The following is a 108,685-nucleotide window of genomic DNA, read 5'->3' as shown; positions in this document are numbered from 1 at the left end:
CGATAAAAAAAGAAGAAGCTTAATTTAGTTAAAGAGGTTTAGGCTCAGTTGGTTAATAACGTTCAAGATCTATCATGCGCAATTATATGCGTACGTCTTAAAGTCCAACTATATGCAACTATTATATGTGGGTTTAGCCCAGTTAGTCTTATTTGTTGACTTTAGTTAGGAATGTACTTATTTTTAGTCCGACCGTATTATAATAGTTTAGTTCTATGTTGTGATTTCTTAAACACTATATGTTATAATAGTTTGATACTTGCAATTCTTTAGACATAATTTGTATTCTGATTGTACTTGTAACACTTTTAAAAAAAATCTTAATTAAATAAAAATTATAATTTGCTAACTTGAGGAAAATGTCAAATATTTTGTGAATTAATTATTATTATTATTATTATTTGGATACAACTGAATTAAAATTGAATCCAAATTAGAAGGAAAAGAAAAAGTCGTTTTTGTGGGCAAGACTTAGTCCTTCCCAAAGGAGTCCAGAATTGGCCCAATGCAAAGCATGTAAGTCAAAAAAATTCACAAAATGCGGTGAGCGTGGATCGAACACGCGACCTTCAGATTACAGATACGCACATCTTCAGTCTGACGCTCTCCCAACTGAGCTATCCCCGCAAGTTGATCGTTCTTTTCATATATATATTATACTATTTCCTGATTTAAATTGCTGCAATTAATCGTCTAAATCCATATTTGTATGTCGTACAATCAAGGCAAGGATTAGGAGATTCGTGCGATTATGATGGAATTTGTTATGTGTAGGTTTTTGGTGCTGATCTAAAGTTTTTACAGCCTTTCTTTCTTTGTCAAAAAAACACTTTTTAAAGCTTTTGATAATAATGTAAGTTACCCCCAAAGTGGTACACCACTTGCCTCAAATCTTTGATTTTCATGGTACTAAATCATAGTAGTGTAGATTTTAAAAAAATATAATTCTAACTCTTTTTTCAGTTTGATTTTTAAACCTAGTCTTAAAGAAAAAGTATTTTGTCCAATAATAAATTACATATTTAATTTTCAATAAATGTGTGCCTATTATTAAAAGTATGATCATATTAAACATTTCATTTTCTAACGTAAAAAACAAATTGTAACCCATGTGCTTAATTTTCAAGTCAGAATTTAGTACTTGATACATCCAAAAATTCAATCAATTATCTTTAGAAGAAAAAAAGAAAACCTTTAGCTTTTATGGTATTCATTATATATGTTAAATAACACCAAAGAGAAAATCATTGTTCAATCAAGGAGCTGCAAACATAGTTTTGGGTACTGAGAGAGAAAACAAAGATTTTGTTCTTAACATAAAAATATTTTAAAGAATACATCGCTTTATATACGAATGAATTGGTAGAATTTTCGAGATTTTCATTCAATAAAGATGAAGGGAATAAAAATTAGTGTAAAAACTAAAATTATGTAGCTTTAAAAACCCTAACAAAAAAAAAACTATTTTCAAAATCCAAATACGGCACATACTTTAGAAAAGGGGTGGTGGGAGATTGTAGCAATATTTATTCAAGCTCCTTCAATGATAGAAAGATTCAAGAAACTTGTGTATAGTAAGATGAATATGCAAACTAATTCATGGGGCCATATGTTCCAATATCTGGATAGCAATTGCATGCTTTCTTACTTTTTTCATATTTTTTTTGATGTTTTCAATCTTTTTTAATCCCGACAAAAGAGATAAAAGAAAGTTGCAATGTTAGGTCATTGTCCTTCCATTTATATTGGGTTTGCTTCACTTTTCACATTAAGTATTGTATGAATATTTTATCCAATATGCGGTTTCCTCCGAATATTCATTCCCATTCCAACATGATGAACAAAATGTCTATCATCTATTTACATTACTGTTAATTTTACAGATTTTGGTTTTTTCTTGTAAGAATAATTCATTCATTAAATTTATTAATATAATAATACTTATCTTGCATGAAAATTACAAATTTTATACTAATAGAAATAAATCTTTCGTGTGTATATATATAAGTTTCCACACGTAATGAAAAAAATGATGATTAAATCTTAATTTCAGATATAAAATAAAAGTAAGATACATGTTTAGTGACATAAACATAAAATATTTAATCGTTTCGAATTGGGCACATTTAATAATTTATGGTATAGATATGCGTGTGGTCAATTATTATATCAAAACATGCAAATTGAATGTCGGAAAGTAGAGCTTTTATATAGGGGGTTTGACGAAGCTTTTTTGGTTGGAAGAAACCCTAAGAAAAAAGGTTTTGAAAACATAATTAACCCTATAATTTGCAGCTATGTGTTTAAACACTTTGTTTGACTTTGTTATTGGATGGATGCATGATTAATATGGAAAAAAGCTTAATTTGGGTATCCAATTAGAGGACAAGAAGCAAACAGCCTCCTTTTTTCATGTTTAACTTTGTTTGCTCTTTGTAATCTTTTATATAATCTTAGGTGGGGGCATGAATATCTTTGTGTTTTCGGTGCCAATAAACGTCATACATCATTTTGGGCTTGCAATATATATATATAAAGGATAATTAATTTTGTATATTAATAGTGAAGTTACAACATTTTACAAATTACGTGAAAATTTGAGTAATATCATTATGGGCTTTAATCATATCTGATTTTTTGATACAATTTTAAAATTATTCATAGCTCTCAACTTATAAATAGGAAGATAATATATTTCAACACACTCAAATTCATGTCCTTCTGCATTGACAACAATGCTCATACCAATCGAACGAAGACTTAATCCACAAATACTTTTAAGTTGTATAAAAATTGAAAAAAAAATTAATTCTACTATTAGCTTGGGGACTTGTTTGTTTTCTCCTCTTTTTTAGGAGTTATGTATTGAAGTCTATAACTTGTTTTGGAACTGCAATGATTCGACCGGTGATTTTATATCATTTTTTTAATAATAAATCTTCTATTTTGTCGAGAAAAAGTTACATTCATGAAAAAGGAAAAATCTTTAGATTTCTTCATCAACTTTAATTTAATATACAACACAAAAATTTAAGTTTATTTAATCGTATATATAAAATTTTAATTTAATTCAAATTTTACAAACTATTAGTGTTATTATTAACATAGTACCATTTTACTTTTACATATTATATAAAAAATAGTTACATTTATTCAATGTAAAAATAAATAAATGTATTTATTTATCAAATATGTATAATTAAATAAAAATTAAAAATTTATATGTATAAATTCATATTATTAAAATTCATGAATAAATTTTATATTTATCTTATTTTTAAAAAAATCTATTATTTTTTATATTAAAACTAAAATCAATATAAATTAAACTAATTTAATCAAGTTGATCGGTTAAATTATTGTAACCCATCTTCAATTATTAAAAGAATAATCTTTTTGCAGACATAATTATTGGGAAAGTTGAGGTTGATGTCCACTAGGGCTAAGCGTATGCATGGCAGGTGGTATAATAATTAAATTAAATTAGTTGTTGTGGTCCATGACTTAAATTCGAGTCAATTATATTTGGATTTGCTTAAAATCTTGTATTATTGTTAAAAATATTATAATTAATAAATAAAATTTTATTTATAGGTAATTATTTGGAAGGGGACTTAGGCCCTTGGGATGCAATCACCGCTCCCGTGCGATAAAATTTTAAGAGCAAAACAATTCAAGACATAATTGGACGGCTTGGGAGCCCAAAAATTAAGTGAAGTTCGGCCGTAGAGATACATTATGTAGCTGTTCATATAGGTAATTATGAAGAATGCAAGAGCTTTGGTTGAAATATAATACACAATGGTGATTAAGTTCAAACTCTTCGTAAACAGTTTCTAGCTATTCAAAAATAATTTTATTGGAACAGATAACAAAATATTTTTATAATCAAGTAAAACGAGGAGTAAAGTAATGAGATAATTAATACACGATATTTATTAACACGGTTTGAATTTATCAATTTTACTCAACAAAACTTCGTTTTGGTACAACTATTAGCTGAAGCACAAACTCTCCCTCAAGGACCTGCCACCTATTTATAAAGTTAAATGTTATTTTTATTTTCTTAAATCATCTTGAATATTTATCCCATAAAATCTTTCATTACTCAGCTTTCCACGCAGTTTCAAATACTCTTCAAAAATAATGATAAGAACAAAGATTTTCGATTATTCAAACATTTTTTAAATGAATCATATTCTATTTTACCATGAAATTTCTTTATCATTTGTTGCTTAACAATGTTAAATAATAAGTCGTTAAAAAATCAAATATGCTAACACCAAAAACATTAATGGCTCTAACCTGTTTATTTGGACTGTCATTCAAACATAAAATAGGACAGGCGTACATAAAATCAAAGTTTTTAACGATTCCTATTGGTTGTGATACATAATTAAAGTATTTTAGAAAATTTTCATTAATCCATAAAGAGTTTTATTCACATCATTAGTAGTTTTCTAATTAGAAATATTTATCTATTTTAATCCTTGTATTTTACCTATTTAGGCCACGCTTTTAATCATCCATAAATGTGAGAGCTTTCTTTTTTATTGCATGCGTGAAATATATGTGACAATAAGAGTATTTCTTTTATTTTTCTTTTCTTTTTGTTTATTGAATTTTAATTAGGTTGATAGTGGTATTGTTATTGGCGGAAAGATATATATTTGAGCTCGTTTAAGTATGCTTATTCTCCAAATATACTGAAAGTTAAAAAAAATTGTAATTATTGTTTTGCTCGATCACTTTTTAATTATTTAATTATTATTTAATATAACCTAATCTTAATATATATGATTTAATAATTTAAATTAATAAATTTTAATTATAAATAAAACTTTAGTTTATGTTTTATTATTTAATTTAAATATAATTTGTAATATTTTTGATAATTTACTATATATACATTTTAATTGAAATACATCTTTAATAGTCAATATTTTCTTTTTTCAACTTATTAATACTAATTTTAATTTTTACCGTTACAATACAATAACTAATCCCGCCGTTGCTAATTTTATTGCGGTTCAAAATTTAAACCATAATTCTTTTCATTTTCTCTATAAATAATTTTTAACGAAGTTAACAATTAACACTCATATTCAAAATTAAATTAAAAAAGTATATCAACTAAATATTGACACTAATAGTTAAATCCACGAACATTCTTTATATTCATGAAGTGCTCTTTGAGTAACAGTGAAGCATGCCTAGTTACAGTTAGCAAGTACTTTTCAATAATTCCAGTAACTATACTTTCATTTCTGTTACTTTTTTTAATTATGATAATTAGGTTTTAATTATTTTACCTTTTTTACAATTAATAGAAATAAAATGCAACAACATTTAAATTAATAATAAATTCAAATATATTTTTGTTTGATTGATGCATTTTTTTATGTTCATTTTAAGAATTCTTTCAGAATTCGTGATTATTCTTTCTAAAAAGTTTATTTTTAGAGTTCGAACTTAAATATTTTTTTAAAATGTAATATATTTTATCAATTATTATTACATCCGTAACATATGGATTAAAATTAAATATTTGATTGATATAATGGTGACAAATTTATTATTAATCACATTTTTAAATAATTAAAAAAACATCAAATTGTTGACATGCATCATTAGGATAGTAATCATAGATGAAACCCACGAATTTGTCGAAGATAAAAATACCAAGTAGTTAACATCATTGTCGTTGGGGTTATCCATTCACTCTCCTTGATTAGCTTTTTGTTAAAGTTATAAATATAAATTAAATAATAAATCAGTTTAATAGTATAACAATATTAATTATAATTTGCATCAGTGTATTCCAACAAAACTTGCATTTAGTGAGAATTAATCTAGATTGACAATTTATATATTTTTAATTAAGATATTTTATTATGTCTTATTAATATAAAAAACATAGGATCAGTTAGTGGAAGTGTACTTTTTCTTTTAATATTTACTATATTTTGTAATATATTTTGTTAACCCTTGATTCTGTTGATAGTATATCGAATATTTTGGTTTATATTTACGAATTATGATAAATAATTTTTTTATATCCGTTTTACAATTTATATTTGGATTCGAGAATTTGGGGTTGCAACTAACAAATGTTTATAAATAATGATTGGTAGTAAAATTAATAATTAATATTTTTAAATTTATACTACTTAAATCTATTTTATAAATAACTATATAAAATTTATTTTGAAGTAACGAGTTATTATTTAGTATAAAATTACATATAAATATATATTCAATATTTTTCAATATCTTGGGTTAAAGTAGACTTAATTATGAGTCGAGTCACCCGTCCAAGCCCGAAAGTTCATCTGAAAAGTGAGAGGGTTTGGGCAAAAATAGGTTAAAAAAGGGCTCGAACAAAAAAATAAGGCTCGTTTTCTAAATGATGGTGCCTCGGTAAGATTTTTTTGGCTCGACTCGAATTTGCCTAAATTTTTTTCACTGCTATCTAATGTCATTTTGTTGTTGTTTTGCTATTATTTTGTTGTTATTATTTAGATATTGTATCTCCTATTTTATTATTAGTTTTATTAGTATTTTAAGTATAATTTTTTTAAAAATATATTTTTAATTTATTGAGAAATATTTATTATATTATTAGTATATTCAATGTATTATATTTTTAAAATTTATTTTTATATAAAAAATAAATATGAATGAATAAGACTCGAATTTAACATTTGATACCTAAATTAAACTTAGACAAAATTTTAAATTCATTTTTCGTACAAAACCAAACTTAAACTAAAAAAACAAATCTAGAATTTTATATTTACCTACTCGACCCATGATGAGAAAAAAGCCACCTCTTCCTATTATAAGTATTCTTCTATGATTGATTTAATAAGCTTATTAAACATCAATTAACACTTCCCGGTTTAATAGATAGATTCACCGATAACAGTGCTATTAACTTTTATAGCCTTTCTCCATAGCATCATTTTCTTTTTCTAGCCTTTAGTTTTATAGATAAGAGTAATATATATTATTACCTTTTTTAGACTTGATGAAAAACAAATATTTTCGTATAATTGTAAATAATTGTTAATATTTACATAAATTGATTTTTTTTAAACATAAAAAATAAAAAATATCGCTTTTAAAATTTATTTTATACTAAAAACTGCTTTTAAAAAAAGGGCTCGGTGTGTTTTAGTAAAGAATAAATAAACGAGTTTCGATTTCACACACGAGCGGCACCGACTCCGACTCACTTCACCGGCCCTAACCGTAAATTGCGCCAGCTCGTGTGGGGGCAAAAAGAATGCCACCGTGGCGTTCCACAATCGCATACGCATTGCATATATCTACTGAAACCGTCACTAAAATTACACAGATTAAACAAATCTTTTTTTCAGGTCCCGTTTGGCCATTTCTCCGTCAAAACTGTACTACACTCTTTTACCCAGCAAACTCTCTCCGTTTAACTTAACGGAGGCAATAAACATAAAAAGGTTTTAAAATGTTAAAATAGCTAGTTAGTCGTCGCCGTCCATCCAAAACTGCCGGCAACTATTTTAACGACGACAATAGCTCGGAACAATAAAAAAAACTAAACATTCGACACAAGAGGATCTAACAAGAATAAATCGCCTATTTCTTCAAAATAATCGTTCACTTGATCATCCACTTGAGAAATAGACTCTGACGACGACGATGATGGTAAGTAGCACTCAAAATCTCGGGACGTATTAATTAAGATGTCATCAAAATGTTGATTGATCACTTTACCGTCTGAAAAAATCGTTGAAGTCTCATCGAAAAGTGACAATACCGGAACTGGATTATTAAAGAAGTCATCAACGAAAGGGAAATCAAGAGGCAAATAATCTCCCGAGTCATTGGACGGCTCTTGTCGAGCCGGTGGCGGTTTACTTTCTCCTTCTTGAAGTTCATGAACCGTTCTTTCCGGTTCGACTGCTGTATCTTCAGTTGATTGAGTTTCGAAGTTGAAGACTGAAGTTGGGGATGAGAGATTGCGAGGTGAATCGTCTCCTGATTGGTACCCAGAAACCGAAGGCACGTTAATGTTTTCGGGTTTTCCGATACTTTCTTTAGCTGGGGGAGTAATGAAGTTGGTCAAAGCGTCAGGTCCTCGAAGCTTGATTGCTGCATTATCATAAACCATGGCAGCTTCTTCGGCAGTGTCGTAAGTACCCAACCACAGCCGTACGCGGCGGGCTGGATCTCGAATCTCCGCTGCCCATTTCCCCCATGGTCTTTGCCGTACACCTCTAAACTTCCTACCGGATGAAGAAAGCTTGAGAGGCCTACGGTTGGAATCCGCGACGTCGGTGGCTGTCCTCTTGCGGTTACTGTTGTTGTTAGGAACGGTGGTAGAGGCGGTGCTTTTGCAAGGCGCCGGCTCGATGCTGATCTCGTTGACGTAGCGCTTTACTCTCCGGCGGGGAACAAAGAAATAATCTTCCTCGTCGCTGGAAGAGTCGGTTGCGTCAGGGTCCGTAACTGATACCCGAACGATTTTAGTGGGTTTCGAAGGCGGTTTTCTGAACATCTTTGTGACGGTCTTACGTTGGATGTATGTGATGGGACATAAAAAATCTTGGTCCATTTCTGAGGATGTTTGTTTTTTTTTCCCCTTCAGATGGTGTGTATTGGCATCAATAGAAAGAAGAGAAGAGTGAGGTGAAAGCGTGAAAGCGTGAAAGAGAAGCTTAGGCCTTAAAACCTTGGAAAGAGAGAAGAAAGACAAAGGCTGAATCACAAATCTGGCAAAAGCTAAATCAAAGCATTCAAAAACACTAATTAAAATCTTGAAAAGTTATGTATTTGAGATGTGAGAAAAAGACGAAGAGAAAGAACCTTCAAAAACGAACGCAAAAAATCGAAACTTCAAACAGCCAAGGAAAAGAACCAAACACTACTGGGTATTTGAAACAAACTGCACGGAACCAAAACGAAAAAAAAAATTGAACAGGAGTGGGGATGAAAAAAGTGAAGTAAAAAGTATAAAAATGTTCACACTGAATTTGCTTTTTTATAGGATCCAAAGAGCCGAAATTGGAAATTCCTGATTGTAACTATAATATCTTATACTGTCCCATATTTAATGAGAATTTCTTTCTTTCTTTTTTTTAAGAAAAATTTAGTAAATTTTATTAATTTTTAATATTATATATATTTAGCTTGATGTCTTGTAATGCTGGAAGGATGCGTACGTCTAATCAACAAACAGAAGTAAGTTTATCTCACACCGGAGATTCCGGTAAGATACAAGCCGCCGCGTCCGGATTCGTACACGTGGAACATGGATTCCGTTGATTAAGAGAACATTTTTTACTTGTACTTTTTTTTTTCTTTTATTTACAATCATATATAAAAAAATAATTAAAAGATTTCAGGATTTTACTTAATAATTATAAATAGTGTCCTGTCCTCTCCAAAAATATCCTGTTATTCTCTTAGTCACTCCTACTTCATTTTCTTTTATGTAGGTAAATTTTTTTGATTAGACGAAAGCAAAACACATCAAATCACCTTTGACCAACGGAAACTCAAAAGCCTTGCCCCTCCTGTCTTAATTACATTTTTGTTCCTCTATTACCTTTTGATTACCAAAATTCTAGGTAATTCAGTCAATAACTTGAGGCTACTCCCGTAATCTCGCTTGCTTTAGTCGGATGTTACTTAAATAAGGTAAACTACAAACCTCCACTAAATTATTTAAAAATTCACGTTTTAATCACTCAATTTAATAATTAAATTATTTCAAATTTTTTATTTAAATTATTAGATTGTTGAAACCGTTGATGTATCGCCTTTTTCATTCTTATCACCTGCATTAATCTAATGCTCTTCTTCTCATTTTTTTCTACAATTAAATTATTTGATGAAATAAATTTGACTGTCACGAATCTGCAAATCAGAATCTAAATAATTTTATTCTCCAATCTTTGACAATGATTGTCAGATTGACTTTAATCTAAAGCATATTTTTCTACTTGTCAATGGGTATTGATCTACCATGTCGATCGTCGAATCGTTGCTTGGAACTTGCTAGTCAAACTTTTTAAAAAAACGCTTAACAATCTAGTGATTTAAATAAAACTTACGAATACTTTAGTGACTATTTTGTAACATTTTAAAGTTAAATAATCAGAACATAAACTTACTAATAGTGTAGTGGTCTTGGATGTAATTTACCCTGCTAAATATTATGTACACTATTTTCTTTAGAATATGTATTTAGTATTTTAAATATATGTTTGGTATTATTTTAATTAAAATTTAAAAACTTACTAAAATAAATTTTATTTTTATGTAACATTTATCCCAATGTTTTCAAAATCAAACCAATAGTTAAATTAATTAGGTCATCGATTCAATAGATTGATTAAATAAATCATTAAATATAAAAATCAATTCTACAGAATCATGCATTAACTGGTCTAAGACTTTTTTTTTAAAGTCAATACCTCAATTGGTTTGCAGTCTAATCAATCGGTTTAATCCGATTAAGGTAACCATGATTTACCCTAATTTATTTCCTTAACTGAACCAAAAATAAAGCTAGTAAGCATATTGAAAATTAAATTATAATTAAAACTATAAATATAGTTAAAGATTTTCCAAGATTTTTAATAAATAATTATTTACTAAATTAGCTATTCAATTGAAAAGCGTTTTGGTTTTAATTAAAGTCAGGACACAAGCAGTGTGGGCTGCTGCCATTTATAAACTGGTTTTGTACCAGTCTTTTTTATTAAACTCATTTTGGTGACATTTCAATTTTCATTTTCATTTTAATTAAGTTTCTTATTTCATTTATTTTTAGGTAAGTTTAGTATAATTAATTAAATAAAAGACTGTATTATTTATATTTTAAGGACATATGAATTATTGTTTTTTTTTAAAGAATAAAAAATGGATCAAATAGAGTAGCTGGTGAAAGTGAGAAAGAAAAATATTTTGTTTGAGATACATCATACAATGCACTAAATAATAGTGGGAAGAAAAGTCAAAATTCTATCTTCGTCCCAGAGGTATTGTATCACTATCACACACTTTTTTTCATTATGGTGACAAACGATTTTCCCACGTACTATTAAGATTGTTAAGAATTCAAAGAAAAAAAGTTGACTAGTTTTCCTAATAAAACAGAGATGTGGCCAACGTTGCACTAGAACGTTGTTTTTTCACATGTAGAATCATTATTATTGTTGTGACTAGGAAAAATCTGTTTAGAGTTTTCAAATTATTTAGGGGGTCTATAAAGGGTGGAAAACACGCTCCTACCGTTCAGACAACGGCGGCGAGTTACCTTTTTCTCCGTAATTTATTTCGCGGCTGGTTGTCACTTATGGTTCCGTCAAACTGCACTGCATATGAGCAGATAAAATTGAATTTGTCTAGTTTCGAATGAAAAAGAAAGAAAGAAAGAAAGAAATTGTCTATGTCTGTTTTTTCTTTTAAAAAAATCACTAAATGATTACATCAAAATAATCAAACTCGTGTAAAAGTATTATTCACATACTACAACTCTTTATATTAAATTTGATGAATCCACAAATAACAATGAATTTGATGTATCATTATTCGCGTATTTAGCATGTTTTGACACCACAATTTGTTATACCATTTTTGAGAAAAGACAATCTCTAACAACATGGAATCTTGACTCCAACACGTCACCACATCTAGGGCAGTGTCCCTCATTAGTCATATGTCTCCTTGCTCTTTCACCATTCATCAGCAGCCTATCCTGCCAAAAGTCCTAGAGAAAGGCACATTAACAGCCTAGTTTAGACCTTAGTTGAAATAGTAATTTTGAGACAATAAATTTGAGGTTTAAAATTTATTTTATTATTATTTTTAGTGTTTATAATATGTGAATTGATATGTGTGAAAGTTTCGTGTAGAAATTTTATCGTTTGTGTGTTTAATCTGCAAAAATGACTAAATCGCGTAAAATATAAAAGTTGCATTCTATATGTTAAAGGTGCTAAATTGCTTTGTTCTTTTAATATGGTGGCCTTAAATGGAAGATAAACCATTTTAAATAATAGTGGACATTGTTGGACATCCATTATATGCTGAAAATGTTATTTCATTAAGGGTAAAATTGTAAAATGGCTATTATGTTAATATTAATAAAACAAATGCATAAATTAATGTTATATTCATCATCTTGGCCGATTATATCAAAGAAAAGAAGAGAAAAAGAGATAGTTAGAGTTCGGCAAGTTCAATCATCAATTAGGGATGTGTTTTTGATCGGTTTTCGATAATTTTTATGTTTTTGTGATCGTTGCTATGTATTTTATCAAGCTCATGTCTCAATTTCGGATTTGGATGATGATTTTGAGTTATGGCATTGTTGATTTTGTGAGTTTTATAATGTTAGTTGATGAAATATGGAAGCTTGATGATATATACATATGTTTTGTATTGAGATCTTTTATGAATTTGAGTAATTTTGGCTAAATTGTTAAAATGAAAAATTGGGGGACTAAAATATGAATTAAATGAAATATATGGGCTTATATGAGCTAAATGAATATTCGGCCTAACATGTGTATAAAGAAATTATGTGATTTTATGAATTAGGGACTAAAGTGATAAAATGTGAAAATGTGAGGGCTAATTTGTAAAATATCCTAAATATGTGTATATGGATTGGATTGAATGATTTGTTGAATAAAAGGGTTAATTTTGAATACATATAGATCAAGAAAGGAAGAATTCGAATTTAGATAAAGGGAAATCGAAGGTTATCGAGTAAACGATCCGAATTATCAATTCCAAGTATAAGGCAAGTTCGTACGTGATAAATGATGTTATAGAGGCGCTTTAGCTTTCCATATTAACTTCTACCACTTGGAGCCTTTGCCATGAACAGGTCGGTACATACTCTTATACGTTTTAGCACTAGAAAATTTGTCCTTAGACATCCACTTCCAAGCTAACCTATTCAATCTTGCATCAGCGAATGGTGAAACCATAACTACAATGAGCTTAATGACACTATCAAGAAGTAAAGTGTGTAACCGAGGCCAATCCCAACCCCCACTTGTAACGCCCCTAACCCGAATCCATCACCGGAATAGAGTTACGGAGCATTACCGTAGTTACCGATTCATTTATCAGATATTTCATTAATCCAATATCTTTTCTTTTCCACGTTCAAGTCTCGTATTCAAGTCATCCGGATCTTTATAAAGAAATTTGATCGTCGTTTTCATTTATTTCATGTTATAATACATTCAACTAATGCTCTAAACAAAATTATCATTTTACCCCTAAACTTTTAATTAATGACGATTTCATCCTTAGGTTAAAATAAAATATAATAATTTCAATTTAATCCTTATTTCCAGCCGTTATTCTCACACAAATTGATAACAACCTATGAATTCTATAAAATGTCAGAATTTTCCATAATTTCAACACTTTTCAATTTAATCCTTAAAACATATTTTTCCCTGATCTTGAGCTAAATTAATAATTTCATTCAATTTTGTAATTTAAATAATAAAATAATTCATTTCATGCAAATTGGTCATTTCTAACATTTTTTTACAAAATTACCCATAAAATTTTACTTTTATTCAATTTAGTCCATGAGCCTAAAACATACAAATTAGCCATGCTAGCTGAATATTCATACATATTTTCCTCGTCCTCCTCTCCATTCCACATCCTTAATTTATATAACATGCAACAAGTAACATTATCAATAATTTCACTATTTACTTATGTATATTCAAAACTGTCCATTTGCGTCATAGTTACTAAATTATTTATATCTTAAGCTATAGAACTCGAAATTAAGATCCGCTAAATTTTCCCTGAAACTAGACTTACTTATCTTATTACCATAAAATTTTCAGAATTATTGGTTTAGCCAATAAGTACAGTTTTTTCTTTAAAGTTGCCCCTGTTCTGCTATCTGACAGTTCCGACCCTTCTTCACTAAGAATTAATTATCTCATCGTACGAGATTCAGATGATGTTCCACTTATTTCTATTGAAAATAGACTCTTTAAGGATTTAAAAAATATAAGTTTAATCCATTAATTATTTTTCTCCAATTTTTGATGATTTTCCAAAGTCAGAACAGGGGAACCCGAAATCATTCTAACATTGTCTCACAAAACTTATTATATCTCATGATTTACAATTCCATTGCTTACACCATTTCTTCTATAAGAAACTAGACTCAATAAGCTTTAATTTCATATTTTATTCATCCTCTAATTAAATTTATACAATTTTTGGAGATTTTTCAAAATTAGACTATTGCTGCTGTCCAAAACTGTTTTAGTGCAAAATGTTGATTTTCATTTTGCCCCAAATTTCACAGTTCATACAATTCAGTCCTTACTTAATTAACCTCTCAATTAAACTAATTTTCTCAATTAATACTTTTCCTAGACATTATAAGTTATTTCATAACTATTGAAATTCAGAATTTCCACATAAAACTCTAACTTCAAAATCTTTTACAATTTAGGTCCCAAACATTCACTTTCTATTCAATTCTTTCAATAAAATCAGCATATAAACAATTTAAAGCTCTAATTCTATATCAAATCATCATATACTTGCAGCACATATTCATAGAAACTTTCAATTTCTTTCATAGAATCAAGAACTAATGAATTCAACAAATGGACCTAGTTGTAAAAGTCACAAAAACACAAAAATTTCAAGAAATAATCAAGAATTGAACTTACTTGAAGTAAAAATATGAAAAACCAGCTTAAGGGAACTCTTCCATGGTGTTTTTTCTGATGATAATGCAGAAAAATAAAGAGAAATCTAGATAATTCCACTTTAGTCCTAGCTTTATTAAGTAAATTTTGCAATTTTGCAATTTTTCCCTTATTTTCTTGGTGATTTCATGCTCTTTCCGTCCAGCCCAAATAGACTTTGGGTCTATTTTCCTTTCAAACCCTCTTTCTTTTATCATTTAAGCTATTTAATCATTTCTCATAATTTTGCATTTGATACAATTTAGTCCTTTTTGTTCAATTATCTATCAATACTTTAAAATTTCTTGACGAAACTTTAATACTAACTTATTAACACTCCATAAATATTTATAAAAATATTTGTGGCTCAATTTAAAATTCCCGAGGTCTCGATACCTTGTTTTCAATTCTAATTATTTTAATATATATATATTTTGTACATTTCACTATTTCAAAAATTTTCCTAACTTCACATTTAACTTATACTCACTAAATTAATAATATTTCCTACTCATTTGTCGGATTTAGTGATCTTGAATCACTGTTCCGACACCACTGAAAATTAGGCTGTTATACCACTACTTTTCACCAAGTCACGTAAAGTACCATCTAGCTACCCAATACCCATGTAAAAGCCCCTAACTTGACGAACTTGACAAACTCACACATCATTCTGGAACTTCATAAGTCAACCATCCCTTAAAGACCAGAACACATCGGCAATCACATCCAGCTATACTTTTATCAAAGATCTCCAAATATAAGAGCAATGACTCCTTGCTATGGACTCCAATAACACCCCTTGTATACTATAATTGTTTCTCAATAATTGCACCCAGAAAGTTTCCGTATTAATGAGTATCTGAAAACCCAACTTCAAAAAAAAAAAAAAGGTTCTAATCACTAGGCTTCTAAGGCTTAGTTTGGATGGGCGGTGTGTTTACCTCCGGTGAGGTTAAAAACAGCGGTGGCGGTGAGATTAGTTACTATAGCGGTGAGATTGGATACTGTAGCGGTGAGAGTAGAAACAGCGGTGGAGTGCGTGTTTGGATTCAAACGCAGCTGTAGCAGTAATGTGAAAATGAAAAATGACTATTAAGGACATCATATTAGAATTGATATATAATAGAAGTTTTTAAATTATTTTACTTATATAAAATTATTAAAATATGTGAATTTATAAATTCATTTAATAAAATATTAAAATGTATCTTTTAATATTTTATTATAAATATTTTAATGAATTATATAATCAATTTAAATTATTTATTAGATAAAATGATAATAATTTTTAATTTTTTATAGTTAAATATTCTTTTATAACAATGATAAATATTATTTTCGCAAATAGTAACATTATACTTGGATCAAATTTTGAAGTATCTGTCAATGAATTTGGTTATTTTCTTCCCAAATCTGAAAACAAATAAGATTGGGGAAGAACTTAGGCCAAAATTTAAAGGATAAAATGGTAAAACGATATAAATAGAAGTATGGGTATTTTCCCAGTTGCCTTTAACTGCTGCTCTTTGCTTCAGTCGCGTTTCACTGTTGCAGTGAGATTGAATTTCTTTTTCACTGCACTGGACTGGTGAACCAAGCAGCAGACTAGTGAGGTTGAGTACCCCAACTGTAATTCACTGGTGAAAAAAGCTCATCCAAAGGCAGCCTAAGTCCAAGACCGCCAAATTCGAGAGGTTAATAACAATTCCCCAAAACACTAATGTTGGTTTCTTAAACTCCGATATCGTTTTCCATATGAAATTACGAGCTAACTTTTCAAATCCTCAATGACTTAAGATTAATAAGAATGATTTATTAAATATTACTTTGATATATTTTAAATTAATAATTATATTCGTGGATCCTTCAAATTTTTATTTTAATTTATTTTCATATATATTTGAAGTCACCATTTTAGGTGCAAATTAAGAAAACCGAATTTAGTTCAATGATGATCATATATTAGATTAGAACAAGAAGTTTAGCTTGTATTCGAACTTAAAGCCAAGTATGGAATTATATTGTGGCTTTAGTATGAGTCTAATATATCAAGTGGTTTGATCTTTTTTTAATGGGTGTTGACTGCTGACCACTAATTTGACGGTATTTTAAATTTGTTTACTTGGAATATACTTGGGAGACTCGTGCATGATACTTCTATTTCGTATTTTTCAAGCACGTTTTTACTCCACAATGTTATTCCACTCTTTTTTCGTTTTTTTTTTCCTACACGCATAACGTGAAAAATACGCCATCATGATTTTTAATGTGATTGAAATTCACTTTATTCAACATTTAGTTAAATTATTAATCGTTTATTTCAATGAAGGCTTGTTATTATTTTATTAATCTACAATAAGTCGATTGTTCTTGTTGTTTAGAGAAATAGGGAAAATGTTATTAGGAAGAGTGAGTTAAATTGAGTATAGGAGTGAGGGAGTAATTTGATGAATGAGTGAGACATACACCACGTATTATTTTTGTTGATTTAGTGTGAATTTCTCTTTAGACAAAACCCTTTAAATGTAAAAAATTACCTAAATGTATACTTAAATTTTAATGTTTATCCCTTAGCTTTTATTTATATACTTATTTTAGATGCTAACTCAAGTTCATATGGAGTATTATAGATGACATACTCAAACTTCATATTAATAATATTTTAGGTTCAAAATTCAAACCCTATAATAAATTAAAATAACATATATTATTTTGATTCTATATTTATATTTATAGAGTATGTCTCGTATTTTACATACGTTATTATGAAAAGAAAATTGGTGTCAACACTGTAATAGGTCAATTATGCCCTGGCCCTATTCACAATAAAAATAATAAATAAACAAGAACAAAAAAATCCAAATATTAACAGTCCGTCAGTCCAACTACACAGCCCAAGAATTCACGGCCCAGCAGGCCCGAAAAACTAAAACACCAGAAGCCTAGGGTTTCTCCCCCTCGCGCCGCAGCCAAGCCACCATGCCTCCGTACCCTCCAGCATTTCAGCAGCCACGCCCACGCCTCCGTACGCCAGCACAGTCCCCGTACGCCAACGCACACCCCTTACCTGCGAGCAAATACAAAAACCACACGGCAGCAAATACAAAAAAATTTGTATTTTTATTTTGATTTTTCTTACTCTGTTTCGGCTATAAAGCCAAGAACAATGCCATTGTATCTTTTTTAGACACACACTACGCATACGAAACAATCAAATAGAAAAAAGCAAAGAAAGGTGATTTCCGTTTTGAGTCTCTAGATCTATTGCGTTTTTTTTCTCTAACTGCTTCTTTCGTTTTCCTTTCTAATTTTTTGCATTTAAAAACAAAAGAAAAAAGGAAAACGAGACCTTACCCTTCGAATCCGCCATTGATCCCTCTTGACTTCGTTGAAATCGAAGGTGGGGAAGGAATCACGGGGCTGTAAATCATTGGTGAGGAATGAAGGCGCCCGTTGTCGGCTGCGATGAGGTCAAGGCCAAGGGATTTGGCTTAGTGCGGCTGAAGAGAGGAAATGAGGCTAGGGTTCGGCTGAATAGGCTTAAATGAGCCCTTTTTAAAGAACCAAAAAACGGTGCCATTTGAGCCTGCTTCAATGGCTCCAAAACGGTGCCGTGTGGACAAGGCCTGTCCCGATCCGATTCCTAACCCTTAGGACCCGCATGTCTTTGCGGTGAAGGGTTATTTGCATGTTTAGTCCCTCCCCTTTGTGCTGGTATTTGATTAGGCTTAGTCTGGATTTCTGTATTCTGTTAAATTCGCCCTGTAATATGCGCGTGTTTGCGATTTGGCCTGCGTTTTAATGATGCATTTTGGGGCCTGGATTATTTCCAGTTTAAGTCCCTACGCATTTGCGCGCATTACCTATTGGTCCTTTTTATTATTATTGTTTTATTTTCAAATTGTCCCTTTTGTTTTAGTTTAATTCTAATTAAGTCATTTTATTTTATAGCCCTTTTTATTCTTAATTACTTATTTGTACATTTTAAACTACCTTGGTAATTGTTTCTTTATTATTGTAAATTTGTTTTTGTAATATCATCATCACATTTTGTATATTTTATATAAATGTTTGTTTTTTTTACACTATCATACATATATATATACATACTTTATAATAAAGTTAATGTTATTTCATACATATAATGTTTTTTGACTATATCCATGTATTTTAACATATGTTTTTGTTTTTTTAATATGTTTTGTATACACGTTTTACATATTGTTTAAATTATTTTTATACTTATATATATATTGGTACATATATTTGATCTACATACATTACTAAATCCATGTATTTTATACCTATAGCTCTCTTTGTACATAAAAGTATGTTTTTAAGTCTATTTTATAATAAAATTAATTTAATCTTAAATGCATTATTAATTTTATGCCATTTTCACAAATAATTATTCTTAAATCAATTTATATGTATATATGCTTTGTAAACCTATTATGTATATTTACTAAGATTATATTTACTACGTCTTCTTGCTATTCTTTTATATATATATTGTTCAAATTTTCCTCTATTGAACATATTTTAATAAATGTTTTCAACATTTCGTAATTCAAAAAAATATTCATTCTATAATACGTTTTCTAATAATTGCATGTTTATATTTAGTTTGTCTTTACAAATGGTTTCTAATTGATCAATTCGTCAATGCATATATAAAATTCATCATTATCTTAAATTTGTCTCATACCATAGTTTTTTTTAATTATTATTTTGTTTCGGATATTTTGTATTGATTGTAATGTATTAGGCTATGTATGTTATAGTGGCATGTTATTTTTGTTATTGTATTATTATATCAATTATTTCCCATGCATGATTGAAATCGGGTTATATTTTGTAGGTTAGTTATAGTTAATTGTTTATTTCGTTAGTTGATTAAATAAGACACATTATACTCATTCATCAAGTATTGTATCTTATGTGTATATTATGCCATATCATTGTTTTTCACTTGATTTACGAAATGTGGTTTTATAAGGTCCAAATCTTTAAGATTAATTTCGTTTTATTTCAAGACGAATTAACGCGTTTTAAGCAAGTTTTATAATTATTCATTTAAAAATTCTTAAAAACAAAGGCAATGTTCGATGTTTGGCAATTCGGGGAATCGTGCCCCATCGTGTTGGGTTGCGATTTCCCCTTTTTTCAAAACAATCGAATATTCCTTTGGAATTTCACTCACGTCTTTAAAAATTCTTCAAAACGAAGGTAATGTTCGATGTTTGGCAATTCGGGGAATCGTGCCCTATCGTGCTGGGTTGCAATTTCCCGTTTATTCAAAATAATCGAATATCCCTCTAGAATTTCACTAATGTTCTCTAAATTCTAAAATGAGGCAATGCTCGATGTTTAGAAATTTGAGGAATCATGCCCTACTGTGCTGGGTTTCGGTTTTTTCGTTGGACTAAATAATTGGGCATCCTTTTGTGATTTTCAACATATAAACTTTTGAAAGTCGAAATTTATCGTGTTTTCGAGGGTATAAAGGATCGTGTCCTATTGTGCTGGATGTGATGCTGTATTCCTTTGAAACAAGAGAATTTTGACGACCAACTTGGGCTATTCAAATGTTTATAAAAGGAACCACATTTCAAAAATATTTTTAAATCTTAGACATAAGGACAGTATTTAATCGATTTGGTACCAATTTTGGGGCATAGTGAGGATGCTAATCCTTCCTCATATGTAACCGACTCCCGAACCCGATTTCTTATATTTACGTAGGCCAAAATTGATTTAAATGGAATAAAATGCTTTATTAGGTGATCCAATCACACCTAAATAAAAAGGATTGGTGGCGACTCCATATTTTGTTTTTAAAAAGTCTATCCCCGTTTTTTTTAAATTTAAAAATGGTTTCGACAGACACAACGACACGAAGACGTTGAAAGCAGAGATAAAACAAATATGACATCCCGACGATGCAACACGGGACGTCACGACAATGGACGGCATCATGACGAGGAGACGTACGATGTCGCAACGTGCTCCCCACATAAATGAGTTTCTTCTCTTAGTTAAACTCTGCTATATTTACTCATTTAAACTTTGATTATACCAAAAATATGTTAACATGATTAGACCTCTAATCTTAACCTATAAAAGAGCCTTAGTAATCATAGAAAAAAAAACAACATTAAGAGAAAGTTTTGAGAGAGTTTCGAGGGAATTTTGAGATTTAGCAGGAGAGCTTTGTTTTTTTCGGAGTTAAGATTTGTTTTAGAATTTCTTCATTACTCTACGTTTAATTGGTCATTAGTGAAGTCTTATTTTGTCCATAATTTTTTATCCTATTCATTGAAGAAGTTTTTCCACAATATTTATATCAAATTTTCTCTATACATTTTTGTTGGTCATTAATTCAGATCTATCCCAATAATATTCAACATATTAAACAAGAAGGGAAGACAGTGATAAGTTTTACCATTGATAAAAGTGAAACGAACTATAGCTTGAAAATGAAGCAATAATCAAACATCCCATGCACTATATGCTTTATTGTCGCATGACCTCTACTTTCTCATTTCCATATTTTTAGTTTACAAACAAAAAACACAATCAATTAAGAAGAAAAATAAATAAATGGTCCTTACACCCGATTGGTTGTTAAGAACTCAACATCACAGTTAGGCAAACGTATGGTCACAATCTTTCTCATTTCTCAAAAGAAATCCAAAATCCAATTTTTTTACACATTTTTGGTTTCTATGCCATCTACTTGCTCTTTCATACAACTAATTTTAGACATTATAATAAATATTTAAGGAATTTGATGACAAATTAGTCAGAATCTTATGTTATTAATGCGATTCTAGATTTATTAAGTCGTAATTGAGATATCAATTTAAAATATGTGCATCAAGAATATAATAAGTTGACTAATTACTTAGCAAATGTTGTACAAGGAATGGGCAATGACATTCATTGTTGATCCTAACCTCCTGATTTTGCTTTGAATGCACTCCATGAAGACCTTAATTTACTCCTAAAATAATTGCTATGTAATAATTTGTATTACTTTTTTAAATAAAAAAAGTGGTTATAATTATAACTAAAAACTAGAATATATTTAAATTTAGATTAAAATTAAATCCACATAAAATTCCAACCTAGTAATATTAAATTCTGTGAATTTATAATCAATTTCTAAAACATTTTCTCCGTTCAATATTTCAATATCTTGGCGATAGGGTTATATATGTATTTGTATTTTCTCTTGCACATACCGGAACGGTGTTAAAACTTAAAATTGCTTTTGCTTGCCACGTGAAATTCTTGGAACACAAATTATGACATTTTATTATCATGTTTATTTAAAAAAAGAAGAAGAAGAAGAAGAAATAGAAATGACAGGGTCCCATGTCATGTGCCATTGGTAACCCTATAGTCAGTTATTGCATGATGCAAAGAAAGAAACCTTAAGATATTGTCAATGTCCCAACCATTCTCAAAACCAAAATCATTCCTTGGGAAAACTCTACCAAAATGTACGTCCTAAATTCCCATCCCATATTCTGGTCCCTCATCACATGATTTTCTTTTAGCTTTGGTGGTTATATGTATATAGCTGGGGGCATTATGCTTCTTTTCAATACGTTTGGGGTGCAAATGTTAGACTTATAAAAATAAATTAATATTGCATAGCAATGAAAATCTTGTTTCATCATGGATCCTACGTGCTCTCACCTCATGTCTTTCATCATGTCATTTGCATATTTGTACTTTATTTTTGTAAATATCTCTATGTTTTTAAAACACCACTATTGCTATTACAAATATATGTTTAATTAATTATAATATAAAATCCAAAGAAACCACGTATAAGAATTCCTCATCCACAAATATCTTATATTAATTTTTATGTATAATGAAAAAGGAAGTGGGTGTTTTATCCCATTGATGTTGAAATGATGAGTCAAGTTGTCCAAGGGGCAACCCAAATTATTTAGGCATGTAATATATTTTTCACAACTGAGTAATTTAATTTTTTATATTTTTAAACTTGATGCAAATTGATAAAATCATTAATAGAAAATCTATTCACATGGATTCTTAAAATTATAAAATTTAGACTTCAAGACTTTTTTTAATCTATAGATGCTAAAATCTATATAGATACACTTTAATTAAATCTTGATTTTTATTGGTTTCACCATTAAGTTTTTTTTTTGACTGATTTTTCATTATTTGAGACATTAATGTTTATCAATGATATAAAAGTCAGAAAACGTAAATTGAAGTGAATCATGTTGTTTATACTCATCGCACTGATTGTTAATGAATAAAAGCTGAAAAAATTTTATGTGACAATTTACTCGAAAGATGGAAAACCACCAGTGGTGCTTGAAATGAAGGAAGAGGGGAGATTATAGAAAGTTGAGAATATTTGGAGAGAGAATATATATTTTCTGATATATATATAGCATTTACAATTTTATTATAAAATCTAAAAAGTTACCTATGATCAAAGAAATAATTTACATGTTTAAAATTGTTTCAATTTTATTATCCATAAATGTTAAAAAAAACAATTCTTATGTAACAAGATAATTTAATACGAAGTGTTTTTAAGTAATATTAAATTTCATTAATTAAGTAATAAAATCTTATATTTCATACAATAAACGAAATAAAAAAATATGATTTACCTGAAAATTTATTAAGTAATCTTTAATTACCTTCTGAATATCTATTACTAAAAATAATCTGAATTAAATGCTCCCTATTAAATATCTTTTTAAGTTACAATAACAAATAAAAAAAGGGAGAGGGAAACCTTTACAATTTTATTATATATGATAAATCAGAAAATATCTAAAATATGTTATGATTTTGATTAAAAAACCGGGAGGGGGGTGAGGGAAACCTTTACTATTTTATTATGACTTGGAGGGTTTTTTTCTGATTAATGTAAATACAAGCATTTATCATAACTATAAACTAATAAAAAAGGCCTACTGGAAGCAGAAAACGTCCTTATGGGCATGCATGCATTATGTCCGGAGATTGGACGACAGGGTGTAGCCCAGAGGGTCCCACACTGCCACTGCCACCAGGGTTTTAAAAGTCCGGCGACCGGCGCCATTTACGCCATCGGTTCGACGAACGAACAGCTTTCTTTGCTAGGAACGAAGAATTTATTAATATTAAGATGGTTATTATATTTTCGAAAACATACATAGAGAGAGATTGGTTGCTAATCGAGTTGTATTAACTAATAATGCTAAACATCTTTTGGTTTGGATTTCCAACTTGCCATCTAAGTGATAGAAATAATTAAGCCACAATATTTTATTATTTTCAATTATACAAAATATGACAAATGTTAATCAATATGAAAAGAAAAATGTAATGAAATGAATATAAAAAAAATGTTTTCGGAAAATGATAAATAAATAATCTTATACTCATAAAATTAGAAAGAAAAAAAGGTTTGCTTATATTAAGATTTTTTTTTTAATTTACAATTAAAAGAATGTATTTGATAAATTATTTTTATAAAATTTAAGAAAACAGGGTTTCATTAATTACATCTTTATATATACCTAAATAATTAAGAACGACTAAATACCTTTATTTTTATTTTTTTTACATATTTATATTTTCATAAAAAGAAAGAAAAAGAACAAGTTGAGGTTCGAGGGATTGTTATTCTCTGCTGTTGGTTTTATTGTTATTATTATAAATAATTATTTCCACCACTTGATGTTATGATGTGGGAGAAGAAATGGGTTTGGTTAAATGATTGGTTTTATAATTTCAAAAATAATAAAAATAAAGGAAAAAGGAAATGCCATTAAAAGGGGAAGAATATTGACCAGGCTAGCTGGGGAAACACAAATATGGAAATTATCAAATGATGATTCTGTCCTTTATTATTATTAGCTAACAAAAAACGATGTAATTCGTAATTTTCCATTCCCTTCTACTTTGCATGGTTGGATTGTACGTTCATAAACCAATTTTAAATTTTGACTAAAAAAGAAGTTTCTCTCAAGTACTTCGGTTTTAGTGTTGTTTAGTTTAAACAAAGTTAATATTTATTGTAATGTTTTATATATTAGAATATATTTATTTATTATGATTTAATAGCTATTAAATATCATACAACCAAACCATAATTAAAGTAAAAATTTACATATTTAACATATATGTTAATTAAGTGATCTAGTTTAACCATTAAACCAATAATCCGTAACTCACTTTTTTTTTTTAAATATGCTTAGAATGTGGCAGAAAGGAAGCGATGGGTAGAACGTTAATGGCTCCCATGAGATCCAATTTCATAATTTAAGGAAAATCAAAGTTTTAAAAGATAATATAATATATAAAAGCTAATTAAACTATTAGTCTTAAAACATGGTACCTGCAAAGTGAATTAGAAAGAATATATATATTTGAACAATGATTTAAGCTATGATTAAGAAATGGATTAAAATTAAATTATAGTTTTGTATGGTTTAGCTTTAGGTTTACTTTTGGACACGTAATTCGCTTTATTTTTCCCCTGAAAACAAAAAAAAAACAAAAAAAAAAACTTAAAATTTTATATATGGGAAGTGGAAGTGGAACTGAACTGTCTTGTTTGTTTGATGAAGTTGCCAGTTTATGATATTTTGTCTTTCTCATGGACAACCTTTTTTTCTGTTTCATTCAAAAACTGGGATTAGGTGTTTTTTTAAAGCTTTAATTGGACCGGATTTTGAGGGACCTTGCTCCTTCCACTCGTGCGCACGACCCATTTGCGCTACTGCTACTCTTTTCTTTTTTTGGTGAAGACCTGCTACTAATTTTAATTTAATATAGCGTTTTAGGGTTCTTTTAATGCTTTAATATTTTTACTTAAATAATCATATCTGACCCAAAACACGACATGGGTCATTCTATTTTCCTTTTAATTATAAGTCAATAATTAAAACATATTTATACTTAAACCATGATCAATATGAAGAATACATATATGAGATCTTAATGTTAAACCTAACAGGCTTTTACTCAATGGTTAAGCCTTTAAAACTGTGATTAAGTAGAGATATATGAAAAGTTTCAATGAATGGGTGTTTTTTTTTTCTCCTTTATTTTACTAATAAAATCTTCCTTTTTTTATCCTGCATTCCGAGGCATATCGTTGCTCATGTTCTTACTCTACTTTTCCCAGATATGTTTGGCTCTTTTTGGGGATACCATTGAATGGAAGAGGTAATATAAAACCTACTCAACATGTGATTGGAAATACCGAAAACACCAATATAAATATACCGCCATATAAAGTTTATATAAGGGTTAATGCAATATTTCGGGCCTGTACTTAGTAAATATTTTCATTTGGGGTTTTTAACTTTGTTTTTAATTAGTCCTTGAATTTAACAATATTTTTGAATTAGGTTTAACTTTTTTTGTTTGTTCAAGTTAGCCTCTGAATTTGGCAAGTGCTTTCACATTGAGTCTTAAACTTTTTTTAGTCTAAATTAATCTCTAATATTTTCATAAAAAAAAAGTTGGTCAAAGAAAAGGTTTACGTCCCAATATCGGAACAATTGTCAAGCTCATAGGCTAATTTGAACAAAAAAAGTTCAAACTCTAATGCGAGAACAATTGCCTAGTTCATGTCCGAATTGAGAATAATTGTAAAGCTCAAGGGTTAACTTGAAAAAAAAAATTCAGATCTCAATATGAGAACAATTATCAATTTTAGACCCAAAAAGTACATTAATCATTTATATAATATAAATTATTAATTTACAAAAATTATATAAATACAAGAAAATATATTCTATAAAAATTAATTTATATAATATAAAAGAATATAAAACATAATAAATTCTAATAAATTAATAGAAATATTTAAAATTTTATAAAAACGTATTAAAATTCTATAAAAATTATAAAAGCATTAAAATTGATATAAACTTATAAAAATAATAAAAACTTAAATTGGAATGGGTCAGTTGATTGGACTAATTAGATTGAAATCAATAAGGGTATCGGTCCAAAGAAAGTCATTAGATCAATTGACCTGAAAATCTGACGGTTGATTTTTTTTATTTTTAATTTTTATTTAATTGAACTTGATGAATCAGTTGAACTGACAAACCGGCAGCCTAGTTGATTCGACCACCAGTCCAATTTTGAAAACCTTGGTTAAATTATTTCATTTTGATCTATGTTAATAGTTGGATAATAAAATTTTGGTTTGATAAAAATATTAAAAAATAAAAAATCAGTTTAACCGCCCAGTTCCCTGATCAACTAGTCTAATGGTTGTCCTTGGATTGGTACCCTTGTTGATTTCATGTTAATTGATTCAGTTCAAGTTCTTATGAATTTTTTATTATAATTTATTATAAGTTTATATCAATTTTAATAATTTGTACAATTTTTAAAAAATTTTAAATAATTCTAAAAAATTTTTAATCTAAAATATTTTAAATAAGTTTTATAAATTTTTATAATTTATTAGAATTTTTCTATTTTTATAATATTGACAAGTTTTTATAATTTTAATAAAATTTAATATTTAATATTTTTATTTTTTCTATTTTTCTATTTTTTTTATTTTTTAATTATTTTTATAGTAAAATATTATATTAAACTAAAAGTTGTGACGTATCACCATTTGATTGGTCCGTCAATTTATTTTAATAGTCAACATAGTTAATGACAAACTGTTAATGGAGAGATTTAATTGATTATTTTAGTTAACGATAGAGACTTAATTAAGTACGAATTTAATATAAGGTCTTAATTGACTTGATTTTTTTCCGGGGCATTTTAAGGACTTTTTAACATATAAATCAATGTATTTATCATAAATCGATTTGATAATATATATTTAACAATTGAAAGTTTTTAAGGTAAAATATAGACTTTTTTTTTTTACTTAAAATTTAACATGCATTATCGAAAATAAAATTACTTAAATTTTCTTAATAAACATATATATATTCATGGTGGTTAAAAAACTAGTTTAGTTAAAAGAAGAATTATTGTATTGAAGAGTTTTATAATAAATTAATTGTGGCAAAGTGATTGGGGATCACAGAATAAAAAAAATGATAGCAAGTACGACCATATGTAATTAACAAACCGTTGTCCAATCAATTTTATATTATGGATGAAACTGAAGTTGCAGGGTTGATTGTAGCAGCTTTCATATATTTGTTTAACTGAAACATATGAGCTCAACTTTGAGAAATGGTGGAGTAGTGGGCATTAATTAAACAATTTTGCTGTGCAGTAATCAGATGCCCATTAATTAATTAATAAATAAATAAATACTTGGTTTTAGTAACACTGCTTGTTGATATCTATCAAATACGCCATGCATCATATGCGACCCCTCTCTTGCTGTCCATAAAGATGATGGAAATCCACATCTTTTCACCTCTTTCATTCATCAAACAAACAATGTTTATTTTTCTTTTTTAGCTCAAGGAAGAAGAAGAAGAATATATAAAGGTTTGGGTCTGAAATTTTATATTTTGATGCTATGATACTGTATCTTAATAAAATGATGCATAAAGAAAAGGAATTATGGATATCCTGATTTCAAGTTACGGTCTTGCTCTTAAAAGAATCCCTAGGCTGAGTTGAATGTGTCCGTCAACAATCTTGTTGATATTTAAGTTTAATTTAACCCTAAACCTCTAATATAAATTTATTTGAATCAAACAAATAACCTAGCTAGTGTTTAACTATGAGAAAAGTTTCCAAGGTGAAGTAGAGGTTGACATGGATATTAATTCAATTATGGAAAAGGATCAGATTAACCAACTTTTAGGATGGACATGGATGACATTATGGTCACCTTAACCAATGAGGAAAAAAATGGAATCAGGAAGGTAAGGTTAGGTCAATCACAGTTAAAGTTTATGGGAAAATGGTAGATTTCCAAAACCTTTCTTTCAAGCTAAACCAACTATAAAAAAGCTAATGTTGCATGCAACGAATCGATTTGGGACAAGATTATTTCCTAGTAATGTTCATATCTGAAGAAGACTATGACATGGTTATTAAAAGGGGACCTTGATTCATCAATGAAAACTTTTTAACCATAAGAAAATGACACACCAATTTTTAAGCTTCCAAAGCTTCGTACAACTCAATCGCAGTTTGGGAAGAGCTAGCACAGCAACCTGTTGAGTGTTGGTAATGCTATAATATCGAAAAGACAAGGCGATTTGGCTCATTTTTGTAATCAAGTCATTAGAAGATACCCTTCAAAAGCACATTTCTGTTGAAGGCCGTCAGAAACAACTTATCATCTATGACGGTATAGAAAAACTTTGTTTCGAATGTGGAAGGATGGGCCATAAGCAAGAAATTTTCCCTAATAGTATCCCAACCATAATCACTATAAAGAGCAAGATGGTAGCTGTTGAAGATGGGAAACCACCATCTAATAAAACAATACATTAGAGCAATAGTGGAGAAGTATTTTCAAATAATTCAATGAGCGAGGCTAGTGGTGATAACCAAGAAAGAGGATGATGGAAGAACTTCTAATTATGGCCCTTGGATGGTGGTACATCGATATGGACCAAGACAAAAGGTTGCCAAGTCCATGCAAGCTCCAATTTTGGTGCAGGCCCCAAGCAAAGATACACCAAAAAGTAATCTAAAACCCTCTGCGTTCCAAGCAAATAGAATACTCAATATCAGAAAAATTGATAAAGGTGTTAAGGTTAACTCAAAGGATAAAGCCAAAAGTGTTGGCCTTTACAGAGTGCGAGTAACACTAATCTAGCTTATAAGGCTAAAAATATCTATGATGAGGTAAATTTAAACCCTGCCAAATATCTATCGTCCCTTGATAACATTAACTGCATGGATCTATCCATGCAAAAGTAACAGTCGAAAGACATGTTAACCCTTCTTACCTTTGTTGATAGACATGTAGCCTTATTTGGAAAAAATGGGTCTGACTTACAACGAGGAATTATATGCTAATATATTCTGAACGGACTTAATTTTCATTGGATATACTGATTCTGATTTCTAAATGTATTGAGATTTGAGGAAGTCAATATCGAGCTGTGCTTTTATCTTAGGCAACAGAGTCATAATGTGAAAAAGTGTTAAGTAGAATTGTATTGCTAATTCCGCTATGAAAGCTAAATATGTAGTTACTTTTGAGGAAATAAAAAAAAATATTATGGATTTGAAAGTTTCACACGGATCTCAAAGTCATTTTTTATATAGAAAAAGCTATTACATTATATTATGTTAACACTGTGGCAATAGGTAAAGCCAAAGAAACCAGAAATCATAAATGAACAAAATAAATTGATTGGAAATGGCAGTAGTAGACGGAGTAGTGGATGTAATCTTACGGATCCCTTTACCAAGACTGTAGTGGCTATTAATTTTGAAAAACATGTAAAGAGTATGAGTAAGCAAAATATGACCTATTTCACTAGGGTAAGTGAGAGATTATTGGGATTTAGTGCTCTTTAATGTAGTTTTTTTATCATATGCATTTATAATTTTTTGAATAAAATGGTTTACTAAAATTTCAGTATTCACATTAATATCATTTCTATTTTTCCTCAACAATTTTTGCACACAAAGCAAAATGTGTAAGCAAATATTGACTCATTCATTACCTAACATTTAACTACTATTAAATTCAATTATGTGGTCCATAGTCTAATCAAAATTTAGCAAATCAATTAAAAGGCTATTATGTCGTCTATCAAGTCTAATTAGGGAGATACCTTGTCTTGGGTGCCGGAACAAATGATTTCGAGAAGATAATGACATAGATGTGATTGTTTGGACTGACAATACATCGAATAGGATCCAAGCTAGATCCGTTCATAGATTTATTCGCTTGTGATATTCATAGTGTGATTTACCTCAATCCTGAGTAAGTAATGGACTATGTGTGCGTTAATTATATATGTCCAATCGATATTTCCTCTAGTTCGTTACAACCTTGACGATTTGCATTTGAATCGATAAGCCACCATCTAAAATAGGATGAGAGACAACTCTAGCTCCCAAAGAAGAGGTGCAGTCACCTATACATATTCCTAGTAGGTAATTATGTGTATTTTTTTATTGAAATATTATTAATTTTCTTCTTTTTGTTCAACTAAGACTTTGTGATTTTCTATATTAATAGAGATCATGAGCTAAGTCAAAACACAACAAAATACTAAGCATCGACACTTTGTCAATTTTTAGTGAGATTTATTTTTCAAATAAATTCTAACTTTAAAAGAGTTTGTTTTTTGTTTCTCACCCACAAAGGAGATATTTTTCTCACTCACATCAATAAAAGTTTTCATTATATTCATCGCTCCGTTAGATTCCACACTCTAAGCAAGTCGAGGTTCAAGAATAGTGAAGAAGATCCTGTTTATAGAAATTCGAGAAATGACTTAGATTGTCTACTCCAAGATATAGGTACGAATTTGATAAAGAGTTTATTGGTAGAAATAATACGATCCCTCAGTTTTAAAACATTTTTAATTTTCTGTTGTGTAGCAAAATCAAATTCTAAACCGAATTTTTCCAACACAAATGCGGTGTCCATTATAATGCCAGATAATTTTCTACAAGCTTTCTTAGGACCCCCTAGCTCAATTAAGGAGGATATACATGATTCATTGTATTGGAGCCCTCTGAATTCAGGACTTTCTTGCTTGCTAGTGCATATGAATGGTGGAATCGTATCCTAAGCACTAGAAAATGAAGAGCTTTAGACAACACTTCTCGCCTCAAGGGGTATGCCTATGCAAGAACATTTCTTGTTTTGCCATAGCTATCTAGAAAGTCTTTAAGGGTTACTAATAAGAAAGCTCGATCCTGCAGCAACTTGAAGTCTAAAGTGTGGTACCATAAACCAAAATTTCCTTGGACTTTGATTTTTTTTCTTCTATTACGTTGGAAATCTAGCTAGCTCGAAATGTGTTTTCCTTCGGAAAACATGTATCCTTAGTGACATCCCTAAATGAGCTCTTGAAAAGGTTGGGGAATTCTCTGTTGTTGTTGTTGTTAATATCAGATTGTGCCTTCTACCATCCTTCATTGTTTTTCATAGGGAAAAAAAAAACTCTATTATGTTGGTTCAAGCTTAATACGGATGGATCTTCAATTGGAAACCCGAGAAGAGTAGGAGGCGGAATTGTAATTCAAAATCACCTTGGCAGAGTTGTTGGATCTTTTCATCATATTCCATGAGCCATGTGTATGGTGGCAGAAGGATGGCTTGCAATTTGCTTTGAGTTTGAATATGACTAAACTTGTGATTAAAGTGGATGCAGCAGCGGTAATGAGCTTAATTACTAGTTACTCGCTTTCTAATCCCATTTTGTGTACTCTCTTATTGATGATTCGGGCAAAGGATCCATAACCATGTTTTTAAAAAAGGAAATAGGTATACCAATGCTATGGCTGGCATAGTTTCTTAATGTCAGTAATGAAGCTCCTTTTACACTGGCTGGTATGCTTTTGGGTGATGCTAATGCAACCTGGGTCAAGACCAGCCAATGAACTCAATTCACTAATTATAAAAATTACTTGAATTTAATATCTTTTAATTTCATATCTGTACTACTTTCTATACAACATCACAAGTTATTCTCTTTCAATAATTTTATAGTTTATTTTTAATTTATAATTGTATAACAAGACCCTTTACCAAATCTGGCATTCTGCCATTACTTTCGCATACTTGAATTACAAATAAAGAACATTTAAAAAAATATCAAAAGCGTCTATTTTCTTGTTCCAAAAGTTACATTTCCATACAACAAAAGGAAGCAACATTTGATGTCTCTTCTTTTAAAAAAGGGAATGTTGATGGCATCGTCAAACTCCCCCATTTTAGGCATTGAAGAGACAGAACAAACCTTTCATACATAAAACTAAATTAAAAAAAAAAACCCAAAAACATTAACAAAAAAGAAAGAAACATTGAGCCTCCCTATCCCATGGCATACTTCTGGGTCCAGCTCCTTGCAGTTGTCTCGTACTTGTTCCTGTCTGTCTTGTACATGTGTGCAATCTCCGGCACCAATGGATCATCCGGATTTGGATCGGTCAGCAATGAACATATTGATAGCAATACCTAATAGAACAAAAAGTCGTTAAACCATCTTAACCATTGAAACAGACAAGTTGTGAATAAAAATCGTAGGATCTCAAAAGGCTTAACTACAATTTACTTTGCTTAAAATGGACATCAAGGTTTGGAATGGGGATTCAAATTTCAGATTGATCGGGTTTCTATTCAGGTTCTTGGCTTCTCATTTTGATTTGTATGAATAGACTCAGAATGTGAGTTCAGGACGCTTGTAGATATCCTATTCATGTTCAAGTCCCCCCCCCCCCAAAAGAAAAAAAATCCCAGAAAGATCTTTATGCATTAGGAAGACCGTTGAAGCATTATGTCCCACTACCCATGTCTGGATATGTCTCCGACATGAGCATCAGATACGGGTGGCTAATTCAGATTGGATCCATTTGTGCCAACATTGAATATCCAAACAAATGAGAGGAGTTTCTAACAGGGAAATCAAATATTGAAAAGACAACCACCTTGGAAATAGTTAGTGCAGGACTCCACTGCTCTTTCAAGATGTCTAGGCAAATGCTTCCATTGCTGTTAATATTAGGGTGGAATACCTTTGTTCTAAATGCCACCTGCAAAACCCATTTATCATATAAATAAGACTTCAATTATCTATCACTCTTCAAAGGAATATATTATTTTCTACATCAATACACAATGGAGTACAAAACAAGTAACCCAAAATGAGAGTGCTAAATGAACATGGAAATTTTGCAAGCTCTAGCAAACGTCAGAGTAAATAACCTGCCTATATATAGAAACCAGAAATACATAAAAAGGGAAAAATACCTTGGGTGGCTTAAAAGGATAGTCTGGAGGAAAATGAATGGTCACTTGGAAAACACCCCCAGCATACGGACTGTCTGGTGGACCCATGATAGTTGCCTGCCAATGAAACATGTCTTCAGCAACAGGACCTGCAACATTGCCAGAAAAAACAATAAGCAATACGCAAGCATTGAAGTTCAATGATAAACCTCGAGCACATTGCATAATTGTGAAAAGATGAGTGCAAACATTGTAACAATCATGTTTTTCATATAAACCATCTGAATGAAAACTTGAGTTTATAAAGTAATTTAGTTGGTGCTTAGATTTTAGGTAGTCAGTGGAGTGAATACAAGAGGAAGAATACGGGTTAAGGGTATCTGATAAGGAGAATAGCAGGAGATGCCTCGCGCAGTGGTGTCTGATTGTAGAGTCACTCTGTCAAATGTGGCTTTCATCAATATCAAGTAATTCCTTCCTATTTGTGTTTGGGTTGCTTTCTATTTCAAATGAATCAGTGCCATCACTCACATGTAATGGCTTGAAGCTTAGGAGGACAAATTTCATTTACCAATCATATAGTTGAAGAAGCATGGGTCATTAGTTATAAATGTTTGGATATTTCTTGTATTCTCATGCATATTTGAACACATTTTTCAGATTCAAGCTCCATATGGATCAATTGGATTCATTCTTATCCATCAAGAATGATTTTTGTTTTTCAAAAGCAAGGTAACCAATGCCAAGTGTATGTAGCTAGAGTTTGAGGAAAATTCTACAGGTAGTTTCACATTACTGCCAGGAATGTATGATCCCATCATCGTATTAGCAACAGTGTAAATTTGGTAATATAAGGGGTAATCTTAATACAACATGTTTCTTAGATAATCTTACATTATCTTGATAATGTGAGGTTTGTGATAACTTTACCCCTATACCATAATAATAATAGTAACTAATGAATAAAACTCTCCCATTCTTTGAACAAAACTAATGTGAACTTTGTCTATTGGTTTACTTTATTGCTTTTTTGGTTTAATTTTAATTTAATATTATCTTAATCTTTTAATTAGTTAATTATTATAGAACTGACTTGTCTAATAATAATAATTGTTATTATTATAAGTTCAGGAAATTTAACATTTTGTCTATTGAGTTATTTTCAATTAATTAATATTATTATAAGTGAACTTTTCTATTATTGAATTTATTATTATTTTAAGGGGAGGCAACTTAACATTACTAAATTATCGTTGTCTTACTTTTTTTTCTTGGATTTTCAGTCTTATTTGTGATTAAGGCCACTTTAGTTTAAAAAGTGATATTAGGTTATTTCATATGGTCAACCAAACAAAAGAATTTTATATTCTAACCAACTGAACCAAACAATAAGTTTTAACATTACCAGTAATCTAACAGAGATGAGGATATTCGGATGAATTCAAAGGAACACTTCACAATTGCCGATACATGGGACTACTTTGGAAAATAAGCGAACTTCAATGGCAAAAACTGCTAAGGTTTTCAATATACGCCTAAATTCTACTTCATTGCTTGGTTAGCAATATTACATGACATTAATTTACAATGGACAAGCTGTCTCTTGGGTGATATTGAAGAAGAATGTAGGGATTCACTAAGCAAGTTTGGAACAAAGTTTTGTTAGTCTTTTACTGTCCTTTTACAGAGATTTGTACAAACAACCACTGTTTATTATATCTAGAGGAAAGGAAATTTTAGGAAGAATACCGGTAAAAGGTTTATCAATAGGTTGCTGTGAACGAGAAAGAAAAAAGGTAACACGAACCTGACAGGAATTAAAATGTCTCAAAATCAAGATAATGAAAATCATTAACGAATCAAATTTTATTTTAAACAAGTTTGACTGAACAAAATACACGAACACAATAGAGAATCATGAATTATCTGATCTAGGATTTTGGAATAAAACTTTCAATTATTATTAACAAAAAAAGACAGTCCCTTGCAAAATCACCCATAACATATCAAGATCTTTTTACTCCTCAACGCAAATTCAAAAACATCTATACCTATAAATACATAGCTTCAAAGAAAGTTTAAAACAAACAACAAATCAATATTTGAATTTTTTTTTTAAATCAACAGCAAAAAAGGGAGAGCTTTTATATAGAACGAAAAAGGGAGTATGCATTACCAGCACTGCAAGATGTTGGAGGATCCTTTTGTAAATCCTTCAATTCCTTCAAGATTCGCTTCGATGCCATAGCGAAACCTACGATCCATCCGCAGTAGAAAAAATAACAAAAAAAAAAGAAGAAGTCAAAACAACACAAATAAAAAAATAGAAAAAAGAAGCATATAAATACAACAATCAAAAGTGAGAGATGGAACCAGAAAAGATAAATTTGATCGGGGGGGTCCTTTTTGATGCCTGAAGGAACTTTGGATCGGCAGGAGAGGAAAGCTCGGATCGAAGAAAGAAGACGAAAATGAGAGCAGAGAGAAAACGAAAAAACAAATGAGAAGGGGATTTATGATTGGATGCGGTGGCGGTCTTTTATAGACAGGTGGACCGGCTTCCCTGATAGGGTAAATGTCATTCTTTGGCGTTCGCTATACGAAAACCACCAGATCCCGCCCGCCAGGTAAACTATTATTCTGATCTTGTGCGTTTATTAATTATTATTTTATTTGGAGATAATTAAATTTTATCCAAACTGAAGGGGAAGGAAAATCTGAATAGAACCTTCTATTGTCCGACGTTGTTTTAGTGGGTCATCAATTTCCAACTTAAAACTTTTTTAGTTACTTATATTATTTGCTTCATTTCAAACATTCATTCAAAATTAACTGCGATTTTAAGCAACTTGATTTTTTTATCTTTTTTTCTCATTTTGAATATCGATTGATGTGTACGTGTGTGAAGTGATGGCCAAAAAATTGATTCAAATAAATCGATATTCATAAATTTATTTTTTCTACAAGACTCTCTCAGATCTAAAATTAAAATGCTAACCTAAATTAAAGGAATCCAAACTCTAATAACAAACTTCATCTCCTTCCACGTTTAAAGCCCCAACAAACGTTTGATACTATCGGGAAAATTAAAGTATGCAATAAAAATATTGTGATTAATGTTATGATTTTTTATTTAATATTTTAAATTTATTTTGTGATTTAAACTCGGAGATTAATGTGAAGTTATATTTAAATATTATTATCTTAAGTTTTTTTTTCAATTATTTGTAGAAGTAAATATTTGAGTTTATAATGATATAATATTATTTTTTATGAAAAAATATTTAGTACATTGGCAGTCAAGTACTCTACAAGTAGAGTCTTTGAATTGATAAGTGTTTTATAAAAACATGGTAAAATATTAAAAAGATACATGTTACAATTTTTGAAATATGCTTGTGATATATTAAAAAAAAGCACACTAATAATTTGGTTTAATATAATATTTTGTAAGTTAATTATACAAGATGAGTAACCCTTTTGTTGTCTTGGTTTATTATTATGGATAAATTCGTTACACCAAAATTAGTGTTGTATTTGAATTGAGATGTAAGGTTTAAAATGAATATTAAATCTGATGAGTTGAAATTGAAAATTAGTGCAAAAATTGTTGTGGAAGGATAATGTCCGCAATCATTTATAGATTCTTTACGTGATTAAATCTGATATTATATAATCAGTTTAAGTTTATTGTGTTAAAAAAAATTCTATTTAGAAAATAGTTTTGTAATGGAATAGACGATCTATGTTGTTTCCTAACTTTTGACCAACATGGTCTTCTTCATTATTTATGAATATCGATTTACCTAGAGTGTTGACTCTAATTTATATATTGAAAAACTCAATGAAAACTATGTATTGATACTCAATAGAAATATCAGTAACTCTCAAAATACTAAAAACTGAAAGCAAACTTTCTCAAAATTAGAATTTTTTTACCTAGCCCATTATCTTTATTTGTAAATAATTTCACAAGAGTTTTGTTTCAACAATAAAAAACTAAATAATAATATTTTAATAGAAAACACAAGCCCTACGATAATTGATAGGGGTGGGCGGCGGCACACTCCCTCTAGAACCTTTTGTGCCAACCATCTGATAATCCCATGTGACTTAGGCCTCATTAGACCTTTTCATGTATTAGGTATAATTGTAAGTGTTATTTTTATATTTAACCAACTTATATAATAGATCAAACCCAATAAATATTTTTTATTCTCAATATATATTTTATTTAATTAATTAATATAAGTTTAGTTAATCTACACAATTAAATTATTTTATCTACCTAATAAATAAGTTAATCTACACAATTAAATTATTTTATCTACCTAATAAATAAGTTAATCTACACAATTAAATTATTTTATCTACCTAATAAATAAGTTATCTTCTCGCATTATAAACAGATCACATAAGCAACTTAATATTAGTTAAACAATAAATAATCAGTGAGCCAATATTTACTTATACATTTTATTTTGAGTGCAAAAACTATTGAGAACAAATGTAAATAAATAATAAAAATGGTGAAATTTTATTAAATGTTCAAAAAAATAAAATTACATATGACGAAAAACTATACTAGGGAAATTAGATCCCAACATGTTGATGATGAAGATGTCCAGATAATGAATAGCAATTCACTGCAGAACCAGAAAAATAATGCGGCGAAGTTATATGTGGAGTTAGGTGATGTTGAATAGGGAATGCGGTTGCTAAGTTCCAGTTCATCCAAACTCCCTTTAAATACATTTCATCACCAATGTTTTAGTAATATGGAATTCAAGAATCTTACACAGAGACGCCAATCTAGCAAGACGATTTTTAATTTGTAATACTTTCTTTCTAGGTGATGATTTCATGTTGATCGAGCCACCATGGACTCCTTGTATCACTTACAAACTTCATTAGATTCCAGGTGCCAATTGGTCATTTCAAATTTCAGAAGTAGCATAAAATGTGTTAATTTACTTATTAAAATGAAAAAATAAAATTGAGTAAAAACACAAAAAAGACATTTAAATTGGTCGAGAACAAGCTCGTTAAATGTAATAGAGAGTCTAATTTGACATATCAACTTACGACAAATCAATTGATATTTAGAATTGTGTAAATCAATTTAGGATAAATCAATTTTTAAAAAAAATGTACTAATTTAGTAATTAATCAAGAACCTGTATTAAAATGTTGCTAATTAAAAGTTAATTCGATTCACTTCATTACTGTTGCAATAAATTATATTCCCTTTTATAATTAAGAGTTATGTAATTTAAAGGGTAAATTTCACAGATGGTCATCCAATTTTCATAAGTTTTCATTTTGATCACTAATCCTTAATTCAATATTATTGTACAACCATTTTAGTCACTGAACTTTAATAAGTTTTCATTTTTAATCACTCGTTTTATCTTTTTAAAAATTAATTTTCTTTTCTTTTTTATAATTAATTTTAAATTTTTCAAGGAAAATGTAGTGTTTTATAGGGAATCACCTAGGTTTTTATATAAAAAAAACTATTTGATATTTTTTATTCCCTTTACTTATTTTAATTAATTTTAAAAAACATGAGATTTTACAAAGAATTATCTAGATTTTTATAGGAAAAACCAATATGTCTTTCTAATTTCCTTTATCTTGCCTTTTCTAGAATATTGCTTGGGTTTTTATTGAGAAAAACCATTTTATTTTGGGTTTCATCTTCACATAACTCAATTTTTTTTTGTAAAAAGTAGTTTTTTTAAAAAGAATTAATTTTTAAAAGTAAATAGGGACCAAAATAAAATTTGTTTAAAATTGAGTGACTAAAATAAATGTACAATAATATTAAATTAATAGGATGACCAAAATGAAATTTATTAAAATTAGGTGACTAAAATGAAAATGATTGTTAACAATAATGACCAACTTATAAATTTCTTTTATCTTCAATGTTCAAAATGAAAACTTATAAAAATTGGATGACTAACTCTTTAGTTTACCCTAATTTAAACATGATGTTAATTCGGATATGTCTTAGATTTATTTTTTAATAAATATTGAATCCTTCATAATTTAGTCCCAACTTTCAAATACAGTTGTGAATGGGTTCATTTATCCGGTTCAGCAGCGTTTCGCATTAAAATATTTTGATTTCTTGATCCGAATTAATGTTTATTTAATAAATAATTTTATTTAATTTATAAATATATAAATATGAACAGAATATTATTTTAAATAATGATACGATCTTTAGGTCAATCTCTCTTGAATTTGATAAGAAAATTTATTTAATTTTTTTTTAGATAATCAATCAATTTAATACTTTTAATAGAGTAACTTGAATTAGAACGATGATTACAAGTTAACGTGCATCGAGCGCTATTTGGCTCTCTTTTCTCTGTATTTTTTTTGCTTTCCCGCAAAAGCCAAAGCCTAACAGCGTCCGTCGGTTCCAACAATGAGTCGATACAGGGCACAACAGCAAGCCTCTGTCGACGAACCGGAGCCCAACCCCCAGGGCGAAGACCATGTACCTGACGACGAACAGCAAGATGAAAACGATAAGGATTCGCAACCATCAGAACCCAAAGGAGACTACTTGAATGTCGCTTCCCGCCCCTTCTTAATGAAGATCTTGCAAAAACAAGGTTACCCATTCCTCACCCTTTTGTTAATTTCCATCGAAACGATTTCATATATATATATTAAAAAAAGTGGTCTTTCTTTGCGATATTATATGCAGTTTACTTGCAAAGAATGAAAAGATCGCCTTATAATTGCGAATTTTACGTGTAGGTGACAGTAAAGTTTTGTTTGCGGATAAAGTGTTGAAGTTCTCTGCATCAGGGAAAATGAAACGACGGAATCTTATAATCACTGATTTCGCCGTTTATATTGTTGATCCTGAAACCGATGGGCTTAAACGCCGGATAGCTTTAGCAACCGTAGATAAAATGTGTCTGAGCGATTTAAACGATAACTTCTTCTCCATTATCATTCCAACCGAGTATGATTTACTAATGGCTAGTACTCGCAAAACTGAAATTGCTACTTGCTTATTTGAAGCTATCAAAACTAGTGCTCAATATGAACTTGAGGTCTCTTTTTCCAGTAGGTAATATATGTTTTCAACTCACATTGGTTTTCATATCTGTTCCGTTGCTTTGATTAAATTGTTAATTTTGATTTGAACACTGTGTAGGCTTTTCTTCAATTAGATTTTTAAATGTTAGTAATTCCAACCACATTGTTAACAATGTTTGTCTCTGCTTTTCTCAGAGTCACGCGAGTATTGCATACCGGTATGTATCCTACATGGGGAATGCTCAAATTTTCTAAGCTTGTTTAAATAACTCAAACACATCTTATCTATGGCTTAGAAAAAGCTTAGAAAATTTGAGCATACCCCATGTAGGACACATACCGGTACGCAACACTCGCATGGCTCTGAGAAAAGTAGAGACATGCATTCTTAACAATGTGGTTGAAATTACCAACATTTAAAATGTGAATTTGTATGCAAATGTTTCATGTATATTGACCAAGAAGCTTTGTTCCCTGAACTCAGAGGTGAGTATTGGATACGGGTATCCACTTGACAAGGTTCTGGTCTAAAAACTTTGAAAGAATCATTATATATCTGCTATAGTTTTGCTTGTAGATAGTGTTTGCCATCAAATCTCAATGATAATCAATGTTAGTTTAGTTGCTAGAAGGCTGATAATTGCATCATTAGTCTTGCGTCCGATCTGCTTCTGTTTATGTAAACTTTGTAATGATTGATCTTTTCTGTCATTTATTAGCTTTGAATATAATGCTACTGCCGATCTCGTAAAGGAAGTTCAGTTCGAGGAAGTTGAAGGTATGCACTTTTAACACCTGTGTTATTTGAGTCTTATGTGTTAGCCAAAACATGATTAATTATGTAAACTGCAGGTGGTGTTAGAACTAGAATTCTGATGAAAAAATAGTGAGTTGGCAACTTGTATTTTTCTCGACTGAGAGACCTTGCGGGGAATTGCAACTTTTTTTCGGTGTTTTCTGCGTGGTTCTGCTTGCCTTGGAGACTAACCCCGAAAATATGTAACCTTATTCTTTTACACATTAATATACTATTTAGCACTGAAGCTTTGGAGTTGATTTCCTCCTCTTTTTGCTCAAGAGGGACGCCCCAAAGTTTGAGCTTAAGAAGATGAGGGTTTTTAGTATGGTTAATGACAGTAAATCAAGTTTTTTTTTCCATTAGAAGCCGATGAGTCTTCTAGTACTACTACTCTGTTAGATTTACTTTGTTATCATATTGGCAAAGTGTGTTTAAAGGGGGGGGGGGCGTTTGAATCTCATGGTACCAGCAGGAATCTAAAGATTATGTCATTAGATTACTACATTTGATTTCTCATGTTTTCAACATTGACAATATAAAGGATCCTTTTGGATCATGAAATGTAAAGAACATTTGTTTCAACAAACATTCCCTTTTCGTATCAGAGTTAATATTTAGTAATATAGGGGAATTTTTTTTTTTAGGTATTTTTACATTTTTTTTGGTGATTTGAAATTTGTGATGATGTTACTCATTTTAATGATTTAATCCATTTCTTAAAATGAAAAAAGAAATACCAGTGAATCAGACTTTTCAAGTTTCACATATATTTTATTTAGTTTTTTTTTTATCCAGGTGCATATGTATCAATTTTATTATTTTATATGTTTTTAGTAAAAAAATATTATAAAATTTGTAACATTTTAATAATACTATGTTTAAGAAATTAAAAATAAATAATCTAAATTTTTAATTTTTAAAATTATGATAGTTTATATTGTTGTAGATATAAATTAAGAACAAAAACTAATATTTAAAATCAACTTAAATTAATTTATGATATTTTATTAAAATAATTGATTTTTAAAAAAAAAACTAATTATGTCCCTATTTCATAGCTGTTGTTTCAAAAAATTATTATAAATTTGATTTTAAAAAAATTTAATAATTAATTAACATGTGCGATAGCTTGAAAAGGTATGCGCAATTCAATTAGAACCACAAAATATTTTAAATTATATTATAAATCTTACCACATATTAATGCGTGTGAAAATCACAAATTTTGAACACGAATTTGGTGAGAGAAAATATTTGATATTAAAAGTTATTTTTTAAAATATTTTAAAATTATTATTGGTGTAATGATAAATAATTTATTTATAAATCCATTAAACACGAGTTCAATCCTTAAATATGTTAATTTTAATTTTTTTTAATTTTAAAACTATATAAAAGTATGAGAAGACAAAAGAGCTATCAAAATAATAATAGTAGTAATTTAATAAAATGATATATTAATCATTTTCTAACCTGCTACTTGATTCACCCATCACACTAACTCATTCAGGGGTTTTATTAATAGTAAGTATAAATGTACAATAAATGGAGATAATAACTTGTGCATATTAAAATAAAATTGTCTAAAATATATTAAAATGAAGTTTTGATTGAGTGTATGCGTGTGGAAACAACATCTTTAAAAGTTAACAACATTATTAATACTAGAAATCCTATCACACGTGTATGCGTGTGGAATCAACAAATTTAAAAATTAACTTTTTTTAAATTTACTTAAGAACTATTATTGGTGTAGTGGTAAATGATTTATTTATAACTCAATTAAATATGGGTTTAATACCTAAATATACTAGTTTTTAGGTTTTTTTTATTGTTTTAAATCCATATAAAAGTATAAAAAGATAAAAATACCCATCAAAACAATAATTGCAATCATTTAATAAAAAATATAGTAGTAATTTCTTAAGTTAGCACTCAATTAATCCATAACACCAACTCAATAAAAGATTTTATATATTACAACCCGTATAAATATTATATATTTCAATGTATGCTCATATAAATATGTAGAATGTCACAAACTATGCTCATATAATTTTATTTAAATAAATATTTGACATAATCATTTATAATGCTCATTTTATTTTATGATGAATATGCTATTAAATAGATTTAGTTCTACACTATTTATTGTAATATATTTAAATAAATATGTAGATAACAAATCATATATCAAAATATAATCAGCATTATATACTATTTGTATAATGTATTTAAATAAAACTTATTTTTTAAACAAAATCTATATATTTCAAATAAAAATTTCCATTTAAAATTGAATTTTGTAATGCATCAAGATAAACTCGTGTTTAAATTATTGTACTTAAATTATTTAAATTTATTTAATAGATACAAATAAAAAAATTCAAACAGAAAATAAAAACATTGCGACACATGGCACAATATGAGCTTATGTCACTTGTTATATGATTCTATCATTAAATATATGTCAATAAAAGATAATATTTTAGATTGATTTAATAGAAATATTAGATGATTTTCATGCATAATAGATACAATAATTTTAATAAATTCAACTGATAAAATATTAAGCCCTCCCTTAGAAAATAAGAGAAGAAACGACGTCGTGCAGGCAATTTGATTGGTTCAAATTTAAAAAAGAATCCGCGATATCTCGCCCAAAAAGAAAAAAGTTTTAAGAAAGGGAAAACGAGAAGAAATTAAAATATTAGAGAGACAAGATTAAAGATAAAAACCACCAAAAGTCCAAAAGAAACATCGAGAGAAAGATTGGAGTGACAAAAACCCTAAACTCCAAAATATCGCGATATAAATAATTAAACTTCCAGATCTGCCATCTCCGTTTATCTCTCCGTCGAAAAGACCAATCTCTCTCTGTGTAAGATCCTTAAATCTCTCGATAATTTCTCTTTCCTTTTTTATGCTCACTTCCGAGTTCCGATTTAGTTTAATTTTACTTTTTCTTTTTGCATCTTTAAAATAACTACAACATTTTCTCGCCTTTTTTTTTCCTTCGATATTTCGAAATCGCTTTTAGTGGATTTTGGTTTTGAAGTGCTGCATTTGGTTGCTGAGAAAATGGAGGTAAATGAGAGCAGGAAATTTCGAATTTCAGAATTTAGAGTTTTCCAGCTGAGGTCTTCTCTGTTTTGGTGGAACAAAAAAAGATTTTTGGAAGCTCCTTTTTTTTTTGGGGGGGGGGGATTCACTGTTCAGAGCTGATGATACAACAATAATTCTTCAAAGGAAATCAACATGTCATCAGCAATTCAAATTTGCTTTATTTGAAAGAAAATTTTGATCATCTAATGTTTGATGAGCTAGTACTTAACATGAATTTTCTTTTGAATTTGCTTTCTTTTGTAGGTCAAATTGAAGAACTTAAAAGTCGTTTCCCACCATTATCAGTAAGTTCAACTTTTCGTTTTTTTTTGGACTTCTACATTTGTATGAACTTGTTGGAATGAAATAATTTGCTTCATTTATAAATTATAGTTATAAAAGTCAGTAATTTACGATGATTATGTACTGTTCAATTTTTCTGGCAGTGGTTCGGGAAAGAGATGTGTGTTGGGAATATGCTGAGAAATTAGATGGAAATAAAGTTAGGTGCAAATTTTGTCTTAGGGTTTTGAATGGTGGAATCAGTAGGTTAAAGCATCATCTATCTCGTCTTCCAAGTAAAGGTGTAAACCCTTGTAATAAAGTTCGAGATGATGTTACTGATAGGGTTCGAGCTATAATATCGTCCAAAGAGGATATTAAAGAAATACCTAGTGTTAAGAAGCAGAAGATAGCTGAAGTGAGGGCTCCTGGGAATATGTCTACTGGTAGTAAAATTAGTCCTTTAGAGACACTCTCTCCTGCTGCAAAAGTTTTCCCTACCGTCCTATCCATTGCTGCTTCGACATTGAGTGACCAGGAAACTGTGGAGAGAAGCATTGCTTTGTTCTTTTTTGAGAATAAGTTGGATTTTAGCGTGGCTCGTTCTTCGTCATATCAAGCAATGATTGATGCGGTTGGAAAGTTTGGTCCTGGATTGATAGCTCCATCTGTGGAAACCTTGAAGACAACATGGTTGAAAAGGATCAAGTCTGAAGTGACTTTACATTTGAAAGATGCGGAGAAAGAATGGGCCACGACTGGATGTACCATCATTGCAGACACATGGACTGACAATAAATCTAAAGCTTTAATCAACTTCTTAGTTTCATCCCCTTCGAGGACCTTTTTCCACAAGTCTGTAGATGCATCCTCATATTTTAAGAACACAAAGTGCCTTGCTGATTTATTTGATTCCGTTATTCAAGATTTTGGCCAGGAAAATGTTGTGCAAATTATCATGGATAGTAGTTTCAACTACACTGGTATTTCAAGCCATATCTTGCAGAATTATGGAACCATTTTTTTATCTCCTTGTGCATCTCAATGTTTGAATCTAATCTTGGAAGAATTTTCTAGGGTAGATTGGGTGAACAGATGTATCTTACAAGCACAAACAGTATCCAAGTTTCTATACAACAATGCATCAATGCTTGACTTAATGAAGAAGTTCACTGGGGGACAGGAGCTCATAAGAACCGGAATAACAAAGTCTGTATCATGCTTTCTATCGTTGCAATCAACGTTGAAACAGAGGTCGAGATTGAAGCATATGTTCAATAGTCCTGAATATTCAACTAACTCCTCGTATGCAAATAAACCGCAGAGCATTTCTTGTATTGCCATTGTTGAGGATAATGACTTTTGGAGAGCAGTAGAAGAATGCGTGGCAATATCTGAGCCCTTTTTGAAGGTGTTTAGGGAAGTATCTGGAGGGAAACCTGCTGTTGATTCTATATATGAACTAATGACTAGAGCCAAGGAATCGATAAGGACATACTATATCATGGATGAGAGTAAGTGCAAGACATTTTTGGACATAGTTGACAGACAATGGAGGGACCAACTTCATTCGCCTTTACATTCAGCTGGGGCCTTTTTAAATCCTAGCATCCAGTATAATCCGGAAGTAAAATTTCTAGGATCTATAAAAGAAGACTTCTTTAAAGTTCTGGAGAAACTACTTCCCACACCTGAGTTAAGACGTGACATCACCAATCAAATTTTTACTTTTACAAGGGCAAAGGGGATGTTTGCATGTAATCTAGCAATGGAGGCACGAGATACGGTTTCTCCTGGTATGTATGCAGTTTTATACTCACTTTTTGGGTGTAACGTGTGTGTGAGCAGCCCCCAGTATTTTGCTATTTCATTGCACTTCAAATTTTCCTCCTTTAAGGAAGTTGAAGCAGTTCACTTATTGAAATACATCTATTGAATGAAATAGTAGCTTAGATTGGTTACTATGTCTACGTTTATCTGTTGTAGGACTCTGGTGGGAGCAATTCGGGGACTCAGCACCAGTGTTGCAACGGGTTGCAATTAGAATTCTTAGTCAAGTTTGCAGCACTTTTACGTTCGAGAGGCATTGGAGCACATTCCAACAGATTCATACAGAAAAACGGAATAAGATTGACAAGGAAACATTGACTGATGTTGTGTATATTAACTACAACCTCAAGTTAGCAAGAGAGATGAAAACAATGCCGACGGACTCCGACCCCATTCAGTTTGATGACATTGATATGACCTCTGAATGGGTAGAGGAAAGCGAAAATCCAAGCCCGACACAGTGGCTTGATCGGTTTGGTTCTGCTCTGGATGGGGGCGACTTGAACACACGACAGTTCAGCGCTGCCATGTTCGGAAATGACCATATCTTTGGCTTGTGACTTGTCTAGGCAAGTCACTGTAAGGCCTTATGTTGTGATAGAATGATATTAGCATTCATGTTCATAGTTAGTTCAGTTTAAATTGTTGAAATCTATAGTGGCCTTGTATCAATGGCGCTGTATAATTTAACGGTGTTAATGTATGGATGAAATCTGATTCAAATGTCTCAAATTCAGCAGGTTTTGATTGCTTAGAAGAGCCCTGCCTTGGGCAGGGTCGCTGCGAATAAGGTGATTAGATCAAAGTAATATTTCATTTTTAGAGTAAATTTTTTAGAGAGATAATTTTTTGGATTTTGAGTCCATGCTTTTTGGTTTTTATAATTTCGAATGTCACAACTTGGTCTCTAAATTCATACTAGTATTATTAGCACTTTTTTATTCTTGTAAGCAAGTGTCATTTTGGGTGTTACTGTTAGGCATACGTGTTTTCGAGTTTAGTTTATAAAACTTGGATTTGGCTCTACAATGACTTAAATTCGGGCATCTTGTATATAATCTTTGATCATTACAAGTAAAAGAGAGGGTGAAGGTTGGATTTAAACACTCCAAACAGGTCTCCACAAACATATATTTAAATAACTTTCGGGTTTTTTTTATAATTTTTTTATTAAGATCCATGGAAATTAATATTTTTGGATTTTGCCGTTTAATGTTACTCACGATTTAAATTAATATTTTATTTTAATTTTATAATATTGGATATGAGTTATTATTATTTGTTTAAAACGTACACATGATATTTTAAATAAATGAGTTTCACATGTATAAAACTTCTTGTATTAGATATTAGCTTACGTAATACATCCCCAAAGAGGAGTATATTTATTTTTTTAAAATTTAACAATCTATCAATCAATCCGTATTATTCCGCAAAACAATAGTTGGATTTTGCCTAATTCCTTCATCTTTCTTCTCAAATCTTAAAACACTACTTCCCTTGCGAATTACGATTTCAGGAACAGAACAGGTTCACCGTAAGAAGTCGCAATTTCCCGATGTATCGGCAACAACTGACTTCAACGCCGTCGTCTTCTAGCCGTCCGATGTACAGACCTTCGATATACCCGAACGTTGGTCAACCTGGTCACACCGTAGTCCCTCCCGCACCCCGGACCTCCTCTTCTCCTTCCTCTTCCGGTAAATTCTCTTACCTCAAAAAAAAAAACTTTTATTATTCATTTTTATATTTGTTTATTTTGATTTTTATTTATGGCAGCCGGATTGGGCATTAGAGTTGTTTTGAAACCAGATTATCGAATTACTCCTCCGGTACTTCCTTTTTCCGGTTTTAATTAGAGGAATAAGTTAAGCTGTCAGAGCTATCCGGTTAATTATTACTGTTCTCTTTTGCAGCCTCAGTTTTCGCCGCAAGTTGGGGATATTCGTCGAAGCAATTTCCAGTTTGATTTCGAGTTTGAGAGGAAAATCTTGGCTCAACCAGATGCGGAATTCATGAATTTGAGCCAACTTGACTTGGAAAATAATCGTTCGGAACCTACCCAATCAACTCCTTCCTCCGTACGTTTCTTCTTATTTCAGATACAGTTTTAGACTTCCTTTGAATCTTCCATTGACATTATAACTTGTTTGTTCCTTGCTTTATTTACTTTGAGCTACTGGAATTTTGTTTTGACTAAACCAGTATATTATCTTTGAAAGGATTTAAATCATTTGAATGTGCAGGGTGTAAATTCGGATTCTGTGTTAAACAAATACATTGCCTCTGGTCTCAGCCAAGACGCTGTCATCATCGCTGTTGCAAATTATGGAGACAGTCCAACCAAGGTATGTTAACTATTCATCCGAAGAGTTATAACACCTGAACCTGATGATTGTACTTGTAAACATTGTGTATGGATTAATTATTGTCCTAACATAGAGCTTTGTTGAAGCATTTCTTTCTTGTGATGTAATTTTCTGTAAATGTAAGTAGGATTTGATTTCATTCTTCTAATATAGCATGCTATGGTTTTACTTATGTTTTATGTCCTGTCTACCCGCTTTTCCTTGATTAGCAGGCGCAGAACAAGAGAGTAATTCTGGTTAGTTGCGTTTGCATGCTAGAATTCCTTCCAGTTGTTTAGTGAAGCAGTCCTTTTTTGTGATGTAATAATATGAAAACACCTTAATGTCTTCTGGCATATCATGTTATAGTCCGTGTGCTTGAGATCAAGACTCGTCTCTTCCTGCATTATCTTGATTAGTAGACGCTAAATATTACAGTAATTTTGGTTTAATTGCATGCTAGAATTCCTTCCAGTTATTTAGTTAAGCACTCCTTTCTTGTGATGTAATAATATGAAAATGTAGTTTGGATTTTGATTGCCACCACAACCTTAATGTCTACAAGTATATCATGTTATGATGCACCGAATTTTTTATGCTTACGATTGAGGCTCTTTTCTCTACCTGCATTTTCTTGATTAGCAGACGCCAAACATTACAGTAATTTTGGTTTAATTGCATGCTAGAATTCCTTCCAATTATTTAGTTAAGAACATGACAGTAAGTTGATTAAATAATGTATTTTGCTGGTTATTTATTTTTCGTCTTTGGTTCTTTAGGTTCGGGAATTTGTCAATGGTTACAACCTACTGCGAGAAATGGGGTTCTCAGCAAACAACGTCGCTGATGCTTTGCTCGTGTATGACAATGATACTGACAAAGCATTGGCACATTTCCTGAACAGCTCATCACGAGGATGATATAAACTAGACACAGTATAGTTTTTATATGAAGAAAAACTGGGAATTATAATGTGATACCAATATTTTGCATTTTTCTTTTTCTTTTTCTTTTTCTTTCTGCTTTGAAACAGATTATACATATGGTCATTCTAGGATACTTGTAGCGAAAGAAAGTATTACCATGTTGTGTGTATGGACTTAAGTGCTTCTCAATACCATTGTTCTGTAGGATTGGAGCCCGAGCAACTGTCATGTTGTTTCATTGGTTATGACAGTGGCCTTCATGTTCCGGTCTCTCAAATGGCCATCATCAGTTTCAAAAATAATTTTAATATATTTGTATATAATCGTCAATAATTTTCAGTGTAAGAATAATTAATTTCAAAAATAGAAAAATATAAATACCTAGCATATTTAATAGATTATTAGATTAACCATTTTATTCTTTATTTTTTCATTAAATTAATAAAAAATGCTCATCATTTTTCTTTTAAATATTAAAACCTTTAATTTGTATTTATATTAGTCCTTAATTTTTATTTAATATAAATTAGTTTATTTGAAATAATAAATTGTTTATATTCATTGAGAAAGATAAATGTGATATAATAAGTCTTTATACTTTTCACATATTTGAAATTTAATCTTCCTACTTTTATTTCAAAGAGTTTGATTTCTTTATTTTTTGAATTTAAAAATGTAAGTTCAATTGTTAATATCATTAAAATTCTCATGTTAAATACATGTTCAATACTATGCTATTTTTTGTTATAGGGCTAAGCTAATAAGAGTAGTTTTTTTTTTTAATTTTAAAATTTCCCACCAGTAAATTTAACTAAAGAAATTTAAAAATGTTATTAATTGGGTCTAAATTTTGAAATATGAAAAGTAGATGGGCTAAATTCTTGAAATATAAGTACGGAGATTAAATTTTAAATATATAAAAGTATAGGAATTTATATTTTAACCTTTATCTTTTTATCTTATTTTATTTTTTTTAATTAAACTACATCCAAGGTTACTAAATTATTAATAAGTTTACGTTTTAATTGCTTTACTTCAAAAGGTTACTAAATGACCATTAAACTATTCGAAAGTTTTCATTTAAGTCATTAGGTTGTTAAAATCGTTGTTGTATATGGCTTCTTTGTTTGCAATTTTTGCACCAATTAAAAGCTCTCATTCCTCTTCTTTTCCACAATTTAATTTTTTTTCATGAAACAGTTTTGAACATCACTAGTTTACGAATCAAAACCTAAACAATTTTATTCTTTAATCTCCAACACTGACTACTAGGTTGATTTGAATTTAAGGTATGTTCTTTTACTCGTTGATTATTATTTATCTATTCCGATCATTGAATTGTTGCTTGGAGCTTGTTAAATGGACTTTTCTAAAAAAATAAACTTAACAGCTCATTGATTTAAATAAAAACTCTCGCATAATTTAATAACTTAAATGAAAAGTTTTAAATAACTTAGTAATCATTTTATATCTTTTTGAAGTTGAATAACTAAACCGTAAATTTACTAATAGCTTAGTGACCTTTGTTGTAGTTTTACTTATATTTTTTTGTGTTTTGCCGCCACTTCCCACTTCCCGCCAACAAATACGAAAGGTAAAGCCTAAAACGAAGTCGTTCAAAGTGTATTTGTTCTTTTGATCTCTTCTTCTTCTAACTTCAATTTTTTATTTTTATTTTTATACATTTTCTTACCCTTTTCTCTACCTTTCTCCATTGTCTGTGCAATCAAACTGTGGCTTGATTTGTGTCTATTTATTTTCAACTAAATAAAAGCTTTGCAATTTCTTCATTCTTCATCAATGGCGGCTGAAGCCATAGACCCATTCCCAAACTACAGCAAAACCCAACGCATTGTTCTCCTAATAGACTTAAATCCACTTCTCCATCTCCAAGACCCAAATCCCTATCTCAAAACCCTCATTTCTTCCTCCAAAACACTTCTCTCCTTCCCTCCTTTATCCTCTTCTCTCTTCTCTTTCAAACCCTTCTTTTCCTCTCTTTCCCCTCTCCTTTCCTCCTCCAAACTCCCATTTCCTTCCTCTTCTCTCTCTTTCAATCACTCAGATTCCACCCTCCACTCCCTCACTCATTTCCTCACTTCTCTCCCCACCATAATTAACAAAGCCTCCTTCCCTTTGTATCCTTCTCGGGCTTTAAATCTCGCCGCCTCATTGCGCCAGCTCGTGCATGACTACGCCTGGGACCCACTAATCCCCGATCCAGTCGTCGGTACGATGTCCAACTCTGGTAACTCCGTTTTGATTAGGTCTAATTTGGTAATTTTGTTATCTCCGGTTCATAGGGACCTGAATTGGGTACGTGAATTCTTTGACGTGGAAGTGGATCATGAATGTTTGAATGATTTAGGTTCTTTTGTTAAGCAGTTTTCTGGGGTTTTCGGGAGTGTCAATGATGCGCTTGTTTGTAGGGATATTCATTGTTGCTGGGTTGATTTAAAGTTTCAGCCTTGGGAAAATGGTGATTTAGAGAATTTGGGGTTTAAGTGTTTGGGGAATGGGATTAGGAGTTTAGGTTGGGGATTTTGTTCTTCGGATTCTATTGTTTTAGGTTCTGCCATTGTTCCTTTTGGTTTGATTTATCCCAACATTGCAGTCTCGTCGAACACTTCTCCTACCTTTGAGTTTAATGATGATTCTGGTAGAAAGAGAAACGCCCATTTAAGTCTTGAGATATTAGATGCCACTGGGAAACCATTAGAATGTAAGTGCTGTGAGCTTGAGTTTGTCAATTTCAAAATATGTACCAGCAATCAACAAACGAGAGCTGATAACCAGAAGAATAGCTCCTTTTTGGATCAGTATTTGGGTGGAGTAACCAAAGTACGCGTTAGGGCGCTGAGGAGGTATGATGAGTGTGAGAAATTTGAGGGAAGCTTCTTGAATCCGATCATTGTTTGTAAATCCTTGGGAAAATCTGGGGAAGATAAAAAAGATGATTCAGGTGAGTTTTATGCTGATAGAGTTCTTCAAATACTTGCAAGGGATATGGGTGAACCATTGGCGAGAAAACCTGTTGGGATTTGGCTAATCTTCTTGAGTTTTCTTCATAGGGAAGGTTACTGGGCATTGGTATCTCTTTCGGATGGCAATTCTGATTTGCATACAGGAATCCTGAAGCCATTCACTGTTTTTTCAGCTATGATTTGTATAACCAGTGATGGGTTCTGCCCTAACAAGCTTTTAGAATCTAGTAAGGTTGATTCAGCAGCTGCAAAAAGAGATGATGAAAATTTGAGGCTCCATGTTGATTCAAAACACGCTCTTGTATTTTCAGATTCTCAATCTCAGTCCTCACCTTCCCACAAGTTCCCCGGAAAAAGGAAGAACAAAATAAAGTCACCCTTGCCTCATGACCTCACCTGGAGTGCCTTCTGCCAAGCAGCAGTCGAACATTTAGAGATAGATTTAGAAGCATGTTACTTTTCTAGGGCCTGTAAATTGAAGAAGTTAAAATTTCTAAAATGCTGGATGAAGCAGGTTCAAAAATGTGGTCATGTGAGTTTTAAGATACAAGAGAGTGCCAAGCCAGATCAGAATGCTAAAGAAGAAATCAATCATAGACCAATCGAGTTGCCTCAAGATATTGAACAACTGGCATCTTATTCTGCATCAGCTGGAGAAGGTTGCTCGAGAGTTTTAGATGATGCTGGTAATGATTTTTGTTCAGGAACTTTAGAAAATTTCTTCGATAGTCTTCCTAATAAAATTAAACAAGGACTAGAATCCGGAGAAGTAGAATTAGGAGCTTTTGCAGAACGGCTCGTGCGTTCATCTATTTATTGGTTATGTCAAAAGCATGAAATTGAAGGCATTTCAGAAAGTCAAACCTCTCTGGTGCAAACTATTGATGCTTGTGCTAGTAAAGCTGCTGTTGAACTAATTGAACTTTTATTGAGAGAGCCAAAGGACTTAGCTGCTGTGCATAAAAGGAGGGATCAATCCTCTCAGGCATCAGATTCAAGGTCTACTGAATCTGCTTCAGCTAATGTAGTTAGAGAGTATCCTTTTTGTCACCCTGCATATTCATGAGATGCACTATATCTTTATTTCACTTATAACAATAAGTTCTCTTTTCTTGATTCTATGCTTGCAATGGTTCTTCTTTTGCTTTTGTATAGTGAACAATTGGCTCTAAGCTCAGCAAATTTCCTTAACATGATGAAGATACGAATTGCAAATTTTGTTTCGTATGGAGATTCTTCAGTCTGAAGTTGGTGCAATTATTGAGGAGCCTATGAAGCAGAAATTTGTAAAACAAATTTGCTCGCTACTGGAGTCTATTCAGTGCCATCTTGATGGTGGCTTTTTTGGTGATTGGAGGCTTGACAAGTATGTGGAAAAAATCATAAAGAGCAGGTACATATTATATTACTCTGAATTTTCATTTTTCATTGTAGTACTTGTGTCTCTCACTCGTGTCCTATACATATTTGATAATGAGTATCGGTAAAAAAAACCAAGGCTAAATAAATTCTCTCTTTCTAGAGAAGTTTTAAGCATATAACCATCGATAAATAAACTTTGGAACTTATTTGTTTTTTGGAAAGTAAATTTTGGAACATTTAATTTCAGGTATTATCTCTCTCTTGGAGATATTGTTGATAGAATCTATAGGAAGATGGACTTGTTACTGTTTGATGATGAGGATGAATTGCCAAATCATCTACTGAACAGCGAGGACAGTAACCGTTCCTGGAAAGAAAAACCTGAGGAAGATGTACACTCCAGAAATCATGAACCAGTTTCAATAGAAGAGGAGTCCCCCCAACTGCAGAAATACAATAACAAAAGAATTCTCCAAGTAATGAGGACCGAGGAGCATGAACTGAAACTGATTCAGGCTCAGGAGATGAGGGAGAGGGCTCGGCGCTTCTCATCTTTTACAAGTTGGATGCCAGATTTACAGAGAGTTTGGGCTCCAAAGCAGCCGAAGGCAATGAAATCCAAGTCAGATAATCTTCGGAAACTATCAAAAAGGAAGAGTCGCAGCAAGGCAAGCTATGACATGGTATGTGAGACCCCAATGACAGAAAAGAAGCGGTCAAGCACCTGCAGAACCACCACCGATGACAAAGATGACTATGGAGACTGCAGAGCGCACCCTCATGGTCCTGTCTCAAAGGCTTTGTTCCAAGATGATATGTAATAAGAATAACGGTTTCTCACCAGCAGCTGACATAATGCCTTTTAACAAAGTAGAAGGAAGTTGCTTGGTGCCATGAATACACCATTTAACATTGCAAAATATTTAACCAGACTGGTTTGATCTTAATCAGTCTCTGATTGTTTGTGAAGTAGTTATAACTAGGTTGTCATTGTTCATATGGTTAATTTGATGTAAGCTTACAACTTTAAACGTTAAGTAAGATGCCCATTCTTTTTTCCCGCTTCTGAGGAATAAGAGTTTTTTCTTCTTCTTATTATTAGTAGTATTTTGTTTTGGGGATCTGACCAACATTCTCAAACCTTACCTCCTCTGACATCAATTCCCGTATAAGTCTGCCTAATTAGGAACCGCTGGGACCAAAAAGCTAGCATTTCAAAAATCCACACTTGCTAATGAGAGCCATTACTCCTCATTGCCGCCATTTCTCAACTGCCAAGCAACTAAAAGACTTTGCTTCATCATCATCAACCCCGAAACCTCAACCTATTCTCAATGAAGATTTTTGCGGTAAAATATTGGACCAATACCCAGATATCAGAACGTTAAGAAAGCTCCATTCCAAGATATTCAATGACCAAAATCTTCGCTTCAACCCATCTATAGCCATCAAATTAATGAGAGCTTATGCAGCTTGCGGGGAACCAAAAGTCACACGCCACATATTCGATGAAATTACTGAAAAGAACATCGTTTTCTTTAACGTCATGATGAGAAGCTGTGTAAACAACCGTTGCTATCACGATGCTCTTCTTATATTCAAAGAGTTATCTACTCATGGTTTTAGCCCTGATCACTATACTTACCCTTGTGCCTTAAAGGCATGTTCCGGGTCTGATAATTTGCGGGTCGGTTTGCAAATCCATAGTTCTGTGGTTAAAGTTGGTCTGGACTTGAATCTTTTTATAGGGAATGGGCTGGTTGCTATGTATTCGAAGTGTAAATGTTTGGTCCAAGCACGGCGAGCTTTCAATGAAATGCCTATCAGAGATGTTGTTTCTTGGAATTCAATGGTTTCTGGATACGCCCAAAATGAATGCTTTGATAAAGCATTGGATGTTTGTAGGGAAATGGAGTTATTGCGGATACAACCTGATGCTGGGACTATGTCCAGCCTATTACCAGCAGTGACCAACACTTCCTCTGATAATATTTTGTATGTTAAAGAAATGTTTTGGAAGTTGGCTAAAAAAAGTGTGGTTTCTTGGAATGTGATGATTTCGGTTTTTGTGAACAATTCATTGTCAAGTGAAGCTGCCGATTTGTATTCACTTATGGAGGCATACGGGATCGAACCAGATTCTTTTACCATTGCTAGTATCCTTCCTGCTTGTGGTGATCTTTCGGCTATTTTTCTTGGAAGACTAATTCATGAATATATCGATAGGAAGAAACTCCTTCCAAATTTGGCACTGGAGAATGCATTGATCGACATGTATGCAAAATGTGGATGCTTAAAAGAAGCAAAGGCGGTGTTTGATCAGATGAATTTTCGGGATATTGTGTCATGGACTTCTATGATCTCAGCTTATGGGATGAGTGGCCAAGGTTACAATGCTGTGGCCCTTTTCTCTAAAATGCAGAACTCAGGTCTGACTCCAGATTCTATTGCATTTGTCTCAGTTCTTTCAGCTTGTAGCCATGCGGGGTTACTGGACCAAGGGTGGTATTTCTTTAACTTGATGACGGACCAGCATAAGATTGTTCCGAGGGTAGAACATTTTTCTTGTATGGTAGACTTACTTGGACGCTCTGGGCAAGTAGAGGAAGCCTATAATTTCATCAGAAAGATGCCAATAGAACCTACTGAGAGGATATGGGGAACTTTGTTGGGTGCCTGTTGGATGCACTCTAACATGAATATTGGACTCCTTGCTGCTGATCATCTTTTTCGATTGGCACCCGAGCCATCTGGTTATTATGTCTTGTTATCGAACATATATGCGAAGGCTGGTAGATGGGAAGATGTTACAACTGTTAGATCAATCATGAAGAGCAAAGGGATCAAGAAAATGGCTGGTGCTAGCAATACTGAGATCAACAATCAGGTTTATACCTTTCTTGCTGGTGATCAGTCACATCCACAGTCAAAGGACATCTACGAAAAATTAGACTTTCTGGTGGGGAAGATGAAAGAGGCCGGTTATGTCCCGGAAACTCAGTCCGCACTTCATGATGTTGAGGAGGAAGATAAGGAAGGTCACCTGGCTGTTCACAGTGAGAAGTTGGCTATTGTGTTTGCTATTTTAAATACTAAATCGGGGACACCTATTCGAATCACCAAGAATCTCCGTATCTGCAGGGATTGCCATATTGCTGCTAAGCTCATTTCACAGATCACTGAACGTGAAATCATGGTCAGGGATACTTATAGGTTTCATCATTTCCAGAAAGGTGTTTGCTCATGTGGAGATTACTGGTGAATCAATTTTGGAAAACTGCTGCTGAATTCGCATAATACGGGAATATAAGCAACAGAGATCCGTTGTCCATCATTTGATTGGATCTGGCACGACCTAGTTGTATGTTGGTCTTGGCACTACGGGCTGCCATTGCTGTCATTGTGCCCAAAAGTCTCTAAGTGGCCAGGTTCAAAATCTGTTTATCTTGAGAGGTAGGTGGTGAGTGGTGTAATATACGCTTCATTTAGTTTAAAAAGCTGGGAATGAGTTTATGCCTAGTTAATTTATTCACCAATACTTCCTTGTCTTATATTCTGGTATGAAATATCAGATATGGACAGTTTTTTTAAGCAACACTTCTCATTAGTAATAAACAAGGCTGGAGCCTTGCGTGTAACCAAAATACATGTCTTCGCTACTTTTTTGATTTGGTTTGAAAAATAATTTCAATACAACTTTTTTATGCCTGTAATGTTACCTAGTTCTAGATAAGCCTCAACGCTGTGAGAATATTGTAGTAGAGTAGCGATATTGCAAAGCTCGACTTCATTGGCAGTTGATGTCTTGGACAACTCTGGTCTCCATGTTGAGTAGCATGGCGCAACTCATTTTTGCAGATTTCTTTTTCTTGATCAATTTCATCAACTGCACTTTCCCACTCAATTTGGAATGGCATATCAGTGCCACAAACCCTGCTTTAATATCACTTTCCAAGCTTGAATTATTGGGTATATTGTTTGAGTTCAATTCCACTGTCACATTCATCTTCTTTGTGGATCTTGCCTTACTTCTTCCTCTTGCAACAAATGCTTCCCCAACTCCAACTCCCCCGTAATCGGACCAAATGGTGGTGTTGTCGAATTTGAAGTGGCCGAAATTTGTGTTCTTGACAGCAACTTGGGCGCTGAGTTTCATGTTGAAGGAAACTGGGGTGGGGGCTGCCGTGAGATCCTCGACGGTGACAGAGGTGAGCCTGAACTTGGGGTTCTTGATACGCATCACTGTAAGTGAAAAAACCAAGATGACAATGGTCTGGAAAATGGCGAAAGCTGCTGCGTATACCACCAATTTCATGCGTTTCTTTCGCTTCAGCTCCTTGGATGCCTCTGCAGCTGACTCAGTCCCTGTCTTTCGCTGTTCGTAACTTTGCCCCGCCATTGCTATATTGTCAAAGGAAAAGGGTACTGTTCTTTCTTCGTGTTGACTCTTGGAGTTCTCCTGAATTTCTAAGAGAGTTAGCTGAGATTGAGATATTCGTAATATGAACTCCATGTGTGTATATATATAGCCAAGTTCCTGTTGCTAGTGTATGCGTTGTGTGAAACAGAAAAGTTGGAAACCAGAATCCAAGTCTTTAGTTGCTGTAACGATGCAAGTAATTGCTTCTATTTTGTCAGACCAAATGTATATTTACATAAAATTAAAAAAAAAATGTTGAAAAAGTCTAAACTAACTACATTCTATATGGTGCATTTTACACAAGTGAGGTGTCCTTATATTTGAGATTTCATATTATTTAAATCATGTTGATCCAAATTTATTCCAATTATTAATATAGGTAATTATTTATTGTAATTATATGTTTTCTCGGTGACAATAAAAAATAGAAAAAAATCTGAATTGGTATAACCGACAAACCAAGCCTGCAAAAGGAACAACTCAACGGAATACAGCACAATCAACACCAACAGTAGGAAAACGTCAAAGAAGAACATCTATGACTAGGGCATCTGCCACACAATTCTTTTCTCGCAGGGCATGGAAAAACTGTATGTCTATAATCTCCGTCGCCAATCATCTACTGATTGATTCTTTTATGGGTTATTGAAAGCTTAATTTTTTTGCTAGGGTTCAATTAAAATTTTCATTTTTAGTTTGAGTGAAATCATTTACAAATTTGCAGCTTTTGTTGTCAAAAAGAATAAATAAATTAGCGTTATTTCGACATTCAAATTTGATTGTAAAGCTTAAAACAGATCATATAGGATCATTTTGGTCACCTTAAATTTGAATAAATTTCAATGTCAAAATAACAAAAATAAAAATACTAACTTCTTTTAATGAAAACTAAATAAACATTTTAATTTCCTTCAACTGTAAAAATTAGAAAAGAAAATTGATACTTGGGAATATATCAAAGACAACTTGGGCATTGGCTGAAATTTAGTATTTATTTTGGTTTTTGGTAAAAACATCGTCTTGTCTTAAAGTTTCCAAACTTTGATTGTCAGAGTGAGGGAGAGCTATGGAGGCCATAGTACTGTTTCCATCACCAGGCATGGGGCATCTCATATCCACCGTGGAGCTAGGCAAAGCTTATTCTAACCCACCATCCATCCTTCACCCTCATCATCCTCATAACCACCCCGCCATTTAAAGTAGGCTCCACAGCTTCATATATCGCCGCCTTCTTCGCCACCATCCCTTTAATCTCCTTCCACCAACTCCCTCCAATCCCTCTAGACCCGGCTTCTTACGACGCCCCCGACGCCCTCACCAGCGACCTCGTCAACCTCAACAACGTCCATGTCCGAGTTGCCCTCACTTCCACTCTTCGCTCCCTCATCATCGATCTCTTCTGCTATCCAGCTCTTGAAATCGCCGCCCATCTTGGTATCCCAGCTTACAATTTTTTCACTTCAAACACCAGTTGCCTCGCTCTTTACCTTCACTTACCTAATATTTATACTTTTGTTCTAATAGGGTTAGAAGCGTGTAAATTATTGTACTAGAAAATCAGGAGAGATAAATCACTTCAAAATATTCCTGACAGCAGATAATCTCGCAGATACGATGACCAAGGTGATAACATATCCAAACACAATGGACAACTTCAAGGATATCGACACTGTTTTTCACCTCCCTTGGTTGCCTCCCACCCCTTTAAACCATTTACCAGATACGACGCTTTTAAAAAACACCATAAAATGCGATTTCTTGATTAACTGCACCGCCCATTTAGCGAAATCAGCTGGTAATATTATCAACACATTCGAGACACTTGAGCCCAAGGCCGTCAAAGCCTTATCTCTAGGTTTCTCAATTCCAGATGGTCCAAATCAAACTCAAACGCCTCCAATTTTCTGTGTCGGACCGCTGATTGATACGCATCGTAATGGAAATGGCGATAAAGGAGAAGAGTGTTTGAAGGAGAAGCGTGGTGTTCTTGTGTTTTGGTAGATGGAAATAGCTGTTGGATTAGAGAGAAGTGGCCAAAGGTTCTCGTGGGTGGTGAGTAATCCTCCTCCCAATAACAATAAACAGGGTTTCTCCAAAGGTTCTCACCCATCCTTGGAAGGTTTCTTGGACCACACTAGTGACGGAGGGCTCGTCCTCAAGGCATGGGCACCGCAGGTGGCGGTGTTGGTCATGACTCGGTGGGCGGGTTTGTGACTCACTGCGGATGGAACTCGGTACTGGAATCCATTTGCACTGGTGTGCCGATGGTTGCATGGTTACTTTATGCGGAACAAAAGTTGAACAAAATACTGTTATTGGAGGAATTGAAGCTGGCTTTGCCTGTTAATGAGTCAGAGAATGGGTTGGTTAGCGCGGAGGAGGTAGAGAAGCGAGTCAGAGAGTTAATGGAAACGGAGTGAGGCAGCGGCGGCACGGGTCAGGGTGGAACTTCTCGTGCCGCTTTGGACCAACTAGTTAAGTGTTGGGCGCAAATGTAAATAAATCGGGGGGCTGATCCACCATTGAGAAATGCGAAGCCTGTCCATGTATTAATAAAGATTACTCTAATTTAGCATTATTATTAGACGAAACATGTTGGATTAGAGGGGAAAGCCAATAATGCTTATTTTGTCATGCAAAGAGAATTAATTACCCACATACATCCCTTTAAGCTTATAACTATTTATATATTCATTTTATTACAATGGAGGCCACGTTGAATACTTGCGAATAATTGCATCAACTAAGCTCTGAAATCGACTTTGACTATATCCTTCAAAATATAAACATTGCTAATTTACGATTTTTATTTACCTAGTTAGAAAAGAAATTCGATTTGGATGAGCATATTCAGTTCTTTCCAACTTGAAACCATCGTGCCGAACCTGTCTTTGCCAAGCCTCAATGGTAATCGCCCACATTTGCAACAAATAGCGGATCTCTATTTTCGACTTTTAACTTGTTAATCTCACTGTCACTCCTACTTCCCTCTTCAGTGCTCTCCAACTCTCTTATTAGATCGTCCATAGTATTATTCAAACTAGATTCGCTCATTTGTCCATCTCCTGTTGAGATGCCAACCATTGTGATCTTCGGAAGCAAGGGGTTAGCTTGAAAGTGTTGCCTTTTGCATTCCTTTGATGGGCTTTACATTCAAAAAGGACAAAAGATCAGTTTAATAAGTAAGGATTAATGATAAAAAGGCATTTATATGGACAATCAATATGGTGGCACCTTGCATCAGATTTCTTTCTAGGTTTTCTTTCATGTTTCAACCATGGAAGACTAAACCAATCTCCGAGAGGAAACCTGAAATCTTGTCTCTGTCCATCATCGGCATTAGCATTATCAACAAATTTGAGCTCTGTCATGTTGCTATATGTTTCAGGGCTGGAGAGGTAAGTGGCTGGCTCTGAGGCTCTAAGAAACGAAGAAGCAGTCCTGCAACAGTGTAAACATTGCATCAAAACCTATTTTCTCTGTCTCTCCGTTTTTCTTGAAGTACCTGATTCAGAAACCCATTTTAACACATATTTGGACATGAGGATATGAACCTCCTTGGACCCTCCAAGTACATGGAAATCTTAAAGAAAGAATTAAACATACTCATATCAGGAGATATATCTCATGTCCAACGCTCGTACCCAACTCCAAGCACCATAGATAAAAACAGAAACAATAAGACCTAGCTCCATCATATTTTTGACATTTTGACATTTAAAATATGAAAAAAAAAAGGATCGACTGTCTAGTTCTGATGTACATAAGAGGAAAGCTTATTTAATCAATAAGAAATATAGGACCAGTTTCACTGCAAATATTACAAATATTTGTAGGAAAAATCAACTTTATTTAATCATTCAAGCCTCAGCAAGTATAAACTGTAAAGACATTCTATTTTTAAAGAATTCTTTTTTCTTTTCAAGAAGTCAAGGAAAACATACATCAGTACTGTAAATGTTTAACATCACTGTGTGACAATGAGAGTCAAAGTGGCATATGGTTTACCTTCTCTCAAATGAATCAACCATATAAGGAAATTTTGGTTGAATGCCCATGGCTTTTCGCAACCACCTATTACCTAGGAGTACCTTATCTACAGCATAGAGAAGCTGAATCTCGGTGGTCTTTGAAATGACACTCAAAGGTATGGCAGGAGGAACCTCATCCAGAAATTCTTGAACCTGTGAGATAAAATAATAACACAGCAGTCAGCAGTCACACAAATAACAACCCAACATTATTGTTATACGCAAATATTAAACAAAGTGCATCCTAAATTGCCTCCTCTATCTCTCAGAAGTCTATTTTGATTGTATTTATGGTATAATACATGCAGTAGACTCTTTTGACAAGCATACACTTTAGCAAACAAAAAGGGAAACCAGAAAGTTGTACATCTTTTTGGCAAATACTATACTAAATCCCAAAAAGACTGCATCTGTTTCTCACAAGGCTCCAAATTTTGAACACAAGGCAAAAAGATAGACCTAAAAATTATCATTATCCCAGCTATCCGACAACGTTTCAAAAACCATAACAGCTGAACTATTTGATAATCCCCACATTCAATTTGCTTCAATCACTGCCATTTAACACTTTTAACTTTCTATATAATGCAAAACTCGAGAGTAACAAATCTGTAACCTCTGGAGGCTCCCACATGCTATCTTCAATTTCTTCAATCACTTCAGCTGACAAGTTATCATCAACTACATCTTTTCGGCGTTCTATGTGCCGGTTTTGAATCAAACTACGGAAATGCTGATCAACAGACTCTTCCAGAATATCATCCAGCATGTTTTTATCAAAGAAGTAAGGAGTATACCTGATGGACAAAATAGTGAGCTAGACAAGCATCAAAAACCCTAACTCAGCTACTTAAAGATATCTGCATTCCTAGATATGAGAACTTGACGGAAACTCTATGCAATCAAAACATACAACACTTTGATAGAAAGAGAACCAAAGAACAGACCACTTAATCCCATCAGAAGTAACTATTCCAATATCCAAGTTTTGAGCACTGAAAACAGGAACACCATCAACCTTTCTCTTTCCATCACTTTGTGGAATTTTCTTAAGAATTTTGTTGGCAGCCTTTACCTGTGAATACAACAGATGTTTTCTTCATAAAGAAAATCTTGACATACCATAAGAACAATTTTTATATAGCAAATGATTACAATTAGATGGTACCTGTTTTTCATTTGGAACAAACTGAAATAAGTGAGGGTTTTCCTGTAGAGGGATTATTATATGTGTTAAAATTCAGTAAATATATTTGGTTGGAAAACCCAGCACAATATTGGAAGTCATACATTATATATTACTAGTGAACTAATAGAAGTTACTCCAACAAACCAAAGCATATCCAAAGTTTCCAAAACATTGACAAGTGACAAACTGTAACATGATTAGATGTTTGATCCTCGATGTTAAAGCAATAGCAGTCAACCAACGAAAATTAACATCCAATAGACATGAAGGGACACAAAGTTGAATCAATTTAACTTTACCTTGAAGTGGTCATATGCCAAATCAAGACGACAAGCACCCACCACCCCACTCGGAGTATTAAGTCGCTTGACATAATTAACTAAAAGAAAAACAATACATCATCTTATAAGACTGCAATTTCTTTCCAACCAAAAGCTAAACTGGGCGGCAAAAGACCCATACCTGCATCACCTAAATCTATAAAGAAGCGAAAAACAGGGCCATTTCTTTCACTCGTAGTAATGTTTGCAAATATCTTCTTAAGCCACTCCGGTGTTCTAAACATCAATGGATATAAAAAGAACTTAAATTCAAGCAAAACAGAAGCAATTTCTTATATGAATTTACAGTTCTTGACAAAGAATTGCATTTAAAAGAATAACATCTGAGATTCAAATCATTCATCAAGAAATGGTGTTGAGCAAAATACATGTACCAATGATGAAAAATTATCAAATTCTGTCAATCTCAAAGCTAAGATTAATTGAAGAAGAGACCTTTTAGAAATAAAGGGAATATTGAAGTGAGTTGAGATAGCCATAAGACCCGTCCCAGAAAGATCGCACATGCTAAAGACTCGGCCAACAAAGGCGGGGCCACCACTCTTGCCAGGGGAATTGAGTCCCGAAATCCTGACCGTTGATGGGAAGCCGGAGCTTGACTCGGCCGAAGACACTCCCTTGATTGCGGATTTGGAAGATATGGAGTTGGGCAGATCTGACTCTAAAGGCGAGTCTGCGAATGGAAGGCACGGCGGCGTTTGGGGAGTGGAGAAGTGAGAGAAGAGAGACGTGGTGGTGGTGCGGAAGAAGTTGGTGACGTTGCGACGGAGTTGGTGGTGCGGGGGATCCGTCGGTAAGCCCATGATATTTTGGTCTCCAATTCAGGCTTTGTGATCGTCGATTGGCTCGACAGAAGAAGGCGCCTTTGCGACCTTCTTGTTGTTCGAGACACTTGAGTGAAAACTGATAAAGGAAAATAGGATTATTTATAATTTATTTATGGGTAATCTACAATTTAACTAACTACTAATCTCATTTTAGAGGTGTTCGCTCCAGCTTGGATTCAACTAAAAATTTAGACTTATTTATTAAGTTTGGGCTTGATTTATCTTAAAAAATAGATCTAAAATTTTATTCAAGTATAACTTAGAATAAAAATGTTAAAATTCAGGCCCAACTCAACCAGTTAGTATTAATTTTTTTTATGTTTTTTAAATATGTATAATATATAAAAAAATATTAAAAATATCAAAATAAATATTTTTCAACAAATTAAAAATAAATTTTAAAAATATGTATACTTAAATAACACTAATATAGATATAATGACTCTAAAATAATAACAAAATTAACAGATGCCTTTAAAAAAACAAAATTAACAATAAAATAAATTTTATATAATATCCAAACAATAACAACAAAATAGTAGTAATATAATAGTAAAATAGTAGTAAAATGGAGAGAAAACAACAAGAAAATAACATTTAAAAATAACAAAAAGTATAGATTTTTTTATCCTTTTGTGAATTCGGGTCGAGCCGAGCCAAGCCTGGGCCAAAAACGCCTTACTCGAGGCTCGACTCATTTTTTAAACGGGTCTTATTTTTTGTCTGAGCTAATTTTTCGGTCCTAAATTTTTGTCCAAATCCTCCCACATTTCGGGAAGACCTTTGGGCCAAGTTGAGTTGCCCGACTCATGAACATGTCTAATTTTAAGCATTCAATATTTTTTTAAAATCATTTAGTTATTTTTTAAAATATTATATTTTAATTACAGTAATTAAAGTATAATGTTTTTTTTACTTAAATCATATTATATAATAATATAAATAATAAAGTACAAAATTATATAATGATAATAAGTAGCTTATCATTTTCTTTAAAAGATAATTTTTATTTATTTAATTGATATCATTGTGATGTGATAAATAACCTAAAATAAAATATATTATTAATAATTAATTGATATTACATTTAATCAAAATTCAACACAATTGTATAATTTAAAAGAATAAGAACCCTATTATAAAAAATATTATTGATAATTTTTTTGTTATTCATAACTAATTAATATTAATTATTGGTTAAATTCAACTTCAATCTAATTATATAGTTAAAATAAATCAGAACTATTATATAAAAGATAAAATAAAATTTTTATTGTAAATTTAATAATATAATGAATATTAAAATATATTTTTGTGGATTTAAAAGTTTTTTAAAACTCGTAATTTATATATTTATATATTATGTGTTATAGACATGGATATATATTATAATAAAAATAAATAAATTATAGATTAGTGGACATTGAATGGGGTTGAATGTGGCCCACTAACTCAGTATAAATCACCCCCATTCTCTAGGTTTTAAAGGCCGTTGCTTCTCCGCTGTTCCGGCTCCTGCAAGAAAACCGTAAAAGGACTTATTTCACCTTTGCTCTTCACTTCGTACCCATGGTACGTTCTCTTTACATTTTGTATACGTATATACACGTCTGAAGTTGTTATTTGCTAATTTGTTTATATGCTCAGATTATTCCGGAGAAGAACCGTATAGAAATCTGCAAATACTTTTTCCAAGGTGCGTACCGGTTTTCATTTGCTTGATTGGTTACAAATTTTAGCTTAATTTTCGTTCTTTTTGTCTTGGGATTAATCCTCCATTATTGTTGATGAGAAAATGAAGTGAGCTTTTTAAATTCTGTTAAGCAGCCATTATTTTCAAAAAATTTAAGTTGGGACTTTTTTTATTTATTTATAATTTTGGTTTTTGTTCAAGTTTCTTTATGATACCTTAACTACCAAAAAGGATATCCCAGTAGGCTACTTATTGTTTTTCTCAATGAAATTTGCTTGTGAGTTATTGTAGAGGGAGTTTGCCATGCAAAGAAAGATTACAATCTTGCAAAACACCCGGAGATCGGTTTGCCGAATTTGCAGGTGATTAAGCTGATGCAAAGCTTCAAGTCCAAGGAATATGTCCGCGAGACATTTGCTTGGATGCACTATTACTGGTACCTTACTAATGATGGGATTGAGTTTCTAAGAACTTACCTCAATCTTCCATCAGAAATTGTGCCTGCTACTTTGAAGAAATCAACAAAACCCCCTGGTAGGCTAGGCGGCCCACCTGGTGATCGCCCTCGGTAATGCATCTTTTACTCGTCGCTATTCCTTGATTTGTTTCCATTTCAATTGTTTTTGTTCTTTTGCTTTGTTCGTGTCGATAATAAGTGTTTTTTTTTTGCTTGTCTGAATTTTAGGGTCCACCTCGCTTTGAAGGAGACCGCCCAAGGTTTGGTGACAGAGATGGGTACCGCGGAGGTCCTCGTGGTGGTGACAAGGAAGGTGCCCCTGCAGATTTCCAGCCATCCTTCAGGGTAATTTCACACGAATGCTGACTAAATGTATTATACTCAATTTTTTTACTGTAGTCGTAGATTTTATGGTATCGAGAATTTATATGATCAGCTTGATGTTTACTTGCAGATTTAGTTAAATTTTAAATCCAGGCAATCGAAGTATTCATGATTATATGATAATAAGACATCATTGCGTAGTTTTAAGCTGCATCTTGATTGATGTTGTTAATTTTGATACATGCTGAAACTCTTTGCTTGATCTGACTTCTTTATATGGGTGAGGGGTTTACACTGATTTTGCATACTAGGTAGTAGCCCAGGTTAATATGTAGGCCATTTTTTCTTACTTTCAGTAAGGGTTAAGCATTAAGACATGTTGGCTGAGTCGTATAGTTAGACATTACATTTACGTACTGGTTTTCCTTACTCAGAGACCAACTCTATTTGGTGTTGTTATGTCGAACTTCTAGTGTTTGGTTTTGAATAAGGTTCAACCTTTCACTTACATGCGTTTATATTTGTTTTTCTCAACTGTGTAGGGTTCTTCTGGTGGAAGACCCTCTTTCGGTCGTGGTGGCGGAGGCTATAGTGCAGCTCCATCTGGTTCAGGTTTTGTTTGAAGACTATGTGTCTTTTGGGTTGCTTGTTTTAAAGCTTAGTATTCAAAATCTTAGAATTCTGATTTAATGCCTTAGCTTTGTATAATATTATGCTTGTTATGAGATCACAATGTTTAGTTTTGTCTCGGCCAACAAAGTACTGTTATTACCCCTAATATAGAATTAAATTTATGATGGCCGAAGGTTTTTCTTTTAAGTCTAATTTTGTATTTCACACCTTTTTGAAATTGGGAAGTTAATAATTTTTAACTTAATTCGTTAGAATTTGATTAGTGTATTTTTTGAAAATTGAAAAGTTAGTTCATTATATATACAGATAATTAGCAAAAATTAGCTGTTCAAGTTAAGAGTTCACTGACAGTGTACAGTGACAATACTAACAGCAATTTCAGTACAATGCATCCACAGTAAAATACTAAAATTTCACATTACACTTTCAACTTCAATATTGAAAAATATTAAATCGCTTTTTGAGATTTGACAACTATTTTTATTTAGAAGTCTCATTTAAACCTGATATAAAAAGTTTAAAAATTAATTTAGACAAAAAAAATTTAAATATCGTAAAAATAAATGTTTAATTTAAATATTAATATGAGAATAATTCCCTAATTTAAAAATTAAAAAAATATACACTTTAAAATGAGAGTTGTTAAGTTTAGACGCTAAATAATAATTTAACCCTAAAAAGGAAAACTGGGCTAATAGTGTAATCCTACAGTGATCCAAGGGAAATCTGTGGTTGCACTAGCCATTGTCCAGGTGGGAAGCAGAACAGCTAAGACGAGGACGCGTGTCTTAAAAATCCGAAATCCCAACATTTGGCCAGGACACTATAGTAAATAGAGGACGAGAACTGGAGGTCAATAATTTTGAAGACCTCGATTCGATTGGCTGTCCGTTTCCCTACATGCTGGCAATTCCTACTACTCATTTCTCCCTCTTACTTCTGTCCACCCGTCAACTCCTTCCACTTTCTCATATTTTGCACTTCCTCTTAACTTAAGTTACCAAAATACCAAACTCTTATTGTTTTATTTCTGAACCTAACTGATTTGCAATCTATGTAAAAATCTGGGTAATGATGTGATGAAAAATTTTCGGTGTTACTCGTTTCGGCATTTTATTTATTGATTTGCCATTTATGTAAAGTTTGCGTTAAATTATGTGGGAATATTTTTTAATATTACATTTTTTATTAATTGATTTGAATTTTAATGTACAAATTAAGATTTCAAATCTCCATTAATGTAACATCAACTGGAATTAATAATGGAAATGATAAATTAGAATCTCAATTGTTAACAGGAAATTTGAACTGAAAATTGTCAATTAATGCAAAACAGTTTCCTTTAACGAAGGTATACAATGAACTTAACACTTAAATGATTAAAATGACAATTTCCTAATAACAATGACCAAATTGCAAATTTTTTAAGTGACGGTTATTTACCCTATTCCATAAGTGAATAGGGATCAAGTGGCATCTTTGTAATTTGAAGGAGAAACATGGGTTTTTAATTTATTTAACCGGCCTACTATTAGCATGAACCTGAGTGTTATAATTGAGCTACATTAATTCCCACGACAAATCACACAGAAAGAAAAAGAAATTGTGGTCTCAGTGCATTTAACCTCCGCTCTAAACCGACCCACCCATCGGTCTTTGGAAACATTGGAGGCCCATCCTTTTCTTTTTCGTTGTCCTCTATATTTATTTGTCAGCTTGTTTTAAGGTTCTAGACTTGTAGTTATCCGGTAATTAAGTCTAGCTTCTTATAGTTGTTTTTTGTTTCCATGGCGGTAGGCTTATCCGCCGCCGTAACTCCTAAACCCTTCCGCTCATTTCCGCTGCTGAAGCCTGCTCCAATTTTCCATCCTTTACTGCACCTCCCAAAAATAACAACCTACGGAGCTCGAAGAAAGAAAAGCTTTGCTGTTTGTTTCGTGGTGGATGAAGAACAGAAGCAGAGCGCTCCTACCCAGATCGTGGAACAAGGATTCGAGGAAGTTAGAGATCGTCAGATCTTAATACCGGCGCGTCTGTCGGAGAAATTAGCTAGAAAGAGATCCGAAAGGTTTACTTACCTCGTTGCCGCTGTCATGTCTAGCTTTGGAATTACATCCATGTCTGTTATGGCCGTTTATTACAGGTTTTGGTGGCAAATGGAGGTTTGTTCCTCTCTTTTCACCTTTTTTTTTTTGATAGTATGTCCAATATCTGAATTTTTTTTTCCTTTAAAGGGAGGAGAGGTGCCTCTTTCTGAAATGTTCGGTACATTTACTTTAGCAGTCGGTGCCGCTGTAAGTTGTATTGTTCATCAAATTGTGCATATATAATTGCATTTGAAAGTTGATTTGAGTGTTGTGTCGGAAACTGGGTTATTTATTATTTTCAGGTGGGCATGGAGTTTTGGGCTAGATGGGCTCACAGAGCTCTCTGGCACGCATCGTTATGGCATATGCACGAGGTATTATATACTTCATCTTCTCTTATTTTCCTTAATTTTCCTATTTCATCTGTTTAACTGCCTAAGGCTTAATAAACTATTGAACTCTTGAACTTACAAATGGGTAAAAAGAATGAATTTATCATGAATATATGATAAAATTGCAGTCACACCATCGACCCAGAGAAGGACCGTTCGAGCTAAACGATGTGTTCGCCATAACCAACGCCGTCCCAGCAATTGCTCTTCTCTCGTATGGTTTCTTCAATAAAGGCCTTGTACCTGGTCTATGTTTCGGTGCTGTAAGTTTCTTTTCTGCTGCATTTTCCCTTATGGAGAAAAAAAAAAGATGTAGTCTGCTTGATTTTTCTAATAAATTCCGTATTGATGAAATGAGAGGGCAGGGGCTTGGTATAACGATGTTTGGAATGGCATACATGTTCGTCCACGATGGTCTCGTCCATAAGAGATTCCCCGTAGGCCCTATCGCTAACGTGCCTTACTTCAGGAAGGTTGCTGCGGCTCACCAGGTTAATACTATACACTTTTGCGCATTTATTTATACAACACTTTTTAAATTTTTTTACATTTTTTATTCACACTTTTTTGTCAGATTGCCAGATATATTTTACACCATGGGAGACATGCTATAGAAAATAAATTTCTTATTTGTCTTTTAATTGTTTTGTTTGATGATTGGTGTTTTTTTTCTTGTTTAAAATGCAGCTCCATCATTCAGAAAAATTCAATGGTGTTCCATATGGGCTGTTTCTAGGGCCGAAGGTGATCGATCATCTTAAACATCCATTCCCAAACTTGTATTAATTTAGTTTATTGGTTCTGATTTGTTTTTGTGGGTGTAGGAAGTGGAGGATGTGGGAGGACATGAAGAATTGGAGAAAGAAATCAACAGGAGAATCAAATCAAGCAAAGGTTCCTGAATATATAATAAGATTAATTTAACTGTTTTCAAGGAACCCCCATTTTTTGAGAAACGATATTGTCAAATATCATAAACCTGAAATGATTCTATGTTGATCACTGGATTTTTTTCTTCCCCTTAAAAAAGAAAACAAGAAGATTAAAGAACACCTTCAAAGTTCAATACTAATGCATACTGCTTAAGGGAGTAGCAGTAGTGAATCTCATAGGCTATGGATTAGATTTCTGGGAATTTTTTTTGTTGTTGTTGTAAGAAAAATCTCTTATTAAGCCAGACAAGACTATACAAATAGATGTGGAACGTGATATTTTACTTATGAGACCTGTCTAATTTCTATGGGGTTTTATATGATTTTAACCGAATTATTTATTTACAAGTGTAGTTTTGTTTTTTATTGAGTATAAATTACACTGATAACTGTGTAAAAAATAAGTGAAAGAATTCATCAATGGCTATGGATCCTTGTGCCGACAGTAAGGAAATGTATACACTACTGTATATAAAAGACAAAGTATGCAATCCCACTGGTGTTATCACACCAAACGACAAGAATACGTGAGGATTCAACTCCAACTCAGTCAACAAGGACTTAATCCACAAGACGATCACACATGGTATTTGCTAAACTATTGTCCTCAGCTTCAGCTGAAGAACAAGAGACAACACTTTACCTCTTGGAGATCCAAGCAATAGGATTTCCATAAGAAAAAATGACAGTGGCCAGAGGTATAACGACAAGTATTGGTATTGCTTCCCTAATTCGAATCGGAGTAACCAACAAAACTTAAATCAGTGGAAGATTTGAACATGAGTCGGTGATGGATGATTGTACCTTTCAAGGAACGAAGTATATGCTTGACAGCCTTCCAATGTTAGTCAAGGGGATGTTGCATAAAGATGTTCGGCGATGAATGGCTAATATGTTAAAGAGCACCTATAATTTGACGATATCATATGGAATTAAAGTGTGGACACCATCCTTAGCTGATAACAATGGGGATGTGATCACAAGGTTGGTGTAGGTTCAGCATTAAGCGTGTCTGACTTTTGAAGCAACTCAAGAATGTGCTTCTTCTGACCAAGTATATGTTCATCCTTAGTATGTTGCACTTCCATACCTAGGAAGTAATTGAGATGTCATAGGTCCTTCAAAGAAAACTTGAAGTTATCGCCTATTGGTAGCGATGACCAAGTCTATTGCCTGAGAATTTACACCCGTGATCTATGTTGTCAATATACACCATCAAGAAAACCTTGGTTCCTTGCTTGATAAACAATGAGGGGTCAGCTCGTAATGCTGTAAAATCATGCTTTCTTAAAAGATAGTGCATCAACCTATCAAACGCACCATCCGCACCTGTTTGCTTGAACCCTAGACGTTGGTCCATTTAGACCTCATTAACTAAACGCATTTTTAACGTTAATTTGACGGAGATGTTAGCTATTGGAGAAGGCAAGAGTGAGTGAAGTTCTCACGGTCACAGGCTTAACCACAAGGCTATAAGTTTCCTGGTAATCAAAACTAGATTGTTGACAGTGGTCATTGGCCACCACGCGGGCCCTATAGCGTGCCACATAATTATCAAAATTTCTCTTATATTTTGTTTGGTAGGGTGAAAAGAAAATTGGAAGGATGTAAAATTAAGTGGTCGAAACTAAAAAATAGAAAATATAATTTTTCTTTTTATAAGTGTGCTTGATATGAAAGATAGAAAAAGAAAAAATTTCCTCTATTGCTTGGTAGAGTTGAAAAATAAAAATAAAAAAAAATAAAACATTTGAAAACAATGCATAATTTTTAACTAACATGCACCTCTTTCATTTTCTATTCTCTAATCATTCTAATTTAAAAATATTAATTTTATATATTAAGAATGAACATAACACATTCAAAATTTATTTTATTTTTATTTTTTCATTCTCACCTATTAAACTAAACACACCCTTAATCCTTTTCAGCCATTTGCGTTCAATAAGGGGAAATCGGAGGGAAAGGGCGCAAGACTTTAAATGTTAATTTTAGCCAAAGCAATTAGGTCAGAATACGCTACTTCTTTCCATTCAACATGTTGTATGGCTTCATGAATAAATGTAGGCAGAAGATGAGTTATTTCAATTGAAAATAATTTCAATTTAAAGATTCCTAGCACAAGTTATCACTTAGCAATGAGTGGCCTAATGGATTTGTTAGGTGGTAATATGGTACAATTTTAGGGTGTAATGTCATTTTATGGATCAAAATTAAAAAAAAGTTATCAAGCTTAGAAACTAATGTAAATCAAAAGAAAGTTTAAGAATTAAGTTGAGAAAAACTATAAATTTAAGAGACTAAAATTTGCGTACATAATATGTGAAAAAGTAAGATACCTTGAAGGTTAAAATATACTATAAGCTTTTATAATTTTTAAAAATTTGAAATTTATTTATTGTAATTTTATTTTTATGAATTTAATTTTTATACTTTTCAAATTTTTAAAGAGATCTAACTATTAATACTATTAATTTTTTTACTTAATTTATTAATATAATATTTAAAATATAAAAAACTCATTTAATAAAAATATAATAAAAATAATATTATTAATAATTAAACTTGAATTTTAAAATTATTAAAAATAAAAGTATAAAAATTAAATTTGAAACATTGAAAATCACTACTTACCGCATACTTTAACCTACCTAAATTATATCCCAAAAATACAAGAGTCATATCTGCACACGTGTTCTATATTCATTGGTAAGATACAATCACTACGCTTTCCCTAATTCGCTACTTTCCGATGTCCGATTAGTTATTTTGTCACCCTGTTTCCCTCCTTTTTTCAACTTTCTATCTGATTTTCTCGACATCCAAAGACATCCCTTAGTTTACGACTCTTCTTTTTTGCCTTCCCATTTTTGTTACTACTATTAGAAGTGGGGGAAACCTTTTCTTTCCTTTTTCTCTGTTAACATTCTTGATAAGGTTTGCTTCATGCAACTTTCTCTTCGTTTTCTTGGTGAATTTTTGTTTTAATTTTCTTTCTCTTCTAGATTTTTTGTGGTTTTAATTAGATGGTATTTGGGTCTGAATCGGATCCATGTTTGAAAGTGATCTGTTTTGATTAAATTTTATAATTCACATCTTGGTAGAGCTGATCAGGTAATTTCAATAACGGTACTGTACATAAGTCTGAATTTAGGGTTTATTACAACCGATAGGACAGATCCAGTTGCAGCATCTGTTTGGCTTGCGAGATATTCGAGGAAAAAATGAAGGAAATTGGAAATTGGAAAATGAGATTGAGATTGAATATAACATGGTAGAGGTAAGAAACTTCATATTAATTAAATAAAGCTGTCTCCAATCTTTTCCAGCCCTTTTTGGCGTTGAGTTAAATACATATTTACCTACTTGAAGAATTAAGTAATCAGATAGTGCTAGGAGTATTTGTTCTTATTCCTTTTGGTCAATTTAGCCCATTTGTAAAGTTTTACTAAACTATGGGATCAGTTAGGTTTATGGAATTGAGTTCGTCTCACTTGATTATACCATACATTTCCATTGATGATGGTCTTACTCTTCCAATTTCAAACTCGTCATTGATTTTTTTGTATGCTCTGATAGTTTACCATATAGTTACACTATGAGGATTGGTGTGTTAACTGCATCGGGAAGGCACAAGGTGGCGTGTTGCTTATCATGCAGTTCCCAGAGCTTTTTACAATTTAACTCAACATGAGTCGATGATCCACTTGGACTAGTTCATCTGTTGGTTCTTTTATGAAGTTTGATGGTTGAGCTTCTAATTGTGGAAGAGATTCTTTTCCATATTATCTGGCACCTTGCCTGTGCTTGTGTGTAATTTTGCAATGGAGTTTGTTTTTTTATGTTTACATGACTCAAATGTTGTTCCTTGTTTGCTGCAGTGAAGGCAATGTGAGTTGTTTGAGCTTGCACTACAGTTACTGATTTCTGCGACGAGGATAAGCTTATCGGGTCTCTTAGTGTGCACAAGATGGGTAAATGCAAGGGTTGTGGGAAATTAGGTAGGATGATGCCAAGGGATGGACCTGTGAATGCTTACCATTCTGTTCTTTTGTGTTCCCCTGTTGTTTCTGTTTGGGATTGCATTGTCCGTAAGATGAGATATTTGTACAGGCCTGAGTGGGTGTAGTCTTGGTGTTGTATTAGTTAAAAGAATTAATTACTAGGGTTAAGTAGCATAAAGAAAAATAAAGTAAAAGAGGAAAAAATATAGATTTACAGGGAAATGTATACTATTTAGAGGAGCTGTTTCAAAGAAAGATAAAAACAAGCTAATAAAACTCTAGGTCTAAAGCTTTTCAGTTTTCATGGATAACAGGGCATGCAATAAAGTGCAACCAGTAGGGAGAAAAGGGAAAAAGAAGCAAGTGAAGGATGAATTGGATCGAATTAAACAAGCTGAGAAGAAAAAGAGGCGGTTGGAGAAAGCCCTTGCTACTTCTGCTGCTATCCGTTCGGAACTAGAACAAAAGAAGCAGAAAAAGAAAGAAGAGCAGCAGAGGCTTGATGAGGAAGGCGCTGCAATTGCCGAGGCTGTTGCTTTACATGTCCTAGTTGGCGAAGACTCTGATGATTCGTGTACGGTCATGCTAAACAAAGAAGAGGGGTTTAACCCTTGGGATTATGCCAACAATCTCAATCTATTTATGGATGTAGGTAGAGGTAGAGGTTGCTTTCTTCAGCAAGGTCAAGCAAACTGGGGAGGGCAGGTCTCTGATTCATATAAAGATGGATGGGAGTGGGCGATGTTGGAAAACAGTAATTGGTCCTTACCATATGGAGCTTATGGAGGTGATCTTCAAGCATCGTATTCATACTTAGAGGATGGAAGCTGGGGCAATACAGGAGCTTCAGCTTATCTTATTGCAGCACAGGCAGTTTCAGCACTCCAGATTACTGAGGATGCAGCAGTAGACACAATTGTCCTCAACGGTATGTTGGGAGGGTAAACGAGCGTATAATTGTTATGCTGCTTCAAGTATTTGCTCATATATGTGTATCATTTGACTGTTAGTTGAATTTGGTTGTTTCTTCATCAGTTTTAAATGCTGCACTTGTAATCCATATTCATTAGTGCATGGTTACGACTTCATGCAGCATCATTTTATTGTGGTTATCGAACAGGTCAGCTATCAGTTTTGATTCACAAATTCTAAGAAATTGAATAAATCTTAACAAATTTGGATAATTTTTAATGAAATGTTGGTTTGTTTCGTGTGTCAGTTTAGAAATATCAATCAAACAAACAGAAATGAAGGAACCGAATTTAGTAAATGAAGGTGACATTGTTATCTATTATATTTCCAATGTTTCATCTTGCTATTCAGTATCACGTTTTTATCTTTTCCCCACGAGTATCACGTTTCAATATTTTCTCCTGGATTTCAATCATGGTGCTTTTATTATTTATTGATTCTGTTATGATTGTTTGTTTTCCTTCTTTTTAAGTATTAATACCGGTTTGACTATTTGATCAATTCATTAGATAATTCAGTACTTCGATAATTTGTACATCATAGTTAAAATAACATTTTCCATAACAAATGTCTCTTAAAAATATCTTGATATTAGCATGTATGTTATTTATTTTCCAACCCTTAACCTGATATATAAAGTACTTTGGAATCTAAATCCAAATATATAAATATAATTATCGAAGATCAAACCCCTAACAATCTAATATATACAGAAAATAGAATAAAAAAACCACTTCATGAAAATTGAAAAAGCTTGCACCGTAGTAAAGTTTCAGTATCACCTAACAATCAAACACTGCCCCAAGCACCACATGAGAATTTTGAGAGAATGATAGAGAAGAAAACACTAAGTTCATGGGGCATAAAGATTTGAAAATATCCGTTTGGAGCTTAAAATTAACAATTTTACATTTATCCACAAAGAAGTGAATGCTTCTGGGAAACATTTCAGTCAAATATCCAGCAATGAATTCTGTCGCAGTGATTGTTCTGAATCGTGTGAATTCTGCAATATTGGTTGTTCAAAATCTTGCGAACTCCATCTCTGTGGTCTTTCTGGATCTCGAAAATTTTGTTGCATTGTTTGCGTAGAATTCTGTGGATGATGCTTTTGAAGAACATTGTTGTCCAATGTCTCGATTTCAGAACGGGTTGATGGTTTAGCACCCGCATTGACGATATCTTTAAACCAAGCAGATTGAAAACTGGGGCTTCCGCTGTTTGAATTTCCAGTGGAATCGTCAGCGCCACTAGATCCAGGGGTAACACCCAAAAGGAAACGATATGCCACTTTGCTCGCTGATACTATCTCAGTCTTGGCTTGTCTCAACTGCAAATCAACACAATCATTTTAAGAACTAGCTTTATCCAGGGTTGAACTTATAGTTTCAATCTCAGGGCAATTTGTAATGCAAATTTTAACAAATAAAAACAAAAGAATAGATAGCCGGAAAGGTGACAAAAAAGCAGAAAAGAACATTAACGCAAATTTTGATTTATAAGTGTTTTCTATCTCGGAATATTATGACAAAATGCCTTGATAGATTATTAGTGTAATAATATGAGAAAAAGCCTATACTAAAACATATGTAAAAAATAAATGAAAATTTTACCAATTGAATTAGTTTATTGCTAACCTATATACTAAAATGAAAAATTTTCCTATATACTAGAACATGTGTAAAAAATAAACGAAAATTTCTGTCTTTGCTAAATGACACTCAAGGGAGTGGCTAAAATTTACCAATTGATTTAGTTTATTGCTAACCTATATACTAAAACATGTGTAAAAAATAATACTCCTATGCTAACTTTTTCCCCTATTCTTCTAAATATCAAGGCAAACACCACAACAAGAAGCCTTTGAAACAGACAACAGTCCTAACAGCTTCTAGTCAAGCAATATATAGAAAGAAGACCAAATGAATCTCGAATAAAGGTTAATAATGCATGCCTAACTGCACAAATGCATGCATCTACATGCAGAGTACAGAATAAAACTATTTCTGTAATGTTCAGATAGAATATATTTGGCAGTGTTGCTTGCTTAATAATCCTAAAAAGGATTTTTTTAGCAGATTATGAAGTCCATGAACTAAGGAACAAAATCTCACCCGAAAGGCAGTGTTTTCTGCTATTTCTATTGCAGTGTCACCAGCATTGGCAAAACGATTAACCCAACCTGTTTCAAAAATTGTTAGAATGAGAAAGCCACTGTAAACTGAAATGACAGACAAAAAAATGCACTATTCATTCTTCCTGACCAAATTTTCTCTCCTCAAGATACAGCCACATTGGCCTGCATACAGAGTGAAATTCAAGTGACATGACTGCCTTTAGCCTTCACATCCCAACATTAGGAATAAGGCCAGTAGCCAAGACAAACCTAAAATAGTTCTTTCAAAGATTCATGTTTATCACAAAAGCACACAGACTATAGAACAAAAGCAGCAAAACACTCGGATCATATTAGCACTGACAAGCTAATAATTGGCATGAACAAGGACCACAATGTTCCACTACTTGATATTGGGTGGCAACAGACTAAGTTTCAAGAGATGAGGCATATAGTTCTATTTAGATCATACTTAATATTCACTGAACAATTGCATCCAATAATGGAATAATATTAGTAAAAGAAAATTCAGGAATAAAAAGAGGTTTTTTTTAGTTCAACTAAAAAGCTAGGCTACAAAGTTGAAGGGATAGAAAAAGAAGTAATCAGTAGATATATCTAAAGCTGTTTAACCCAACAATATGACACTTAAGTTTACCTGGAAGCTTTTGGACACCAAGCCTTTCACAGAAGTCATCGCAGAAGTGGTTGCAATTTTTGGATAACAAGTCATAGGAACTTCCAGGCCACTCTCTACTAAGTTCCCGCAATATCTGGTTAACCTTGAATATTGAAAAGTTAGTTCTTCCAAGGACCATGGACTCACGATATGTATACATTGGATTTTTTCCAGATGGACAACTAAAAACTCCAAATCCTTGCTCACAGAAGCCAAAAGACCATTCATCTTCTCCATATACCTGTCAATTTGGGAAATAAAGTTGAAAAGAATGGCATCAGTAACAAAAGAGTCATGAGAAGTTGGCAACCAACATGAAAACTTCGGAGAATTAACACGTCATATGAAATCTTTATTTTTTTTTGGGGGGGGGGGTGGGGGAGGGGGACCTTAGATATAAGACAGGTATTTTAATCTGATGTGTTATGGGCATGATATCAATAAAATTAGGATATAAAAACATCAATGAACATGTAAAGTGTCAGCAACAAGATTAATGACAAAACAAATCTAAAGTGTGCTCAAAGAGAAGACAAGCCTTGCCAGTACCCATAATTACAAGAAATTGAAAAAGAAACCGTACTCTTTTCGTTCCCAGAAACATGATTTAGTTGCAAGATTCTCCAAGATAGAGTGATTGAGTGGCAAACTTTCTACACTTTTTTTCCAAAAGTAGAACTAGAAATTGATATAAACAATCCAGGAACCCTAAAATCTAGTTACATAATTAAAAAGTAGCAGACGTTTCACTTGAAACTTTGTCTAATTTGACTAAAATAAACCTCAGCTCCGCAATACTTTGGCCACTGAGGTGCCGACGAGACACTCCAAAAACACTCAGAAATATTTAGCTAAATTTGGATAAATTAAATAAGGAAAAGAAATACATTAAAAAGTATAGCTAATCAATCTCGGGTTACACAAAAGCAATGATATGATTCTGAGGCTAAAAAAGAAACAGTGAAACTATAAGCCTTTACGATGCAGAGTAAGGTAATCATCAATCCTATCATTGTAGTATTATCTTTTCCTTTCAAAGATACCTTGAAAGTTGAAAATACTCCTTTCAGCAAAATAACCCACTTATTTGAAGATACTACAGAAAGCACCAATCAAAAAAACAGACATTATTTGTTAAACATTTGCAATAAGTAAACAAGTAAAACTCTAGAAATTCAACACAAAGCCTAAATTTTTAAACCAGAAACCCTAAATCCATTTATCACAACATGAAAGAAATTAAAAAAAAAAGGAGTGAGAAAGAAGAGACCTGAACGGCACTGTGGAAGATGCCACCGAGGCCGATTCCATCTTTGAAGATCTTGTTGATTTGAACAATGGTGCTGTTGGTTTTATCGGACTCACTGTTCGTCACATCGTATACATGTAAGATCACCTCCATCATCTTCAACATCAAAACCCTAACCCCTCTCTTTCTCTCTCGACTCAAATCTTTCACACACCCCGGAAAACCCTAATCCCTACTCTTCGTTATCTCCCTCCCGCCCTATTTAAGCTTCAAAAACCAGCGATTCAAAACAACTTCGTCGCTCTTTCACACTTCCTTTTGCCCTTAATTCCGTAATTTGACCTACAAATTTCTTTCATAATAACAGTGAGGAGTAATTGTGTTTCGACCTCACGGAATCTATTTATAATTATAATTCTCAAAAGATTTTATATTTAAAGAGAGAGAGTTCTTTTAAAATTGGGCCGGAAAACTGTTATCGTCGAGAGTTTCAGTTAAAATTCAAGAACAAAGGTGATTGCTTAGGGAGGAAAATGACGGGCATTTGCATATTGCCCTTGGAAGTTTATAGAAATTACGAAAAGGGCACTGTTGGGTTGGATAAGGTGTCCCCACGTTTCATGGTAGGCAATTATTTTATTAACCCCCGACACCCCACTCTTTTGTTTTTTTTCCCCCTGAAATCATCTTTTTGCCCTCGTATTATGTATTTCCTTACCTTCTCCCCTGTTTCTTGGACAATAATATTTAATACAATTGATGTACAAACCTAAATTTTTTTTTGAATATTTCTTTTTGCAAATTTATAACTAATTGAATTTCTTTGTTAAAATATATTAAATTTAATATTAGATTGATGTTGTAAGTCAAGTGGATATTAACTCAATTAAAAAATTATTTTTTTATAAAATAATAAATAAAATGTGTTTTTTTTTATATTTTATAAAAAAATATAAAAACAAATTAAACCTTAACTAAAACTCTTATGACATAATTTATTTAATTTTTCATTAATTGAATATTAGTGTGGATATAAATAAAATATGATAAATAATTTTGCAGTTAAATTTAAAATAGGGTTTTGGATGATAATTAATCAAAATAAATAAAAAAGAATCCACTCACAATTTATACACGATGAGATTGTTAAAGTACAGGATGAATTGTTAAATGCTTATAATTAATTGTGTCAATATTCTAAATGAAATTTTTTATTTAATATCTAAAATTTTTAGTAAAAGAATGTTAAATATGATAACTAAGTAGATAGTTATTTGACATTTAATGTAGAAAACATTAAGTTTGTTTTGTTTTATTAAAAAAAATTAAAAAAAATTATCTTTTTTAAAAATATATATTCAAATTATCATATATCTTTCATTCAAATTTATCTAAAATAATATTAAATATTATATTATTAAAATTAAAATTGTAAAAATATAAAAATCAATATATACTTTTATCAAAAAATATAATTATATTTGGTACTCATATTTACATGTACTTATAAAATTTAGGGTAAACTATCAAAATAGTCACTTTTGTTTGTCTCAAGTTACATTTTAGTTACTTATATTTGAAATGCTACGTTTTAGTCACTTACGTTATCGTGTTGTAATATTTTAGTCATTGAGCCGCTAATTGTCGTCAATGGTGTAATGGTAAGTTGACGTAGTACGTTAAATCATCATTTAAAAAAAAGGTTAAATTCTACAATTAATCCCTATATTTTTTTCATTTTAAGTACTTTTTTTTCATTTTATATTATTTTAGCTTTCCTTTCTTTTAGGTTAAATTTTGAGCAATTTAATTCTACGATTGCTCACGGACGAATCATGACACATACAGTTGCTTACGATTAAATCTCTCAGTCAATTTAGTTGTAGGCTCCTGCAAAAATTAAAGATAAAAAGATACAATTTATCCTACCCATAAAACAAATTTGATATGATCGGTTAGTATCATCACTCTTGTCTAGTCTAGGTTAATAATCATCCATAAGCAAGCACTACATATGATGAAGTTGTGTTAAAGGTGTAATACTCCCTACCCGTATTTATCGTCGAAATAGGGTACGAGGCATTACCAGAGTTTATCGAATTAATTTTCAGTTATTACGAGCTAAATACTATCCGTTTATCGAAACATGTCATGACATCCCTTAGATGGGCCTCCGAAGCCTAAAACATATATCGGGACCAAACTGGGATTAAATCAAAACCATAAGAAATTTTTCGTAAAATCCCAAAGTTTTTTTTTTCATGAACTCAATATAACCCCTTTATAAATATCTAACTTTCCCTGCAATTTTAAATCTAGACCAATCCAAATCAACCAATCCATTTCAACATATTTTCAAGATAGATTTAAGCATATCCATAAGATAACCTCATCACATGCCAAAACCAAGATTTGTTAGCCATACCAATGGCTAACCTTCCATTCATTTCACATTAACATTTACTATATTACTTATACATGCCATTGATTTTCAAAATAAAGTTTCTTTATATACCGAAATCTTGAGGTTGATAGTGTGATGTGTCTCCGACCGAATCCGACCTCGGAGCTCTTAACACTACAAAATAGGGGAAAAGGAAATAGGGTAAGCACTTTGTACTTAGTAAACTCATGTAACAAGAATTATACTTACCTAATATTTTCAATACAATGCAATAAATATTCATACATCCATTCAATGCATTATTACCCTAACATGCACAAACTAAACATTCAAGTTAGTCAAATAATTTCTATGTATCAATAATATATACCATGATTGATGAGCTCATCAATACCATGACTTTCATTCCCTTGTTATTTTTTCATATTTATCCCATTGAATTTGTAACAGCCAAATTTTTCAGTGGTGTCAGAAACAGTGATTCGAGATCACTAAATCCGACGAGTAAGTTTAGAAATTTTAACAAATAATAATTATAGGCCAAGAGCGAACTTAAAAAAATTATTTTTAATTAGTGAATTTTGCGATTTTAAAAGAATTAATCAGGTAAATTTGGTTGAAAATGAGGTATCGAGACCTCGGATTTATAAACCGAACCATAAATATTTTTATAAATATTTATGGAGTGTTATTAAGTTAGTATTAAAGTTTCGTTAGAAAATTTTAACGTTTGGTTAGTCAATTAATTAAAAAGGACTAAATTGAAAATAGTGCGAAACTTATTAAATTGTGATTAAATAGTTTAAGTGATTAAAAAGGAGGGATTTAAAAAGAAATTGGACCCAAATTGTATGGGCTGGACGGTTGGGCAAGAAAATCAGCAAAAAAGACAAGGAGAAACAAGGGCAAAATGGGAAATTTTGCAAATTAAACATATAAAACAAGACAAATTTGAAAAATCTAGAGATATCATCATTTTTCTTCAGCAAAAACGCCATGGGAGGTCTGAAAGCTGCTGGTTATTCATACTTTGACATATGTGAGTTCAATTCTTACCATTTTCTTTGAGATTTTTATGTTTTTGTGACTTTTACAATTAGGTCCAAGTTTTAATTCATTAGTTTTTGATTTTATGAACAAAATTAAAAGTTATCACTGATAAGTGTTAGCTTTTTATGATGAATAAAATGAATTTGAAGCTTTGATTTTGTTGTTTGATGATTTTATCAAGTAATTTCAATAGAAATTGATTTTAGGACCTAATTGTGAAAAAGTTGTGAGTTAAGGTTTAGTGTTAAAATTCTGATTTTTAAAGATTGTGTAATAGTTTAGAATGATGGAATAAAATGTTAATTGAGAAAAATTATCTTAATAGATGGGCTAATTGAGCAAGGACTGAATTGTATGACCTTTGAAATTTAGAGGAAAAATGGTAATAAACATCTTGAACTAAAACAATATTGGACAGCAGAAGTAGACTAACTTTGAAAAATCACCATAAATTGTATAAATCGAATTAGAAGATGAATAAAATATGAAATTAAAGCTTATTGAGTCTAGTTTTTCATAGAAGAAACAGTGTAAGCAATGGATTTGTAAATTATGAGATATAATGAATTTTGTGAGACAATGTTAGAATGAATTTGGGTTCCCCTGTTTTGACTTTGGAAAATCACCAAAAATTGGAGAAAATTAATTAGAGCCTCAAATTTATATGTTTAGAATCCTTAATGAGTCTATTTTTAATATAAATCAATGGGAACATTATCCGAGTTTTGTACTGTGATATAATTAATTTTTAGTGAAGAGAGGTCGGAACTATTGGATAGTGAAACAGGGGAAACTTAAATGAATAAACTGTACTAATTGGCTAAATAAAAAATTCTTAAAATTTTATGGTGGAATTATATGTGAGTCTAGTTTTAGGGAAAATTTACGGATCTTAATTTTGAGCTCTGTAGCTCGAATTATAAATAATTGAGTGACTATGACTCGTGTGAACAGATTAATGTGAGCATTAATAAGTAAATTGTGAAATCGTACTTACAAGAATGTTATATACATTAAGGATGTGGAATGGAGAGGAGGAGGAAAAATATATGAATATTCAGTTAGCATGGCTAATTTGCATGTTTTAAGCTCATGGACTAAATTGAATAAAAGTAAAACTTTAGGGGGTAATTTTGTAAAAATGTAAAAAATGACTAAATTGAAGGGAATAAATTGTTTTATTATCTAAATTAATAAATTGAATGAAATTATCAATTTAAGATTGGGTGAAATTTGGGAAAATGGTAAATTACCAATATGCCCCTAAATCTTGGTATTTCTGCAATTTAGTCAAGTAGGTTCGGATACCCTGAATGAGCATGTAAATATGACAATTTAAGTATTGTACCGTATTTTATATGATATTTTGAATTGAATATATGAAAAGGATGTTACATGAAACATGAAAATGAATACTAAATAATATAAATTAATTGAAATTATTCTGAAAATTTCGGTAATGCCTCGTATCCTATCCCGGTCTCAGGTACGGGTATGGGGTATTACAGAATTTCTCAGAATTTTGATGGATTTTTAGAGGTACACTTTTAGTGTATAATTCCGGTTTCGTCAATTCATATTCATGTGCACATATTTCCATTTTAGAGAGCACACTCCTGTAAACCTCATTCTTACAGCAGGGTTACCAGTCCAGACTAAATCCCTTGCAACGACAAGTACTCTAATGAGCTTGGATCTAAATTACCAGTCCAGGCTAAATTCAGACTCTAATTCGGATTACCTGTCCAGGCTAAATCCATTTTACACATATTCTTCGGGAGGGCTATATCAGGATTGGATCACCAGTCCGGGTTAGATCCTTTTTACCGTCAATTCATTTTCAGAGATTCATCAAATTTTCCTTTCATTCAACCAGGATTTTTTTCCCTTTTTTATTAAATATATCAATGTTTCATCAATTTTGGTACAATGAACATTCAAATCATATTCACATCAATAACATACATTTCAAGCATTTAAGAATATAATTCAAGTTACACGAACTTGCCTCGATACTTGTTCGTATACAAAAATTTACTAATCCCGAAATTTTTTCTTTCCTCGATCTAGCTTCGTATTTGAATTTTCTGGATCTAAATAAATAAATTTAATCATCAATTTAATACATTTCATGTTCATATGTAACATTCTCTATAATTCCACTATTATTTATTGTTCATTCAAAGCTATCTACTTGAGTCGTAGTCACTAAATTATTTATATCTCAAGCTACAGAATTCCAAATTAAAAACTGCTTGATGTTTCTGAAACTAGACTCAAATACTTTTCTACCATAAAATTTTCAGAATTTTTGGTTCAGCCAATAAGTAAAGTAAAATCTTCAAACTTACCCTTGTTCTACTCTCTAACAACTTCTACATTTCTTTGCTAAAAATTAATTATCTCTTAGTACAAAAATTGGATGATGTTTCCATTTATTTCTATTGAAAATAGGCTCATTAATAATTCAAGCATGTAAATTTTAACCCCTAATTATTTTTCTCCAATTTTTGATGATTTTCCAAATTCAGAACAGGAGAACCCAAATTCATTCTGACCTTATCTCACAAAAATTATTATATCTCATGATTCATAATTCCATTACTTACATTGTTTCTTCTATGAGAAACTAGACTCAATAAGCTTTAATTTCATATTTTGTTCATCTTCTAATTCGATTTTCACAATTTATGGTGATTTTTCAAAGTTAGAATACTGCTGTTGTCCAAAACTGTTTAGTGCAAGATGTTTATTACCATTTTCCCCCTAAGCTTTTAATAAATGATAATTTCATCCCTACTCAATTAGCCTCTCAATTGAGATTATTTTTTCTCAATTAACACTTAATTCTATCACTTTAAGCTACTTTATAACCTTTGGGAATTAGAATTTGAGCACTAGACTTTAATTCCAAACATTTTCACAATTAGGTCCTAAAAATCAATTTCTATTGAAATTACCTAATAAAATAATCTCATAAAAAAATTAAAACTTCGATTTCATGATATTTAATCATAAAATTACAGCACTCAACCATGATGCCTTTCAATTTCATCCATGAAATCAAAAACTAATGAATTTAATAGTAGGACCTACTTGTAAAAGTCTTAAAAACACAAAAATTATAAGAAAAAGGCAAGGATTAACTCACTTGGTGCAAAAATTATGAAATACCAGCTTGAATAAACCCTTAGGACATTTTTGGCTGATAATAATGAAGAAATATGAAGAGAATTCTAGATATTCCAATTTGGTCTCATTTTTATTTTAGTAAATTTTGTTATTTTCTCATTTTGCCCTTATTTTGCCAATTCTCTTGATTTTTCTCAGCTTATGCCGCCCAAAGTATCTTATTTTGGGATTATTTTCAATTTATGTCTCTCCTCATTTAACAATTGAGCTATTTAATCCTTCTAGTAATTTTTTCAACCTTTTCAATTGAGTTATTTTCACTTAATTAACTACCCAAATGTAAAAAATTTCTAACAAAATTTTAATACCATATTACTAATATTTCATAAATATTTATAAAAATATTTCCGACTCGGTTTTACGAGGTCGAGGTCTCGATACCTTGTTTTTACTCAATTTCTTCAATAATTTTTTTTCTAACTAACCACTAAATCAGTAAAATTTTTCTATTAATATTTTCATATGATTTTCCTATCATATCAATATTCATGCAAAAATATTAAAATAAATTTCTCTTTAAATTGGATTTGCGGTTACAAAACCACTGTTCCGATAACCTTGAATTTAGGCCATTACAAAAGGGATAGAATATTTCCATCAAATTTTAAACGGTTGTTAACGTGATAAAAAATTGATTTTAAATAGTTTAGTAACCAAAAAGAAAAAAAATTAAAAGTTTGGTGACCAAAACTAAATGCATGCAAATTTTTAATGACCATTTTTTATTTTATCCAAAATAAAAATAGTAATAATTTAATAGAAATGGTATATTAATGTTTTTTTAATTTAGTTGTTACCTGTCTAAGCTATGACACCAATTTAGTTATTGTTTAAATAATAGTATAAATATATATGACGTGATAAAAGAATTTATTTATAAATTCATATATTACTCTTAATTATAAAAAGATGAGGATAAACTACTAAAATAGTCACTTTTGTTTGTCTTAGGTTATATTTTAGCCACTTATGTTTGATATGTTAAGTTTTAGTCACTTACATTTTCGTGTTGTAACATTTTAGTCATTGAGCCATTAATTACAGTTAATGGTGTAACGGTGAGCTGATGTGACACATTAAATCATAATTTCAAACAAAAAATTTAGGTTAAATTCTACAATTGGTCCTTATATTTTTTTCATTTTAAGCAATTTATTTTTTTCTTTTATGTTCTTTTAACTTTATTTTCCGTTCTCTTCTGCTTCTCCCTTTGTTTTTCTCCCTTCTCCATTTCTTTTAATCTGATTTTTCTATGTTTTCCATTTGTTAAAACTAGTCCACAAGCTTACCTCACTTGAAAAAAATTAAATTGTTCAGAAACATAAAAGTATGGGGACTAGTTTTAACAAATGACAAACATAGACAAACTATGTTAAAAGAAATGAAGAAGGGAGGAAAACAGAGGGAGAAACAGAAGAGAATGAAAAATAAAGAAAAAAATGAAAAGTTAAAAGAACATAAAAGAAATAAATTAAATTGATTAAAACAAAAAAAATATGGAGATCGATTGAATAAATTAACCTAAAATTTTTGTTTAAAATGATGATTTAACGTGTCACATTAGCTTATCATTACAATGTTAATGACAATTAACGACTTAGTGACTAAAATGTTATAACGTGATAATGTAAGTGGCTAAAACGTAACATTTCAAACATAAGTGACTAAAATGTAACCTGAGGTAAAAAAGTGACTATTTTAGCAGTTTAACCAAAAGATTATAATAATAAAGAGTGAATTTACCACATAGGATACATAAATAAATACTAAAATCTTTCTTGTCCTGTCTTCGCCTCGTAGTACCTTTTCACATCAACGTGTAAATCCGAAGCTAAAACTGAGCTCCAAAATCGCATGGGAGGTTTAGCTTTCTGTTTTTTTTCCTGGGAAATCCATTTGGACTTCAATTGAGCTTTCAATTACCCGTTGAACTCTAACTATCGCTACAGCGTCCTTTCATGGCTTCTCTTGTTTCAATTTTTGTTCTGCTTTTTACCTGTTCGTTCTCCAATTTCTCAGCCGAAAGGTAAAGGAAAAACCCGATCTCACTTTTTTTTATTCATTTATTTTGGAAATGGGCAGTGGAAATTATCCATATTAAAGTTGCTTGTCTTGATTTTGAATGATTCAGGCAATCAATCCATTTCGTACACAGGATTAATGAATTACCCTTTATTCGTCATCTGGGTTTTTGTTAAAATCTCGTATTTTCATGCATAACAATTATATATGGTGGACATTTAACCGGGGTTAATTTTAATTAATTAAATTTTTTTTTGTGGATATCACTATTTTAGTTGTTAGTACCTTTCGTTGATTGATTATCCTTAGGAAAAAGTCAAATTTGCGTGGATGAGATTTCATTGAGCATTTTATTTATATCTAATATAAAGAATTTCTGGTTCCTTCCATGGATTCTGCTTTCTTTGGATGATGAATTATTCTTCATGTTCTTTAGTTATGTTTCTAAGAAAATGTTCAGTTTCTTCACCCAATGGAGGTCCTTTTTATAACCTTTTTTCCATCTGGTGTTGTTTTGCACGAGTAGCCGGAAGGAGTTGAAGGACAAGGAGGATATTCATTTGAGACATTTGGTTCAATCCAATGTAATTGACCCTTCACGAGTGATGCAACTTTCATGGCGGCCAAGGTCAGGTAGTGATGGACTTATTGTTTGCCTTATTGCTGTGTTTTTTTCACAGATTATCTTTTTGCGAGTCAAATAGGCAGTGTCTTGAATGGTATTGCATTATAGTTTTGTATGAACTTTTATGAAATTCTCAGTTGCTCCTTTAGCTTTTGCAAATATGTTGATCTTTGTACTTTCATTGGCGCATTTATCTTCTAAAAATCTGGCATTATTTTGCTTGCAATAGGGTCTTTCAATATAGTGGCTTTCTAATGGACGAGGAGTGCGACCTCCTTATTTCTTTGGTATAGTTCTGCCCCACTGATTTGACTACTTCAATTCAATAAGCCTAAACTGGTTTAAAGTAGTTATTAAATTGTTATGGACTTAGGGCCATGGAGCAAAAGAAGGAATTTTGGGGATCAATGATGATCGAGCTATTCTTGAGACACGCAGGCAGCTTGCAAGTTCAGAAACTTTGCTGAATACAAATGTGAGTTCTGTTGTCTTCCAAGCCAACAATTTCTGCATGCTCTGTTGCTTTGCTTACTCACAACCTATTGATGCAACTGTTTGATACACTCAAGAACTTGATTTCATACTCTATTTTTGTTTTCTCGCTTCTGAAGTTGACACTTGGGCAAATTTAAAGTGGTTTGGTAGTAAATATCTCTTTGATAATTTTAAGCCGTTCTCGAGCCAATCTTAGTATCTCTTCCTTGCTTTGGCTTTTGCCAGGAAATCTGTCCTCAGTCTGACTTTTTGTGTGTTGCGAATGTTACAACTGATATCCTCCTTTACTACTACCGTTCTGTTGCCATATATACTACATAATATATTGCTACCAGAAAGAAAGAAAACTCAACATAAAACCTCTACCAATTATTTTAGTTCCCATAGGAACATCAATAGGTCTGCTATCCTAACAATCGAGTTTCAGAAGTCAAGTACATCCTTTGGGATAGTGAAATCCTTTCAAAAGATCTTGCAACATCTACACCTAAGAAATATAACAGATCCCCTAAATCAGTTGCCTAAAATTTAGATCGTATATATGTTTCCAATGCTTGTATCCCTTCACTATCATCACCGCTAATAACAATATCATCCACATAGACAATCAATAAAAAGTTACCTTCTATTTTTGTTGCTAAAAGACAAATTTGTCTACTCCTCACCTTGTAAGAATGAATGTGTGCATTTACGGGTACCTGTACCTTCATTATGATCCCTTTGGCCACCCTGAGCTCCTCGATGACCAGCAGAGCTACCGCCATTAAATGTACCCCCTATACCTTCATGGTTAGGCTATGTAGCTGTTGCAAACTGTTCAATACCTAAACTACTTGAAATAAAAGCAGATTTTTCAGCACCAGATTTGGTATCACTAGTAAGCCCTTCCTTGGATAAGGAACATTGAAAAACCCGAAAATGAGCTTGGGCAAAGAGTGGAAAGATCGGCTTTCCTAGAATATTTGATTTTGGTGACTCAAACATTAGAAGTAAAGTAGACAAAATATTGAACAAGCATTTGCTATTGTTGTTTATGCATTTCCCAAAGACCCGCAAAAATAAAGTTCGAGAGTATTTAGCTCCTCATATCTTCAAGTGAGCAAGATATTCTGTCATTGATCTATGATTCTTTCAACCCAAGAAACTCTGGGGAGAGATGTAAATATGGGTTAGATGACTAGTATAAAGCAACTTAAAATATTACCATACATCTTTTTGTCTATCAAAGGTGGCTGCAATTTGCAAATATTTGGGTTACATTGAATTTAAGAAAAAGATAATATCTGAGCTTGTACTTGTACCCAATCTTCAGTTTGTTTTATCAATACCAAGGGGTTGGTTTGAAAATCAGAATTTTTTTATCAAGAATGTGTGGCTCTGATACAATATTACTATGTTGCTTAGACTCTTTATTTTTCTTGAAATACTTGTGTCCAACATGTGTTCAACAAGCATTTGGACACGAGTATGTGGGTTGATCCTCCAACCTCCAAATACATGGAAAAGAACTTAGAAAAATTTGAAGATAGCCATGTTAGATACGTACTCGTATATTATATTCATTCCCAAGTCTGAGTAATATAACCATATTATTGAGGGAAAAAACTTAGAGTCTACCAATGTGGTAGTCTCCTATGTATTTATGTTAAAACATACAGTAGTACCAATAACTGATATACGGGATAACTTAACATTATTAAATCCCTTTAACATAACACTAATAAATCCATTTTCATCTTGATTTGCATATGTAATGGCGGGCAGATTGATAACTTTCTTCCTTGTATTCCTTTCCCATGCATATTGCCCCATTGCTGTTGTGTTTAAATTATAAATATCAGTGAACTTTAAAAATCTTTTATAAACTAGCTTTATAATAGTGGAAACCTTCTGTTTCTTGAAGCCTCTATACACTTGATGAATGTCACTAAAAGAGAAATAATCAATAATGTGCATTAACATCCGGCAGCATGATTCATGAATGATTCTATAACTTTGAAATATGTTTGTGCCTTCTAGGATAAAGTTCTTGCAATGATTGAGGAAAGAATTTCAGCTTGGACTTTCCTTCCTAAAGGTATTGTTAACCATCTTTTTCATCTTCCTACTATCACTGTCTTTTCTCATGAGAGACATTTTCATTTCACTATAACTTGATGTTCATTATGCTTTAGAGAATAGTAAACCTCTATATGTTCAACACTATGGACTTGAGGAGACTGAACAAAACTTGGATTATTTTGGCAATAAATCCACATGGGCTTTAAGTGAGCCTTTGATGGCAACTGTGATTTTGTACCTTTCAAACGTTACCAAAGGTGGTGAGATTCTTTTCCCTGACTCAGAGGTGAGAATGAATCTACCTCAAACCTTCATTAACCATTTGGAGATAAAAAATTTACCCCTACTCAATAAATGGATCCCTACTGCTGCAGTCAAAGAGTGAGTCATGGTCAGATTGTACAAAGACCAGCAATATCCAAAAACCTGTAAAGGGAAATGCGGTTCTGTTCTTCACGACTCACCTCAATGGATCTCCTGACAGTAGTAGCTCGCACGCAAGATGCCCTGTTCTTGAAGGAGAAATGTGGTGCGCTACGAAATTCTTCTACCTAAGGGCTGTGACGGGAGAAACGATATCGTTTGACTCCAGCAGAAATGAATGTTCAGATGAAGATCCCAGTTGTCCTGAATGGGCTGCTGTTGGGGAATGCCAGAGGAACCCTGTTTTTATGGTTGGTTCTCCTGATTACTACGGTACATGTAGGAAGAGTTGTAATGCTTGCTGAACAAGGAATAACACTCCCATATGGTTTGTTTCCATTGTTCTAGTAATACCCAGTATAAAGTAGTTTCTTCTTTGTAATTTCATGAACTCTGTTCCAGGGCATTTTCGATTGTTTCAGAACAGATAGTTGATCAATTTTAAGGAACTTATTTAACATCGAAAAAAGGGTGTTCATCCTTTCTTTTATTTGTATAATTTAGAAAATGTATTGCAGTAAGGGACATCTCGGTAACACATGTTGAAAGGTGTGGCAAGGGGATGTCTTTTCTCTCAAGCTTAGAGTTACGTAATATGGAATGGGAAGCCTAATTTGCTATTATTTGCTGCAAAGCTTGGAAGTGTCATCCAAACAATGTTTGATTCAATTCTCTCTTATTAAAAAAAAAAAGTATAATGACTATTTATAGAATTTGACAAAAAAAATCATTTTTTTTAATTTTATTTTGGTATAATTTTAAATTTAGGTTTAATCCTTAGATATTTTATTTAAAAATTTTGTATAAAAATAGTAAAAGATCATAACACCATCTTAATAATATTCATTATTTTGTCGAATTGACTTGTGAGTCATGACATCAACTTAGACACATTATATATAATTAGACATTGTCACACTCACGACGTGGGTGGAAGCAAAATATAATATTAAAATTATATTTATAAAAAATAATTAATAATTGAGTTATTGGTGAAATAGTGAAGTGTTTATGGTTACTTATTTTAAACATTTCAAATAAAAATAGTAAAATATGAAAAGATTATATTAATATCTAATTCTTTATTTTAAATAATTTTTTAATTGAGTTGGTATTAAATTGAGTCATGACATAAACTGGATAAAATATTTTATACAAATACAAATTCAAATATATTAGTATAGATGTAGATATTAAAAAGGTTATTTTCAAATAAAACTATGCTGTATTTAAAACATTTTTATTTCGGACCTGCTATAACACGTTTAATAAGTTTTTAAAATCATATCAACTCATAAAATAAAGAAAAAACCAGGGGCGTAGCCAAGGGGGCTGGCATGGGCCCCGGTCAACCTTAAAATGGAAAATTTCATTTTAGGCCCTTGAAATTTTTTAAAAATTTTAAATTAGTAAAGGTAAAATTACACTTTTGCCTCCTAAAATTATAAAAATTCAATTTAATCCTTTACAAATTATAAAAATATAAACTATAAAAAATTAAAATTTCATCCGCCCCTAAAAAAATTTTCTGGCTTCGCCCTTGGAAAAACCATTGATTAAAACATAACTAATGAATTGATTTTAAATTTATTAAAATGACATAATAATTACAAACCGTAAATTAGTATTCCATTTTCTTAATTTAATAGTATTAATGAAAATATGGGTTTTACCTATATGTTATTAGGATTTAGAGGAGATATGCACTATTATATACAGATATGTATTCAACATGATTAAATATATTTTTACTTTTTTTTCATGTTCTAAAGAAATATTTTAAACATATAAAAGTAGATATGTAGATATAAATAAAAAAAGTTTTAAAAATAAACAGGATAAATTACACTAGTAATCAACCAACTATTAGTAAATTTCTTTTTTGATCACGCAACTACAAAAAGTTATAAAATAGTTGCCCAATTATTCAATTTTGACTTTATTTTTTGGTATCAGGTTGCTAACTGTGACAACGTTTAAAACTTGCATAATAGCAACTTTAATCCTAAACATTTATAAATTATGTCAATTTAGTCTTGATTCTACAAAAAAATTAACCCTCAACAATTACAAAGTGGGTAATTTAATCCTTTTTTTGTAGTTTTTTTTTGGTGACATTGAGGGCTAATTTACAAGAATGAGAAAAGATGAAAATTATTATCTTGAATTTTGGAGTGTTTCATATTTTGTATATTTCCATCAAATTTAGATGATTTTTTTTTCAGTTTTTATGTCATAAAAAAGGAGAAAAAAGCAAAACTATAAAAAAAAGAGACCAAATTATACAATCTGTAACAATTGAGGGTTAGATTTTTTAGAATCAATACTAAATTTACACAATATATAAATATTGAGGGTTAAAGTTGCTATTATGCCAATTTTAAAAGCTACCATTAGAGGTGCTCATGAGCTAGGTCCGGTCGGGTTCATTCAAAGTATCTAGACCAACAAAAGTTTTCTAACACATTAAAAATAAATTAAAAATATTTATGATAAAAAAACACTACTATAAATATAATAAAGGTTTTATTATATTAGAAACACATAAATATAACAAATGTTTTATTGTATTAAATATAATTTTTAAAATTTTATATTTTAAGTTTTGACGAGAATAATATTCTACGACAAGCAATCCAATTATTTTCAAATGTTTTGGTAATTCTTCATTGGTGGATGAATCAAGATAATTTTGAATCAAAGTTCTAAAATTTTATTTATCCCTCGCTAAAATAATATCTCGCTGTTTGCAGCGATAACTTGGTATATCTACCGTACACCCATTAATTAAAATATGTCTATAGTTAACTAATTGACAAGCTTTAGGAAAAGTTGAAGCCGATTATTTAGTCGACTAAGGTTTTTTTTTTTAAGGTTTTGAATAATGGGTTTAGTTGTTATTGAGTTAGTAATTTAACATAAATATAAATACTATATAATTATTATTTAACATATATAATTAATATATTATTTTTTATAAAATAATATATTTGGGTCGGATTAGACTTGGGTCAAATTTTTTTGCACAAAATCCCAACCCATATAGAAAATAGGCTTTAAATTTTACCCAAGCCCATTTTTCGGCATCGTATATTTGTCCAAACCCTTCTATTCTTCCAGCGGGCCGTCAGGTGAGCATTTTATAATTTTTCATAATTCGATGAGCAAAAAAGAAATTTATTAATAGTTGAGTGACTACTAGTGTGCTTTACTCGAACAAATATTCGAAAAACATATATTTTTTTATAATATAATAATTTGATCTACACTACCCATTTCTCTTGTTTTTTTTAACTATAAAAATATTTTTAAAACTGGACCGATGGTCGAATCAGCCAAATAACTATTTTTCATTTCGACCTATTCGTCTAGTTTGATTAAATAGATTATTTAAAAATTTAAATAAATATAAAAAATATTTTTTTAGAAATAGAGAAAATTATTTCAACTAGTCTCCATTGGTTCGTGGGTCAACCAATCTAACCCCTCTAATTATATCGGTATCCAGATCAATTTTCAATCCAACCAATCTAGTACGGTTCAAACAAAATCTAGATCATTGTGTAGTTCTTTTAGCACGTATGTAACAAGAATCAAGACGATAAAGGTAAATAATAGCAAATGACCAGTATCATTTCAAAAAAAAAAAGAACACAAGTACATTATAGTCGAAATTATGAGTAAAAAAAATAGTTTTCAAATAAAAATTCATTTATTGAAATGCCAAGTTATCCCAGCCAGAGATAGTCAAATGAAACCAAACGGGATTCTAGCAGGTGGAAGAATATGAAACTCCACACAATTTAGCCATTTTCGCAATCTCAACTCTGTCAAAAACACGTTTGACATCTTCTATCTTCATGTACTCGCAATAGCATGGTGCTTGTTCCTTCATCTTCTGGCAACAACCAGCTGATGGAGGTGGCTTCTTATACGCGTTCAAGCATGAGCTATACTCCAAGGGGTTATCACATTTCGGCGCTGGCGCTGCCTCTGCATCCGAAAACAACACCACCACTAGAGTCACCACGCACAAAACAATAAGGGAAAACCTCTTCATGTTTCTTTAAATAAAAAGTTTGCTAGCTAGGCGACTAATAATGGTAATTTGTGTTGGCGTGTTTTTTCCAATAAAATTGGCACAATTTATAGCAGTTGGATTATTAGTTGCCGAGAGTTTTGGACAATACGTGTAAATGTGTAAATTTGGTAAAAGGATGTTGTTAGGTTTACTATTTTTGAGAGAGATAAATTGTGGTAAAAAAATTTTGAAATGTGCCTACAAAGCCGAGAAAAATAGCTTAATCTTTGAACAATTTAAATTTAAAATTGAAATTAAAATATATGGTTTTTTTTAGAATATTAAATTTTTAATTTTAGTTGTTATGGTTTATTTTTTATGGTCTCAATTATTTAAAGAGTCACTAAAAAAAGTAAAATAGAAAATGGAAATCACTAATAAAATAAATTAAAATTATGGTATGAGTAAAATTTTTTAGATCACTATTTATAAAATTATTATCCTCTTCTTCATTTTCCTCCAGGTGCATTTGTTTCACAGAAAATGACTTACAAGTCATCAAAAAATAAGTTCATTTTCCTGAAATTTTTTGAAGTAACAATCCACTTCGAAGTTTAAAATTGTTAATGTATATTTCCTCAAAGAAAGTAGCATAAGTCAAAACCTTAACCGTTTGGTCTTTTGGGTTATAATATTATCCACCGTTACTCCGTTTTGGACAGCCAAAAAACATGCACAATTCTATCCGTGCTTCCAACTTTTTTGCATCTTTAGCCAACACGTAGGTTTGACATTCCCAATTCCTAAAATGATTTAAGCCTGGCTTCATGTCGTGCCACATTTCGTATGGATCCTGAGGCACTGCCTTAGTTTGAATGTAATTTAGAATGTAGCAAGTCGTTAGTAATGCTTAACCCCAGAATGATATCGACAGTTGTGAATAACTTAACATTGAATAAACCATATCAAGTAAGGTTTTGTTCCATTTCTCTACCGCGCTATTCTGTTGTGGATTACCCCGCATAGTTAGTTGGGATAGTATCTCATTCTCTATGAGGTATCCTATTAACTCGTCCCATAAGGATTCCCCACGTCAGTCAAATCGAAGTGTCTTAATAGTTAAACCTAATTGTTTCTCCACTTTCACATTAAACTCTTGAAAATATTTAAAAATTTCACTCTTGTGGTGCATTAGATACACATAACAATATCTAGAATAAATATTTAAAAAGTTTACATAATAATTGTAACCAATCTCACACTAATGTTCATGGGATCACATAAGTCAGTATGCACAATTTTTAATGATTGAATAACCCTTGTACCTTTTGCATTAGAAGATTTCTTGATCATTTTACCTTTCAAGCGAGATTCACATTGTAGAAGATATGTCTTTTTAAGTGAGCTTAAAGTCTCATCTTTAAAAAGTTTATTCATTCTTTCTTGTTTAACACGACTAAGTCTTAAATATAATAAGTATTAGAGTGAGAAGTTTTAAGTTTCTTATTCACAAGTTCAATTTCAAGTAGTGAGTAGCTCTTTTGTTTAATAAAATAAATATTATTTTGCATCCATCCATTACGGATAAGAACATGATTTTTATGAATTGTAGTTCCTTTATTAGAAGTCACATAAAAACTAGGTACATAAAAATGTCATTTAAAATAATTTTTCTAAAATTATCAAATACAAATGTATTTCTCCCACTACTTTTGCCGCTACATTTCTCTCATCTTTAGTTCGCAACAAGAGATCCTTATCACGAAGGCTTCTGTTCTACTTGAACCCCTACAATAAAAATAAATATGATTAATGGCTTTAGAATTAATGACCTAATAGTACATTGAATCTAGCACTAAATAAGTTGCATCAACTAAGAGTTTCATACCACATTATTAAATAAAATTTTTAAAAATATGTTGAGTTTTGATGAGAATAATATTCTACGGCAATCAATCCATTTATTTTCAAACCAACCCATTTCCTATCTATTATCTGATTGACTAATCCTTTATATAGTAATGTGTGAAGGGTCAAATGTTTTGGCAACTCCTCATTGGTGGATGAATCAAAATAATTTTGAATCAGAGTTCTAGAATTTTACTCATCCGTCGCTAAAATAATATCTCGAAGATTGCAATGATGACTTGGTATATCTATTGTACGCCATTAACTAAAATATGTTTATGGTTAACTAATTGACAGGCTTTAGGAATAGTCGAAGCCAATTATTTAGTTGGGTAAGGATTTTTTTAAGGTTTGGGTAATGGGTTTAGTTGTTATTGGCTTAGTAATTTAATATAAATATAAAAAATATATAATAATTATTTAACATATATAATTAATATAATTATTTTTATAACATAATATATTCGGGTCGGACTGGGAACGGGTCAAAATAATTTGCACAAATCCCGACCCATATAGAAAATATGCCTTAACTTTTACCCAAGCCTATTTTTCGGCATCGTGTATTTGTCCAAACCCTTCCATTTTTCAAGCAGGCCACTGGACTTGGGTAGGTAACCCGACCAATTAACAAGTCTAACTACCACTATTAGCTAACTGGAGCTCAAAAAAAAATTGAATAGTTGGGTGATTATTTTGTGATTTTTCATAATTCGATGAGAAAAATAGAAATTTACTAAAAGTTGAGTGACTACTAGTGTACTTTACCCAAATAAATATTCGAATAACATTTATTTTTATAATATAATAATTTGATCTACCCTACCCATTTCTCTTGTTTTTTTAACTATAACAATGTTTTCAAAATTGGACCAATGGTCGAATCAGTCAAATAACTATTTTTTATTTTTGACCTGTTCGTCTAGTTTGATTAAATAAATTATTTAATAATTTAAATAAATATTAAAATATTTTTTAAGAAATAGAGAAAACCATTTCAACTAGTCTCCATTGGTTCGTGGGTCAACCAATCTAACCCCTCAAATTATATTGGTATCTAGATCAATTTCCAAATCCAACCAACCCAATACGATTCAAACAAAATCTAGATTATTGTGTAGCTCTTTTAGCACATATGTAACATGATCAAGACAATAAAGGTAAATAATAGCAAATGACCAGTATCATTCCAAAAAAAAAAGGACACAAGTACATTTTAGTCGAAATTATGAGTAAAAAATAGTTTTCTAATAAAATTTTCTTTTATTGAGATGCCAGGTTATCCCAACCAGAGATAGTCAAATGAAACCAAACGGGATTCTAGCAGGTGAAAGAATATGAAACTCCACACAATTTAGCCATTTTCGCAATCTCAACTCTGTCAAAAACACGTTTGATATCTTCTATCTTCATGTACTCGCAATAGCATGGTGCTTGTTCCTTCATCTTCTGGCAACAACCGGCTGATGGAGGTGGCTTCTTATACGCGTTCAAGCATGAGCTATACTCTAAGGGGTTATCACATTTTGGCGCTGGCGCTACTGCCTCTGCACCTGAAAACAACACCACCACTAGAGTCACCGCGCACAAAACAATAAGAGAAAATCTCTTCATGTTTTTTTAAATAAAAAAGTTAGCTAGCTGGGCGACTAATAATGGTAATTTGTGTTGGTGTGTTTTTTCCAATGAACTTTGGCACAATTTATAGAAGTTGGATTATTAGTTGCCAAGAGTTTTGGACAATACGCGTACATGTGTAAATTTGGTAAAAGGATGTTGTTAGGTTTACCATTTTTGAGAGAAAGATAATTTGTGGTAAAAAAAACTGAAATGGGATTACAAAGCCAAGAAAATAGCTTAATCTTTGAACAATTTAAATTTAAAATTGAAATTAAAATATATGGTTTTTCTAGAATATTAAAATTTAAATTTTAGTTGTTATGGTTTATTTTTAATGGTCTCAATTATTTAAAGAGTCACTAAAAAAAGTAAAATAGAAAATTAAATCCACTAATAAAATCAATTAAAATGATGGTATGAGTAAAATGTTTTAGATCACTGTTTATAAATTATTATCCTCTTATTCATTTTCCTTCGGGTGCATTTGTCTCACAAAAAATGACTTACTAGTCATCGAAAAATAAGCTCATTTTCCTGAAATTTTCTGAAGTAACAATCTACTTTGAAGTTTAAAATTGTTAATGTAGATTTTCTCAAGAAAATTAGCATAAGTTGAAACCTTAACTATTAGGTATTTTAGGTTATAAAATTATCCACCCTTACTCCGTTTTGGACAGCCAACAAACATGCACAATTCTATTCGTGCTTCCAACTTTTTTGCATCTTTAGCCAACACATAGGTTGGACATCCCCAATTCCTAAAATGATTTAAGTCTGGCTTCATGTTGTGCCACATTTCATATGGATCCTAAGGTGCTACCTTAGTTTGTATGTAACTTAGAATATAGGAAGTCATTAGTAATGCTTACCCCCAGAATGATATCGACAGTTTTGAATAACTTAACGTTGAATAAATCATATCAAGCAAGGTTTTATTCCATCTCTGTGCCACGCTATTCTGTTGTGGAGTACCCTACACAGTTAATTGGCATAATATCTCATTCTCTATGAGGTATCCTATGAACTTGTTCGATAAGTATTCCTCACGTCGGTCAAACCGAAGTGTCTTAATGGGTAAATCTAATTGTTTCTCCACTTTTGTAACATCTTGAATTAGGGTCTAGTCGAAACAGTGGTTTCGAAACCACAAATCCAAAATATAAATAATTATTTTATGATTATTATGAGGCCTCTGATATGATTGCATGATTTTGTGAAAATTTCATGAAAAAATTTTATTGATAAAATGTCCAATTTGACATTTAGGACTAAATTGCAAAACTTGCAAAATGTGAGTTCTAGAAGCTTTGAGCATGAAATTTCCATGGATTGTTAATTAGATGTCCTTAAATAGAAAATTTCCCAATTTCTATATCTATGGACAAAAATGGGCATGAATAGGAAAAGTTTGAAAGAAAAGCCTTAAGGGCGTTTTTGTCATTTGGTTAATAAAAGAATAAAAAAGGAAAATAAGTCAAAAATTGTGTCCATCTTCTCCCACCTTGGCCGAAAATCTCAAGGGTTCCATAGCTAGGGTTTCTTCAACTTTCAAGCTCAATAGTAAGAACATCTTAGCCCCGTTTTTAATGCTCTTTACATTTTTGAAACCCTCGTAACCCGATTTACCTATTTCTAGCCATATTTTTAAGTAGGATTCATATTTGAAATTTGACCCATGTATGAATCGCATGTGTTTTGATGTTTAATGGAGGAATATGAATATTTGATGTGTGATAAACATCTTTTACCAAGTGATTTCTATTGAAAATGGTTAAAAAGGACTTATTTGTAAAGTTTGTAAAATGGGTAGTAAGATGTATGATTTAATGAGAAATGTGGGCTTCTATGAGCATGTTATAAGTTCGGCTAGGCTTGGGTAACAAAGAAAATGAACACATTTCATTTTATGAGCCTAGAGACTAATTTGCAAATATGTGAAAGTTTAGGGGAAAAATCATAATTTTTCCAAAATATAGTTTTTTGGACTGATTTGAATAATGTAATGAATTAATGGGCTGAATTTGCTATTATAGATCAAGAAAAACGGAGTCCGGACCTAGACCGGGGAAAGAACAAGATTTTAGACTAAATCAAATTAATTGTCCATATTTTGTACCAAGGTAAGTTCATGTGTAAATAATGCAATGACATATCATGTTTTAATATTTTATTTATGAATGAGTCTCCATGTTTAATTATTATGACGAGTGTATGAATGACGCTATTGTCTATGAGTACGACATTGTGAATGAGTTCGACGAATATGTGATATCGAGAAAATCCCGTTTGAACCATAGGAATAATTTAGGATATAATGTGACATGTAAATAGGAATTATATGTGTTGAGCTCATAAGATATGCGATATGTGTTTATGTGAATCCGGGTGCTAGTCTTGTATGTTTTATCAGTGGCTGGGTAGCCCGGCAAGTGTTGCGGGTACTTGTCAGCTTGTATGAGCAGCCCGAGTAGTTATGTCCTGACTGTCAGCTTGTGTGAACAGACCCGTGATTAGCTCGAGAGCGAGTAATGTGTAATTGTAATATGAGGTAGCATGTGGCTACGTTTGAAGCACCACGTGCAAGTTTTCCGTGTATCGATAGTATTTCAAGTGTTCAACAGGTAAATCAGTGAGTTATTCAACAAGTAAGTCATTGATGAGGAAATACGAGAATGTATTACGAGTTGGTACAGGTATGTATGAAAAACTCTTATGAATGAACTGCGTATATGATGACCTGTTGGTAAGATTGAAGATGTGTAAGTTATGCTTATGAATCTATGATGACATATATTTAAACTAGGTTATGTCAATGGTATTTATATATATTCATGATGATGTTGCTATTTATTTGCTTGTGAACTTACTAAGCCTTAATGCTTACCCCCCTTCCTTTCCATCTTTTATAGTATCGCCAAGCTAGCTCGAGGATCAAAGGACATCGGAGCTCGATTCACACTATCAAACTAATCTTTTAGGTATAATGAATTTAAGTATTTTGAGTATGGCATGTATAGGGACTTGGTCTTTTTGTTATATGTCATATTGGGTTAGCCAAATGTGTTGGCTTATAATGATTTGATGATTCATTTAGTATATGGCCATGAGATATGGCTCATTTTAATTATGGGGATGTAATCCTATTCATATATACATGCTTGTGCTGAGGTCATTCATGATGTGTTTAATTCATTTTGGCATAGATGAATTATGGATATGATCATGGATGTTTGATGATGGAATTGTGAGTAAATGGCATAATAACAACTAAGGCATAAATGTGTAAAATGGAAGTAAATATGATGTTGTATATTGCATGTGATTTGGTAAGCTTAGCTTAAATAAAATATGGAGTCTTAACAAGTACTAATTGATAAGAAGTTGATGTGCATGGGCCATGGTTGTGAATGCGTAAGTTCTCATTTATGCTATGTAAGTTGTGATTGAGATGTATAAGTGTGTATGTGTTATTACGGGTGATAAAAGGCTTGGAAGATAGCCTCAAAGTTGTCTACACGGGTAGACACATAGGCGTGTGTCTAGACCGTGTGTCCCCTGCACCCTAATAAATGCAAATCAAAATGCCCAGTAGTAAACACAAGGGCAGAGACGCGGGCATGTGTCTCTGCCGTGTGAAGGACACGGCCTTAGGACATGGGTGTGTGCCCAGGCCATGTGAAGTCTGCACCTGAATTTAGAATTTAATTCACCACACGATCTAAGCACAATGACGTTTGACTTGGCTGAGTGACCCTAATTGTGTTGATGACATCATAAATAAAGAGTTACACGGGCTGAGGACACAGGCGTGTGTGACCACACGGGCGTGTGGCTCTCCAAAATAAGAAAATTTTTCAAAGTGTTCTAAAAGTTTCGAAAGTTCTCGGTTTATTCCCGAACCACACCCAATGTATGTTTTGGGCCTTTTGGGCCCATATAAGGGACGATATATATATGTTAATGGATGGTTTTAATTTGAGCAAAATTTTATGGCCCGGTTTTGTATGATTTGTTATGTTTAAGTCCAATAACGCCTCTTACCCTGTCTCGGTGTCGGACACGGGTAAGGGGTGTTACAACTTTCACGCTAAACTCTTGAATTTTTTTAAAAGTTTCACTCTTGTGGTGCATTAGGTACATATACCAATATTTGGAATAAATATCTAAAAAGTTTAAATAATAATTGTAACCAAATCTCACACTAATGATCATGGGACCACATATGTTAGTATACACAAGTTTTAATGATTGAACAACCATTGTACCTTTTACATTAGAAGATTGCTTGGTCATTTTACCTTTGCAGCAAGATTCACATTGTGGAAAATGTATCTCTTTAAGTGCGCTTAAAGTCCCATCTTTAAAAAGTTTATTCATTCTTTCTTGTTTAACGCGACTAAGTCTTAAATATCATAAGTATTAGCGTGAGATGTTTTAAGTTTCTTATTCACGAGTTTGGTTTCAAGCAGTGAGTTGCACTTTTGTGTAATAAAATAAATATTATTTTGCACTCATCCATTACGGATAAGAACATGATTTTTATGAATTGCAATCCTTTTATTAGAAGTCATAGAAAAACTTTTTTAATAAACATGCAATAGAAATTAAATTTCTCTTAAAACTAGGTACATGAAAAATATCATTTAAAATAAATTTCCTAAAATTATCAAAATACAAATGTACTTCTCCCACTTCTTTTGCCGCTACATTTCTCCCATCTCCAGCTCGCAACGAGAGATCCTTATCACGAAGGCTTCTCGTTTATTTGAACCCCAGCAATAAACATAAATATTATTAGTGACTTCAAAATTAATGAACCAATAGTCTATTAAATCTACCACTAAATAAGTTTCATCAACTAAGAGTTTCATACCACATTAAAAATTCATTAAAAAACACTACCATAAATATAATAAATGTTTTATTGTATTAAATAAAATTTTTATATTTTATATTTTTAGTTCTGACGAGAATAATATTCTACGACAAGCAATCCATTTATTTTCAAGCCAACCCATTTCTCATATATTATTTGATTAACTAATCCTTTATATAGTAATGTGTGAAGGGTCAAATGTTTTGGTAATTCCTCATTGCTGGATGAATCAAGATGATTTTGAATAAGAGTTCTAGAATTTTGTTTAACTAAAATAGGCCTTAAATTTTACCCAAACCCATTTTTCAGCATCGTGTATTTGTCCAAACCCTTCCATTTTTCAAGCGGGCCGTTGGACTTGGGCAGGTAACCCAGCCAATTAACAAGTCTAGCTACCACCATTAGCTAATTGGAGATCATAATTCGATGAGAAATAAAGAAATTTACTAAAAGTTGAGTGACTCCAAGTATACTTTACCCAAATAAATATTCGAATAACATTTTTTTTATAATATAATAATTTGATTTACCCTACCCATTTCTCTTTTTTTTTTTAAACTATAACAATGTTTTTAGAACTGGACCGATGGTCAAATCAGTCAAATAACTATTTTTCATTTCAACTTGTTCGTCTAGTTTGATTAAATAAATTATTTAATAATTTATATAAATATAAAAATATTTTTAAAGAAATAGTGAAAACCGTTTCAACCAGTCTCCATTGGTTCGTGGGTCAATCAATCTAACCCATCTAATTATATTGGTATCTAGATCAATTTCCAATCTAACCAATCCAATATGATTCAAACAAGATCTAGATCATTGTGTAGTTCTTTTAGCACATATGTAATATGAATCAAGACAATAAAGGTAAATGATAGCAAACCACTAGTATCATTCCAAAAAAAAAGGAACACAAGTACATTATAGTCGAAATTATGAGTAAAAAAATAGTTTTCAAATAAAATTGTCATTTATTGAGATGCCAAGTTATCCTAGCCAGAGAGAGTCAAATGAAACCAAACGGGATTCTAGCAGGTGAAAGAATATGAAACTCCACACAATTTAGCCATTTTCGCAATCTCAACTCTGTCAAAAACACGTTTGACATCTTCTATCTTCATGTACTCGCAATAGCATGGTGCTTGTTCCTTCATCTTCTGGCAACAACCGGCTGATGGAGGTGGCTTCTTATACGCATTCAAGCATGAGCTATACTCTAAAGGGTTATCACATTTCGGCCCTGGCGCTGCCTCTGCACCCGAAAACAACACCACCACTAAAGTCACCACACACAAAACAATAAGGGAAAACCTCTTCATGTTTTTTTAAATAAAAAGTTAGCTTGTTGGGTGACTAATAATGGTAATTTGTGTTGGTGTGTTTTTTCCAATGAACTTTTACACAGTTTATAGCAGTTGGATTATTAGTTGCCGAGAGTTTTGGACAATACGTGTAAATGTGTAAATGTTGTAAAAGGATATTGTTAGGTTTACTATTTTTGTAAGGGAGATAATTTGTGGTAAAAAAAAATTGAAACGTGCTTACAAAGCCGAGAAAATAGCTTAATCTTTGAACAATTTAAATTTAAAATTAAAATTAAAATATTTTTTTAGAATATTAAATTTTTAATTTTAGTTGTTATGGTTTTTTTATTGGTCTCAATTATTTAAAGAGTCACTAAAAAAAGTAAAATAGAAAATTAAAATCACTAATAAAATCAATCAAAATGATGGTATGAGTAAAATATTTTATATCGCTGTTTATAAAATTATTATCCTCTTATTCATTTTCCGTGAATTCATTTTCCTTCAACTGGGTTTATTTCACGGAAAATGACTTACAAGTCATAGAAAAAGAGGCTCATTTTCCTAAAATTTTTTGAAGTAACAATCTACTTTGAGGTTTAAAATCTTTAATTTAGATATCCTCAAGGAAAGTAGCAAAAGTCGAAACATTAACTGTTTGGTCTTTTGGATTATAAATTTATCCACCCTTACTCCGTTTTGGACAACCAACAAGCATGCAAAATTCTATCCGTGCTTCCAAATTTTTTTGTATCTTTAGCCAACACGTAAGTTGGGCATCCCCAATTCCTAAAATGATTTAGGCTTGGCTTCATGTCATGCCACATTTCATATGGATCCTGAAGTGCTTCCTTAGTTTTTATGTAATTTAAAATATCGCAAGTCGATATGCTTACCCCAAGAATGATATTGGAAGTTTTGAATAACTTAGCATTGAATAAATCATATCAAGCTAGGTTTTGTTCCATCTCATTGCTATGCCATTCTGTTGTGGAGTACCCTGCACAGTTAATTGGGATAGTATCTCATTCTCTATGAGGTATCTTATGAACTCGTCTGATATGTATTCCCCACGTCGGTCAAACTGAAGTGCCTTAATAGGTAACCTAATTGTTTCTGCACTTTCACACTAAAATCTTGAATTTTTTTTAAAGTTTCACTTTTGTGATGCATTACGTACACATACTAGCTAGTATCTAGATATCTAAAAAGTTTACAAAATAATTGTAACCAAATCTTACACTAACGTTCATGGGACCACATATGTCGGTATGCACAAGTTTGAATGATTGAACAACCCTTGTACCTTTTGCATTAGAAGATTGCTTGGTTATTTTACGTTTCAAGCAAGATTTACATTGTGAAAGATGTATCACTTTAAGTAAACTTAAAGTCTCATCTTTAAAAAGTTTATTCATTCTTTCTTGTTTAACGCGATTAAGTATTAAATATCATAAGAATCAGAGTGAGAAGTTTTAAGTTTCTCATTCACAAGTTTGGTTTCAAGCAGTGAATAGCTCTTTTGTGTAAGAAAATAAATATTATTTTGCACCCATCCATTACGGATAAGAACATGATTTTTATGAATTGCAATCCCTTTATTAAAAGTCACAAAAAAACTTGCTTTAAATAAACATGCAATAGAAATTAAATTTCTCCTAAAACTAGGTACATAAAAAATATCATTTAAAATAAATTTCCTAAAATTATCAAAATACAAATGTACTTCTCCCACTTCTTTTGCTGCTACATTTCTCCCATCTCTAGCAAGCAACGAGAGATCCTTATCACGGAGGCTTCTCGTTTACTTAAACCCCAACAATAAACACAAATATTATTAATGACTTCAGAATTAATGACCCAATAGTTTATTGAATCTACCACTAAATAAGTTTCATCAACTGAGAGTTTCATACCACATTAAAGATTCATTAAAAAACACTACCATAAATATAATAAATGTTTTATTGTATTAAATAAAAAATTTTATATTTTATATTTTTAGTTCTGACGAGAATAATATTCT

General features: G+C 31.7%; 14 protein-coding genes, 1 long non-coding RNA gene, 1 other non-coding gene and 1 pseudogene across 25 annotated transcripts; 10 read left to right on the top strand and 7 right to left on the bottom strand.

The window, feature by feature from the left end:
* Positions 1-539: 539 nt before the first annotated feature.
* TRNAF-GAA (transfer RNA phenylalanine (anticodon GAA)) lies at positions 540-627 on the bottom strand. Its single transcript is given in 2 exon segments — positions 540-575; positions 591-627. It is a non-coding gene; the product is annotated as a tRNA-Phe (tRNA).
* Positions 628-7,361: 6,734 nt separating this feature from the next.
* LOC107930196 (ethylene-responsive transcription factor CRF4) lies at positions 7,362-9,036 on the bottom strand. Its single transcript, XM_041076977.1, has 2 exons — positions 8,848-9,036; positions 7,362-8,763 (listed from the first exon to the last, which is right to left on the bottom strand). The coding sequence occupies exon 2, from the start codon at positions 8,594-8,596 to the stop codon at positions 7,577-7,579; it is 1,020 nt and encodes a 339-aa protein (XP_040932911.1). The 5' UTR covers positions 8,597-8,763; positions 8,848-9,036; the 3' UTR covers positions 7,362-7,576.
* An 8,500-nt stretch (positions 9,037-17,536) lies between these two features.
* Positions 17,537-18,658, bottom strand: LOC107930171 (uncharacterized). Its single transcript, XR_001692984.2, has 2 exons — positions 18,096-18,658; positions 17,537-17,808 (listed from the first exon to the last, which is right to left on the bottom strand). It is a non-coding gene; the product is annotated as an uncharacterized lncRNA (long non-coding RNA).
* Positions 18,659-32,463: 13,805 nt separating this feature from the next.
* On the bottom strand, positions 32,464-36,246 carry LOC107930285 (ubiquitin-conjugating enzyme E2 10). Its single transcript, XM_016861903.2, has 5 exons — positions 35,983-36,246; positions 35,786-35,863; positions 33,631-33,758; positions 33,309-33,413; positions 32,464-32,838 (listed from the first exon to the last, which is right to left on the bottom strand). Exons 2-5 carry the CDS (start codon positions 35,853-35,855, stop codon positions 32,695-32,697), a joined length of 447 nt encoding a protein of 148 aa, XP_016717392.1. The 5' UTR covers positions 35,856-35,863; positions 35,983-36,246; the 3' UTR covers positions 32,464-32,694.
* Positions 36,247-39,742: 3,496 nt separating this feature from the next.
* On the top strand, positions 39,743-42,043 carry LOC107930203 (myosin heavy chain IB). The gene is made up of 4 exons (XM_016861794.2): positions 39,743-40,238; positions 40,387-40,705; positions 41,394-41,452; positions 41,527-42,043. The coding sequence occupies exons 1-4, from the start codon at positions 40,049-40,051 to the stop codon at positions 41,559-41,561; spliced, it is 603 nt and encodes a 200-aa protein (XP_016717283.1). The 5' UTR covers positions 39,743-40,048; the 3' UTR covers positions 41,562-42,043.
* Positions 42,044-44,136: 2,093 nt separating this feature from the next.
* On the top strand, positions 44,137-47,421 carry LOC107930267 (uncharacterized). 3 transcript variants are annotated; one of them, XM_016861875.2, is made up of 4 exons: positions 44,137-44,353; positions 44,842-44,882; positions 45,024-46,655; positions 46,846-47,421. In XM_016861875.2, coding segments are annotated over exons 2-4 (2,037 nt in total). In that variant the 5' UTR covers positions 44,137-44,353; positions 44,842-44,881; the 3' UTR covers positions 47,250-47,421. The 3 variants fall into 3 exon arrangements, with proteins under 3 accessions (XP_016717364.2, XP_016717363.2, XP_040932910.1); XM_016861874.2 differs by having other exon boundaries at positions 44,208-44,559; XM_041076976.1 differs by having other exon boundaries at positions 44,208-44,882.
* A 582-nt stretch (positions 47,422-48,003) lies between these two features.
* On the top strand, positions 48,004-50,178 carry LOC107930175 (uncharacterized). Its single transcript, XM_016861757.2, has 5 exons — positions 48,004-48,389; positions 48,469-48,521; positions 48,606-48,770; positions 48,936-49,037; positions 49,817-50,178. Exons 1-5 carry the CDS (start codon positions 48,248-48,250, stop codon positions 49,955-49,957), a joined length of 603 nt encoding a protein of 200 aa, XP_016717246.2. The 5' UTR covers positions 48,004-48,247; the 3' UTR covers positions 49,958-50,178.
* Positions 50,179-51,582: 1,404 nt separating this feature from the next.
* Positions 51,583-55,369, top strand: LOC107930162 (uncharacterized). The gene is made up of 3 exons (XM_016861743.2): positions 51,583-53,982; positions 54,149-54,340; positions 54,557-55,369. Exons 1-3 carry the CDS (start codon positions 51,764-51,766, stop codon positions 55,128-55,130), a joined length of 2,985 nt encoding a protein of 994 aa, XP_016717232.2. The 5' UTR covers positions 51,583-51,763; the 3' UTR covers positions 55,131-55,369.
* A 174-nt stretch (positions 55,370-55,543) lies between these two features.
* Positions 55,544-58,013, top strand: LOC107930163 (putative pentatricopeptide repeat-containing protein At3g49142). Its single transcript, XM_016861744.2, has one exon. The coding sequence runs from the start codon at positions 55,544-55,546 to the stop codon at positions 57,569-57,571; it is 2,028 nt and encodes a 675-aa protein (XP_016717233.2). The 3' UTR covers positions 57,572-58,013.
* Positions 58,014-58,044: 31 nt separating this feature from the next.
* On the bottom strand, positions 58,045-58,822 carry LOC107930164 (late embryogenesis abundant protein At1g64065). Its single transcript, XM_016861745.2, has one exon. It carries the CDS (start codon positions 58,820-58,822, stop codon positions 58,097-58,099), a length of 726 nt encoding a protein of 241 aa, XP_016717234.1. The 3' UTR covers positions 58,045-58,096.
* Positions 58,823-59,339: 517 nt separating this feature from the next.
* LOC107930221 (UDP-glycosyltransferase 88B1-like) lies at positions 59,340-61,387 on the top strand (annotated as a pseudogene).
* A 4-nt stretch (positions 61,388-61,391) lies between these two features.
* On the bottom strand, positions 61,392-65,213 carry LOC107930263 (uncharacterized). 2 transcript variants are annotated; one of them, XM_016861869.2, is made up of 9 exons: positions 64,726-65,213; positions 64,412-64,506; positions 64,249-64,328; positions 63,929-63,970; positions 63,708-63,835; positions 63,377-63,557; positions 62,738-62,913; positions 61,964-62,170; positions 61,392-61,874 (listed from the first exon to the last, which is right to left on the bottom strand). In XM_016861869.2, exons 1-9 carry the CDS (start codon positions 65,091-65,093, stop codon positions 61,631-61,633), a joined length of 1,521 nt encoding a protein of 506 aa, XP_016717358.1. In that variant the 5' UTR covers positions 65,094-65,213; the 3' UTR covers positions 61,392-61,630. The 2 variants fall into 2 exon arrangements, with proteins under 2 accessions (XP_016717358.1, XP_040932909.1); XM_041076975.1 differs by lacking the exons at positions 63,708-63,835; positions 64,249-64,328; positions 64,412-64,506 and having other exon boundaries at positions 64,726-65,203.
* Positions 65,214-66,549: 1,336 nt separating this feature from the next.
* Positions 66,550-68,468, top strand: LOC107930195 (40S ribosomal protein S10-3). The gene is made up of 5 exons (XM_041076974.1): positions 66,550-66,689; positions 66,765-66,813; positions 67,102-67,378; positions 67,496-67,612; positions 68,134-68,468. The coding sequence occupies exons 1-5, from the start codon at positions 66,687-66,689 to the stop codon at positions 68,279-68,281; spliced, it is 594 nt and encodes a 197-aa protein (XP_040932908.1). The 5' UTR covers positions 66,550-66,686; the 3' UTR covers positions 68,282-68,468.
* A 1,305-nt stretch (positions 68,469-69,773) lies between these two features.
* LOC107930284 (beta-carotene hydroxylase 2, chloroplastic) lies at positions 69,774-71,923 on the top strand. Of its 2 annotated transcripts, XM_016861902.2 has the most exons (7): positions 69,774-70,386; positions 70,459-70,518; positions 70,614-70,685; positions 70,832-70,966; positions 71,069-71,194; positions 71,391-71,447; positions 71,528-71,923. In XM_016861902.2, exons 1-7 carry the CDS (start codon positions 70,012-70,014, stop codon positions 71,603-71,605), a joined length of 903 nt encoding a protein of 300 aa, XP_016717391.2. In that variant the 5' UTR covers positions 69,774-70,011; the 3' UTR covers positions 71,606-71,923. The 2 variants fall into 2 exon arrangements, with proteins under 2 accessions (XP_016717391.2, XP_040932907.1); XM_041076973.1 differs by lacking the exon at positions 70,459-70,518 and having other exon boundaries at positions 69,787-70,386.
* A 2,444-nt stretch (positions 71,924-74,367) lies between these two features.
* LOC107930248 (uncharacterized) lies at positions 74,368-76,823 on the top strand. Of its 5 annotated transcripts, XM_041076970.1 has the most exons (4): positions 74,388-74,572; positions 75,215-75,383; positions 75,517-75,636; positions 75,938-76,823. In XM_041076970.1, the coding sequence occupies exons 3-4, from the start codon at positions 75,606-75,608 to the stop codon at positions 76,582-76,584; spliced, it is 678 nt and encodes a 225-aa protein (XP_040932904.1). In that variant the 5' UTR covers positions 74,388-74,572; positions 75,215-75,383; positions 75,517-75,605; the 3' UTR covers positions 76,585-76,823. The 5 variants fall into 5 exon arrangements, with proteins under 5 accessions (XP_040932905.1, XP_040932904.1, XP_040932903.1 ...); XM_041076971.1 differs by lacking the exon at positions 75,215-75,383 and having other exon boundaries at positions 74,368-74,572; positions 75,954-76,823; XM_041076969.1 differs by lacking the exon at positions 75,215-75,383 and having other exon boundaries at positions 74,388-74,915.
* Positions 76,824-77,328: 505 nt separating this feature from the next.
* Positions 77,329-81,188, bottom strand: LOC107930247 (uncharacterized). The gene is made up of 4 exons (XM_016861838.2): positions 80,677-81,188; positions 79,386-79,647; positions 78,726-78,793; positions 77,329-77,941 (listed from the first exon to the last, which is right to left on the bottom strand). Exons 1-4 carry the CDS (start codon positions 80,818-80,820, stop codon positions 77,564-77,566), a joined length of 852 nt encoding a protein of 283 aa, XP_016717327.1. The 5' UTR covers positions 80,821-81,188; the 3' UTR covers positions 77,329-77,563.
* Positions 81,189-89,066: 7,878 nt separating this feature from the next.
* LOC107930287 (probable prolyl 4-hydroxylase 12) lies at positions 89,067-93,505 on the top strand. 2 transcript variants are annotated; one of them, XM_016861907.2, is made up of 7 exons: positions 89,067-89,327; positions 89,850-89,951; positions 90,178-90,235; positions 90,322-90,423; positions 92,463-92,520; positions 92,618-92,790; positions 92,879-93,505. In XM_016861907.2, the coding sequence occupies exons 1-7, from the start codon at positions 89,260-89,262 to the stop codon at positions 93,230-93,232; spliced, it is 915 nt and encodes a 304-aa protein (XP_016717396.1). In that variant the 5' UTR covers positions 89,067-89,259; the 3' UTR covers positions 93,233-93,505. The 2 variants fall into 2 exon arrangements, with proteins under 2 accessions (XP_016717396.1, XP_016717397.1); XM_016861908.2 differs by having other exon boundaries at positions 89,081-89,327; positions 89,850-89,956.
* Positions 93,506-108,685: the final 15,180 nt, after the last annotated feature.

The sequence above is a fragment of the Gossypium hirsutum genome, chromosome A09, assembly GCF_007990345.1.
Source record: "Gossypium hirsutum isolate 1008001.06 chromosome A09, Gossypium_hirsutum_v2.1, whole genome shotgun sequence".
Taxonomy (NCBI): Eukaryota; Viridiplantae; Streptophyta; class Magnoliopsida; order Malvales; family Malvaceae; genus Gossypium; species Gossypium hirsutum.
The sequence above is the reverse complement of the archived record's forward strand: the minus strand, read 5'-3'. Positions and strand labels throughout refer to the sequence as shown.

Coding starts and splice junctions, on each gene's coding strand:
- LOC107930196 (XM_041076977.1), bottom strand. CDS start 8,596: ATGGACCAAGATTTTTTATGTCCCATCACATACATCCAACGTAAGACC.
- LOC107930285 (XM_016861903.2), bottom strand. CDS start 35,855: ATGGCATCGAAGCGAATCTTGAAGGAATTGAAGGATTTACAAAAGGAT. Junction 33,414..33,630: donor ATCCTTTTAAGCCACCCAAG/GTATTTTTCCCT, acceptor TGGGTTTTGCAG/GTGGCATTTAGAACAAAGGT. Junction 32,839..33,308: donor CTGCACTAACTATTTCCAAG/GTGGTTGTCTTT, acceptor TTGTTCTATTAG/GTATTGCTATCAATATGTTC.
- LOC107930203 (XM_016861794.2), top strand. CDS start 40,049: ATGAGTCGATACAGGGCACAACAGCAAGCCTCTGTCGACGAACCGGAG. Junction 40,706..41,393: donor GAGGTCTCTTTTTCCAGTAG/GTAATATATGTT, acceptor GTCATTTATTAG/CTTTGAATATAATGCTACTG. Junction 41,453..41,526: donor TCAGTTCGAGGAAGTTGAAG/GTATGCACTTTT, acceptor TGTAAACTGCAG/GTGGTGTTAGAACTAGAATT.
- LOC107930267 (XM_016861875.2), top strand. Junction 46,656..46,845: donor ACGAGATACGGTTTCTCCTG/GTATGTATGCAG, acceptor TATCTGTTGTAG/GACTCTGGTGGGAGCAATTC.
- LOC107930175 (XM_016861757.2), top strand. CDS start 48,248: ATGTATCGGCAACAACTGACTTCAACGCCGTCGTCTTCTAGCCGTCCG. Junction 48,522..48,605: donor ATTATCGAATTACTCCTCCG/GTACTTCCTTTT, acceptor TCTCTTTTGCAG/CCTCAGTTTTCGCCGCAAGT. Junction 48,771..48,935: donor CCCAATCAACTCCTTCCTCC/GTACGTTTCTTC, acceptor TTGAATGTGCAG/GGTGTAAATTCGGATTCTGT.
- LOC107930162 (XM_016861743.2), top strand. CDS start 51,764: ATGGCGGCTGAAGCCATAGACCCATTCCCAAACTACAGCAAAACCCAA. Junction 53,983..54,148: donor TCAGCTAATGTAGTTAGAGA/GTATCCTTTTTG, acceptor AACATGATGAAG/ATACGAATTGCAAATTTTGT. Junction 54,341..54,556: donor GAAAAAATCATAAAGAGCAG/GTACATATTATA, acceptor ATTTAATTTCAG/GTATTATCTCTCTCTTGGAG.
- LOC107930163 (XM_016861744.2), top strand. CDS start 55,544: ATGAGAGCCATTACTCCTCATTGCCGCCATTTCTCAACTGCCAAGCAA.
- LOC107930164 (XM_016861745.2), bottom strand. CDS start 58,822: ATGGAGTTCATATTACGAATATCTCAATCTCAGCTAACTCTCTTAGAA.
- LOC107930263 (XM_016861869.2), bottom strand. CDS start 65,093: ATGGGCTTACCGACGGATCCCCCGCACCACCAACTCCGTCGCAACGTC. Junction 64,507..64,725: donor ATTCCCTTTATTTCTAAAAG/GTCTCTTCTTCA, acceptor ATTGATGTTTAG/AACACCGGAGTGGCTTAAGA. Junction 63,971..64,248: donor TGGCATATGACCACTTCAAG/GTAAAGTTAAAT, acceptor ATCCCTCTACAG/GAAAACCCTCACTTATTTCA.
- LOC107930195 (XM_041076974.1), top strand. Junction 66,814..67,101: donor CTGCAAATACTTTTTCCAAG/GTGCGTACCGGT, acceptor GAGTTATTGTAG/AGGGAGTTTGCCATGCAAAG. Junction 67,613..68,133: donor ATTTCCAGCCATCCTTCAGG/GTAATTTCACAC, acceptor TCAACTGTGTAG/GGTTCTTCTGGTGGAAGACC.
- LOC107930284 (XM_016861902.2), top strand. CDS start 70,012: ATGGCGGTAGGCTTATCCGCCGCCGTAACTCCTAAACCCTTCCGCTCA. Junction 71,195..71,390: donor AGGTTGCTGCGGCTCACCAG/GTTAATACTATA, acceptor TTTAAAATGCAG/CTCCATCATTCAGAAAAATT. Junction 71,448..71,527: donor GGCTGTTTCTAGGGCCGAAG/GTGATCGATCAT, acceptor TTGTGGGTGTAG/GAAGTGGAGGATGTGGGAGG.
- LOC107930248 (XM_041076970.1), top strand. CDS start 75,606: ATGGGTAAATGCAAGGGTTGTGGGAAATTAG. Junction 75,637..75,937: donor CAAGGGTTGTGGGAAATTAG/GTAGGATGATGC, acceptor AAAGCTTTTCAG/TTTTCATGGATAACAGGGCA.
- LOC107930247 (XM_016861838.2), bottom strand. CDS start 80,820: ATGTTGAAGATGATGGAGGTGATCTTACATGTATACGATGTGACGAAC. Junction 79,648..80,676: donor TCTTCCACAGTGCCGTTCAG/GTCTCTTCTTTC, acceptor CCAAATTGACAG/GTATATGGAGAAGATGAATG. Junction 78,794..79,385: donor TGGTGTCCAAAAGCTTCCAG/GTAAACTTAAGT, acceptor TTTTTGAAACAG/GTTGGGTTAATCGTTTTGCC.
- LOC107930287 (XM_016861907.2), top strand. CDS start 89,260: ATGGCTTCTCTTGTTTCAATTTTTGTTCTGCTTTTTACCTGTTCGTTC. Junction 89,328..89,849: donor TCCAATTTCTCAGCCGAAAG/GTAAAGGAAAAA, acceptor TTGCACGAGTAG/CCGGAAGGAGTTGAAGGACA. Junction 92,791..92,878: donor TTCTTTTCCCTGACTCAGAG/GTGAGAATGAAT, acceptor CTACTGCTGCAG/TCAAAGAGTGAGTCATGGTC.